This window comes from Anser anser (genome assembly GCF_964211835.1).
Source record: "Anser anser genome assembly, chromosome: 20".
Taxonomy (NCBI): Eukaryota; Metazoa; Chordata; class Aves; order Anseriformes; family Anatidae; genus Anser; species Anser anser.
Window position 1 is genome coordinate 2521409 of NC_139741.1, and position 144179 is coordinate 2665587.

At 40.9% G+C, this 144179-nt stretch overlaps 4 protein-coding genes across 9 annotated transcripts in view; 2 read left to right on the forward strand and 2 right to left on the reverse strand.

Moving 5' to 3' along the window:
- Positions 1–258: 258 nt before the first annotated feature.
- Positions 259–79039, reverse strand: USP32 (ubiquitin specific peptidase 32). 4 transcript variants are annotated; one of them, XM_083806807.1, is made up of 34 exons: positions 78867–79039; positions 57626–57753; positions 51701–51806; positions 51023–51141; positions 47260–47419; positions 37305–37436; positions 35764–35871; positions 34984–35099; positions 34467–34529; positions 32677–32760; positions 30015–30076; positions 29796–29898; positions 27866–27911; positions 26397–26572; positions 25496–25636; positions 21955–22072; positions 19436–19590; positions 18634–18715; positions 17706–17780; positions 16963–17101; positions 16598–16703; positions 15801–15974; positions 15048–15222; positions 13990–14141; positions 13147–13258; positions 12363–12574; positions 10745–10929; positions 9506–9592; positions 8876–8996; positions 7986–8177; positions 7113–7407; positions 6238–6671; positions 5531–5623; positions 259–4993 (listed from the first exon to the last, which is right to left on the reverse strand). In XM_083806807.1, the coding sequence occupies exons 1-34, from the start codon at positions 78922–78924 to the stop codon at positions 4820–4822; spliced, it is 4683 nt and encodes a 1560-aa protein (XP_083662933.1). In that variant the 5' UTR covers positions 78925–79039; the 3' UTR covers positions 259–4819. The 4 variants fall into 4 exon arrangements, with proteins under 4 accessions (XP_083662933.1, XP_083662932.1, XP_083662931.1 ...); XM_083806806.1 differs by having other exon boundaries at positions 21913–22072; XM_083806805.1 differs by having other exon boundaries at positions 27719–27911.
- Positions 79040–89544: 10505 nt separating this feature from the next.
- Positions 89545–101594, forward strand: CHCT1 (CHD1 helical C-terminal domain containing 1). 2 transcript variants are annotated; one of them, XM_083806853.1, is made up of 4 exons: positions 89545–96051; positions 96357–96456; positions 99101–99305; positions 100455–101594. In XM_083806853.1, exons 1-3 carry the CDS (start codon positions 96002–96004, stop codon positions 99302–99304), a joined length of 354 nt encoding a protein of 117 aa, XP_083662979.1. In that variant the 5' UTR covers positions 89545–96001; the 3' UTR covers position 99305; positions 100455–101594. The 2 variants fall into 2 exon arrangements, with proteins under 2 accessions (XP_083662979.1, XP_083662978.1); XM_083806852.1 differs by lacking the exon at positions 100455–101594 and having other exon boundaries at positions 99101–100423.
- A 7437-nt stretch (positions 101595–109031) lies between these two features.
- On the reverse strand, positions 109032–129438 carry APPBP2 (amyloid beta precursor protein binding protein 2). Its single transcript, XM_083806836.1, has 13 exons — positions 129032–129438; positions 119426–119514; positions 118215–118366; positions 117829–117952; positions 114731–114899; positions 113923–114012; positions 113378–113445; positions 113193–113298; positions 112714–112838; positions 112438–112523; positions 111815–112005; positions 111252–111417; positions 109032–110468 (listed from the first exon to the last, which is right to left on the reverse strand). Exons 1-13 carry the CDS (start codon positions 129170–129172, stop codon positions 110215–110217), a joined length of 1761 nt encoding a protein of 586 aa, XP_083662962.1. The 5' UTR covers positions 129173–129438; the 3' UTR covers positions 109032–110214.
- A 7719-nt stretch (positions 129439–137157) lies between these two features.
- The window catches only part of PPM1D (protein phosphatase, Mg2+/Mn2+ dependent 1D), a 25926-nt gene continuing 18904 nt past the window's right edge, over positions 137158–144179 (forward strand). Inside the window, exons 1-3 of one of the 2 annotated variants that reach the window (XM_083806837.1) lie at positions 137195–137554; positions 137660–137724; positions 143885–144113. In XM_083806837.1, coding sequence (XP_083662963.1) covers positions 137343–137554; positions 137660–137724; positions 143885–144113 — 506 coding nt within the window. In that variant the 5' untranslated portion in view covers positions 137195–137342. Of the gene's footprint in view, positions 137725–143884; positions 144114–144179 lie in introns of both variants that reach the window. The other variant, XM_083806838.1, reaches the window with a different exon arrangement.

Consider the following 144179-nt stretch of genomic DNA (forward strand, 5'->3'; position numbering starts at 1 on the left):
TTTTAAATAAGATTAAATGGACTAAATCTAAAAACCAATCAGAATGTTCTCAAAAGGAAAACTAAAAGAAATTAAAATGTAGAACTAACTACAAAGATATTTCAGCTCTGCTGAGAGCAATGCTGGACAAATTGCAAAGACTTGCTGTATGCTTACACATTTCAATCTTTGGGACAGAAAAATACATTTAAGCTTAATGAAAACAGTACAGAAACTTCATAACAAAAAAAAAGATAGTAAAAATTATCTGACAAGAAGTGACACTTTATCTGCATCCACAGTATTTAATTTGTTTGAATAATATAGTTACAGATAAACAGGTTCACTCCATATACAATTACCGATACCTTTTTTAATACAGCTCATATCCCAGTACATCAACACTATTTATTTACAAGGTATTTATGTACATTAACATCTTTCTAAAGTCAGTGCATTGTCAATAAGTTTTATACAATAATTTACAAAGTGAATATAGTTAATAGTTAACTTAATAAATTTACTACTAAATCATGAATTAATTTAATTTAAAAAATTAATTACAACCAATGTAACAAACACAAAAGATCAAAATAACATTAGTAGATTGTGCTACCTGCTTAAATAAAACATTTTAAAGTAAATCAGTTGAAAATCTTTCACTTTTCATGGAGTTTGCGCAGGGAGGAACAGACAAACGGGAACTGAAAAAAAACCTTCTAACCTAGAAACTCACAATTTGCGCCTTTCTTCTGTCTCAGTGTTTAGACCACTTTCAAGATAAAAGAGTGTATGGGTGTCCTGGTTTTGGCTGGGACAGAGGTAATGTTCTTCCTAGTAGCTGGTGCGGTGCTGCGGTTTGGATTTAGGAGGAGAACAACGCTGCTAACCCCCCGATGTTTAGGTGCTGCTGAGCAGCGCTTGCACAGGGCCAAGGACTCAGCTTCATGCTGCCCAGGGGTGCATGAGGAGCGGGGAAGGGAACGCGGCCAGCACAGCTGGCCCAGGCTGGCCACGGGGATATCCCGTACCGGGGGCATCCTGCAAACACAAAACTGGGGGGGCTGGCCGGGGGGGCAGCCACTGCTTGGGGACGGGCTGGGGATCAGTGGGCGGGTGGTGAGCAATCGCATTGTGCATCACTTGTTTTATAGCCTTTTATCACTATTATTACTATTGTTTTCCCTTCCTTTTCTGTCCTATTGAACTGTCTTTATCTCAGCCCATGAGCTTTTACCTTCCTTTTTTCTTTTCCTCAATTCCCACTCCCATCCCACCGTGGGGGGAGCGAGCAAACGGCTGCGTGGTGCTGAGCTGGCAGCCGGGTTAAACCACAGCCGTCCTTTTGGCACCCAACGCGGGGCACGAAGGGTTGAGGTAACGACAGAGCTGAGCAGAGCACGTTAAAACAGAATTGTTATAAGCGTTGTGTTAGTTTAACAGTTGCTGGTCACAATGTTGGAATTTTTGCTCTCGGAGTTGAGCTTGTTCTCAGAACCGTGTTGTGTAACGCCTCGCTTGCTGCCTACGCTCCCTGTCCCTGCTGAACATCTCTGGGGTCTGGTTTAAGGTTCTCACTTTGCTGTACTGTGTAACAGTGGCTTATGATGTGATAAAATTACCGGTTGTGAGATTAATCTGGTGTTTGTACTCTACATTACCATCGTCCTCATACTTCAGGAACCATCTCTTAGCAACTACTAATAATTACATTCTTTACCTTTTTTCCTAGAGAGACTATCTATGGGGGAGACAGGGGGGAGACTTTCCCCACACTTCTTCACCTTCCCTTTCTCCTTCACCTTCCCCTTTTCCTCCAGGCTAGTCACAATATCTCTCGAGAATTTTGAATAACCTTGGGATGTTCAAACCAGCATGTTCCTATTGCTATGTCTCCTGAACGCGTTTCTTGTTTTGTTTAAGGTTAAACAGCTATTTAAGAATGCCACGCAGAGATCTGCCCGGAGGCAGCATAGTTAGGAGTGACCGGGAGCGTGGGAGGGTATGGGCAGGTACGTGGGGCAGCGGGCACCTCCAGTGCTTTGGGACTGTACCCCTGAACAAGTGCAGAACCCTGACAAGCTAGGAAAATATTTGGAAAGAGTATGCTGCCACGCTGGTGATTCCAGAGAGACACAGACTGCTGCCATGTGCTGGGACCTGGCCCTTGCCTACCGAGAGCCCTGTTCAACGCTATTCAGCACCCACAAGGGGAAGGGAAGGTCTCCAGATCTGACAAAAAAACGCCAGGCACTGCAGCTAATCCAACCCTGCAACACGCACTGCAGCTGAACCAGCCCATGCCAGCGTCAGCTGCTCCTATATTCAAGAAGAAGCAATGAACACAGGAGTTAGCTCATTTAGCAAGAGAAGAAACTCCTACTAAGAAGCGAAAGAAGCAGACGAGGCAGGCTGCTCCGAAGCAGGGCTACCACAGGAACAAGAGGAAGAGGCAGATCACATAAACAAGGCAGCAGACATCCAATTCCTACCCCTGAGTCAGCTGCAACCGTCTCCCAAAGGGTTTCAGCCATCATCCAGGCAAGCACATCAACACCTGGCTGCTCTGATGCTGGGATAACGGGACCAGTAGCCTGGAATCAGAGGGCAGGGAAGCCACCCAGCTATTAGGAGTAAGCGTTGCTCTGCTTAAGTGGAGGATATGGGGGGTACACACCGCATGTCCCCCTGGTTTTACCTGCCCAACTACGTAGAGAACATGAGGAATTCGGATGGAAAATCTACCTCGACCCTAGAGGCTTGGGTGTATGACTCACAAAGAAGTGAGTGATGAATACTCTGACCAGGACTAGAGGGGCCCTTGGGGAGAACGGCCCCACCTGGAGCCTCTGGCAGAAAGAGCCCAGGGAGACTCGAGGCCAACCCCTAGGGTTTTGGAGTTGGGGATTCTGAGGCCCACTAAACTGCAGCTGAAAGAGATATTGGCAGTGTATGAAGGGGTTCGAGCTGCTTCTGAAGTGGCTGGTACTGAAACACAGCTCCTGCCCTTCCTTTTCTGTCCTATTAAACTGTCTTTATCTCAGCCCATGAGCTTTTTACTGTTTTTCAGATTCTCTCCCCCATCCCACTGTGGGGGGAGCGAGCAAAAGGCTGCATGGTGCTGAGTTGCCTGCGGGATCAAACCAGAACAACGGGATAGGGAGCAACACCTCACAAGTAAGACGATACTTAAGTGGGATCTCATCTGCTGTCCTGACAGAGGCACAACCTCCAACGAAGACAGGGAAGTTCTTGCCAGAGTACGGACAGCAAGATCAGCTGATACAATTTTTTTAATGGATAAAACCCAGATCCTTCTGGAAATCATACAGTTACTGGTAGGCTTGGCATTCTTGTAAAACACATTAAAAAGAAGCCAAACGTTTATCTCAGAGATCAATGATGTAAGTATCAATTGTTAGTGAAGATACAAAATCTAAATAATTTGGAAGATGACACATGAAATTATTAAGCTTCTTAGACTCAGCTGAAGAACAAAAGGTGAAACGTTTATCTTCATTCATATATGCAAACAATTTAACACTGAAAATGTTCAAAGAAACGCCTACTCAAAAAATAACCATCTCTTTTCCAGTCTCTGCTAAGACTTGCTCAGGCTTTCCTTCATGCAGTAAGCCCACTGACTCCAAAGAGCATCTTGCAAGGGCATGGAAAGCAATTTTGTTTTAATTGCAAGTATAAGCATAACCTGTTACAAGAAAGAAAATTTGAAAGGCAACCAACGTTTGAAAAGAGAAACCCTATTAAATTAAGAAATCAATAAAAAAATAATACAATTCCATGAATGCTACGATAGCTACCTGACAACCACAGCTTCTTATTTGTTTGAAATACACAGTGGATAATTCACAGCCATTCACTCCAGAGCCCTTACAACAACAAAAACAAACTATGTTTTTGAATTTAATTATACGAATTTTTAAAAGTGCAAATTTAAAAGCAACACCAGTTATGAAACATAAGCTCAGGCATCTTTCCTTCCAAAAGCTGGGAACATTTTGTGCAATGTGCACATTTTAAGACACCATGCGTGTAATCACAGCTACTCTCTTCAACCTGAAGTTTCTTAATGAGGCATCTCAAAAGTTTAAGATAGCACACTTCAGGCAGAAAAGCCATTCCTGAAACTTGTTGATCTGCACAGCCAACACGTGGAGAAAACACAGTTATAATAAACCATTCAAGAGTAGAAATTAATCTCACCTCAAATTATAATTTGGTTGTGCTCCCAACATACAGAAAGAAAGCAACTGACACATTAGTGGCGGCAAAACTGGAAACTTTTCCTACTCGTGATGTTCATTCTTTAAATTTGTGCACTTTCCGTTCTCTTACTTTCCCTGTTTTGCCAATAAAATGCAATAAAACTGCAGGAAAAAGGAGGTAGCAATATCATGTTGTCCAAAGACAACACTACATTTTTTTCCCCATTATCTTAAATCTAAAGAGAGCTTTAGGGGGTTGTTAGAATAGTTGGTAAACTCTACACTACTTTGTTTAGCTCTTATTTGGACTATTAAATTTACCTCTTATTTGGTCCTAGTTGGCTTTTCTCAAACCATTTTATTTAAAGGCCAAATGGCAGTCTCAGCCTGATGTCTAACATCAGAAATGTTTAGAGCATGTAGTGAGATAACAGAACAAAACAATACTATCTTTATATTAACTGCTATTTAATTAGGGTTTTCTTTTTGTGCTTTCAGATCACAGGGTACAATAACTACACTTAGCTTATCTGTTTCAACAACATTTTTGCCAAATGTAAGTTTCAGGGTGTTATCCCTCACATTCTCAAAACAGTCCATGGAAGATCATCTGCTTACTGTAAAACACAGTACTTTTTATAGTCTGACTCAAAGTCTTCATCCATGCTGCTTGTGTCTGCCATCTTTTTGCCATCAATCTTTGGCAGAAATTGTGCATAGTCTACCCCCTGCTGCTCATAGAAAAGAATGTAGGCAGAGTCGGTGTCGATTTCATCGGGATGCAATTCCTGAAAAAAAAACAGAAAAACACATTCTGAAATAGGCAATGGTACAATTGTGTTACTGTCACTGAACTTAAAATGTACACAATTGCCCTAGAAACGGTATTTTTAAGTGGCTGTTTACAACAAGAAGGATCATGTTTTCTGTCTTCCTTATTACAGCTATCAGGTTCCATTATTTACTTGAAAAGTATGACATTTTATAGTGTTAAATGCAAATACTTAGAAATATTGGAACTTAATTATTCAGTAATTGAATACAAAACAGCTAGCATCATGAAAAAATATTTTTGGACTTCCATTTTTAGTAACATTTCCATTTTTGTACAAAATAAGCATCTTAACCACGTTACAGCAGCTGATGAACAGATGTTAACTTGAAAAAATCTCATGTATATATACTTTAGATTAAAAATTTAATAATTGTCTGAAATACTTTTGAAATGTTCATGATTTTAAAAGAACGGTTCTCACAAAATATAAGTTTCTTTGCCTCTAGGTACCCAAGGTAGTAATTATTTGATACAAAAACAAACGATTTACCTTACAGCTACTGTCATTGTAGCAGTACCACTTGTTGTTTGGGTTTTTGGCATAAGTGACATAATGACCCCCTCCCATAATTCCTGAATGGCACTGAAGAAAATGAAGAAGAAAATTTTGGATCAAACATCAAAACTGAGAATTCACAGAGCAGTAGAAGAAATTCATGATTTTTAACTGAGTGACAATGGTTTATGACAATCTATACATGCCAAAGATGCTTAAATGTTACATATTCTCTTAAACAAAACCTTTTTCCTCTGAAGTAGCAGCACATTAAATATGCCAAAAACATCTCATGCATGCTGAGCCCAGCAGCTCAACATGCCCGATCCAAACGCAGCCTCCCTTTCACACCTCTTTCTGCCTTTTTCCTTTACCACCAATTTTTACTTCATTGTTTTCTAATCTCAAAAAAGCTAAAAATGTTCACACGACCAATGTTGGTGCTAATTCTGACTGTGCTTCACTTTTTTTCTTTCCTTTTAAAATGCCTGGAGCTTACTAAGCTTACATGCTCAAGAAGAAAAAACACGCAGATACTTTTGAGCTGCGTTCAGTTTTATACTAAATTTACTTTGCTGACAATAGCTCTACTTTGTTCTCTTTTTTGATAAGTCTCTACTTTTGGTAATGTAAACAATAAAAAGATTTAGTCAAATCAATGCCACATAAAGATAGTTTACTCGCATAAAAAGCCAACTTACCGAAATTGCATATAGATTGTAAATAGGGTTAACACAAACGTCTTCTCTTTGGTCATCTGTAATATCATCCTCGCTGTGGTTATCAATTTGACCGTTGATACTGCCATTACTATATGCATTCTGTTCACAAATATATCCGTTGGCTAGAGTCATCTCATTGTCCTGAGCAGTATAGAGTTCACTCTGGCTACCACCCAAAATCTGCCCTCTGGTAAGAGCATCACTTCGATCAGAAGTAAATTTCTGTTCCTGGTCAGTACCGTTCTCTTTACTTGCATCCAAATTTTCTTTGCTACTTGATAGTTTGTTTTTACCCAGTTGTGGTAGCCGCAAACGCCCTTTGCCTCTTCCTAAAGTCCTTGGGCTACTATTTGGGCTACTGTTTTTACTTGAAGGACAGCTGGTTCCACTTTTCCTTCCCAAAGATGGAGATGCTAGAATAGAAAACATGTGGACTATTAAGGTAAGTAAATACATGGTCGAGAATTTTTATTAAAAGTTTTTTGTTTTCAGATAACTAAACACCAAAAACCAGTTTCATTGCAACTTTGAGTACTATATAAGAGTAGAAGTATCTGCGGTCACACACACACTTATAAACCGAAATTTAACTCTTATGCACGAACAAATTCCTCATTCTTAATCCAGACCACTACACTGAAGTAGACAGTGCCAATATTTGTTGTCACTAATTTTTTTATTGTTATTATTTTTTTTAAGTGGTAGAGGTTCACTAAGCTTTCCAGAGCAAACAACAGAAATGATCATTTCAGAATAAGTGCAGAGCTTTGGCAAACAAGCAAACAAAGAAGTCATAAAACTATTTTTTTCCCAAGTATCAGCATGTACTGGAACCTTCCCTAATTATTACCTACCTTTGATATTATTCAAGACATTAGTAGTGTTAAGGGACGATGGACTTCTGTTCAGTGCATCTCCTTCTGCTGTGTAAGTAATCTGCAGATCTATTTTTTTAGACTCCCCTTGGAGAGGGGTCCGTGGTTCAGGAAGGTCATCAACTTGAGGAGTTAACTGCTTTCTTTGAAAATGACTTGGATCCCTTTGTACCAAAAAGGCACTTGGGTCAAAATTTTCTCGGGGAAATTTAACAATTTTCTGAGATTTTATCCAGCGGCCATTTACAAACTGAAACCTTTTCAGGTGAATGATCTAAAGACAAATATGTTAGAGAAAAATAAAGGATTATATCACAGTGAGTAAATATAACTGTTAAGGTATTTTTTTCCTGAAGCATACACATTTTATCACATATTAATAAAAGGATTAACCACATAGTATGTAACAATTTGGATTGTGGGATCAAGCTGGTAAAATACAGAACTAATGTTTCATGGGGAAATGATGGAAAAGTTTGCTTCACTTCAGTGATCCATATTGTGGTGTTCTGAATAACCTACCAAGTTTCAAAACCAATAACAGCAGGTGTTACACAACTAGACAAAAGATCAAGTTGCCAGAAACACTGCCAAAGTGTGACTCTGTCAGAACAGACAAAACCGAACGCAAAATGCCTCTTATGCTGCAATGTTAAAAAGATAAAAAAGGTTTTTTGACGTTTGTTATTTTCCTGCAGTACAGAAATGCATGACGTGAACTAAGTCAACTCCCCTCCTGAGACTGAACAAAAGCAAATCTTATTCAGAACAAGAAGACATAGCTAGCGATTCCAATTTGTAACCAATGCAGCTTGATTCTGTTGCTGTAGAGGAATCAAAACAATATCATACCAAAATAGGAGGAAGCCTCCAAAGATCTAGTTTTTTTGTAGCCAGACAATGGGTCTTGCATTTGGAACAGTAGTACATCTCATCCTCCCCCAGTTCTTCCTCACTGGTGAAGGCTCGAAGACAGCTATCCAGATTGATGGGCTCTGCTTGAGCTCGTCGACTTTGTTCAACACTTTCATGTTCTTCTACAATCTGAAGTGAGATAGAACTGTTTCTGACTTGGAAACATACAAACTGCTCAGAGGAAGACTGTTCACTGTATCGTACAAATAACACCATATAGTTATATTTAGGATTAAAGATGAAAAGTAAATGCACTAAGTTTTAGCAGATTTTTTTTTCAGTTATGAAGAGGCAGACATACAAATAATGCACTCCTTATTCTTGGGTTTTGTTTACAAAATCATCCATGAAGCACAAGGTTATAGGTTCTGCTCATAAATCTGAATAGCTATTCTAGTTTAACTCAGCCATGTATTTACCTTTAGATCTGTTTTGTAGACTCAATGAATCAAATGGATTTACTCATATGGATAACTGTTTATGGTGCTGGCATCCTTAGAAAATCTATCAAATTAACATATTTTGTAAAATATTGTGGCTAGAACAAACACAACTCACAACGGGCAATAAATACACTGCTGTGGCTTTTTAGAAGCTTCCCTTCCACATTATGGTTATGTAAGAGGTGTAACATTAAGAAACTGATTTATTCACAGAATATACTGTTCTGTGATTACTGCCTCTAGTTTAACAGAAAATTGATACAGTAAGAATCAAATGCCTAATGAAAAAAAGAAAAAGGAATGCCTTCCTAATTTAGTCTTGGCGAAATGGGTTGTACTCCAGAACTATTAACAAACAATGAAGGGTTTGCGTTGCAATTTTACCCGTTCCTGTGATGTCTGGTAGCGTAGATGGAGTGCTGTTGGATCCCAGTCTACAGCAATGTAAGCGTTACCAACAGAAGCTCTGTCCTCTGTGCACTCAATTTTACAGCCACGGCAAAATCTAAGACAAAAAGTTAGATGTGGTAATTGAACTGTCCAAACCCTTTTTGGCTTTACCTTACTTCACCCTTTGGAAAAATTCCAAGCACGCTTTCAGGGTCCACTTTAGTTCTTACTCTCCAAATTGCAAAGAAACTAGCAAGGACAGGTGATCTACATCTAAAACTGTTTAGTTTTGCAGAAAATCCCCACAAATCATCCAAATATGTACATGTACGTGCCTGCATATAGGCACATATGCACACAGAAAATTGTAAGGGGTTAAGAGTTTTTTTGATAATCTCCTGTCTATCTCCTAATTTAAGGTTTCTGTCAGCGGGGCTTTCAGCTCTCCAAGTCATAAAAGCTATTCTGCAGTGAAAGTCTGCCATGTGAGGGTTTTGGTTAAATTAGATTCTAGATTCTTATTGATATTACCTCTGAAGTCTGAAACGTATCAAAAACCCATTACCATAAATTACATTTCTGCTGAAGTGATTCCTTTCCTTAAATCTAAAAAGAACAATTTACCTGTACCATGGACACCAAGCACAAGAATTTCCATCCTTCTGAACTACTCTTAGGGTGAACGGATACTGATACCCCATGCTATCATCACTGAAACAGAAGAGAACACGACATGAAACATAGGTATTCATTCAGACTGCCAATTAATTTTGACCTTCCTTCACTCTATTTGCTAAAACACACAAAAAATCCAAACGATAACGAATATTAAGCATAAGATATTGAAATAAGACCTGCCTTTGTGTCACCTAAATTCCAAATACACATATCATAGCATTAGCTTTAAGTCTACTCATCAGGATCACCACTGAGCTATTAAAAAAAAGACATTTAAAGCTTTAGTAGGCATAGTCACACATTTTCATACTACTATCAGTACTACTACATTTTATTAGCACACTAATATAACTGCAGAGGAATAGAAATGGAAATCCATTAAACAACTGCAGTTCTTCCTGCTTTGGAAATGAACTTTTTCATATAATGTTCTGAAAACTAAAATAATGCAAACACGTGTAGTAACTGACCCTTTCCTCATGCCTTCTGAAGGCATTCAAAAAATTCCCACATGTAGTGGCAGTTACAGAAAATGAAGAGTAATGCACTCACTGATTTTGAAAGAAACAGGACAGCATCCTACCCTGTATCTCTTTTCTAACCCAGTTAACTTGGACACAGGCTCACTGGTTTAAATTGACTACATAAAATCAGTTAGTCTAGAGTCTACACAGCTACTAATAACTGCCAAAAGTCGCTGGCATATTGATGAATGAACCATGTAGTAATTCATTGTTAAAATACATGAAATGTTATCATAGGACAGACTGTTCAGTTATTTTTCCATTTGACAGATGTAATGAATTATCAATCAGTGCATGAGAATGAGCCAATTAATTTGGGTAAAACCTACCTTTAAGTGCAACTGGAAGGTATACTACATTTAACTATACTAAAAAGGATTAAAAGGTATTTTTAATTATTGTCATTATAAAATTTTAGGACTCTAAAGTCACTTCTTACAAAACTAACCCACTAGATAGAATCTGCAGACAGAAAGCATTTGAGGTAAAACTGCACAAAATTGTTCCTAAAATTGTTGACATTCAAAAGCGTATCTTCATTCAACAGAGCTATTACGAGAAGTTAAAATCAATGAAGTAATGAGTATTTTTAAAATTCTGTAAACAAGTCTAAGCTACTGTATTATGTAGTTCAAGTCAACGGTTGGCCTGCCGAACTCACCAGTCTTGCGCGTGATTACTAGCTTCCTGAGGTGGGAGAGGGCTAGCCAGCCTGGAAACCTGAATCCATACTGCATCATACAGGTCTTTTTTCCGTGTATGAACTGTACAAGGAACAATTAGTGGCATTCCAAAGAGGCTGGGGCGATTCTTCTGAGATGAAAGAAAATACAGTTCTGTCCGCATCTGCAAATGTGAAATAAAAGAATGACTCAGATATAAGTATGAATTAATTCACATTACCATAATTACTTGGATGCTGACCTTGGTTTATATTCTAGGCTTCAGCAATTAAAACAAAAATTAATTCTATTGAAAGTACTTTATTTCAACATTTTTTTTGATATCAAAAGCAGTAAAGTTTGATAACTGTTTTGAAACTACCTGAAAACTTTCTTTTTGTATTTTATGATATCACAGCAATGTTAATTAAGCACTACACCATATCAGCATAAATCTACTTCAACCATGTTCAATTTTTTATATTTCATATAATGAATATTTCCTACTTTTCCCAACAAATGGTAATGTTGTATTGCAGAAAGGCAACTAATGATGTTACTACCTGTCCCCAAATGACCTCTACACTAGGCAAGTTTACATTCTATCCAGAAAGAAAACCTTTACATTTAAGGAGGCACTGCAGACCTGTACACAACTTACTCCAAGCAGACAAATTGGCCTTGTGCTACATCTCTCATTTATAAGAAAGATTTAACACACTGACTGAATGACACTTAGGCACAGTAAACCACTACTGCCTTGCAAAAATTTATTACAAATGACCCTTTCCATCGATAAGCTTTTTGACAATGACAAGCATGGATTGCTGGAATTCCTTCCGCACAACTCCTACTGCAAGCTGTAGGACTAGCAGACTGTAACAGCCCACAAGCATTGTACCATTCACATACGAAATTCTACCAAACTTGAATCAAGATGGCAGTGATAGAAGTGGCTATTGGCCACCATGAGAGAATAAAGCAAAACAGCCTCATACAAACACCCAGTGAAGGGGCAACTTAAATAGCCTCCCAGCCCACATCCCCTACGTTCTAAATGTCAGCAGACTTTGAAGTCAGGAGACAGTGCACACTGAACACATGGCTATTTGAGGTGTTCAGTCACTCAACTTTGACATTTAGAGTGCAACACAACTACAGATGCTTTTATGAAGAGCAGTTCATGCTAACAGAACGATCCACTAATGTACTATATATCTTCACTCTGGTTCTCTGTAAGAAATAAGGCTGTTCCACATACTGGGGAAGAAACACATTTCAAGTAGTTCCTCTAATTAGATTTTTTTTCTGCTCAAAGAATCCTGGAACATTTAATCAGGGAGTTAGTGAGTGCCCAAGTATGCATCTCAGTGCTAAAGAACTGGGAAGCATGCCAATACTAGGGAAAGAAAAATATACCAACATTAGACACTATAATTTAAATCTACATGAGCTGCATGTCCGTATAACTTGGTGCATACATAATAGTGAAACATATTCATGTTCCCCTCATAAGAAATACAGCTTAATTTATCATATGGACATAAAAAATACCCTCACTGACTTTCTCAAACAGTGTCATGCGAATAATTTATAACAAATGCAAAATCCACTAACCATTTTTCTATGGACCGCAATTATATACCCTGTACATGGACTGTCAGAAATCAAGGGCACGTGACCGTTCAGAGTCCAGTTGGCGAGGTTACGCTCTGTTCCACATGGCACTACAGTATTTGGCATTCCGTTGGGAATCAGGGTTGGTTTGGGAAGGTCCCCATTCATCATTATGTTGGGTGCTCCGTTAGTTGATGATCCAGTCGAGGTATCTGTAGACAGAAAATTACGTTCTCATTTTTATCTACAGCAACTATAACTTAGCACAAGTTCTTTATGCCTTCCATTCTGTTCAGTGCATTTCATGAAATATCTGCTACTCTCCTTCAGACCAATACATAATCTTTTATTTGCTTAAAACTTTGAAAAAATCAGAGTATGCAAGAACAAGGAATAATAAAGGTGTTTACAGTTCATGCATGAAAACAGACAACAAAACAGGAGCCAAAACTGAACACCATACTTCCGATATTTATATATCCCACTTTAGAGCCAATCCACAAGCAAGAAAATATTTTGCATGTGTCTAACTAAAATGAGTATGTATGAATCAGACTACTGCTTCAGACTACTGCTCTGGGCACAACCCTAAAAAGGATCACAGGACATCAGCAGGCACTGAGACTGCTCACAGCTTCTCTGCCCATCACAACTTGGACTTACCTGGCTTTTCTTTATGCCTCACTTTTTCAGTTGTATTAAGTAGTAAGGTTTTTCTCCTGAATTTCTGCAGTACCCAAGCACTGTACGTTTTAAGTGAACAGGAAAATAAGTGTTCTTTTACCTGTCTGCACAGGACTTGATGCTGATGTAGGTGATCCTGGAATGGGTATTTCAAATGCACACAAGAACCCACTCACTGATAACCGGACTTTCTGGTTGTCTTGAGGAAAGTTCTTCATTGCAAACAGGGAAAAAGTTAGTCAGGTATGTATATGCTTCTATCTGCGACTTCTTATATGTTTTGTTCTTTTGAAAGTAAGTACACCTATCGGATCATCTCTCCCCTCCCATCTGCTTTGTCACACCTTTCTAGATAAAGGAGAGCCAACAAGCACAAGACTTTGCAGACCACCGCAGCAAGACCTGAGAGGTATTACTGGTTCTAGACTGTAAGCCCCTAGCTTAAATCCTACTCAATAACAGCAAACAAAAATACAGATGTAAACACATACATAGCCAGTATACAGAACTAAGCCAGGTATCATTTGTCTCCAACCTCTTGACAGCGTTTAAAGCTCATCATAGCACTCTAACTTGAGATTTATTAGCTCAAGATGATTTTATCATGTTTTTGTTAAATATCATTATTAATCAATTCAACTTCTGTGAGCTTCCACATCATTTTTCATTTTATTTACAAGTGATTTATCTTGGCTCAGTTTACTTGGTTTTAAAGCTATTTGAAGAAAGCCAAATTACAGCTTAAAAGTGAAACATGAATGAAATAAAGTTCATATAGAGATAAAACCAAGCTCGCTTTTTTTTTAATCACAATTTCAGTTAAATTACTTCACATTTCTTGTGGGCAAAGCTTAATATCGAAAAGCACGAAGACACTGCCGATGTGTCAAAGAATAATCAGAAATACGAGAAGTATTTTGTAGCATTTTTTTTTTCTTTTTACCTTTACATTGGAGCTATGGACTTCTGCAAGGAGTATCTGTTCTGGTTTCAGCCCACAGAGTTCACTTAACTGTTTTTTCAAACCTGTATACTTTTCATCCATGTTCAATCTCAGGCCATATCGAACAGGCGTAGTACCATCCAATTTGATTACTTTAAAGGGGAAAAAGAAACACATTGGTCAGCAAACCAGGAAAGATTTAATGAGAATAACACATTACACCTACCTACTTATTAGAAAGTATTTTTTCCCACTAAGATCAGTTTTTTATTATTTTTTATTTTATTTTTATTATCGGACAATTTTCAAGATCTGCAGACAAATGTCAGAAAATCCCTTGCTGCACAGGCAGTAGAAAATGGATGCAACTTTTCTTTAGCTTTTTATCATTTTTACTTTTGCCTGTTTTACAACAATATATTGGTTCCTCACAGTGTAGTTCACAAACCATGAAGTATTTTTGTTTGTCCACTAGCCCCAAGCCTCTCTTTTTCACCCTACACAGATTCAGAACAACCTCCACAATACAGATTTTCAGTGAATAGAAGTAAAATTCTAAAAACCTCAGTTTTACATGTTGCTGTTTTAAGTTTTTTTTAGTCAAGATAGGAAATGGACCATGTATGCTCTGTTTTTACAGAATCACAGAATCACAGAATCGTCTAGGTTGGAAGAGACCTCCAAGATCATCTAGTCCAACCTCCATCCCAACACTAACAAGTCCTCCACTAAACCATATCACTAAGGGCTACATCTAAATGTCTTTTAAAGACCTCCAGGGATGGCGACTCAACCACCTCCCTGGGCAGCCCATTCCAATGCCTAACAACCCTTTCAGTAAAGAAGTTCTTCCTAAGAAAGAAAGCTTTTATTTTAGTTTAACTGCATTCCAATGAAAATTCTTGTACTCTATTATATTAAAATAATGCTACTGTTTTAAAAGTACAAATATGGACAAAAATTTGGATGTTTTAGAGCCGTTCCTTGAAAATCTGTTCTACATGCAGTTTTTAATTCCCTATGAACTTGTCTGTGCTACAATAAATACCACCACTCACCTGTAATTTCTAGGTGCATGTAGCTATCCATTGGCAAAGGTAAGGATAAAAAATTGAAAGGGTCAAATCTAACACTTATATGTCCACAAGTTTTACACTTTACTTGTGACTTCAGCTGCCCATGAAATAAATCTACGACAATGGATCTGTTTCTTCTCAGATGGTTTTCCCAGGCCTAAAACAAATTTCAGGAAAACAATACAAAGTTAGAAGCTGGACTACTTGCTTGAACTACAGGAAAGAGGATGTGTTGGAAGACCAGAAAGTTTTGTCAGCCTATGGAACTCAAATACTTTTCCACAGATGTGTCTTACCAATTTATTATAAAGATTAAGTGTTCAGTTTCAACGAGAGTAAAGAAAAGTTATTTCCCTTAACACAATAATCAAGGTACGACATCATTTGAAGTACTTCTGAAAGGATCATCACCTTGAAAATTTTTGATATTCATTACTCTGAATCATTCAAAATGATTGTGAGATTTTATCTTTATACCTTTATCATAATATTTAAAGGAGCTCATTTTCAGATCAATGGTGAAACTGACTCCTTAAATCATAGATCTAACAAGTTTCAAAAGATGGTCCATTCCTGCAAGAGTATTGTCACATACTTGCTCATCAGTAACTTTAGATTTCCTGAGAAACAAAGTAATTTCTAGCAACTTGGTGTTATGAGGGGGAAACATAAACAAACAAACCAAACCAACAAACAAAAAATCAAAATAACAACAACAAAAGCTTTAACCCATACCTCAGCTGCTACTTCCCAGTCTGGTCGACCATCACTATCTTTCAGTTCAACATACGGTTTATCATGAACTCTATTCAAATCCTCATGAAGACCATCCAAAAGAAAAGCTAGAAGCTCCTGTGAGTCTTGCTGTTGAAAGCCATTAAACCTTGGAGCATATTTCGCTATTGTCCACTACAAAAAGGACAGAAAGTTACTTAACATTATGTGACAAAAGCTGTAAAAATAAATCAAAATATTGTAGAGAAGATGCATGCTGTCGACAAGCGGAAATGCAATTGCCAAGAGTTAAAGACAACTCCCTATGCTTTCAGAACAAAAGATCATTTACAGGTAAATCCATTATCTTTTGCTCCTAACAAGGGCTATAAAAATCCACATCTTACACCACAACCGCTGATTCATTATCAGTTAACTCTTTTGAGCTTACAATTGCTGAACCATGACTACATTCAACAGAAAGCTGTTCAAGTCCTGACCACCAGGACACACACACCCTGACCTCCACATGGGCGTTTTGTCCTGACACAGTCCTTTCCCAAAAGATTAAATTCTGTGACCAGTTCGGCGTCATGTACATGATGATGACTGTCTTCCCAGCACATGCTTGCTGGTTTCGCAGCCAACTTCTAACACACAGAATGTGTGTCCACGTTTCCTTCTCCTCCTCTAGGGAGATACCAGTCTGAGTCCCAGAACCAATACAGCTAACATCAGGAAAAAGTGCATTAAAAGGTTTCCACTACTCAAAGAAATTCTTGCTTTCTACCTTCAAATAACACACATCGCAGACTTACCCGCAACTTTAATGGTGCTATATTCTTCTGAGTCCCACTCCACAACTCCTGAACCAAATCCCCATAGCACTTGGCCATGTGTCCTTTCATTCCTATTGGATTTGTCCTAGAATTTAAGAAGTAATTAATACCATAAGCATGAGGTTTAAACAAGGAAGTGCAAAGGCTTCATGCTGAACTGTTTTAGCTCTTCCAGAAACAAAAGAGTTTATAGTTTCATGTACCCAAACTAGTTACCTGTTGTATAGCTGATAGTTGATAATACTAAACTTTAAAGAATTTATTCATATTGTCTACTTCTGAAAGTTGAAACTGATCTTAAATCAGCTATGATATCTAAATGCCAAAGGTCTCAAACAGATTACCTGTTAAGTTCATAAAGATGTCTTCCTGAGATGAAATACCGTGTCAGAGGTTGCGTATTACTGACACACTGGATACTCGAGTTCATGAAACATGTGTTACCCAGATTGCTTAATCCAGTAGCACCCTTTTCAGTAGGAACTGAGAGAAAGGAAACATAATTATGTCACTTCTGCAGATGTGAAAAATTAGTCTGGAATGGTATATCAGTGAAGTTCAGAATGTGACCTTCTCACCGCAACCATAACAATTTAACGTGCTCCCACTTAGGAGACTACAACTAGCAGAGATGCTACAGAGGATCAGCCTGTTCAAAGTATCTGCTCTCTCAACTCTACTTAAGCCAACAGAAATTGAGGTAATTAAGTATTTTGTTGGATTCCATCCACCATGGATATCAGTACAAGCCAGACAAACTACTGTCAGCTAAATAATTATGGTACTGCAACTTCTGGACTCCTTTGTTAAAATCTTAACTATTCCTCACCTTAAAAAAAAAAAAGGCAAGATAATAAACATTAAATCCAGAATTTGCTACTGCTGCATCTGAATATCTGAAAATTCATCTATCTATTCATCCAACCCTCACACTTTTCTAGCAGCTATGTTAATAAAACAGAAAGAATAAGCAAAGCCGCAAAGGCATAAAAGACCTCTTCCAATGTTAACAGCAATTTGATTAAAAAGAGTTTCAACATAATATACCCTCTTGGATTTTTCTTCTCACCATACCTCAAGTACTTACCTTTATGTCTGTCTATTTTACTGCTGTTTGCTATAAAAGACATCTCTTCAGGCCAGCTCATGTCTTTGTTTCGAACTAGAAAGAGACATCGTGTAAGATTTTTGTTTACTACTTATTCCAGAGAGCTTATACAGCTAAAGATTTAAGTAAAATTTGCAAATACTTATTTTAATTTTGATCATAAAATTATTTTCAGTATGCACACTTTTGTTTCTCGAAATAAGAGAGTAAACAAGAAGTCAGGTCAAACTAGTTAAAAAGTCAGCTGATCCATGCACCTCCGGAAAAGGCCTGATTCATTTGTGACTGAAACTACTCTGCCAGGCACAGTACTGCATGGCAGAAGGATGAGATGCAACAGAAATTGAAAAAAGAAAGGTATTGATTGCTTTTAAGGCATTTTCACCACGAGGACAGTCAGTCAAGCAGCCAAGTCCAAACATGTTAGGTTCTTTCCAGATAAGAAAATAAAAGCAGCTTATAATGAAATTCTTAGAAATGAACCTGGTACGGACTGCAACGTGCAGTTTTCTTCATCTTTTGCTTTGTACGAATGCATTCATGCAAATATCATAACTCTTGTAAAATCAGTGGGGAAAAAACACAACAAAAAGCATCAGGTGCTTCACACAGGTTTTGCTTTATCTCTGCTGTTCTAGTTATAACTATAGGCGTAGTAGATTCTTTGAAACTTTGGTGCTTCCTCCTATATTTTTCTCAATGTATAGAGACAGACAGAAATGTACACATACTATTCCATCCCAAAATATTTCCAAAGATTAAATATTTGGGCACTGGGCTAATGTATTTGTATAGTAGTTTGGACAATTTCACAACCATGTACTTACACAGTCTATTAAGAATATATAGACTCATAAAAAAACTGTTTGCTCTTAGTGTGTAAACAACTTTACATGCTCTTTTATACCTTCTATTACTAAATGCTGCTCATCTTGGATTTTAAGGTACTCCAATCTGTGATCTTCATCGTCAAGCAAAGTAAGATAGTTCTGCAGGAGAAAAATACTTCATATAGTTATTACTTCTAGATCAAAAATTCTCTGAGGATGTTTGAATTTCAAAGCAATGAAATTAAAATAGTATTAATATTTTTTTCACATAAATAAGAGTACTAGTTCCCTAATTAATTAAACAAAATTAATTAAATACAGCAGTTCACTAATCTCCACAAGGATTTATTTCAATGCTGTAGTTTTACATGGCATTCCTTTAGCATGAGAGAATTATATACACTTAAGGGTTTGGAGGAATACATTCTGCTTGTTCATTTGATTTCTTCACATACACATGTGAAAGAGAGCCTGGATGGCTGCTGGCTGTGTCAACAGGAGTCTACAGCATCATGCATGCCAATGAAAGCACAGATTTTTACTTCCATCTAAAACAGTTTCTATTAAACTGTATAGCAAGAGTATTATTCAGTAAGCCAATTGCCAATTTTTAAACATATCACAGGATAAATTGATGTTTATCAGGCTAATGACACAAAAACCTAAATTTCACTGCTTGGGGTGCACAAAAATCAAAAAATGGCATGAGTAAAACCTTTGCACGTTTTGGCCCAAGTTTTCCATCCTGGGTGGTTAAATCTTGAAGAGAATTTATGCTCATTTTTTTTTTCTGTGCACGTGTTTAATAGTATCTAGAAAAGAATATGATATACAATATTCAAAAGCTGTTAAAAACAAAAAAAAAAGACTGACATTTACCTCGCTATTGTATAACCAGAGGCGCATATCTTCTTCTTTTATGCGTAGCCTCTGGGAGAGATATTCGTGTATCTCTTTAATCGTTTGCATTCGACTAAAGCAGCCGGTGTAAGCCAACACTCTCTTTAAAGGAGCATTCGGTGAAGGTACATTCCCTGGATTTGCAACCATAAGAAAAGAACAAGAGATAACATATATACCCATATGCAAACTGAAATAAAACCCAGATAAATAACAGCTTACACATTATGCATACTCTAAGTATTATTATTTTTTTTTGGTGAAAAACAAGTACACAGTTCCTCTGCTTTTGTTTATGGATAAAGTAATGAAATGAAAGCTAGCCGTTACCAACACTTGGGGATGTCTCGCATCAACACAGAACAAACTTGCTGTTGCAAAGACAATAAACTCATCTCCTTTATTACCCAAACCTATTAGAAAACCACTCCATTAAGATTCTCATAGGAAATAATTTAAAAGAAATTTTTAAATGACTGGACTACTCTTTTTTTTTTTCCTCTTAAAGACGAAGTATCGAAGACAATAGTAATTTTCAAAATAAAGGGCTTCAAAAACATCACAGATATTTTGAGAGCACACTGTCAGTTAAAAATAAGGTAAAAATAAAATAAAAATCAGGCTGACTACTCTTGGGAGTAGCATGACTTTGCTCCAGCTCTTCTGTGGGATGAACTCTGACCTGCGAAGATGAAATCAGCCTGGCAGTTTGACAATAAAAGTACTCTTTGTAACTAACAGTCTCAACACATGTTCTATGAAGATGCCTATGATTTTCACCAACATTTCTTAACAATCTCATCTTTGGAACACAAATTAATTCCATCAGTCAAGATTGTTGCTGTTTTCTATAAAATGAGCTCACCTTTACGCGAAGCATTTACAAAAGTGCAGTTTGAAATAGATGAGACCAAATTTATGTTTTATTTTCTGAGCTTCTTTAGTTTAACCTAGAGGAGGAGAAGGAAGTTCCCCACTCCTACAAAGACAGGTCCATAGCGTATTAATAAGAAGCTTGTGTTATAGAGCCTGACTGGGCAATTGCTTTACTAAAGTAACTACAAATTTTAATGATGAAAATAGAACAATGTAAAAGAGTAAAATAAAGTAGCACCGTATGAAAAGATGCAGTAATACATGCAATTTGACAAGAGAGTAAAACTATACTGTAATCATAAGTCAGCAAAGCATCAGTTTTGTTTCAGGATACCAAGGCAAAGTACTAATTTATTTATTTTTTAAAGGAACACAAAAAAGCATTTTCTAAGATTAAGGATCAGAGGATTAGTTGTAAGATTACAGCAAGAAAGCACATTTGAAAACTCAAAAAGATTAATAATTGATTGGGCAAATAAATTAGTGAAGAGCGAAATAATTACAAATCAAGATCAAATTTGTCATGTCAGAAAAGTCCCTCTCTTTGACTTTCGGTCTTTTAGGAAGTCCAAACAAAACAGTTTCTATTTTATTAGATCAATACGAAAAATGAATTTGGGTAGCAGGCAGTTTCTGTAGCGGAACTTGATCAAACAGGCAGCCACCATTTACAGGTTAAGTTTGAGATTCTATCAAAGCAGTGAAAAATTGAGCATCTGCATGAGATTTTTAAACATACGCTGAGTAATAAGGCAGAAGAATTTAGTTTTCAGTAGTCAGGTGAGCCCACTTCTGGATATATGTTATTGTGAGTATCCAATTTATTTGTGTGTACTCAAATGCACATAATATGCGGAAATCATGTATTTCTTCAGACCTATTGCATAAACCACATATGCAATTACACACACAAACCAATTACTGAAAATAAATCCCTGTAACACTTGCCCGCAGAAACATGCAAAGCTACAAGATTATTCTTATAGCTTATTACTTGTACAATCTTTTGGTGAGCATTAACACCACAATTATGGTATTTTAGTGGGATGTTTACTTTCTACTGAATGTCTTTCCAAACTGTATCAAGCAATAGTCTTCACATTCCATTAATTAAGCCCCTTTTTAAAGGGTACTAAATAATTTTGGGCATTAAAGACTAGCTGCCCAAGTGACTCAGAACCAGTTGGCTGAATAATGATTTACTTTATTATATCAGCGTACTATCAGAAACACACCCCAATGCACAGGTGCACGTACCCTGGCTACATAATTAACTGCCAGAGGGAATTATCAGATCTTAGCCCTATATTTTATGCAGTGCTCATTTCTCACTTTCAATTCACCGATCTATTTGCAGAAACTACGCAACTTAACTGACTTCACTGAAAACGCTCCCTCAAGCCTCTTCCTTTCAAAAGGAGATAGAAGGAAAGCCTTGAAATTTTTTACCAAACGCTGATTGTGCCTTACAGTTGATTAGCTGGTGTGCAAGCACAGTGGCAGCAAGCTCGCTTCTACAGCTGTGGGTCTCGCTTTCTTAGAAACTGCGCGCTTGTATTCTTGCTGCATTCTTAAGTTACCTCTAGGTAAATGCTGAGGAAACATTCTCAGGCTCATCATACCCATATTCACCCAGATGTTTGACTGCTGTGTTCGAGTGGCAGGCTGCTGTCTCAGAAAGAGCAGATAGCGAGGAAATAACTCTAGTTCAGGCACATTTGTTTTGCTGTTTTTGATCACCTAGTAAAGACATTTAAAACACATTTCAGAGACTCCTGTTCCAAACGTGTAGGAAATCCTATTAGGAACAGGAAGTAATGATTAAAGTGGAGGGATAGAAAATAATTATGTTTTACTAGGAGACAAGAAATCCTCTGAACTTCTTATGGGGTATTAGGCAAACATCCACAGCGATAAAAATTTACTGATTTCTAAGTACTTTTGGAAGCTTATTAGTTTCAGACTACCAAAAGCAAACACCTTATTTAGTGGAAGCATAGTTTCCTGTACAATACTATGGAAAGAACATTCTTATCATTCCTGAAATATACTTGAATTTACAATGAACCTCAGTAATTCTACTCAGTCTATACTTCAACACAGAAGGTTCACAACTGTTAAAAAACAACTAAAAAACACCACTACATTAAGACATTTGTTCTTTTTGAACTATACTACTGAATTCACAACTTCATATTATAGGGATAAATTAAAACTTACTTTGCATTTTGATACACTGACAGAAGTAGCTGAAATTTCCCCAGAACGTGACTTGTGGCTTTCAGTCAACATTCCTACAAAGATTTCGCTATCTGTATCTGCCCGAATACCGATGTACATAAATAGCAGGACGACTATTTTTGTGAAAGTGACAATCAGAAGAAAACACTCAGCTTAAGCTGCGAGAAGCAACATAATGCGCTGAAGTGTCATGGTATTAAACTTCAGCTACAACGAAAACATCTTCTGGAAAGAAGCCACCTGATGGTCCCTGCTGCGGGGCGGGAGCCTGGCACTGTCTGCGCTGCCTGTGTACATGGCAGCACAAAACCCAATTCCCTCCACAAATTCAAGGGTTCAGATAACTGCACCCCAAAAGATTCTTTAATTATGAACTGAAAAGCTAAAGTTTAGACATCCACTATTTATATTTTTACAGACAGGACATCTAAACTCTTTTTTTTTTTTCATTCTGAATAAAGTCTTGTTTCTAATGGCACTATCGTAAAAATCTTAAGCACATTAGTTTGTGCTGTGCATAAAGTGATGTGCCCTTTCTGGATCACGAAAGGTGTTTGTTTCCATGGAGAACGTGTGGGAGGAGGGTAGCAGAAGGCAGTGATTTTTCACTGTAAAATCCATGTCAATACTATGGCTAACAGATCAAATCATCAAAAATCATACAGCAAATTCTCTCCCATTTCTAACACAAAACATAAAACTAATACAAAAAAAAGTCAAGAAAAACGCAACTTAAGATCTGTTTTGAATCAAAACATTTTAAAATGAGGCCTGCCTTATATAAACATTTTCATCTAGCAGGCTCAAAAATGCTTCACACCTTAGTAAGAGTATTTTATATACAGGCAGTCCTGGAATCCTGAGATTTCGGCTGACTACAAGGTGAATTCTATCAAAGAATGGTAAAAGGTGAGTACAGCTTGGCAGTCATACGTGAATTCTTAGTGCCATTATGACCAAATGGTACTGCAAATTGTTGGGGCTACCTAACTGGATGTGAGAGTCTCCAGCCACAACTGCTGGGAGTCAGGGAAGTTTCTGAAGTAACAATCACGCCTGGACATTGTCTGGCGACGTCTCAGAGAAATCCTGGTCAGACAATTCCGCAAAACACCAAGAATCAAGGCAAAAATTCTAGAAGATCTACCCAAGCTATTCTAGAGAAGTTATTTATTGTCTGAGCACTGAGATCCCTCTCAAAATAGAAATTCCTCACATCCTAGATCATTGTATTTCAATTTCAGGGCTTCTAAGCTGCATCCTATTCAGAGGTGCAGGCTGGCTGTTTCCTTCTGGAACCCAGCTCCACACCTCAGGCAAGAGAATTTTTAATACGGTAATAGCCTTCTGCAACCACCTTGGTTTTAGGTGTACTCCCAATGTTAACAATTTAAGGGCTGCAGCGAAAGCAGATCTTTGAAGGCAAAACCAAAGATTGGCCTCTAAAACCCTGCCATCATTCAAGAATAAATGATCGCTTAATCTCTATTGCTACCATCAAAAAAAAATGCTCGCTTCCTTTTTTAAATATTAAGGTGTAGCTCAGGTAAGAGGCTACATGACACAGAAGAAATAAACCACTGTATGGAATACCTTTCTTTTCAACAGAAATTAAAGAAAGTTCCAATGCCTCTACTTACGAGCAAATTACTACAATTTTTCTTAGCTTTAAGATCAGTCTACTTTTTGATACATTGAATATTAATAACTCAAGGCATGCCAGCTTTAGTTCCAAATGATTATGACCGGTTAATCATTTTGCAATAATACATACAAAGAAACAGAGATAGCCCAATAAACTGTGAGCAAATTATATGATTTAACAAAGACTGTTTCTATATAATTACTGCTTCTCTTTCAGGAATATTGTTGCTGTTTTAACTGCAACCAAAAAATATCTCATTGGGATAACGCAGAGTAATTATTAGTCCACTTAGTCAATTCCATTTAATATAAAGCACTTTCACACATTCAAAAATTAAATTCTGCATTGTGCCCCAAATTAATCTTTAATTAAGAATATTACAACCTTAATATAGAAAATACTAGTATTAGTTACAAAAAGTCAATTTCAATTTTTCAAAGGTTTTTAAGAAAACTTTTATACAAACAAGTACAAATATCACCTTAACTTTCATAGGCTTTTGCGAAATAGTCAATTTCATTGTAAGGTTCTAAGTGACTACAGACAATTAAATAATTGTTGATATAAAACCACAACATTACCAATTTGGAAATAGATTTTCTATTACACATGGATATACTTATGTTAATTGTAAATCTGTTTCACAATGTTACTGCAATTCATTGGTTTTTCCGCTTACTGTAAAATACAAGAAACGTACAATTCACTACATATGAATTATTTGCTGGCAAATGAGTAAATGAGTATTCCGTAAGTTTGGAGGAGTGTTACTGAGTTTGTGCTGAAGAAAAAGAATGATCATTGCTTGCCTCAGCAGCAGGATTTTTACTTACTCTTAAAAAAAAAAAAAAAGAGCAATTATCAGAATACTAGAAAAATAATGATAATAAAGAAATACTTATTTTAAATGTATGACCTCAAAATAACAATTGGTAGTGCTCGTAGGCAATCGTTTCAACAAAGGATAGTCCTTGACTGCTTTCTTTACTGTGCTCATGTATTATCATCTATTCTTCTATATCTCCACCAAGTCATGTGCATTGTGTTTTCTATAGTACTGCGACTGAAGGACAGCCTTTGTTACCTTCCCCGCATTTTCATGAAATTGAGATAAGAAATGCCATTTCAAAGCAACAGGTGTCCCAGTTTTAACTTTACCATTGTGGTGTTTGGTTTTTTTTCTATTATTCCTCGCAGAACAGTTGAAAAATTATCTAGAAGGTTAAATGCATTTAAGTGTTTATGGCAAGTAAACAGTACCTATAATCACAACTTACCGGCCTGGGCAAGGACAGATTTGCTCCATACCAATGGTAAAGTGCTCTCCAAACTGGCTCTGGTACCATTATGTAGTCCTTTCCTTCAATCAATTGCGGTGATCGCTTTAATCTTCCACCCTCCATTGTTAATGATGCAGCCTTTCACACAAAAAGGCATTTTGTCAAATCTCAAGTGCAAAAAATAGTATACAGCTACAACAATTCTAGTTCATGAACATAGAACCCTTTTTAATTATTAAAGTACTTTTAAGTTGCAATTAGCAACTGCTTTTCACACCAAAGACAGTTTGTAAATAAAACAAGAACTAATGCTAATGTTTCACTATTTACTATTTCTCTAAAAGACTGTCCATTATAAAAGCCATATTATGTTTCTCTTTTGTGTCACCTACTCCAACAGCTTCAAGTTTGGCATAGGAAAACACAATCTATACTCATAGAGTATAGTGCTGGTCTGTGATTTATGTTTTGCTTCCATGAATACTGGAAAAAAAAATTTTTTTGTTCAATTTAGTTAACTATTTTCTGTTTCCATGCAATAGGAATAAGCTATTATATTTAAGTTGAAAACAATGAAGTTTTAAATTATAAAAACATTTTATAGTTAATGTTTAAAGTTGTATTCATAAAAGCCTTCTTTAATTGCAAGCTTTGTGAAGCTATTTAAGAACATTTTAAATATTTCTCTTCTAACCAAACACTCAATAAGTAGCCTCATAAGAATATCACATTTTTTTCCTCTTAAGAATTAAAAATAAACTTTCTTATACAACAAAGCAGTTTAAATGTTTAAATTTAGAACTAAGCCACTAGCTGAAAAAAGCAACACACAAAAAGCTGTGATAAAACTATGTTAAAACATACTTTTCCTATATTTGCATGAGTCAGGTGCATTTACCTTCACTGGTTCTTGCGTTACAAGGGGTTGGTTATCAATAGCTCCTGGTTTCTGAGGATTAAGTTGTAGCAAAGAATTCCCGTTGGTTCCAAGGAAACACTGGTTATTGTTGTCTGAAGTATTATGCTGCCTAGCGAAACATACATCAGTCCCTGGTGTGCCAGGGTAAAGAGCATCTGTAACAGAATGTGAAAAAAAATCTCCATTTCAGTTAGTGATTCCATCCACAAAACATTAATGGATCAGTTAAACTGTGATATCCTTTTTTAAAGGTCATTGAAGCAGTCTCCTGTCCTTCATACTTCAGTAAAATATGCAACTCTTCCTAACTATGGAGTAACAACTATATTAGTGCTCTCAAAAAGGTGACTAAGTGGCTATATGAATTCTACTTATCAAAGCAGACACTTACATAAATGCTGGTATGTTAACAGCCTGACTAGGTTTGCGTGAGCAAATGTTCTTGGCATTTGCTTGTTTTCTGGATGTTTGAACGTCAAACTTGAAAATCCTATATACAAAATTGAAAATATAAGCAATAATGCTCTATTTTTACTTTTTCTCCTTGAGAAGACTTTTTTTCTTATAGAACATCCTTTAGTTATTCATATGATAAATCTAAACTTCAACTTAAAGAAAAAAAATAAAGAACCTTTAATCTAAAACTTGTTTCCCTTCCTGACTTTTCCCCTATTCTTCACCCTGAAAAGGGTTGTGTTAATTTATTGTTCAAGTTACAATTTTAAAGCACAGATTTGAAAAGACTAGGTGCGATATTCAGCTGTCTTACAAGGAAAAAAAAAAAAAAATTTCAAATTCTCACAAGAACCGATTGAAAACCACCACTAAAATCTCTCTTTCTTTCACAAAGGTGGCTCCTAGAATGTACACAAGCTCACTTAAATGACATGCCCCGTAAAATTAAAGATTGCTTTTCCCTATTTTTTTCTTCTCATCTTCACAGTAAATGAGGCAATCTCATTGCAAGACATACTACAATACCAACTAGAAATAAGCCAGAAATAACTTAATGTGAGTAGGGGAAATATATCACTCAGAAAATAACTTAAATGAAAAAAATACCTTTAAAATAATTCTGGAAACTAATCATAGGACAAAAGATGAATTGTTGTTTAAATGAGACCGCCTATTGTTTCTCTGTGAGAGGCTAAAAGTTCCTAGTAATCCACTGACATCCACATGTAGGACACTTCTGCAACCTAAACTTTGTTATCTTTTTGTCTGGAGGAATCCATGCAGCACGTAGTTTCTCAAAACTTGTTCTACAATAAACCTCCAAGGAAATAAGATGTTATGCTTACTGCTGCTAGTAGTCTCTGAGGCTTCTGATGCAGTAGAAATATTATCTGAAAACTTTTCTTCTGTTGCACTGAAGTAATTAAGACCTCCCATTTTGTCTTCTCCCTGTTCTGAAGTATTGGCTGCAGCAGCTATGAGTGAATTCTTACCTCCACTCAAGACAGATGAAGGCTCTATCACAACAGGGTTTGCATCCTAAAATTGGTAGGCAAGTAAAAAAGTTATTTATAAGCTAGTATCAAACACTTAAAAACAATCAAACCCATCACCAAAATTTGTGTAACCACTTTCACATACCACAATAAACTTCACAGAAAAAACCTTTCTACATCTACAGATGAAAACTCTTCAGAGAAAAAACTGCCCAAATTGTTAAAGCAATGGAATACTCTTCTGCACAACATAAAAATGGTGAAATATCAGAATTACTTTCTCTACCTAGATACATAAAAAGGCAACCATTTTAGACAACTATTATAAGAGACTATAAATATTTGAAGATTGGTCCCTGTTGAATTTTGTATGGTCAAACGAGCAGCACGCAGAAGAGCAAAACGCCTTCTTCTCTCAAACCTGGATCAATTTAGTTTTCCCTAATTTCCTGTTTTGATCAGTCACAGAAACATCTTAGTATCAGAAGAGGATGAGAAATAGAAACTGATGAAACTACAGACCACAATTACCTTGTTATTAACGGATTTATTACTAATTAGGATTACCATGATTAAAGGTTTCCTGTGCTATGCAGGATGTAAAAGAGTTCACATTTTATTCCTTCGTAGAAGCAGCATTGTGAAGGCAATCTGGCTGACACTTTGGCAAAAACAAAGGTGAAGAATGAAATTTGTGTCCCCTATAAGGGCAACTTTGCCCAGTACAGACAAAATGTAAGAAGAATCCTATCCAATTTAGAGCACTCAACAAGAAGCTTCAATAAATGAAAAAAGAAGAAAAAGGGGATTAACTGAGCTTCAGAGGAAAACAAATAACATCCATGCAACGGACACCATTGTAACAACAGTGGAAAAAGGGGTGTTTCCTGTTTTATACTGTCCCCTATTTATCACATCATTAAACATACTATCTTGTCAAATAACAAAACTGTGCAGTAAAGCACAATATAAAAATAAGACTAAAATGTGCATTAGAATAACAGTAATCATTTATATGGTTCCATGGAAATTCCAGTGCTCTCTTTGCTCAAGAGGCAGACAGAGTGACTAATGGCATTTTGCTATTATGCAAAGCAGTAGGTATGAAGTCACATGCACGTCTGAGTACTCCTAGTATAACAAGGATCAGATTGCCTAGTATTTCAGTCATTTAAGCCATCATTTGTCCAACTAATTGTACACAAAGAATGACTGTAATTACGTTATTTAATGCATACATTGCAATTTTCTAAACCTTTTTAGTTATTTGATTTTTTTTTAAATCAAATACTTATGTGACACCTTATAACCATATACAACTCTTCTAAGAAATAGTTTATATTCTGGCATTCTTGGTTGTGTCATCTGCAAGGAGTATTTATCTCCATCTTAAATAAATTTATTAAGCATGCTTTCTTTGGCATGGACATAAAAGTCACATAGAAGCTTTAAATTGAATATTTTAGTTGGAAGGTCTTAAAGAGCACCATGTAACATAAGGTTTTAGCAGGACTCCTTTGATCATTATCAGGTATTGGACTACTTTTCATCATTGCCTGCAAGTCAGATTATATCAATACCCTCCCTTTGCCTGTCCAAAAAAAACAGACAGTATGCATTTGTGGCACAGGAACCATGCCATGGTCCTAAAGTGCAAAGTCAAAACCAAAACAAGTAGTTTTATTATCAAATGGGACAAAAGACTTTAGGGAAGTACTATTGGGAGAGTACATTTTTACTTCAAACATGTTTTGACAATTAGGAATGCTGAAACAAAACAGAAAGGTGACAGTTTAACGAAATTGTAGTGAAAAGTTCACTGTGACACAATGATTCGGCAAAACAATTCTTTTCCACTCTTTTTTCATTAACACATTCATACACACAAAGAAGTCCCTTATTCAGTATACAGTGCTATTATACTTACGTATTTGACATATTCCTTCCACTGGTGCCACCATGGCATTGCAATAAGAAACCAGTTGTGCCCTGGCTGAAGGCCGTATCTGCTTTCCCTTTCTAACCAGCCTCTGCGAACAGTGAACAACGTGAAGTATTAGTTGAAAAAGGGAAGTTAAAATCCTTCTTTTGAAAATATTAAAAGGTGATTCTGAAATCTGTTAAGGATTCAGAGCAAAAAACTCACCTAATAATCTGTCCTTCTTCTTCTGGAGTGGCAGGTCGTAGCCCCAAAACTATATGACACACCTGGAAAAAGAAATGCAATTTTTATTAAGAGTTGCACAACTGTGAAACACGCATTAGGTAAATGATAGAAAAGAATAACTTTAATTGGACTTTTCAGAAAATTCTTTTTTAGCTATGTAGCAAGGTAAGCTATAATCAAACAAATCACTAAACAGAAACATTTGGAGCTTTGAGATTCACAACCCTTTTCCACTGTTAACCAAAGATGCCGAGAATATCAAATGCTCCAAGGCAAATTAAGGTGATTACAAAATGAATTTTCATTACTTTCATGTCTAAGAAAGGCACACAGTATGAGAGATCACAGCAACTGACGAGGACTGGATATACGAAAAGTTAGGACACATTTATGTACTGGGCAGATGAAAGGAAAAATGAAGATAATGCAAGATGGTGGAAAGGGATAAGCTGAAATGGAAAGAAGTGGTTGCAAAAGGGACTGCAAGGAAAACTAGCACACGAAGAGACCAAGGGAGAAGTTTAAAGCAGTCCAACCAACAGGTCACCACGGAAAATTTGGTAAAAGCTGCTCTCTAAAAATCGTTTTCCTTCCTCTTTTCTTTCTTAACGCCAAAAAATACACGAAGAAAAAGGCACCACCCTCTAAGCCAGCTCCCCATTTGGGTGGGCTTTCACTCTGAGTGCAGGACAGCAGTCCCAGACAACGTTTCCCTCCCCTCTTCCTAGCAAAGCTGCCCCTGCCTTGGCTGCAGCCCGGCGTGTGGCTGGTTTCTCCCAGCAGCTCCCAGCCGCGGGGCGTGCAGCAGGGAGCCAGGAGCGCGGGGACGCGGGCTGCAGGGGTCTTTGTTCCCCGTGGCAGGGAGGAGGGTCAGCTGTCTCATCTCCAAGACGTTTGTCAAATTGGTTGCTACTCATAACATGATTTATCGTCTTTCCCTTACATCTCTTTTGAGGCTACCAATTTGCATCTCAGCTGGAGCTTTCTAATGACTGGTGAGATATCTTATTTAAATTTATATTACGGTGTGAGAGACCATTTCTCATTCTGAATAAAACAAAGGCCATTAGTTGCTGGGAAGCAACAGATTTTCCAGCACACACAACACAGCTGGCTCTGATGTTTCCTTTTAAGTCATGTTACACTGGGCTAGTATCAGATTCTTCACATAAACTCCCCCTGCTGCAAACAAACCAATTTGTTGAAAAGCTTTCCAAGGCACTCCCCTCAGACTACTTAGCTTTTCTGTCTGCAGATGAGACACAGAAGCTCATGACAGTTCAAATAAATGCCCAGACAAATCAATGGCAGGCTGTCCTGGGCGAGCACCCTCTTCAGCCTGCAGCATGAGATGAGGGTGCCTTGTGTGATAAAGGTATCAAAGGAAATAACAATAAATGAAACCTACGATGTCTAAAAGGAAAACGTGGCAACTGACAGAAGAAAAAATACTGTAAATGCGACTTGCAACAGGAAATGTGTAACAAAAATTGCAACGAATCATTCAGGTAAATGTATTAAACGTTCACTCATTCTACCCCTGACATCACGTACCTATTTGTCAGTTAACCAACTTTAAGTTGTGGTAAGATAGTTGATTTTAGACATTTCAAAGATAAAGACAGCCATTCTTGAGAAGGTTGCAATGTAAGCAAAAGCTGATGCTATCAGAGAAAAAAAAAAAACTGCAGAACATTCTGATTTTATTCTTTCCAGCTGTGGTATAGCCACAGAATGCTCTCACTCAGCCCAAAGTTCTAAGAAAAGTATAGTTCCAAATATGATTTAAAAAGTAATCTAGGGCTATACACTGGAGAATCAGTAGTATGCTATTCAATATTAACTTAAAAAAAATCACACAGCCTCTTTCTGATGAAACACTTTCCTGGTAAACCTCCTGATAAAAAAGCGGGCTGGAAGTGAATACTAAATTAGGGTAAATCTCAAGGCTCCATTATTATTATTATTTGAATTCAAAGTATCTAGTTCTGTGGAATACAGGTAAGGAACAAACTGCACTGAATGAAAACTCTTAGGGTTTTTTTTTCCTGCACAAAGTGAGCCAGCACTAAAATATGACTATTTTAAGGATTTTAAAAAACCCCATTCAAGCTCAAGTAAAGGCAAATTCAGCGCACAATTAATCCTCAGCTTGTGCAACACAATAGTGATATGATATCACAGCTTTCAAGGACTGCTCCATTAAGAAAGCAATGAAAGGTTCCTTAGACAGCTTTAACAGAAAACGTAAAGGGAAAGTGGTTGTAAAGAGTTAGCAATACCTTTGCTCATTTCCTGTGTCCCTTGGCAAAGATTTGGAAGAACAACCATTTAAAAACACAGCCTTTTTCTAATGGAAAATCTAACTGCTGGTACACTTGAAATTTTTCATTTCATGAACAGTACACTACATTCACTTTAACAAATTATGCTGTAGGCATCTCCATACACTGAAAAGAATAATAATCAAATAGAGAACCATCCCGTCAAGGTCACGTGCACTCGCAGAAACACGAACGTATTGCAATAGACAACACTGCAAGCACGTTGACACGAACGCTGACGCTGCAATTCATGGCCATGCAAAAAGCTGGGAAGTTAATCACCATATTTTTCAAGTTTAAATTTCTTCTAAACATACCTGAAAAAGTAGATTTAAAAATTCATTGGCAAGAGCACTCTTCACACTCCATATCTGGTAGTCCTCCAGAGTGAGGTGTCCAAGCTTAGTTAAAAGGAGTAACAGGAAAGGGGAAGGATAAACCAAACCATTAACCTATTTCTATTAAAATGCTAATTAAATGTGCCACACAAGGCACGGCAAAGATAAGTGTTTTGAGAAAAATTAGCATCTACCACTCTTACAGTAAACCTTGATCAAATAAAAGAAGAAAGATGCAGTTCTCATATAATTTTCAACGCAGCAAACCAGAAAGCCTGGAGATTACACAGGTCAAACTATGCACAGCGTGTAACCTTTGCTCCTGCTCTACATCATTCAGATTGAGTTACTCATGCTCAACTGCAGTCATACTTCCTCAAACCATGAAAGCAGAAGAAGCAGTACATGGCTGGTCAGAAGCACTGTCATCCTCTGAGAATTGGGCAAAACAATTGCAGGTCAAATCCTCATGATCTTAACTTACAACACAAGTCTTATTAACTGGCAATCACCTGTAAAGTTACACTAGCATAACACTGGCCAGTATCTTCAGCAATTACTTTCTGATTTTCCATAACTCAGGGGCAGTAACAATCTGAGTTTTTAGTATAATTCATAGCCATTTTTACAGCACTGCCAGCTAGTCCACCTCTTCTCACACACCATTTCTCCAGAGTTCACAGGTCAAAGCTAACATATGAAGAGAGGTTAAGTAAAGTAATTTATGTAATTACTGCAACATCAGCTCTTTTCAGCACTACATTCATGACGTTCTACGAAAGATATTCCAAAGAGTCTTCTTTTTTAACTCTTTGTGGAGATGAGACTGCTATTATAAACTACCCTTTATTAAAAGGGCAAACAATAAAAACCTCAAAAGACGAAAAGAGCTCATTGAAGCTGTATTTTCTACTGCTTTGGTAATAAAAGAATTCAATAAAATATTTGCCTGCCACTTTGTAGAAGTACAAGCAGGCAAGAGAACTATTGAAGAAGTAACTAAGCATTTCTAGCCATTCTTTATAGCTTTTCTCAAACTATTTACAGTTTTCAGATACTCTTCCTCTAATAATTAGTGAAGCAGAGGATGATATAATGGAAACAACTGTCTCTATATTGTTTGCAGATAATGGTGCCCATCTCAAAAAAACATAATTAAAGATTTACACACAGTGAACTATAAAGCACAGTATAAACTATTAAGATTTGTTGCTCTGTCATGACAGATGCCTCCATAGTTTCACAGATATTTAGCTCTGAAACAATACTGTGAAATATAGTTCATTGATTATATACAATATTATTTACCAAAAACAGTTTAATAATGATAATGCCTAAGTAACCACTGAATTAATGCAGTTGTTCCAGCATAAAAGGATAATGCGTCTTTTCATATAGCATAAAACATGAGATACACTAATGTACTACCCGTTTTTTCATTTTTAACATGAAACAAAAAACATTCTTCAGAAAAAGGCAACCATCAGATTCAAGAGGTATTATGCATCGCAAAGCCTTATAAAAGGTATATGCTTCAAATTAATTTCATTTGGTTTAGTTCTGTATGTAAAAATGGCTTACAAAATTGAACATGTTTTGTAACAATTGTGGAAAATGTTAATGGAAGATGGACATTTCTTGAAAGATTCTTTTATTGACACACCTCTGCTTTAAAGAAAGCAGAAGACTTTATTATTATTATTATTATTATTATTTATAAACTGAAGATACCATGATATAAAAATGATAAGGAAACAGCAAATTCCTACCTTTGTGTTATCATGCATATTCAAAATATCTTCTACAATTTCAGACAGATCCATGTCCAATTCCTTGGCAAACAAAAGGATTAGAAAACAGATTTAAATTCTCAAAGCACTCTCTGGAGCTGTATGTGTTCAGAATAAAAATATAACCATCAGAAATGTTGATGATACCACTATGTAATTCACAATTGAGTGCTTCCAGACAGTTGCACTTTTGTACCTAAGGTTTCTTCATATGAAACAGCATACATTATAGTCAAATAATTCTATTTTGGTTAATGGCAGGGTAAAGTTATGCAAAGTAAGTTACATCCAGTTATCAATACTCCTCAGTTAAGATAGTTTAAGGATGCCTGTATTTCACTGAAACAGCGTTCGAACATCATTCACATCTGAAACATGACATTTATTCCTACTTTTGAAGAATGACTTTAGGAAACAGAAGCAAGCGACTAAGAAAAATATATGTAACTTACATATATTAATTTGTAACTTACATACATTAATAAATGTAACTTACAGGTATTTTATCAGTACGGTTATCCTTCCAGACTTCTAAAAGTGCAACCACCATTTCTTTAAGTTCCGTGCGAGACAGCACACCATCCCGGTCAATGTCAAAAACCTTGAAGCAAACTGAGGGAAAAAAGGAAATTACGTCTGTATGTTAGAACTACTCAACAACTTTTTTTTTCTTACAGAATGTAAGTCTGCAGAGTCACAAGAACATGATTTAGTGCTGACAGTTTTGATGAGGCAGGATGCATGTGTGTTAGCGAGGAAATGGAGCAGCTGTGTTTAATAAACTGAAATCTAGATTCCTGCAATTTTGTGCTGTGTTTTCTGATGTGACTTAGCAGGGAACATATGTGCATACAGAAACTTCCAGTCAATGCCTTTAAGTTCCAGCAATATGGCTTTGGAAAAGTGTGGAATGAAGGTATTTCAAAACTGAAGAACCTTGCAGGGAGACAGCTAAAACTGGACAGTAAACAAAATATACTATTTAACCACAGAACACTGCAAAATAACTTCTGAAGTATGCTTTTTTTCTCCAAACAGGCTTATAATTATATGAAGCCATGGATAAGTTATGAAAATATACAGAATTCAGTTTAATTGTGCTTTATAAAAGGAGGCCTTCATACTTAAACATTTTTTTTAAACTTCTGAAGTCTGTCACCTTTCACAGATGCACACTTATGTGAAAGGAATTTCTAAGAAACTGGAAACAACTGAACTTACTTGTTTAAACTAAAAAAGTTCTCTAAAATTAATAGTTAACATTCTGCATACTTACATTTTTGTCTTTCTGCCAAGGGTCCCCTGCAACATGCTGAGAGCCCACAGGAAATTTCTTTAAAATCTATGTGATTGTCTCGGTTTTCATCAAAGGCATTAAACAAACCTGCAAACCACAGAAGCATCTCCTGTTACAGCATCTGACTGAAACAGTTGACAATAATACTTAGCATTTATGTGAAGTGTTAATGGTTTACATTTGCATGGACAAGTACAAACATTTATGATTGTAACATTCTTAGCAAGTGTAATAAAGATAATGAATCACTACTAAGACCATTGTAAAGATGAATTAGATCACTAGTGTGGCTAGACAAAGGGAAACAGAGTTTAGGAATCCTAAACAGATGCCTTACTCCACACCTTACATGTAATGGCTAATTTATAGAAATGTGCATTTAAACCAGCGTGGTTAGAATAAGCATTTTTCACAAAAGCTAAAGGATCAAAAGAGTAAAGGTACTCAGATGCCAATAATGGCTTTTCCAAAACACAACAAGCTCATTTTGAAAATCACTGAATACCTTTGCAAATTGGGCCCTAAGTGAGTTAGGAGTTTCCATTACACTGGCCTTCAAATGATTTGAGTTTATTCATTCCACACATATAACATTTTTGATCCCATAAAAAGTTAATGACTCATTCAGAAAACATACAGAATGTGCAGAAACGATTCAAGTTTCCTCATAACAGCTGTGTAAATTTGTATTACTTAGCATATAAAACACACTCACTAGCAACAGGATATGGCAATATATCCCTATTGAATTGAACGTAAGTTCTGGTGTTCCAGCAGCTTGTATCTACCAAATGATAATTATCCATTTTCTACTTACTACTGAGACTTGTCAGAAAGGCTGGCCATTTGGTGATAAAAGAAAACACCACTCTAAGACTGGACAAAAATCTAGTATGGAAGTAGAATGTTACTTAATACTCTTATTTTATGCAGTAAATGACAATTAGACAACTATAACCTCCAGTTATTACCAGAGTGGCTTCAACCTGAACGGCCAGCTTGGTTATTAACATGTCAACATCGCAAAATCCAAATCTCCTGACCAGGTTTTCTGAACAAAATCTTCCTGGACGTACACCGTTAGGGAAAACTGTTTCATGAACTGCATGGCACAACGTCTGACTTGCCTGCTGAATTGTTGATTACCAGATGAAATTCATATTTGTTGTGTAAAAATGATTACCTATTTTCTCTCTTTCAGGGACAGCAACATGTTTTGTCACTTCACAAAATCTTAAGGAACCCAATGAAAAATGTTAAGCAACTACAAGAGAAAGTTGTATAGAAGGTCTCCCATGCGTCCTGGCAACTGCTAAGAATGCATGAAGTACCACTACCTTCGTCCTTCCAGATCTCACAACAAATACAGACAGTGAAATGACTCTCTCTAATTCAAGCTTAAAATACATTTAGAAAAACCTACAAATTTTGAAGCCCTAAAACTTGTACGTCAGGAGACAACAGGATAGCAAACACCACAGCAACATCACTTCCTGGCACGTTTCAACAAAGTTGCATACCTTCACTCAGAGATGGATGAATAGGAGGCGAAACCAAGGGGGCAAATGTTTCTAAATCGAAACGTCCAGTTCTTGATTGAGCTTTTAGCAGCCAGTATCGTTTTTCAAGATCAATGATGTCAGATTCTTCCACTGTATAACCAACACAAATAAAAGAAAGTTTTGGTAACATCTGGACTGTGTTAAAATTCGGCACTAAATAAAAAGCCAGCATTATTTTGTCACAAAGAGAATGGTGCTAAATTTTTTATGCTTGATTTCTGTGTTTAAAAAATAAAAAATACAAGCTGTAAAGAAAAGGTTTTATTATTACTTTGCTTACCTAAAGAATCATCTTAACTATTCAATATCTAAGAGCTCGACATCAATAATACATAGAAGTACTTAGAAGTGCAGAAAGGAACTTTGCCTACTCCTAAAGGTTCCAGCGATCTCTTCTTTTTCATATATTTCTTCTTGATGAATTGAACAGGTAGATTATATGTGCAATATCAGTTTGCAAAACTAACCAATATTTAAATTTCTAAAATACATGTAAAATAGCATTCAAAAAATTAGTACTTGGGTTCTCTTGAAAAATTCCCATTTTAAATTTTTATTCTACTTATACAATAGTGTCTAAATGTCACATTTAATTTTAGCTTTATTTCAAAATATATATTTTATTTTACTTTGTTATTTATAGTACAGATGCACCTAGAAACCCAGTCAACCTTGCAGAGTGATTATACAAACCTAGAAGAGACTTTATACTGAGGAATTTATAATCTAATATAAATCGGGGGGGTTAGCAAAACAAGGTGTTAGGCAAAGGTAAATAAGAAGTAGGCAGAGGGAGAAGTGTTTTCTTTCAAAACATACAAAGGCCAATTTTTTTTCCAAGTTTTAGGGGTCTGTCAGCTTTATCTTTGAAATTAAATGTATATAGAAAATATTGAGTTTCTGCTCCAAAATACTTTTAATCTTTTTACATATGCAAGTGTGTCACAATACTGCTTTAGGTCAGTGTAAATTAATTGGTTCTCTAATAGATACGTAATGACAAAGCTGTCTATATTAAGCACCACTACGTGTGATCCCATTCCCAGATGGTTCTGAGCCTTTAAATCCATGCCAGCTTTCTAATAGGTTTAACTTGAGCTATTTGGCCTGGTTTAGTCTACAGAAACAATAATAATCCTGTAAGGCTTAAGAAAAGATAAAACAAGTCACATGTCAAATTAAAATTGTATTGATTTTTTCCTACGTCGGTCATTAAGAATAGTAATTTAATCAGAATAGTAACTTAGGTAACATACAACGAGCATGAACTAGTTGTAACTACCCAACGGGCACGTAATATTATGCCCCACAAGTTTCACAAACTATACAGTGCTGCACCCTCAATCAGCAGAAAGCTTGGAAAATTGTTAACAAAAGTTGAATATCTGAGGTGGAGCTTGAGGAGTGGGAAGGGATTGCATCTTCCTGTAAAGTACTTTTAGACAGCAACTAGCAAAGTAACATCAGCGAAAATATGCCCTCCTTTTGGTCTGTACCTTCAGCACAGGCCCGAGACAGACCTGACGCTAGCGTGCAGAACACCCACGCTACAGCTGCAGTTCAAGGGTCACGTATTTCTAACATAACTCCAGGCTGAACAGAGAAAACTTACCTTCCACTGAACCCCAGGCACATGCTGCAGCACCCTCGCTATTGTGCATTTACATGGTAAGTGAGATAAAGGAACGGATATAGCAGGAAAACTGAACTGATTTCCTTTCTCCTCTCCCTCCTTTCCAGCTGGATCAATTCCCTTATCTGGCTTACCATCTGCTGGCTCTTGGTTGTGTTGTAATACATATGGAAAGAGTAATCTAAACATATACAGGAATCCTACTCAACTACAAATCAAGAAGCAGTAATAGAATAGTTATTTCTTTGAAGGTCAGCATACAGAAATATCATGTGCCCAGATGCAGGCAGTTTTGTGAGCCTGGGCAGCGCACTGAGGTGTGACGGAAGGCACCTGGTACGTTCCAGGAAACGCAAGAGTGCCGTGACAATTTCAGGACACGCCTGTCCCCCAATGGTTCGCGTATCAACAGATGAGAGAAAATCTGCCAGATAAAATACACTTTCCCTCAATCTTGTTGCCTCAGCAGGGCCCAGCATGCTGCCGCACTGCCAAGGCAGAGCCTGCAGGACATCACGCTAGGACTGCAGCACCTGCATTCTGCAGGGGACACAAAAAGAAAAAAAAAGCATATCCATGGAGTTTCAAGGACAGAAATAATCAAAAATAAAACAACAACTGAAAGGTAAAAACTACTTTGTGGCACAGAAGCTTAAGTACATAAAGAGAACTACAGAAGTATTACGCTGCCCAAACGACAGCGTATGAAGGGCAGGTTTGTAGTGTCATTTAGAAGAACTGCACATACGTGTTATCGCTCTCATTAGCGAATACAAAGGCATTATGCTAATGTTCCTGAGGGTGAGCATACAAATCAGTTTGTTTCCTTTTAATCCATCTTTGACTAGCAAGAACAACAGACATGCCAGTTACACTTCATTCCTGAAATGATGCCACACGAAGAATATCCAAAAACCATGAGGAAGCTCACGTTGTCGTTACGGAAGAGTAACCCTGCAGAAACCTGTTTTGCTGGCAGGTGTGACATTTACCTTTAGTAAGTAAGAACTGAAAAAATTAGTTTTCTGACAAGGTAAAATATTCTCAAATGCCTATAGTAGAAGCTACTTGTACTCCACTTACTAAATTTGACAGTTTCTACAGTGCTACCTTTACTGCGTTATCGAGCTAATCTCAGAAAAGAAAGGTTATCCCAGAAAGCATCTTATCTGCGTTTCTGTCAAGGAGCGATTAAAATTATATTATCTTTTAAAAGACAGATTTTCAAATAATCACCTTCAAAATAATAACTGATAAATATTAACATAAGAAGTGCTACGTTGCTATAGCCAAGGTAAATCTAGCGTGTTGATTTTACTTTTCCATGCAAGAGCCAAACATTTTAGAAAGTAAAACTGATGAAGCAGGAAAGAACATTCTTTGCATTGAATAGACTTGCACAATTTAGGCTGAAGAGAAGTAAAAATATAACAAAAGAATATGACTCTTGGTAACAATAAATTGTAGCCTATTGAAATAGTTTCATTTACATAAAAGACAGAAAGATTTACTGGATGCAAATGTTTAAGTCTGGAGTTGCAAAGCCAGCTGTTAGATAATTTGATTTCTCCAGAGTGACTTTTCGCACATAATCTCGTAAATTGATCTCAGAATACGCAGTGCGCCATACGTTTCTCGTTACATCTAAACTGCCAGGAATCTTTTGCCATTTAGGATATATACATACAATCACATTTGTTACTGAAGTTTAAATGAAGCGTGATAAAAGCAGACTGTACTTATCATCCTAATGTGTATGCGCTTACCATACTACTGCATATGAAAAAGTGCCATCTTCCTCTAAAGAGGCTTATATCAAGTATTTTAACTTTTCAGAGTATAAAATTATTTTGCTCCTAATACCTGGTCAAATCACATCAGGTGGTGTGAACTGGGCTTTCATTTAGTGGGTCAAATTTTGAATAACTTAAGAAAAAATTTTAAAAAATCTTATAAATACAACAGATTCCAAAATGTCAGAACAGACTGGTTTTCTAGGCAAGTAATTATTCATTTTTGTCAGTTAAACACGTGATTATTTGAGGTCACACAGACATTATGCACCTATGAAATTTAAGCAGATACTACCCGTTTACTATTCTATGCTATTTTATCTCTCCTGCCATCATTTGTCCATTAAAATTACCAAAAAAAATCAGATCTCTAGAATTAATGATAGTGTTTTATAGTTCAATTCTCTAAGACTAGCAGTTAGACAAGCGCAGTGGGAGGAACGATAACGTCAAGCACGCATCAAACTGGAGTCTTCATATAGTAAAGGAAGAACAGGTAAATAACAGGTTTTCAGCAAAAACTGTAAAAATGAGTTAATTTAAAACCAGCCACTACACTGCGATTGACAAGCTGCAATAACAACAATAAACACTAAAAAAAAGCACCCTTCATTTTAATGCCATTTTCATGAAATATGCTCCCTTCTTAAATGCTACACAGGTAGCAAGCCATGAATATTCTTTCTTAGAAAAAAAGTAAAAACAGGTTTCCATTTCAGGCCTGACGTATTGCAATTCTTTGTAGCACCAGAATTAACCAAAGATTTGAATATATTTTATAAACAACCTAATTTTTACCTACCTAATGGCACAATCCTCTCTGGCTCACAGCAGTAGAAGCATACCATATTCCCAACATTTTAACTGCAACTTGCTTCGTTTTACTCCTCACCATGATACCCTCCAGGCAAAACCCCGTCCCCGGTCACCGCGAGCCCGTCATTGCGAGGGAGCCGACTCAGGACCAGAGGCGGACGGGCTGAACCACAACCAGGGTTTCTGCCTGAACGTGGCCGTGGGGCACTTGCAAATGAACGCATCGAAGGTTCTGGGAGCCGGGCACAGAGCTGCTTTGCAGGACATAAAATAACCTGGGAACTAAGAGGATAACGAAGTGGCAAGATGCAGATTAAGTGACACTGAGGCTTCTTCTTACTGGCCTACTGTGCTGAAATACTTCCATCTTTTTGTTTTCCTTTTCTTTTTTTTTTTTTTTTAAGTTAAAAAGAAAGGAATATGGTAACTTCAACCAAAATATTACATACAGTATGCCAGACAAACGCTAGAGAAACACTGTTCAGCTGAATATAGAATCAGTGCCTTAGGATGTGAACACATTGAAGAGGTCTAAAACACTGCAGTTCTCCTTAAAGCACAAGTGGTCACACATGTGGAAAAAAATAGCAGAGAATGAGATATATTCTTAAAGGCACCTTTAATAAACCCTAAATCTTCTGAACTATTTTCTCATGGCCTTCCTTACATCATCAAGGGATGGTGTTTCAATGTGGGCACCGTGACTGAAGTAGACAAGCTCCAGGACACACATTCACACCCAGACAGCCTTTCAGGATGGGCAAAGTGAAGTGATCGCTTGATTTTGCTTTCCTTTTACAGACTTGATCCTACCATAAAGCTCTACAGGTTTCTAAACCTGTCTGAGAGAAGAGGTTCCTTCCACAGCATTCAGTTTCATCTTCATACTGTTTCAACAACTCACTCCTGCATTTCAACCATGACATCTGGTTATCCAGGGCGTCTCTCATTTATTACGAGAAATTAGCAGTAACTATGTTCTAAAATATAATTATTATACTGATTAAACACTGTCTTACTGAACCTCAGGAAGAGCTATCAGAAAAGCAGGAGGATTTTGACAATTTTTTCCTGACGACAGAAGATAGTCACTTCGAAGGAGAATTAGGATGCTATTTAGTAAGAACTAAGTGACACAAGAACAGGGTAACGGAGAAGCACAAATTACATGGCCTGTCAGTTTGAAACCATCAACCTCTCATAAATGGGAGCATTCCCCCGTGGATAAGGACAGAAAACCCAACAATGTAAGCCCATCAACTGACACTGAGGTACACCAAAAAGTCCCAGCTGTAGAAAAGGCTACCACCACCTGTGTTGCACCTGAAGAATTGTGTCCAGCCAAGCGAAGGAAACCAGCAGGATCTCACCCTTCAGTTTCTCCTCTTCCTCTACATCCATCTGCTAAACCAAGCAGCAGAAAGCTCTGCTTTGCACCAAGCTGGGACTCAGATCCACTCTGATACTTAAAAGAGTGCAAACCTGCAGGGTAGGCACCAAAATGACATCCTCCAGACACCAAGAACTCTTGTATTATTGAATTACTGTGTTTGAACTTGAGGGTACCAGAGGAGATGAGGCGTTTAATTTGTAATTACTAAGGACAAATAATGATTTGCCGGAAATATTCTCCTGCAGAGAAATTCAGTGTTAGTAGTAGTCCTTGACAGGATTATCTCTGACTTACACGTTCCACTACGCTGCTATTCAATATGATGAAAACAAAGGTACCCAATCATACCACAAAACTGAGAAAATCCAGACTAGTGCTAGCGGTCACTGCCTGGTTTATGGAGAGACACCTATCATTTAAACTACTTTTTGGGAACATAGGTCCAAGAGACATTTACGTTATTCTGGTAGTTTTCAGATAAAATGACTCCTATTTATGATTTAAGTGAAATGGAACAAAATTTGATTAAAAGCAGCGAGTACATGCAACTTCCTGTAACTTCAAAGTTTAATTTCTAATTATGTATTGAGAAATAATAATTGAAGTCATCTGCATTCCGAAACAAATGTTATTTACAACTGAAAAATTAGAATTCCTTTGTTTTGCTGATAGCTCGGCTCATTAAACAAACGTAAATGGAGTCACTGGTGCCTTGCAACAGAATGTTCGCTGTCTCTCCTACATCAACGTTAATAACTTTCACTATTTTTATCACCACAATTTTTCACGTCTCTGACATATTATTCAAGATGTTTAATGGAAAGCGCACTGAGAGGAGGTAAGGCTTGAAAAGGGTCTGAAGCTTGAGCAAAGCCCTGCTCCGGGAGAGGGCGTGCTGCAACCCGGCCGCAGTCCGGCAGCCAGGGCATGAATCTGTGCATGCACTGGGAGGGGAGCCTTACTTATTAGTTTTCATTTGACAGTAAAATAAATTCTAAAAACTTTCACTCTTTCACTATATTCTGCTAGCAGCGTTTGCCTGGGTTTACTAAACAATTTCAGTTCCTTTTTCTCCCAAAAGGTAACTATTATCCTAGTTAAACGTACTAAAACCGAGCCTCAGTTTAGAGAGAAGGAGCTGTCATAACAGCTCGTACTGCTTCGTACATCCAGCTACGGTAAGATTACTTTCTTACTCTTTAGATGGACTTGACTAGATGGTAAATATCAGACCTAAAGCAAACCAGCAAGGCCCCAAGCATTCATATTTCACTGCAATTACTTCCAAGTGACCGAGCATTCTGATTTTCCTTACTTTTGCATTTATTGTATAAGATTCCTCTACTGCCTCAAATCACAGGGGAAATCATCAGACACATCATAAAAAGAAGCATTTGTCCAGACGTGGGGGAGGCTGGTTACTTCACCAGTTTGTCTTCTTACTACCTAAAATTGCTGTCGGTTTTCCACATCTGTCCTTTGAAGGGTATCGAGCTGCATACATTCTAACACATTACTAAATACATTGTTGTGTTTTTTTTTCTTTTAACAATATTTAGCTGGAAGATAACAAAAGTACAATACAGTTTAATTTTATCTAGTGGTTCAAACACAGCCCGTAACATAAGCTTTCCAAATGTGGTTCAGCACACCGAACCTGCAGACGCGGTACAGTTTGAAACATTTTACTGATGCAAAGATAAATGTAAGCTACATTAGTTTCCTGCATAAAATGAAAAGCTTTCTGATGTGTACCTGAAGATTCAATAATCACTTCAAACATTCTCAAATATTTAATTTTATTTCAGCTTTTTAATGCCAACAATGGAAAGCTTAAGTTTTCATTTAGTCCCACCTTCTTGACTGCTTATAAAAGTAATCTGCTGGTAAAGAAACATAAACACTACCAGCTGCTAGAATAGACTGAATTTCTCAGTAGTCTGGTACTACAGACTACAGCAACACTTTTTTTTTTTTCCCAGAACACAAGTGTTGTTGTTTTGTTTTTTTTTCCTTTGATGGTGATGTTATCTTTTGGCTGTGTTTTTTCTCCAGAATATATCGTTTGTGTTGAATCACCCAGCAGAGACCCGAAATTCTGCAAACACTTTTCATGAGGCTTTAAAAATCTGCTAACTTCTCCAAGAGAACACGTAGCTACACAAACTAGCACGTGTAGAGGAGCAACCATGCATGCATGCATGCTTCCCAGAAAGGAAAGACTAAACACTTTCTTGTGTAACATGATATACAAAATCAGACGCTGCAATACACAGGAGTGTTATGAAATTATTCTTAACTAACTTGATTAAGAGATTAAAACCAAACATATGAGCATCACTTGAATTTCTAAACCTTAAAATATAAGGCATTACAAAAGTACTCCTTTCAGAGCAGCAGTGAGCTGGTTTCAAGGTTGACATTCTCAGAGATGATGCTGACAGCGTTGAGGTAGGATCGCTGAGTCTACTAAAAAAATTAAACAGAGCAAGCCAGTTCCTTCATGAAGGAGACGATTCATGTAAGAGTAATAATTAAGCAAGATTCGAGGCTGTACAGTTGAAGACATCAAAGAGGTAAGCGGAAGTTAGAGGTGACGAGTCATTACATGGAAAACAGAGACTACTGTTCCTGCCGAAAGCGTGCTCAGACAATGATTAGACGGCTGAAATGCTAACAGAGTCACCGTGATTAGTGGAAGGTCCCTGCAATCACAAAAGCTCAAACGTAAACTGAGGCACTTGAGGCAATTTCATCTGACAGAGACTGACCAAATAACTGGGATTCTGTCAAGCCAAGGGTCGAAAAATTTGCAATAAGAAAATGAAAATACTCTCTATGAAATTAAAGAAAAAATCAAAATTACTACAGCAGAAACAAATGTAACATGAAGCCACCCAAACAACTATTTTCTAAGAATCAGATTTTTTTTTTATTTTTTTATTTTTTACTACAAACCTCAGTTTCAGTATAAATAAACTTTCTGTGAAAAGCTTAGTTAAAATTGTACAGAAAAAGGTTCCATTTCATGTGAAAAAAATCTAAGTAAGCTCCAAGGTAACATCCAGAGGCATGGGGTAAAGCTTTCTTTGAATACCTAGGGTAAGGCAGACTTGACAAGGCTGGAAGTGTGGTGGGTCTCAGTTTGAAATAGATTTTTCCGAGGGCTGAAGTCTGTAGAATTCAAGAATCTGTTGGGTTTTTTTCCTTTTTCTTTTTTCTCATTTTAGCAAACCTTTCTCTAACCTTGTCTATTAGACCTTGAAGTAGTTTTCTGAAACTTCCATGTCTACTGCAATCTCTCCTGTAACTCTAATACATTACTTGCCTATAAACTTCTGATTTAATTATGCATTTTCATTTCAGATGTTCTAAACAGAATTTTAATCCATATTTAAAACCAAAAGAAAAAAAACTATAAAAACTATACATAACTTTAAAGCAATCCGCCTATTGAAGGGAGAAAATGCCATGCTCACATCAACGGAAAAATCTATGAGTGCATAAAGTACAAGCAGCTTGTTCGAATCACTGACATCTCAACAGCAAAGACCCTTCTCCTAAGGGACACCAAGTCCCTCAGATGCTTTCCTGTAATGTATGCTCACATTACACTTGCACATCAAGTATAATTTGTCAGCTCTTTGTTTTTACATTTAATCTAAAAAACAGCTGCTCCTACTTTTGCAATAATATAGACATAAGGAAGCATTTGTTCTTTGGAGATCGTTCCTACATGCAAATCCTGAGGAGGCTTCTCTTTAATTTAGTTCCCTGACTACATCACATGCCAGGAATATTACTTATTTGACTGTAGAAGACAACCTAAGATGTAATACTTTTGCAACAAGCATTGTTACCAAAACAGTCTCAATAGTTTTATGATCCACTATACCAGAAAGAGCAAATACAAAACCTGTATTAACATCAAGTCTCGTTAGATTAACTTATTTGTCAGAGAAGACGTTTTGCTTTTTTTTTATTTTTTAATTTGTCTGGTAGTCAACATCTACTATAAGAAATGCTGTAATCTCAATACTGTTCTCTCAAAATAATGCCCCACTGTGTCCTTGTACATAACAATGTTTTACTTGTCACAGCACAAAAAGCAAAGAACAAATTAGCATGGAGAAGAAATGTATCTCGCTGAACAGAACTGCATGCATCTAATCAGAGCAGGAAGATTTAACGAACAACTGCAGCAAGGCAACAGTTTAAGTTCGTGAACTCTGAAACAGTTTTAAGAAACGCACATAATAAGAAGTATCTTTTACTTACAGTGTGTGACTCCAGCCAGTGTTTGATAGAAGGTAGGAGTATCACTATCATCAGTGAGTGTCACATACACACCTCCAGACAGCAGCCAACGGGAAAATGTGAAAGCATCTTTGTTGTGCAATAGCCAAACCCTGAACTTCTCATAGTTTACCTTTTCACCCTATTAGAAAATAAGAAAACGTGACTGGTTTTCTCTCCTTTCTCAGTATCCATAAACAGGAACCATCTAGCTGCAAGAACAAGAATTAAGACAATCTCCTATAAAAACAAGTACTGAAATAATTTTTTGGAGCCATGCCTGTTTTTCTATTTCATTCTGAAATACAGCACAAGGAGGGAAATTAGACTCCTCAGCTCTCTGCATTTCAACCTCCTACTCAATGTGGCCTTTGGAAAGGCATTTACTCTGAACCTCAGGTTATGGGGATTAGAAGAAAAATGGTTTCTTACAACTCAGAACAACAGGGGTTATTTCTGTGAATTTGAAATTGTTATGACAGATAAAAGCTCTTTCGTGCTGACTAACAGGTGCTATAAAATCATAAGCATTGTGTTATATCTGTGCAAGCACGCAAACACCTAACATAATTAGATTTGTGAATAACTAACAGTATGAAAAAATCACTGCGGTAGCATAAAAAATTATGCTGCTGGTGACCAAAGAACACCTTGCAGCATGTAGGTAAACATGACATTCACAGCATCTCCTAACTCAGGTTTCTCTTGCTGGATGTCTCATGGAACTGCCTCTTCAGGAATATGTGAAAACTATAGATTCACAGGGTTTAACTGCTGAAGAGGCTGTTTAAACCATTTAGTTGAACGGTTTTCAAGCTGTGGCTATGAAACCATAGGGATCAGCAGACTTATTTCTTCACTGCCTAGAAAACTAACTACAATAAAGGCAAACCTATTATCAGTAGACAAACTCATTATATGGAGGCCCTAATCTCCATGGTAAATAAACAGAGGTCTGGAAACTGGAAGAGGTTTCAAGCCATTGACTAGTTAAACTTCCCTAATATCACAGACCATTAAGCTTCACTGAATTACACCTCTACAGCATCCAACAATTTGCACCGGGGCGTGGACTATCCGCAAATGCCAATTGAAGAAAATGGTTAATCACCATTGCTGCTAAATCATTTGCTCCATATTCCAGTTGTAATGGATTATTTCAGATTCCAGATCCTGGCTCTTTTTCCCACATTAGTGTTATATTTTTCTCCTATAAATACATGCAGATATCGTGATCAAATTGCCTTCTGACTCTCCTTTTACTAATAAACAGGGAAAAAATGTGCTTGTTGCTAGCTTTACAGCCCTGCATCACCTTGGGGAATTTTTACCTGCACTTCCTTGTATAACAAATCCTGTACAAAAGCCAACCTAAGCATGCCAGAAATAAATGGAACTATCAGAGAAGACTGAAAAAAATTGTAAGGAGGGAAGACTGGCAATCTTTGTTGGTAATTCATAGAGGAGAAAGATTCTCTAAGCTTAACACAGAAGAAAGGTACAACCTAGGAACATATTTCATTTGCTTCTCTGCTGGAAAACCTGAGCACTGTGCTACTCAACCACCTTTAAATAAACTGATATTGATAGCAGAATAGACAGCAAAATTATCCGCAGGATTTATAGGGGGGGAACAAAGGAATACCCCAACACTTACAGGCACTGTCATAAACTTCCACATGACAATGATTCAGGGAAGTCAGGATGCTACATTGCTATTCCATCATCTGCTTAATCAGTACGTGTCCACACGACTGACCGACAGCAGGAATCCTAACCTTCCTCCTACAGGCACCAACCCTTCTCTTTTGCAACAGCAGTCACAGTAGCTACAGAAAAAGGGGTTACTTCTCAGGCAGATCAGTTTCTCAATCCACTTCATCAAGACATAAAATTACTTGAGCCAGCACAAGGCTAGGGGGATGAACAACTGCCAGGAAAAGGGTAAGTCAACAACTTGGACTTCGCAGGATTTAGCCGATTACAGAACCACTTGATTAAGCAAAAGTAAATTTGCTGTCACACAGAGAAGAAAAACGCAGCCCACAGCATGGTGGGTTTTTGTTTTGTGTTTTAATTTCTTTAGCAGTTTGAATCAGACTCAAGATCATTTTCCTTCTACCTCTTCCACTCTACTTTCCTACTAGTTTTTTTTCCACTGCTTTCTGTAAATGGAGCAAGAGCTGTGCCGTGTTTCACTAAGACTTCTGTGTCCTTCTAGTTGATTAGAACAACAAGGAAGACATGGGACAGGAAAAAGCTTTGGAAAAAGAGCATTTGAGGCATGTAAAGTTTACAGCTGAGCCATGATGGAACTCAACAACTAGAGCAATGCAGATATCACTGAATTTGTTTCTTTTTTTTTCCAAAAGCAAGGATGAGGAAAACATAGATATACTTCAAAGCTCTTATTTTTAGATGAGCATATGCAGTAATTCTGAAGGAAAGAATGAAAGTACCTAAAAACACCATCCTGGAAAGCATAAACTCATCTGCCATACGGCAGGAAGGCAGACCCACAGCAGGAACATTAAACTTTCTCGCTCTTCAGCAATGACCTAGTATGATTAACAGGCCAGTAAATCCTGCTGAGTGGGTTATTACACTATTTTCCTTTTAAAAGAAAATCGATATAGAGCATTTTCTTGAACAGGAAAACGGTATCAAGCCAGATTGATACTTCTTTCCCTGCAAGATCTTCATAAAGTATTTCTAGATTTCTTGGACAGTATGCAATTAAGTTTTAGGGTATAATTCATCACACCATATTGATGGGGAATTATAAGTAGGAAATATCGAAGTGGTCAGCTCCAGAAACTGGACTGCAGTATACATATGATTTATGATCCCAGGCAAGAAGGAAAAATGTAATTGTTGCCCACAAAGCCAACACGACACCACTGCCAGATTAAGCAAGTCTGCCTCAGCCAATGCTGGTAACAAGCATACCAAAGTTATCGCAAATACAGTACAAGAATTTGTAAGGAAATTAAGTAATCTGAAATCCACAAATAAAGCTTCTCCTCAACCAGTTTTTCAGAAGAATGTATAATGACAACTAGATTTTGCTGGTCAATAACTAAAGGAAACAACCAAATCAAGCAAACCTGACAGTTCAGTAGGATGACTAGGGCCAAGGAAGTATCTGTGAATATCTATAGGTAACAACAGCCTGTTTTAGGGGAAGACTTCAACAAGCTTCAAAATTATTACATCTCTCAAACAACCTAATGCATAAATAAATGTTGTAGCTCCTGGCAGGCACAGTGAGACAGCAGTAATATTCTGAAACTATTATTTTAAGCAACCACTGCTGGTAGGCTTTTTTTTTTTTTTTTTTTAAATCCAAGGGGCAGGTTTTCTTTCCTCTCTCAGATCTGTGTTCTAGATTTCTTTCCCAACTGCAATAAAATATCCACACTAATCAATAAAATTCCACTAGCAATATTCATACTTAAATTTAATTGATTACATGACTACCTTTTGGGAATGATATCTGTCAAACTAGCATAGTAAGTAAAGCAGCATGGAGAATGCCTGCATATACCAAATTGCTACTTACATCAATACAAATCACATGTAATATTATAAGATAAAAAAAAAAAACTATGAACCTTTTCTCTCTTTAAGCAAGGTTAATTTATTGCCACACATCCACATGAATTTATACAGCAGAAGAAAAACTGCCTAATGTAATATTCACTTTTTTGTGAATGCAGTAAGATAAAACTTGTACAAAATGTACCTCAGAGAAACATTTCTTGAGAGATTCTGGCACTTTTCCATCAACCACCTGCAGCATCTTCTCCATCTCTTCACGAACAACATAACTCCCAGATTCATTAGAGAAGAGACTGAAAATGTCTGAGGAAGAAGAGAAATATTTAAGCAACTACCACAGTTGTATTTTTCCAAATACTAGGTTTAAAACTGGCTAAGAATGCCAAAAGCAGTGCAATAATTTGATTCAATCACAGTATAGCTCAATAAGGTTTAGATCAGGAAATATTTTCTTTCTTTCACCATTGCCCACTAATCAAAAAAAATAAATACTATCAAGTCAGATTAACAAGGAAGACAAAACAACAGAAGTCAGTAGGCAGATGCTTTAGTTTGTTTTGAAAAATACCAGTGCTGTCCTCCTTTCTCTGCCTACATACAGTACTCAACAGTCTTTCTTTAGGATCCTAACATCCACAATCATGGGAACTTAACGAATACTTCACTTTGTTAGGTACAGAAAACTAAAATACGTTGAATTTCAAAATATGCAGCTAAAAACATGCTATCTTTATTGGCAAACGTACCCGCCAGGGTTACATATGACAACAGTGACTTAATACAGCACGATTTATGGTTCCTTTACAAAAGTGCATTTTACACACACAATACTGTTATTACTTTTTAAAGTTGCATTACTTACATTTTGCTTTCTCCTCCTCTCTACCTCTTGTAAGTAGAACTAATCCAACTATCAAGTTATTGAAGTGCAGCCCTTTGGACATTCCTCCAAACGAACAGTAGATAACCTAAGAGAATAAAACAGAAGTAAGCCAAAACATTAAGAGCAAGAACAGAGACATCACAACTAACAGCAACAAGTTACACCAGGGCTCTAAAAATACTGTGTACATTTTAAATACTATTTTCCTTGCTTGTTACTGAATTGCTTTCTAAATAAACAAGGTTACAAACAAGATGTATACATGTAATTATGTTCTGCTTTTTCATTTTTCTCCAGGAAAGCCTTGAGCGTATTCTTTATACGGCAGCTTAGCCAAAGAGCCCTAGCAGAGTTCAGAGGTCAGTGGGGCTTCCACATTACTGCAGGCAGACTCACTATTTTGTGAATTACCCAACAGAGCAGAGCGAATCATTCGCAAACCACTGGATGAAACCCACAGGTCTTAACTGCTGCTACCCCTGCATCCCTTCCCCTGCCTTTCATTTGTTTTTAAACACACGAACCACAACCAAACAGCTCTAAACAGCAAAAGCAACATTTTTAACTTTTTTTTGACTTCCTAACCTCTATTAAAAAAAAATCTTTGAAAATACAAGAGTTTGCACAATTAATTTTAGCCTTTTTTGCAAGGCTAAGAAAGAGGCCATGACCCTTTGGGACACACAGACCAAAATCCACCAGTCTAAAGAACGAATACACATTTTAGGTTGGTTGGTTTGTTTGTTTTTAAAATCCACCATAACCATCGGGAAATATTTACACCCACAAGTGACAAGAAAACGAAAGTGAGAGATGACGTGTGATTGGAGTGACATTTCTCTTCTAGACTACCAGCAGTTCCGGAAAAAAGGTACACGGCCCTAACAGTCTTAAGTGTGACATCCTGAGAATCTACCCAACAAGTTAAAGTTTTAAACACGTCAAAACAATCTACTTCTAAATCATCATAAAGTAAAATGACCACATGAAAGTATGAATTCTCATATTTACTAGGACTTCATTTTCTAAGTATAAAAGTTGGTAAAGCAGCAAACCTACCTCTGTATTAGGACCTCTCACACACAGCAGAACTGAGATCAGAAAGCTACCGGATGCATCCTCTGAGCACTCGACTATCAACACTAAGTTTATCTTAGGAATAATTCTAAACCAGTTGAAAATAAATTAAAATAAATAAATAAATACATTTAAGCATGATGAGAATTTTGCATGTCTCAAGAAGATTGCAGACGCGCTGCCTGTGATAGCAGGATAAGCATTCATGTAGCAGGACTATGAGTGAAACCAGGGAACCAACCTGGATTTGAAATACCGATTTTTGTTAGCAGGTTTCACTAATCCAGTTCAGTCTAAGTGGGTGACCTCAGGCTGTGAGTAAGTAGCTAGAATGAAGCTACCCACGAAACCGGCACGAAATAAGTACATAAATCACGTTTCAAATATTACAAGAGAACATCTATATACTACCATAACTACGTAGGACATTCAGTGTAATCAAGTGCAATCTATTATCAGTTGTGCCTGCCAAAGGAACCAGACAGCACGTTACAATGAAGAGTATTAAGGAGAAAAATCAATTTTTAACAGACTGAAATCCCTTTGCAGAACATGGGTGCCATGTCTTCCAAAACAAGACCAACAAACATTACCATCTCACTCACACAGGTCTACATGCCACGAAACTGTTTCCCCAAGAGCTGACAAGCATCAGAATGGGTTATGCTAACTGGAAGCCAAAAAATCAGCTAAATACTTCAACAGAACTTGCCCCTTTTAGACCAGGAAAGCAAAATTTAACAAATTTTGTTACCAAGAACTTTGTCTTGAACAACTCAGCACTGGAAAAAGGCTTCCGAGAAAGTAAAATCTTCCTGAATCACTTTAATAGTTTCATATTAAAGTACTTGTAAATCACCACGATGGTAACCTGACGCCTCCCCGAGCCTTCTGAGCAGCAAGTAAACATGCTGACAGCAGCCAGAGGGAACTGCTGAGGGACGTGCAAGAGGACCACAGCGAGGCTTTGAAAATTCCCCAAAATCTAAAGATGTCTGAGGGCAGGTAAATTTAAGTGAACACAGAAGCACAGAAGGATCTCGTCGTATGGAACATTATGTAGAACCTGCCATTTCCTTCTGCTGTAAGACGGCACCACCCACCCACACTAACCTCCCAGAGTACGCTCAGGTCATCTTCTATTGCTGAAGTTTAATCCATTTGCAAATGCTTGAGGAGTTAAAATTATTAAAACTAAATTTGTGCTCTGTTTGGACACAGCGTATGCTTCATGGACTACGTCATGGCAGAGATCTGAATTCCACACTTTCTACTTCTAATCATTCTGATTGCACAAGATGCCTTCAGGGCTACACTGCATATATAAGTGATTTACTTCTATATTACACTGGAGCCATTACTTTTTTTTTTTTTTAATAAGCAGTTAACTCTGCTGAATACTATACTTAAGTCTTAATATAGCTTCTTCAGATTCAGAAGAAAAAAAACAAAAACAAAAAAACAAAAATCCAAGCACACTAAGTATAAAAAGGGAGAGAATTCTCACATTTCAGATTAACGGGACTTTCAAAGACCATGTATATATAAATATGGCCAAATGAAAGAGAAATCACTATTTTTCCTTCACAACTTTGATTAAAAGATTATCTTTTCTTTATTCTTCTCTGTCACTCAAATTTCACCTTTCTGTGCTCTTAGACTTTTAAAGCACACTTATTTCATAAATCACCTTGAATAAAGCTCTCCTCTCTTCATCCATCTGAAAGCATATTTCTAATTCATACCCATCTCTGAACTTTTCACCCACTTTTGTTGAACTCTACACATCTCAGTTTCAGTATCATTTCAATGCCAGATATTCCATTTATATACTATTTTAACACAACATATCGTTCAAGATTTGAAAAAAAGGGAATTCTGTGGATAATGTCCAAGATATTAGTATCTAACACACCTTCGAATTAGAACAATCAGCAGCTGGTATTACCTTTACCTCAGTCACTTAATCATTTTTTGGTGAGAGTTTACAAACATTGAGTAAGTTGCACACAACACACAACCAAGATTAGTTCACGTTTCTAAAGAAGTAGCCCCACGAGTTTTCACATTAATGTTATTTGGAAAGCTTTTTCTAATAAAATGCACTGTAAAAAATGAGAAGCAATTCTGTGTCCCTGTGCCCACAGCCTCTAGTAAACCTGTTGGAAGGGTAGGAGAGGATGTTCAAGGCATTCTTTTGGCTCCTTTCTCTAGTGTATAAAACCTCCTGGATTCTTCCCTGATTCTATTCTTATGACCCGTCTTCTCTTTCAGTCCTTGAGAAGTCTCCATTCTCGTTCTTTTGGCAGCTCCCCCTACATGTCCTTCATGTCTTCGTTAGCATCCCTCTTCTACTTACATTACAGTCACATTTGGAGAAAAACCGGCACAAGTGCTTCTCACAATATAATATACATTGGAAGAAGTGAGCAAGAAAAAGTCACTGCTTACTACTTTTTCAATAAGGTTGATATGCAACTCCCTCTAAATTAAGCTGATAAAGGTATAATCTAATTAGTCTTTGACACGACTGCACAGGACAAAGTTAGGAGGTCCTTCTCAGCATTCTTCCTCTCCTAAGACTAACATACAAAGCTACTGAAAACGCTTTCTTGAGATATTACCATTCTTTCTTTCTACTTCCTCTGAACAATATTTTTTCTGTCAAGGTACCCATAACTGCATATCCTAATTGTCTTATTTCCTTAGATTTAAAAATAATTGCTGTGTTCATGCATCTCAGCCCTTGACCGGCTTTCCTGCAGTTCAAACAATGCAGACACAGCCCATGCTGTTTCATTTTATTAATATTTTCAATTCCATTTTTCTAAGAGATCCTTTCAGAACATAACCACCCGGAACATTTAAGTGTTTCGTGTGCATGACAATCATGTAAATTGATCGAAGTTCCACAGACTTCATTTCCCTCTTTTGCATGCCTGCTCTATCAGTGTTTTTAATTTAATGAATTCCTGAAGGCCTATCACTCCTCAAATACAACGAACCATTACTCAAAACATGCAGAGAAAACGGCCCAGCAACCTCAGGCTCAAAATAATCCATTTTAATGACTGAAAGGCTGAAAACTCAGAACAAGGCTTTAGCTGTCTAATGAGTGTGCCTGCCTTTCCACACTGAATTACAAAGAATCCCATTACAATATGAGCAGAGTCAAGTCCAAGTTTTGTCCGGATTTTCAATATTCAAGCTCAGAGATATGAATATTGCACTGCCTGAATATGAATGCTAGAAGTACACAGTAATTCGGTACACAGTAATTTGTACTGGAATTCTGAGATGCTGATATCCCACTTCTGATGAGATCACGTCAGAAAACAGTCATGATTCTTCCACTAACTTTACTTCACCAAATGGGAACCAAAAACTGCAGCAGAACTGTAATGTTAAGAGACAAAATTATGATAAAAATTGTGTCTTCAAGGTCAGATTAAAAAAAGAAAAGTAGACGGTAACAGAAGACATCTGAAAACCCAAAGTATCTATTTGTGAAAATTTATCTCATCCAAATCAATAATTTAACCATTAATAATGACATAAAAGGGATATGAAAGCACAAATTAATTTACAATGTAAATTTTTTAATATTTCCTATTATTTCAAAAAAATCATGTACAGTATAAGATTATTTTATTATTTTTTAAATCTTACTGTGTACTAACAAAGTATTCAAACAAAATATACCAAAACTAGTACTGAAGACACTTGCCTTGAGCTACGGGAAATCTCATACTTCCATTCAATTTGACAGTGCTAACACACATTACAGTATTTCCTGTTAAGTGCTTGAATACACACATAAAAATAAAACTGCCAAATATATTACAGAAGCAAGTAATATCCTCTTTGTCAATACTTGGGGAAAAGAAAGAAAAAAGAACAGAGAAAACATTAAGCTTAGAAAAAAGAAACCCTCTAATACAGTGTTAAACTTTTGCAACACACACCTGACTATGCACATTATCTAAATAAAACTGGAAGACTTGCATGCTGCCTGTGAGGTCAATAACGCTGAAGATACCAGAAATAGCAGCTGTGATTAGAAATGACATGGAGCAAAATATCATTTGAAAGGTCTGGCTAATCTTATTCTTCCCTGAACAATATTTTAATTTCTCTCTCAAAGTACAGACAACTCTATGAAAGAAATTTTTTTTCAACACACGTGCAGGATGGTATCACTATTTTTATATATATATATATATAAATATATATATATATATAAACATATATATATATATATATAAACATATATATTTATACATCTATATATATATATACACACACATACATGTATTATTTATACCTATGTAGCATATTTTGGTTCTGGCTACTGTCCAGTTCGTTTATATATGTATTTAAAATATACAAAATTATTTCTGAGAGCTTGTAAAGATTCATCTGCACCTTAGAAAACGAAGTAAAAGCCTATGGAATCTCAGAGAAACCAACAGCGTGCTCACCTCCAGAGTAAATAAATTCCTCTACTATAACGGTTTCGTATAGAGAGTTAAAACTTCCCAGGTTTTCACTTCCCCAAATCTACATCTGGATACCTAGATTTACCCTGAAGTCATCTGCCACCTATTAGATGGGTGTCAGGCAATGACTCAGTCAAGCGCACATCAGTGACAGCTCATGATCCAAGTCTGGAACGTTACCTTCAGTTAGAGAACACACACTGTAACACTGTATGAAAAATGGAAAGAAATTAAATTTGCCTGTTTCTGCACAGGCATATTTGTGTGTGCACATCTAAGGTAGACAGTATCAACCATATACATCTCTCCAGAAAAGTTTATAGATTACCTCAGCAACTTTTGGAGGGACTCCATCACCGAGAACTTCCCTGATGAAGCATTGTTGGGTCATATAATACGAGAGTCCACAAGTTCTCTTGAAAGCATCTTTCAGTCGCTTCAGCTCTATGTCTGTAACTATATTGAGTAAGAGGAGAAAAAGATTTGGTCAATAAAGATGTCATAGAAATCTAACACCTTAAGGACTCCCAAGATCCTGTACACGTTATATTTATCATAAAAATAAAAGATCAGAAGAATTAAATGCATGATCTCACCCAGATAGTGGAAAAACTCAACAACTGGAAAATGAGATCTAATAATCTTAATCTTCCCCCCAAAAAAAGAGAATTGGGGTAGAACTAAAGTTAACATCAACTATTGCAACAGTTCACTGCCTGTTTTCTTTGACTACAATAATGTATTATAATTTGTTCTAAATTAAGCACCGTTATTGTCACACAGAAGGAAAATAAGCTAGCTTTACGATCAATTTTATGTTGCATGTAAGCTAGAGAAATGATCTGTAACCAACTGTGGTATTACGAAGAGCAGCTCCAGCAGCATGCTTCAAACAGCCTCATCTAGCAACCAGTCTATTTTTCTATAGAAGAAAATAAGTAATCACCACTTACAGGCTTATGAGATAGTACAGCACAGCAAAGCCTGAATTGAACAGCAGTACTGGTTTGGACTAAAAGTAATTCTCCACCTAAGACTCCCTTGCACAGTCAAAGTCTGATTACCACCTAAAACCTGTTCAAACTTTTTCACAAACCAAAGGTGGAAAGTTTGAAGAGTTGCCCTTTATACTTGCATGAGTGTCCTGAAAAGCAGTCCCTGCCTTCCTACTTTACGAGCACAAAGCGACTTTTTAACAACGTGGTTAAGCAGCTCCGAGGAAGGCAAAGAATTACTCTAGGTCCACAAGCAAAATGCATACTTGAGAGGTATCTCACTGAACAAAACAAGTACTTTGGCAAAATCGGGTTGCAGAGTGTGACACGCCACGGCCTGGATCCCACGTAGGTTCCCACGTACTGCAGAGGAGCGTTCAGCAGCCCGAAGCCAACGCAGAGATGCTGCCCGTGACAGCTATTGCACCGTATTTATAGCAAGGCATTTTCCTTCCCTTGATATAACCAGCCAGACGGGGCAACTCCAACACGGCCAGAAGCTTGTCCAGCTTTTTGCCAGCCAAAACGAAACAGAGCACTTCAGGACTTAACCCAGCATTCCCTTCAAAACGTCCGCATTTCGATTAATTCATTCATCAAAAGGAAAATCGTTCCTTAAGAAGCCAATGATGTTGAAACATTCCTCCTTGATTTTAACCCTCATCGACACTGAAACAGACTGGGGTCTTGACTTTACGACAGCGTGTAAAAACAGAGATTGGGTCATGTTTCTTCTCAAATTTTATTAGGTATTCTGGGTACCTTTTACCAGGAAAAAAACAAACAAGGATCTAAGAAATAAGCCTCAAGCGTGACCCACAGTTACTATTACTAAAAGTTACTATTACATCTTGTTTTAGGAAAATAAACATACTTTAATTATATGGGAAAAGAAGGTTGGTATACTACTGCTACCTGGCACGTATGGTATTTGACTTTCTCTGTTTCACATTAACATGTCCATGGAATCTTTTATTTTCTTTATGTCTCCAAGTGTGATGCTTTAACGAATGCTCAAACACGTTGGTAGGCATGCCAGTTAAAGCCTTCTTCCAGGGCCTTCCCTCCCTAATTAGAAGCAGACTCCCCGATATGCTACTTACAACCTGAAGTGATGCTCTCCAAACCCCCCGGCTCTTCTGCGTTAAGGAAGCGGGCAGCAAAATAAAGATGCTGCAAAGAAACCGACCTCGCAGTGCAGCCCTGTTCCAAACCCGTGCAAGGAATTAGCAGAAGCGCTCCACAGCAGAGGGCAGGATCCTGCGCCCCATCTCCACGCCCTCGCGCACAGCCTCTCGCCGCGTTACCTGTAGGAGTAAAAGCTGCCTTGTTTCTAGGGGGACGAAACGAGAGGGAGAAGCTCCCAGCTTCAGTGCTGCAGCAAGGTAAAGCAAACAAAGGAGCTCCTGGATACAACCTAGCAGCAGCTCCATGAAGGCACACTCACTTAACACAGACAGACTTTGCATTCCCTGGTCTTTCTCCCCCCCCCCCCCCTTTTTTTTTTAGCTTTTTTTTTTTTTTTAATATGGCTTTACAGATATTATAGTGGACTTTCAAGTAACCTAATTATTGCTTACTGCCAAATTAAGTTTGAAACCTACACAACAAACATAGCTACTTAATACAGTATCACGCCATTATCGATGTTCTCATATAATGCAGCTACATAAATTTCAGGTTTACTTTCCTGGCTGCATAGAAAACAATTGTCATAAAAATTACTTGTATTTTATACTGTGTTGGTGCACCTGAATACTAAGGCCTTGGAGTCATTTGTTTGTATAAATAAAATAAGGCTTTCCATACCTCCTGTTACTGGTGAAAGATCAGAATTTCATTAAAATTGGAGTTTTGTAGAAACTTTCTCTGGGACGTCCATCACTGACTTCTCCGTTATCTCAAGAAACACCAAACAGGCCTTTTTGGTAGTGCGGCATCAAGCAGTACGCCAACAGTATACAACTCCAGAGCAATTTTGAATTTTTCATAATATAGCAGGTTGTAGTAAAAAAAAATGGGTTTTAGGTCTGTTTCCACGTGCCCGTGCAGCTGTAGGACTACGCTCTGATTAAAGCCACAGCATTTAGCCTTCTGATTAAGGAAACAGCAAGAATTCCCCCCTCCCTCCCAAAATTTCATTTATTTTTTTTTCATGAACGCAAAAATAAAGTTTTCTCCTCACAATCCTAACACTAGCAAAATCCATTTCGACTTGGAGCTGCAGTTTCCTTCCACCAGCAGTCAAAATCAACTGCAGCATTTGCCCTATTGCATACGTGTTAGGGGAGGAATTTTTTTTTCTTCTTAGTATATGCAATTTTGCATACACTTGTGCACTACTTTTCGGTAGGATTCATTAAAAGAAATACAACAGCCTATAACCAGTTAAAACTTCCAATAACTGTTTTAATGGAAAATTTTATTTATGCAATAAATGTGAACTGCCTATATGTAATGGGCTAGAATATAAAGCAGTTTCAAGCAGTCCTGTACTTTCGTAATCAGACAATTACCGGCCACTCCTTTGTGAGATTTACCTGTATTAACAGAAACCAAAGCGATTTGCACCGGACAGCCCTAAGAGCAGACCACGTAGCGCTCCGGCGAGGTCCTGCGTATCGCCTTAGGGCCCTGAGCACACAAAGGAAGCCACATCTCCTTGGGAATCGCGGCCATGCAAGCACCCCCCTGGTGCAAGCATCACCCCGGGCGGTGCTGGCAGGTTGCAGAATCCGGGCCCTACCTGCCTCAAAAGTTGCACGTGCCTCGAGTCCCGCTGGCGGACGGCTTGGCCAAAGGAAGGCCGGGAAGACGACTTTACCAACGCTACTAGCATCTTCTGCAAGGACTGCCAGCACATCATTTAATAGTACATGCTAAATTGATACTGCTACTCCGTGCTACATTTCAAAAGCAAACTGCTAGCGCTAGAGATCACTTAATATTATTGTTTGCACGCAGAAACTACAAAGCAGGTCATGGAATTACAGAAAAGATAATCATTTCCATTCCCTCCCTGGGACACATTAAAATGATTGATGCAGGCCATCTACAATCATCTGCAAAGCTCTGCAAAAACAAGTTCATTATACATTTAGAGCCAGGCACACGAAAGTACGACTGAAACGAGCTGAGTAGAAAGCAAAGATATTATCAACAGTTACTTTAAGTCTGGAAGACAAATAAAATATATGAATACAGAACTTCCAATTATTTGACACAGAGGTAGAACACGATAGCCTGTAGAGAAGAAATAACAATAGCTCTTAAATTATGAAAGTAAGATTTCCAGAAGCAATACATTTATTACTGTAATAAAAATGAGAATGCTCCTGCCTGCAGGCTCCCTTTTCTCTCTCAGTTGCACAAATCCCGTGCTGAATAGACGGTCCAGCCGAGGTCAGAGGTGTTATGTATGCAAAATGGATATTATTAAGAGGTCAGTGTCAAACACTGCCCTCCGCTTCCAGACAGCAGCCTTTAATAGCACTTCATTGTATTCGCTGGAGACTTTTTTATTTAAGTTTTTGTGGAGGGGGGAAGGGAGAAATAAAAAGAATAAGAAGTGCAAGAACGGGTTTTAAGACTATTTTCTCTTGTCTTTCACAACTCAAGACTGAAGAGGCTTACAGGAAGGCATTCAAACATTTGCTCAAGAACTCTGCCTATGCATTCAGCCATCATCTGTTACAAACAATGCACAACAGATAAAAAGGTGGCTGAGCGGCAGCAAGCATCACAGACCACAGAGATATTTTTATACCAACATTTAGACGTAAACGCAGTTAACAACCTCACTCCATCCACTGACTTCAGGTCGTGCATTGAGCAGACTCACTTTTTCCAAAGGCAGCCTCACCGAGCGCCTCTAGGACAGAGCCGTCCCTACAAACAGACCATTGACCGGCCCTGCTCCCTGCACACGCACAGACACTGCACACGCACAGACACTGCTGCTGCTCTCACAGCCTGACAGGGAAAAACAGAACACGTAAGACTTCCTAAAATAAGTTTATGATAGTCAACACAGCAAAAAAAAACACCTTCTCCTCGCTCCTACCAATAACAGGTGGCTCAACCTCAGTGTTACTGAAGAGGAAGCAAGGCAGCTATTAGTTGGGACCGCACGCCTAGTTCTTCGCTCCTCAAGACTACAGAAGCTAACTTTTTATTCTAAGGTTTGAATTCAAAATAGGAAAAGCAAGTTTCAATAGCTACATATCGCATTCTGGTTCTTAAAATTGTACCTGAGTCAGTCAGCCTGCTTCCAAAGCACCTGGCAGAAGCAAACTGCCTCTTCCACAAAAGGAGAAGGCACAGCCTGTCGTTCCACCCAGGCAATTTTGCAAATACAGACCTCCTTAACGCTACCTTGGCTGGATGCTTTCCAATAATGCCGAAGACAGTTTAACAGAAGATTAGTGCTGCATCCAGCTCTCCAGGGAATACTCGAATACTCGAGCTCCAGTTTGTTTAATAAAGTTTAAATGAAACCATGCAACCTCAGCTAAAAACGCCACTGCAACTTACAGTAATTGTAACAGACCTTCAGCTCACCCAATTGCCGAGGTTATTTTTAGTTTAATGGTGTTAAACTTCATGTCGTTTGTATGGATTTACAATTCTAGTATTTTTTTTTTTAAAACTAACAACTGTCAAGCTAAAAATGTGTATAGCACCTTCCAAAACCAGCTACACAATAAGGCAGTCTCATGTTGGAGCCACCCCTTTCTTTCCAGCTCTTTCACTCTATGTATTTATTACCAAGTCATCCTGGAATTTTCCTTTTAGAATTAAAAAAAAAGCATTGCGAGTACTGCATAGTTCAATATGCAGCACAGTCTCTGTCACTTCTGGACAAAGGTGAGACTGAAAAGGCCTGCTTTATACAACAAACGCCTGCGGAAAACTTAGCAAGCCGGGAAACAAATACCTACCTCAGCAAAATGTGCGCTGCCTTTACAGAGCTACTAGTAAAATATTATTGAGTCATCATAAAAATCTGACTTTTATAACCAAGCGCACCTCATATCGATACTTCTTGCTTGTTCATTGCCTGTCTTGGAAAGAGAGAGAGGAGGAAATGGTTGTATCAACGTCACTTCTCGCTAGTGGAAGCACAAACATCGCAAACGCTGTCGTACGTCCTCAGAGGCTAACGAACCTTCCCTGAAGTTCTTACAGATTACTTCAACAGTATGTTTTATTCGAGTATTGTAGGAAAGTCATTAAAATCTGCCTAAAATCTGACATTTTTAGATAAAAAAGACAACACTAGGAACACTATGGAGGTCACGAACACAAGTGCCGTAGAGCAGCACCTCTGCTTGGCCCCAGTAAGCAACCCGCACCCAACGCGACAACCGCTGGAAGTCACCCGCCTGCCTCTCGGCACATGGCCGCTCTCCACCGCCCTTGCAAAGTTTAAAGATTTACAAAGGCACCGAAGAGACGGGATGCCAAAGTTTAGGAGCAAGCACTGCTGCTTAGGATGCAACAGTTCACACGTGAACTTTAAGCATTATAAGAAACTAATATTAATGTTGAAGGGAGCTTGTCTGAAGGTTAAAAGTAGCAGCTAGTCAAGCTTAATGGTTTTATTACAGCTTATATGAGGTAATTACTATATACCTTGCCTGTGACATGTGACGAGAGTGAGCACAATGCATGGGTTTTAAATTCCTGTTTCACATTTACTGGGAACATCAGGACCAGACAAATATGCTTTCCTTTACAACGCCTCTTCCCCTCATCTTTAAAATCCAAGCAGAATTATATAAAACGCCGTGACACAGAATGAGATATAAAACGCAGCTTTTTAGAGCATAAAAAGTTGGTTGTTGTAGCAGAAGAGGAATAAAAGCATTGCACTGGAGCTCTTTAATGCTGAGGCATTCAGGCAAGAGGCACTTAACCTCTCCGTGCCTTAATTGTCTCAGCGCTAAAATCTCACCATCACAGCACGGCTCGGGCTGGGAGGGACCTTAAAGATCATCTAGTTCCAACAGAACGCACAGAAATGACAAGAGGAATATAAATCCTAGTCTACATCAGACAGTTGCCTTATAAATGATCTCAGATGGTCTGTAAAAGTCCTGCACCAAGGAGCCGCTTCAGTCTGCGAGAAGGACAGGAGCCCAGAAGTTGAACCGAGAGGAGGTGGAGTTAATCTGCCAGGGCTGCTATCAGCCGAGAGCCAATTAGCCTAATCTGTAACGAGCTGGGCACAGAAACAACACGCCGAGCTGTTTTCTTTACTTTCATCTTACAAGAGAAAGCAGTGGCTGCTGGAAACTAGCGGTGAGTTGGTTACCTCTGCCCACACCAACACGGAGAGCGCCACAGGCACCTGCAGAGGTGGCAGCAACAGCACCAAGGAGCTGGCAGGATCTTCAGGTATCCGAAACCAAAGGTATTTCATTTGGCTACATGAAAGGAAATTATACATTCTGGTTTACAGGTGAGCAGGAAAAAAAAGTCGGACAGCAAACCACAAGGTATTGACAGTGCTGGAAATCAAAACAGGAAGCAAGTGACTCCATAATCAGGGGGAAAAAACCACAGAGGATAAAAAGTTCAGGTAAGGGGAAGATAAAGGCACGCTGAGCTCATCTGGCTAAAGCACCTTACAAAGTATCTAGTAGGGATGGCGCTTTTTCCCAGAATGTGAAGCATCAAAATGTCCACGATACACTACGAACAGGAAAAACAAAATCGGAATTCCTACTACTTGCCCAGTCACTACTGGATAAAAGACAGCTCACTACATCAGTGCCTTTATTAAAAAAACAAAAGCCCCAAAGCCCTGCAGATCTCAAGCACACAAGGCAAGTAATGATTTGCAGCCATAGAGCAGCCTAACGCTGCATTTATTCTTTACTAAAAATAACCAAAACTCGGTTAAAAAACCAACAGCAGACAACTCGATCATTCTTCAGAAAGCAAACAAAATTCACCTACCTCAAGCTCTGACTTCCATCTCTGCTTTTAATAATTCTAATATTTTGATTTTTAAGTGACAATTTTACAGGTTCAATATCAAACTCACAGGGCATATAATTCTCTAACCAGACAATTATCTTCCCTGTAATCACTTGCTCAATATTTCCCTCAGGAATCTTCTTCCTAGTTATACATGGAAATTTTATTACTTTTTTCATTAGTCTGTATTGTGACTCAATGGCTGCGGTTATGAAGTTGTCAAGAACCAAAGCAATTACTAAAAAGCTTCAAAGAGGTAAAATGTACAAGCGAACAGAAAACATGTTTGGGAAAAATCCCAAACTGCAAAACACAATTGAAATAAATGAACCCGCCGTGTCGTTAAAAAGACAAACTCCCCACCCACCCATCCCTGCAAAAAAAAGGAGCCCACTTGAGAACATTTGGGGTGGGCAGACACAAAAGGCTGCCCCCAACAAAACCACCGGCCCCCTCGTAAGGAACGGCTCTCAACCAGAACATTAAAAATCGCATTGTTCCTATTACTCAGCGCGTCTCAGCGAAGGTTTGACGCTCTTAACATTTCCCAGTGACAGTACGCAACAGGAATTTAAGGATAACAGCAACACAGTTTGGATATTAAAAAATTCATGTTATTCAATCCATTTTTTCCCCTCGTACCTGTTCTTTGTTTTTTGGTAGTAGCGGCTCATGGTGGGGACAAAGCTTTTCTCGGTGCTATTAGACCTAACCACAACGCATATCAAAGGTTTAACATCTTGCGCGTGGAAGGCAGCAGCAGATTTAGTTATTACAATAGGATTTGCCAATTTTCTGTAACAAGAATACTTAGCATTTATGTGACACTTTTAATCTTCAAAGAGCTTACTTCTCACAGTTACCATCCTCAAAAAGAATGCCATTAAGTATTATTAGCCTGTTTTATCCAGCTGTAAAGTATCTCCACCAGGGCACACACTGTCACATTGCTATTTGGATTATGTTTGCTTCAAGCAAAGCTAATCAGTACAGGTTCTGTGACAACCTTCCCCATCAGACGAGCGTGGATAGGAATTGCTCCGTAATAGCCCCAGCAGTGAAATAATCCTCCCACCATCTGAGCACTTAAATCTTATTGGCTATATTTTATATCCTGAGGAATTAGAGGAGCCTGGTTTTATACGCTCCCCAGCCCAACCCCGTAAGAAAGCTGAAAGAACCTGAAAATTCAGAAACCGCCGCGGATAATAACAACATAATAACATAATAAACAATAACTTTTACCATACGTATCACTACGAATTTAAGCGCAACCGACTGCAGTCTTGGAGACAAAACAATGACTTAGCAATTAAAGAAGTGGCAAACTCCTCCTCAGTGGCAGAACAAAGCCATTTCCAGCCCAGCTTCATCCCGGGATGCCACCCTCCGGCCCGGGCTGCTTCCTGCAAGGTGAGGTGCTGCCACGGCTCCAGGCACCCCGAGGAACGATTGCGGGCCCTACCACGGGCCGAGGGCATTAGGATGGATAGATATTCCCATTCAGATGAGAAACAAACCTGCTTTCTGAGCTGTCCCTTGGCCAGCTTTCCCAGCCATTCACTGACGGCTGGCGTTCCCCTGGGCGAGCAGAGCGGCTTCTGTCACAACTCGGAAAAGCTGCTTCCACTTTATTACCATCATGAAAATCACCTAGATGTTTATGCTTGGTAAGATATACAAAATTACATTACACAGCTCCTTTCCAAGAAATAAACAGCCTATTAAAATCAGAGGCAAAAGCACTCCCGAGGAGAGCTCTGTCGGCTGCAGGTACGGGCCGTCTGGAGGCAGGTTTAGGGCACCGTCCCAAATGCCAACCATGCAAGGGCAAACACCACATAAGAACCCTACTAAAAAATATGCTTTAATATAACATATATTTCATATCCTCTCTTTCAAGAGTGCCAAAAACTCTAAGCACATCTATACTATAAAGTGGCACTTCACTAAAAAAAAAAAAAAAACTAAGCCTGAAAGTTAAACAGAATCTGCAACTCGTGCACGTGAGGGCAGCGTTTCGTTTAGCCTTTAGCAAAGGTTAAAGGCGAGGAGTTACGATTTGCAGTTGCTGGTGTAGTTTCAATAAGGTATTTACCTCACACATTTGGCAGTCAGAAGAGGCGCAACTCCAGTTAAGCGCAGCAGTTAGTGCTACAAGTAACCAATAATAAAAGATTCAGAGACCGTATCCCGCTACATTTCTGTTTCTCAACAATTAGAAGAAAAACACCATTCACCTGGAAGCCACACGTTTCGCCCCGACCACGTCACACATGTACGTACACACTCAGCCGACGGCCAACAGAAGGCTCTGCTTTAATCCTTCCTATCCTCAACTGCTGGGGAAACAACCATGGAAAAAAAAACCTCAGATGCAAACCACGCTGTTTTAGTGTCAGGTCACAAAATTACGCCTTCTGTTACACTGCTATAGATGCGTAACAAGTTCTTTATGCAAATCTGTGAAAGGCTGAAAAATAAAACCCAAATCACAAACAGAGACAGGAGCCAATGCAGTCAAGCAGTAAAACAAAAACAAACACGTGGCCAGTGCTGGGGCCCTGCTACACCTGTAGATGACACCAGGAATCGAATCAGAGGCAGTTTTTAACTGACAGCAGCAAATAATCAGCCTCACTGCTTCCAAACTCCCTCTCCACTGCTGTGTGTCTTGTTCAGAGAATTCTCCACACGCACCTGAGGACTCATTTTGAAGAACTATCCCGAAAGACGCCACACTAGTTTTAAGCAGATTTGGTAACAGAGTGCAGATGTATCTCTAAAAGTATTCATCGTCAGATCTATTCTATTCTTAAGGTCCTACATTCACAAGAATGGAAGAAACAACATATTTAGATACACCAGGTAACAGCTGCATGGGTTTATTTCAGGAACTTTGCAGCCAGTGACCACTTCAGACTGATGTGATAACTCAGGGTCCACCCCACAGCACCCACTATTTCACAAAAGTCCAGAATAATAATAAATAAGTCATTTAATAATAAAATAATAAAATAAGTAAGAGTAACTGAATACAAAATAGCTACAACGCCCTGAATAGCTTCAGCAGTTGGAGACTCTCCCTGAATCTCTGCCGAGACTCTCAAGACATCCCCAAGGACACGGCTGTCTCTGCTCGAAGCATTTACATAATAAACGGCGAACACTTTATATGAAGAGATATTTATCAAATACTTTATAATCTGCCTTTTAAATCTATATTCTTATAATACTCTGTGGTTCCTGCAGGTATTTACCCAGTGTTTTATATTAGAATTAGTGTACATTATGTTTCCTTCCTCCTTTAACCCATCTCCTTCGCAATCTACTCATTACTTAGGGAATTAATTAATTATTAGCACAAGACACTCATACAGCCATTCTTTAAGAAAGGCGCTGAGAAGACAGAGCTGCAGGTAACACGCAAAAAAGGCGGTAAATTAGTCAGTGGCAAAAAGATTGATTATAATTCTTCAGGAAAAGAAAAATCACGTCGTTAGCTGCAAGACTGGCAAATAGAGACCAAAAAGATTTTGCATTCCTTTTCCACTGCTATCACCTTCGTTAACACCCTCACAGAACGGAGAGCAGGCTACGCCGACCACACTCACAGCTGGCAATTACTTTTCTTAAGCAATGCTGCTTCAGCCATAGGAAGTACAATTTCACTTTTCTAATTTCTAAACCAAGCTCCAGTATTTAACCCTATCGCACTTAGATAGAACTTGCTGAAAATGTTCTTCACAAGAGTAGGAAATTTCCAGCACAGAAAGAAATCTTGTTTCTGGACAACACCAAACCACTAGAAATGTGGACTGAAAGGAAGCACTTCTTCACCCAAAATAGATTCGTGTTCGAATTGAATTCAAAATAGAATCCAAGTTCATTTATAGACCGAAACTAAAGCTCTCGTAATTATTATTCCAACACTTCCAGCTCTTTTTATGCATGTACACAGACCATCTAAATGTGGCACTTCCTGCTCTGCTTGGGTTTCTGAGCTTCTTCCAATTTTTGTTTTCTTTCAAGGTTTCAGCTTTTCAAAGTAACAATGTTGAAAACTAAGCAGTAATGCTGACCATTTAAAACGATTGTCAAAAATCCAATTAAACCAGCCTTAGGATCATCGCAGAGTTACACAGTGACAACAGTATACACCTGTTAAAGTGTTTCCATTAATGACCAAAACAGCCTGCTGCAGGACAAAACCTGACCGTTTCCATTACCACTATAAATTAAGATAAGGAATATCAAATCAAAACACAATGGAAATGTAAGCGTATGTTCTGTACTAAATACCTGTATTCTAAGAGGGGATGAAAACTGAAATACCAAGTGAAAAAAAAAAGATCAATGCCACGTGAATAAAAACGCAGTTTGTGTGAGGAAGAATCAAAAGGGGTTGTAATAAGTGTTGTAAGTGTGAGAAAGATATTTTTATGCAGAATGCAATTACCTCCTGCTTTGGCCTGGTGACATTACCTCTCAGAACGACTGGATCCAACTCCGACTAAACAATTGTAACATTATTCTCGAAGCGTCAAGTCTTGCTTTTAAATGATTTCTCTCTAAGACTGCTAAGCACCGAGTTATTTTTTTCTCTTTCTCTACAATCTAAAATCTGACGTTGCATGACCATCGCAGTTATTTACTCAGAATTAGAAAAAGGTTAAAGCTTTACATTAAAATTAACTCAGAGCCAAGTTGCACGTTTCTCTTTACCCTTGCATAGCTCCAAGAAGCCAGCTATTACCTCCAGTACTAAGGGTAACAGCTTCAAAGGTCTTCAACGTAGAAAAATTACCATCAAAATAAATGTTATGTAAGACCCTGGCAAGCACAGCTTCGTTCTCCCTTGGCAGGAGGTAGCAAGGGCCCCGTTACGGCGCTCTGATGACAGGTACAGCCTCACCCCAGAGCATCGCCCGCTGCCCTGCTCGTGACCACAGCTGCTGAGAACCTGAGCAAAGACAAGAAGTCAACCCCCTTTTTAACGCAGGACGTACCACCAACGGGTTAAGACCATCCTTAAAGTCAGAACTGAAGTACGTGGCAAGGTGTAAAACCAGATGATATTTCCACATCCTTCCTCCCCCTTTGTCCCAGCCAGCCAGGGGCGATCCTGCCGGCCCCAGGGCATCCTTCTCCCAGGAGCTCCGATGGTTTGCAGCACCTTCCACCTGAACGTGCAGCTGAAGGCGCTTAGCCTCCGCAGCTTCCCAGCACCGTTCCAGGCAGATACTGCTGTTTTGCCCCAAATTCACCACCTCGCAAGCTCAGCAAGTTGTTAGCCTCATCAGCACGTGGCACCGTGCTCGCGGCAGCTCGCTGTGCGCTCTGCACTTAAGGTCCCTGGAGATCACGGCAGGCACCCAGTACACCCAGCCACCCTGCCTGCTGCCAGCTATCACTTCGGTGGAGGTAATGAACTCAGGGCTTGGCCGTTTTTACATCAAATTACATATATAATGGGGAATGAACCCTGCTCACTGCAGCCCGCCTGGATTATAAATCGCCCAAACCTTTCTCAGGCATCTTCTGTTTTGCCTCAAAAGCAAATAAAGGCCCTTGTTACAGATGTTAGTCTATTTTTTTTTTAAGTATTGTTTTTTTTCAACTACCAGATTATTTAACACACATCGCTATCTCCTAGAGCTCAGCTCCTGTCAGGATTACACTAAAATAGTGAAGGATTTCTGTTTTTATTGCCATTATGATGAGTGACCTGTCTACACAGAAGCACGCTGTGATGGATTACAACTGGCACCAGTTTTTAAATAGATTTCGTTGAAACACTACAAAAATTCTATGCAGACACGTTTCGTTACAAACCAAGATCCAAGCCCATCTTATGCCCATATCAGTTGTAAACATAGGCTAGCAATAAACCCACTCCTCAGAGGTGTTAAGATTCATTACACAAAAAAGAAACGCGAAGTATCATTACACAGCTAAGCTGAAAAGACCAAAGCTGTTCAGGAACAGTCACCGCTAACAAAAGCGAGATGTCCCTTAAGAAAGCACAAAACAGAATGTGCATTAAGATTTTGCCACTCGTTAGGCAAGCAGGGTATTTTTATTCTAGGAAGTGCTAGCAATAATATAGTATTCAAACTTTTGTGAATTAGGCCCTTTCAAACTCTTAGGCAGAATCCACATTAATGGATTTTTCCTTCTACATTCATCTTTGCCCAAAGGCTTCATTGTCTCATTATGTAAATGACCTTTTCATGTGAAAATTAAATGTTAAAGATGCTTTTTGTATTTCTTCAATACTGCAAATATCACACGGATATTCACAGTAATTTAGATTAAGTATAACTTAAACAGAACGCAAGTGCTTCAAGCAATATAATAAATTAAGAAGTAACTTGTTTTAAAAATACTGAAAAATTGAAAGTCTTATTTAGAATTAACCTCCAAAACTTACTTTCCTATATAGGAACCTAAAATGGAAACTGACAGCTTTTATTATGAGGGTTCCTAAAGAATAGATTGTATAATGCAGTTCTGAAAGCACGCGGGCAGAGCTTGAAGACTCGCAGAGCTGCCCCCAGCACACTTCCCATCCCACCCAACGTGCCTCGCTTAGCCCAGCTGTCCTCACTGGAGCTCAGCTCAAGAGAGATGGGGCAGCCCAAATCAAACGCCGTGTGCTGCAAAGTAGTCCCCACTGAGCCCCACGTGTTGGTCACGGTAATGCCATCAGTTACTAGCAGCAGTTGGTGCTGCGATACCTGGGGTGCAGTGAGGAAGAGGATGGCAAACACGTCCCTCGTTGCAAGGGCGAAGAATCACCGGTCAAGGACAGGCAGAACAACTCACACCGCTTCTGCTCATTGCGAACACAACTTCACTTCCATAAGTACCTGCTCTGTAAGGTCCCAAACGCCTCTTGGTGCACTTGGAGCACCGCAGCCCTCGGTCAGCGGCAGTAAGACAGCAGAACAGCTCCCTCGGGAGCTCAGCACCTGCCCAGTCCAGCGAGGCCGGGTGATGCACAGCTCCCCGCCCAGCACATCTTTGGAAACTAGCAGACTATTGCTACATCACCCAGGAGGAAATAAAAAGGAAACACACACCGCCTTCCAGTATTTGGAAACACAACACTTGTTCTACACTTCCTCCACTCCTTTCTGTACGGTCGCTGTATCTGGGATTTCTTCTTGGGCCAAAATCCAAGAAGAAATAAAAGCAGGATTATTTTACAAATAACTGCTATGCCATAAGACCTCTAAGATATAGCACTCATCAGACCTACCTGACACTCGCCATATACCAAATTATTCAGAATGAATTTATGAATTCACAAGCTAGCTAGCAAAATATATATATACACACACTCAATTTTCAGATGTTCTGTCATTTAAAAATGACAGATACTAGTGACATCTGGTTCTTCTTTCAATTACAGAAAAATCAAAATCAGTCCTATCATAAAGCAGCAGCTGTTTAATCTTAATTTATATAATTAAATAGACATATCATGTCTCACCTGATCACAACTTGCTAATGCTGCGTTTTCTTTTACTCTCACAAAGCTTGTCATACCTTCACAGGCCCATTTTTTGAATGTGATTTCATTTTTTTGTGTACTAAAGAACCAAATACCACACTTATTTTATGAAATAAGACAGTAGGCTGGCTTCCTTTTGAGAATAAGAAAGGGAATGCGGGTTGTTTTACTGATTTCTTGCAGAGTGCCAGCAGCCAGGGAGCCTGACACTGGTACAGGTCAAGTACAGCAGGACTCAAGTAGTGTCCCCCCCCACTTTTCTTCTGGTCTTTCACATTTCATTAGAAATGCTTCGTGTCATTTTGAAAAGCTTCTTAGTTTCTATTTTTGTCTTATTTTATCATCTCTCTAGGACACTGTCAGGTAGATTCAGGACCCTGAAGTTATACTGCATGAAAACAAGGCTTTAGAAAGCTCAGAATGAACAGAAATATTTCACTGAATCTACCAGGTTGGGAAGCATCTCGGAAGGTCACCTGGTGCTTAAAGCCAAGCCAACACTCAAAACAGCGCAGGCTGCAGAAGGCTTTGTCCACGCAGGTCTTGAAAACCTGAGAGGATGAAAGTTCAACAGTCTCTCTGGGCTTGCCTTAAAAAAAAAACACAAACCTCTGCTGTTACTCAAGATAGTTACAACTAGAAACTGACAAGGAAGAGCTGACCGTGAATAACCTGATTTCATTGATCAAAATGTAAGACAAAGCAGAACAACCCGGAGCTGTATGAACGATGAGATATAGGCATGTATTCTATAAAACAGAACAAAAATGTTTCCAGCACTCCATTTTAATCGACAATGTCAATGTAAGAAACTACATTATGGGTATAATTTTCTGATAGCAAACTTTTAGCTTGTATCAAGTTGTTCAACACTCAGAACGAGGATTTGTCCAGCTTATCCCTGAGCTCCCAACCACCATGGCTGAAATGATATTGTCTATTTACGTTCATTTGGCAGCCTTCCTGACCGCTTTGATTTGAGTCTCTAGTAACACGCTGACAGGATCTATGCAATGCAGCTGATATTATGAGACTGCTATTATTTAGAGACACATTTCATCCTTTAAAGTGAGAAACTAGAGAACTCCCAACACTTACTGAATCAAAATCAAAGGTTTTGAGGCCTTTTTGCTTTAAAATGTTCAACCATTTCTTCTCTAGGAAATGCCTGCACTCTTAAATCCTATTTTATCAGACTTCATTGCTGCGTGCACGCCCAGCCCCTGAGCGTTTACTCCCCAGGTTACTGCCGCTGTGCTTGGGAACCATCAGAGAATAACTGAAGTCCTACTGAGAAGGTACACACGTCAGCTCCTTCAGGACCACAGCGTTCACTCTAATGAATTAAATTCTGATATCTCATAAATTCTCCTAAAGACCACAAAAGGCATTGCTGTTAGTTGCCTGAAGTTCACTGCACAAACATTCCTCATGTCCCACAGTATGTAACCTGGGCACACGTAAGAGGCTGAAAACCACTCCTGACTTGGAACCTGAAGTAAGGGAGAAAGTAAAGAGGTCACCGCAACTTAGCTGAAGATTTACAGGTAAAAAAACTCACTTCTGGTAACAATTTGTGGAAGTTTAAGTAGAATTCCCCAAGTCACTTCTGCATCGCATTATATGTTCGGCTAAGACTAGTGAGGTACCCTCCCAAAAGAAGCATCAGAGCTGAATGCCAAAGCTGTGAAATAATTACTGCTCTGGGGATGGAGCAGCTCCTTGCAGCTCGCAGATGTATAAACAGGAAGCGTGAAGCTGTGCGTTCATACCTGCCTTAATCACCTGGCAGAGCCCTAAAGCCAGCAGATACCGGCTGACACAACTCGCCCTGAATCTAGGCAGGCTCAATAGTGGATCCTATTAACTCTGATAGCTAAAAGGAGGAAAGAAAGGAAGCTGAAAGGGATCGAGGCATCTTCATCACGAGTACCTGAAAACTCAAAGCTCCTTATACAGAGGGACACAGGTTTATACCCCCCGAACACGGTGTGTCCTGGAAAACAGCAGAATGCCTGCCTACCTGTGCTGCTCAAGCACTATTTTTCAGATATGGGAGAAAAGACGAACAACAACCGTCGTCATGGAATACAAAAAAGAAGAGAATAAACCACAAAAGCAGTTCTCTGTTCATTTTTCCTAAAAATGCATCTGGGATTTAAAAAGATCATTTCAAAGTCAGGAGTAATAAACAAGTCGTCTTCCAGAGGCTCTAGGGCTGAGTCCGTGGACTTTGTCACCAGGGCAAGATCAAGATAACCTCAAATAGACGATCGTACATTCAAGTAAGTTTTCCATCATCCTCTTGTCAGACTTATGACAGCCGTGAGCTCGAGGACATCAATGAGCAGCCACCAGATCACAGAACGGTTTGGGCTGGGAGGGACTTCAAAGCCCAGCCGGTTCCACCCCCTGCCATGGGCCGGGACACCTCCTGTTTCATCGCTTTGAAGGGCTCGCTGCTCTTCTCAAATCGGTGGCATCTTCGAGACGCTGGAGAGAAAACTGTTTCTGAAACCCCTATTTCATGACCAGAGGCAAATCCCGTGAACCTGACACACCTGGCAGTCCTGCCTCAGTCTGAACGAGCATACGAAGTGCACGCACATTTCTGAAATGTGACGCTGATCGTTTTCTTCTTCTCCAGAGATCACAGTGCACAGAACTCCAGGCACAATGGAACAGACCGATCCGCAGCCGTCCGTTTCTCCGAGTGCTACACTCATTGGCCACGCTGCTGTCGTTGCAGTTCCCCCTCCCTCCATCCCAGCACACACACGACAGCAGTTTTACCTTGCTTTGAGCAGCAGGAAAACCCAGCCCTCCTCCCCAGCACAAATCTTACAGATCCATGACTATTCATTGACACTTCTTTTGTTTAAGTGGTTACCTGACTGACTATTTAGCATACGTAAGCTGAAAATAGCCTGAGTTCGCATGACCTGCTTTCTTGAAGCAGCATTCACAGAAACTTTGATTTCTATCATCTCATAATTTTAAAATACCTTTATAAATGTATGGTCCGAGTCTGTGATTATATTTTAAAAGTTACCTAAGCAAGATGCGTTAACAGTCACTGGAGAATGCAGTCCTTAGGGATCCAGCACAAACCGGCCTTCAGTTAGTACCACGTACCCATCTCTTTCCTGAGGAATCCTTATTAAAATATTGTATATACAACATAGCAGACCTGCTGCACTGCAGCTACAGTAATAAAGTTCCTTTATAAAGTCGCATTTCCCAAACACAGCCCTTTAAGGCTGCCAGCAGAACAAGCGGAAGATAAGGCAGGCTTCAGAGAGCTACCTCCTCGGTGTGAGATAAGGCCTCGCGCTGGGCAATCTCGGGAGGAGCGAGCAGCCAGACGGCCTGGTGAACAGAGCGGAGGCAGAAACGAGAGGCATGTGCTGGAGAAGGCACCGAACCAAAAGGGATACTGACCGAGCTGACGTGAGCACTGCCCTAGGAAAAAAAGATGCTCTTGGACCCCGGGCTAAGAAAAAAGCAACAAACCCATGAGCCACGTTGACAGTTTATGCCATTACAAACTTAGTTTGATGAAATAACCGATTACCTTATGCATGACTTGGAACAAAGCACTTACTTCACCTCTAACGACCTGTCCGTGAATTTCATCTCCTTACAAAGAAGTCAACCTCAGCCGGAGGTCTGAGGGCCAGGAAGAGCTCCGCACAGGGATCAGAACAAGCTCAAAACCTCCACCTTTCCCACAACAACAGGCAAAGCTATGCCCCCGGCAACTGTAAATAAGATGACGATAACTCAGCAATATTCGTAACAAGAGATGTCCAAAATAGCAGCCCTTACGTTTCACTCCCAAGCTACACAACCAGACAAAGATTTTACAGGGCAGGAGAGAAAAAGGAGACCAGCAGCGGGAGCTGCCCTGGGGGGACACAAGACAACTTCATCAGGCGCATCCACACGGCCGCATCATGCACACTGCAGTCAGCTGTCTGTGTTGATGAGCAAAAAATAATAATGAAAAAAATCACAGCACTATCTCATGCTCCATGGCCAATAACACCGGGCTGCACTCACGTTTTCATCTCTTTGAACAGAAGTTATATTTTAGCTAGTTATTTATATTGTGAGTGTTTAACCACAAAAACCCTCCTCACCTTCACTCCCTTGGGTTATTCTCAAAATTACAGTAAAATTGCTTCCATTCATAACTTAAAGAGTCAGCCTTAATTCCTGAAGCTTACAGAACCAGCAGCACGCCTTGCATTTTTCCAGATATTCTGAACAACTGAAAGCGTCTCAAAAGAGGACCACAGCATCCTGAACGAACGCTGCTTCTACAAACACAGGTAACCACCACTCATTCCGTAAGGAGAATTTGTTTATCACCTAATAGAAAACTTCTCAGCATTTAATAACCAGGACACAGTGTTAGAAAAGCTCCATCTACCTAATTGGATGTAAATATACAGAGCCTTGCTTTTGTTTTAATAATGTGTATGTTTATCTATTATCATTGTTTGCTGCTTGTGTCCACAGAAATACCACAAGCACCAGCACAGTTCTGTGCGAGCAAGGATGGCCCCAACAAATAACGCTTTGATAACCAGCCTGTTTTATATGTACAACGATTCACTGGTTAAGTAAACAACAGTTATTTAGCAAAACATCAATTTATACCAGGGCCTAAACCAACCTTTCTGCTCTCCTGCAGAAAAACAGTATTAAAAGCTTCGTAGAGATAGAAGAACACTAAAGAGAAATATTACGTTTACTGGGCAAGGAAATTATAAATAACTTCAAAATCAGTCTTAGTTTGATGTCAAGTAAAGTTTTCCCTATGAAAGCTTCTAGATTAACTTCCTAGATTTTGAGGCAGAATACAAGTTTAAATCTAACTTTAAATTCCAGGCATTTAGTTTTTCTTATTTATGAATTTTGGAATATACAACTTGACTGAATGAATGCATTCAATTTCACCTCTCTACCAAACTACGTTTATGACTCCAGCTCCTCTAAAAACACGCACATCTACGTTTTTTAAAACTTCATGTGCTTTCACTAGAAGCGAAATTCTTCGGGGCTGTTATGGCTGAAACCTGTAACGAAAAGGAGTTTGAATCACATTTGTTTCCTCTGCTTGACAGCGTTTAGAACACATTGCTCCATTTCCTACTTGACATGGCATCCCTCAATGGCTCCACCATTTGAAAAAATATCAAAAAAAAACAAACAGATAAACATCCCATGTCACATCACTTTGTTTCTCTTCCAGTTAATGCCGGGTGTTTCCTCCCACCTTTCCCTCAGCAGCCCTCACCCGCTTCTTAGGTGCCTGCAGAACCCCAAAGGGCAGCTCAGGAATTTCACCCCCACCAAACAGGTGAGCTGCCTGAGCGCACCACGGGCCAGCGACGATGAGAAAAAAAAACCCATCCTCCTCGCAAACCCGTGGCCGCGAAGATCCCCGGCCCTCTTTGTCCTTGGGTACCAGCACCGGGCGCAGCTCGCCGCGGGGCTCAGCACCGCGCTTGTTTACGCGCCCCCCCCCCCCCGCCCGGTTCCTCCCGGCGAGCCCCGGGAGGGCTCCGCAAGCGCGGCTCCGGCGGCAGCGCACACGGGAACCGCGGCTCCCTCCCAGCCGGCGGCCGCAGGGGCGCGCTCCCCGCCGCGGCCAAACGCAAGGAGCCGGCCGGGGGGCGGCGGGAGCCCGGTACGGCCCGGCACAGCTCGGTACGGCCCGGTACAGCCCGGCCCCCGGAGCAGCCGGCGGGTGACAGGCGGAGGCGAGGCCGCGGGGCCCGGCCGGTGCCAGCGGAGCCCCCGCCCGGCTGCGGGGGGCCCCGGGGGGGGGGGTCCTCCCGGTGGCGGCTGCTCCGTTACCGGGTGTGTGGGGGGGGTCCCCGGTACATAAATAAAGGGGCGCGGAGGGAGCGCGAGGCGCAGCGCCGGCTCCCGCGGCTCTGTCACGGCGCCGCTGACAGCCCCGGGCCCGGCCCCCACCCCCCCCCCCGGTCCCCTCAGCCGCAGGCCCCGGCCCGCCGCACCCCCCCCCCCACCCCCCTCCGGTTGCCGTCCGCCCTCACCCCTCCGCAAGGCCTCGTCGTAGCTGAGGAAGCCGATGCGGGACTCCTTGGCGCCCATGGTGCCGCTCAGTCCATGGCCCCCCCCCCGCCGGCCGGCTGGGCGCCGCGGAGCCCGGGCTGCGCCGCCGCCGCCTCCGGAGCGCAGGGAGCGGGCGGGGGGGGGCGGGGGCGGGGGCGGGCCCGGGGGGAGGAGGCGGCCTCGCGCCCTCCCCGCCACCGCCTCCATGGCGGGTCACGTGCAGGGGGGCGCCCGGCCCTCCGCCGCGTCACGTGACGGGGGAGGATTGGGGAGGGTACCGGCGCGGCCCTCCCCCTAACGGGCGTCGCGCGCCGGAGCTGGTTGGGGGGGGTCACGTGACGCGGAGCCGCCCGCCAACGGCTGTGGCGCGCGCAGCCCGCCGCTGAGGGGGTGGCGTGGTGGCTGAGGGGCGGCTGTGAGGGAGGCAGCGTGTCGGCACCGGGCGGTGGGGAGCCACCGTCCCCCTGGAAAGGGGCGTTCAGTGTCTAAAACACACACAGAACGAACCGTGAAAGGATCAGAAAGGATCAGAACCCCCCCCCCCCACTTCCCTGCTCTTCAGGGTGTTCGGTTTTAGGATTCAGTCCAACGCTTGCCCAGAATGGGAGGGTTTCCCCCATGGCTGCGTTACAGCATTAAGTGAGGTGGCGTGCCCTGGGTCGCTCTCCAGCAGAAAATAAGGAGAGTGAAAGAAAACATTGATTACTAGGGGCAGTTCGTTCCAAGGATTGTTCCTGTGCGGAAACCAAGCCTGTGAAAACACCAGTTGCAAGTCATTCCTTAACTTACGGTTTCCTTGCTGAATGATCTTACCACATCAGAGCTAACGAAAGGTCAAGCCAAAGTTATTTTCTCGCTGATGTAAGTTCACGCGTAGGTATTTTTATAGCAAACATTCCAAACAAATTTCATATCTGATACGCAAAGCCAGGAATGCAGCTCACAGAGAAGCTAGGTTGAAGGCCAAATCTCTCTCCATGTAACACTACTAAACTGCAGAGTCACTGCAAATGTATTAAACTTTGTAAATCCTCCTTTTCTGCCATCATCGGAATTGTGTAGTATCTTACAGTCATGACCAAGAATATAATTATTACACTCAAGCATAACAACATCTGCCATGATGGACCTTTTGCCTCCCTGGAACATAGAATATGGGGAGAAGGAGGAAGTTTAAGTTTAAAAACACAAGTGAAATTCCTGGGAACATACTTAACACACCAGCCACTTGTTACACACTTATCTTTTAAGCCTGAGTCTTCAGTGCCCTCATATATTCTTATTCTACCCTTACATCTCTCTTCTCAGTGCACCTTGTAGTCCCTCACTCGAGCAGGCTTCTAGTTAGATACAATATAAACTCTAAAATATTTTGCAGAATGAATACAACAAACATGGCAACATGTCAATCAAAAGCAAAGTTGGCAATGCTCAAAACAGCTGGAGAAGTATTTGCTTTATCTTGTGATTAAATAAACCATTCCGGCCTCTAACAATGACATTCATTCTGCCATGCTCCATTTGTGACAGATCACTTTTTAAACTCACAGCTGAGGAGACATAGTTTAATTCCTAATTTCGCTATACTATTCCTGTGTGATCTTATGCCTAGTAATAATCTTTTTATGTTTTGGTTGCTCCTCTGAGTTACAGAGATAATGATACATTGAGAGTCCCTGTTTTGCTTGGAGCAAAAAGCTGCACTGGGATACAGCCAGACCCAAACTGGCAGAGCAGCTACCGAAAGCAATTAGAGCAGGAAGCCACTACAATGGTGTCGTAAGGCAGCTGTCTGGTTTTCACACCAAATTCTTCTTGTCTTCACACCGATTTTTCCATGACTATTAACCTCCCGTAAGTCTCTTACTTTCAGTGAGTTTGTTATTAAACAGCAACAACAAAAGTAGCCAGGCACACGGCAGAACTGACATAACACTCAGGCCCGTTTCATCCAGGCACGTAGGAGCGAAGGGACCCACCAGGGCAACGATCTCCCTCTGATGCTAGTGCAACCCCCACTGTTGATAAACACATTCCTGCACTTACCAAATTCCATGTTGGGACCTGGATGAATTACCACCAGCCCTTTCTGTATATTTACAGACACCAGTCTGTCTCTTTTCAGCTTTCGTTTTCAAAAACTAGCCAAGGTTAAGCTCTACTAGTTGCCTCTCTAATAAAGTTCCACCGCATCTTAGCAGACTGGCTCTGTGCCAGTTTCAGCTCACGTTTACAAGTATGGATGACCAGAACTTTATTCAATTTTCAGCGGAGGCCTAACCAGTACTTTACAAAATTATTCAGCTTTTATCTATGTCTTGACAAAACCTCTAATTGTAGCATACACAAACCCTGTTCTCAGGCAGCAGAGATTATTAGGCAGTTGCAGGGCTTTTAATGACAATTAGTTCGCTTGCTATATCATGAAAAGATGAACGTCTGAAATGATAATTGCAAATCAGACCCTGCCACCATCCCAGCTTAAGGTATAGTCACAAACAGCTGACTTAGTATTTGATGCAAATGAGGAAGCAGAAACATGCAGTGAGATGGTCCTTCCTCTAGAGGAATGAAAAAGGATTGAAAAAACAGTTAATGATGATGGTTAATACATTTAAAAACAACGTTCTTTCTCAAATGGTTAAAAAATATACATTACATTAAAACTTGCCACTTCTAAGCGGTAGTTAAGTTGTTAAGACTCATACTGCATTTTTGTATGACACGAAAAAAAAGTGACATCTCTTAGGTCCCACAGATATAAAAGATGTCTAACAAGCAGTAGAATTTTCCTTGAAGAGTGCTTTAAAATAATTTGCTGTATCCGTTGTATGCACCATGGCTTGCACCAAATTTAATAACAAAGATATTCTAGATTGGAAAATCAGACTGGAAGCTTATGATGGCAGTGTCTTTGTTCAGATTAAATTAAGCATGTTCTCAAAGGCATTGAAGCAGGAACCTAGAGATAAGACTTTGTATGCTAACCGTGGATTAGATCTGGCAGTGAGTTTTTAATGAAGCCTTATTGAGGAGCACAAGATTATAGATGTTGCTACTATTTAAATGTTATGTCAAAGGTAAATCAAATTAAGATACAGTGAATTTAGACTTCTATTAGATGAATTGAGCTCCTCTGCTCTGTTTGAAAAGTGCTATATATGCAAATCTAACTAACTGGCCATGTGTCTTTATGATTGCTGTGATTTATTTAATTATTCGCTAATCACAAATAGATTCATAAGTGTTTAGCAAATATCTTTAAGTGTCTTTGCATCATCATCAAGTATCTGTGGAAAAACAGACATTTGCTGCTGCGCAGAGGCTGCAGGAGGTGCACAGCATCACTGCCTTCCTGGCAGAGCAGCTGGCAGTCCCCGGGAGGGTGGCTGGCAGTCCCCGAGGCTACCAGGAAGGGAAAAGCAGTCACGGACTTGAGCTGCACGCTAAGGCTGAAGCGGGCATCTGCTGAAGAGGTGTTTCGAGTTGCATTCATAAGACCTGAACTCAAAAGACACGAGCCAAGTAATTGTGGAACTGCTGCGGTGAATCAAAAACAATTCTGAGAAGAGTGGTGTAGTCCCTAGGATTTCCGGATTTAAAGTTCACTGAAAAAAAAAAAAAAAAAAAAGGAACCAAAAATGCAGCTTCTGGGCCCTGCTGTATTACTCGCCTCCAAATCTCTGCCTCTTTCCCCAGCATCTCTCTCTCTCCAGGGATATCATATATGTTTTGATCTTTGTAAACTACCTCAAAATAGGTATCATCCTCTTCTATGGAAATCCTGCACTCTCCAGGATAATTGCAATCTTTATGTTGAAGATGCTCTTAAAAATAAAAATAATATTTAAAAAAATTACACTATTCTTCAGTATTTGTACTTAATACCAGATAGAAGGAAGCAGGAATTTTCAGCACAGAAATGGGAAAAAAAAAAAGGCAGAGCTAAAATTAAAGCTAAAACTGCCAGAAATGTTGTATAGAAACTGATGGCCCAGCAGACAAAAAGTACTAAATAGCATGAGGGGATGAGGAATTGACGGAATGAGAGGAAAACTCATGTCAAAGGTCTAGATCAAACAGCTTTATTCTTTCCAGACATTTATGTGCTTTTGAAACGGAGATCCCAGATCTCCAACACAGACACAGCTAGCAACTATCTTCACCCCTCAGTCAGAAGGCAACTTGGTAAAGAACTGCTCGGCCAGATTTTCATCTGTAATTTGCATTTATTGCCACGAGTGAAGGTTTGAGACACTGTACTAGGCACTGTACAAACATGAGACAGCTTCTGCCCCTTGTGCTTCACAGACAGCCAGAACGCAGTGCAGCAGAGCACATCTCAAATATTTGGAAAGAGCAGAAGGTGGGAGAGATATCAAGGTGCAACGAGAGTATTCATTTACCATAGGCCTGCGGTGTTGATAGCTGAACAGTTTCGTATCTTTTTAATTATAATTTACTGATGAGTGACAGAAATACCTCAAATCATCTCTGCCAATCTAATTCTGATGTCATCAGGGGGAGAGGGGAAAAGACAAGAGGCTTCCTCAAAGAAGAGCAGAACTCTACATGCAAACTACTACTTTTGTCACATCCCACATTTTTCTGGAAGTGGTTTTGAATAGTAGTCAGAGGGTGACATTCACTACAGATTCGTATGAACTAGAAACAGAAATAAAAAGGAACAGATTCCTACCAGGGCCCTCCTATGTCACACTTACCATACAAGGCAGCACACCAGCACCACAGCCAGCATGAATTTTGTAGCAGAACAGTGCCATGGCTTTTATGGCCAAAGCTGAATAAAACAAAAAGCACACACACACAGAAAATAGATTTAATACCTATAGAATTCAGTTTTAATAACATCACTGTAACTAGCAGCAACAGATAGGAAAATGAGGTCTTAACATTATCTTCTTTCTCAGGAAGCCCCACCATGTTTTTAATAAATTTTGCATTTATATTTTAACCGCAAATTCTCAAATGGGATTTCTGCAAACCCAGTAATCCCCCCCCTTCCTGACGGGACCTGCTAATGAATGCAGCTCACTGGGCTCGCAGTGTGGCATTGCCTGGGGACTCTCAGAGTGAGATGATTTGGATTTTTCCCCTTTATTTTCGGTACGCGGGCCCTTCCCTTTTCACTCCTGCCCTATAGCTCCCCACTCCCCAGTGCCCTCGCAGCTTGGCTGAGGCTCACCCTGACACCCAGTACCTTCTTTCTGGCTGAGTCAGTACCACATAAACCATATAGATTACCATATAAACACGGTGGGGAGGCAGGAGATAGCAGTGTGGGCAGCAGTTCCCCATCCTCACCAGGCAAAGACAAGTGAGGCAGGAGCCTTATCTGGGCTGTGGACTGCCTCTGCTTAATTTTGCCACCTCTTAAGAGGAGGATTAGTTAATATTTTTGCTCAGCCACTTCCCCCCGGCTGCTTTTGTTTAGGGAGCTCAGAACAGGCTTAAAGCCACTTGAAATTGCTGCTCGTATTCCTATTGATATATATTTTTGACTCGTGCTATTAACAGCGCTATCTACATAGCCAAAGAAATGAAGCACCTGACCTGCACTCTTTACTATTTTAAGATTTGTGGGTGAGAGATCCCCCCCCCCTTTTTTTTTTTTACTGAAGCTGCCCTTGAGACACAGAAGAAAACATAAGGCACCCTCCACTCAAAGCTCTCGTAAGCAAACTTCCCCGTGTGTGGCAGGGTGACACCATCACACTTGAGGCCCACAAACAGGGGGAAAAAAATTCTTTTTCCTGTCAGACTCTGCTGACATCCCTCCAACCCAGAGGAAACAAGGTGCCGCAGCTAACAAAAGTCGAAGATAAGCATGATGCATTAGGAAATTTTGTAAATATCACATCCTTCCTGATTTTCCATCAACCTGTTTGATTATGCTGTGTATGGGGAGACGTGTGGTAGAATTAATCAGCCTGCTGGAGTGAATGCTAAAGGAACAGATGAGCTTTGGCAAGGCTGTTGCTGGCATTGAAAAAGAAAAACTGTGACAAAGAAAAAAAAAATGCAGACCTAAATCCAGAAGCATGTCATTCAGAAAGTGAGATATGCTGTGATTTATCACCGTAACAAAAATGGATGGCAACACAGATCTCCCATCTCAAAGTGTTGTCGCTGTGTAGATTAAGAGTAGTATCTGTCATCAAGAAACAATGGGAAAAGAAATATGTTTGATAAAAGCAATTCTGTACTCTCTTGTAGACAGATAACCCGTCTGCCATTGAACTGGAGGTAACGGATTTCTCTACAGCCCCATCTTCAGCAGCAAAGAAAAAAAAGTGGTGTGACAAAAGGAAGCACACGTAATTAATAACAGAAGAGCAAATCAGAGGAGTGGCTTTGCAAGGAGTGAGGAATGTTTACCCCATTTCAGAAAAGTCCAAGGAGCATTATAGGAAGAGGATGCTTGCTTTGCCCCCAGAGAGTGACAGCACCGGCGGAGCGCAGCGGGCGGTGGCTTACCACTGCGGCCCACCAGGGCAGCTTTCCTTTTCAAAGAGCGAGCTTCTTTCTTCTCAGCTCAACAGCTGCTGCACACGGGGTCTCCAACATCATCTTAGCAGCTTGACTGTTGCATACAGAAAAAGCAATACCAAAACATAAAACGTGTAACAACTTTAGGAACATTTTGCCAGAAGCTGACACAATGGAAAGCGCATCTCAAAACAGCAGGACAGCAGAGCAGAACAAAAACCACGGAGCCGGGACTGCCATGTCATCTGGCACCTCCTTGCACCTCCTTGCACCTCCTTGCACCTCCCTTAATGCCATTTCAGGTGTCGGCAGAGAAGGCCAAAGCATCTTATTTGCTAATTAAGGTTTCACATAATTCAAGCACTGAACAGGCAAAGGAGATCCCCACGCAGAGAAACCTGTCAGCCTTCCCCGCCGCGCCAGCAGACTGGTGTCTCAGTTCAGCGCTTTCACAACACAGACAGCAGAATAACTCTGGACATCTGCATACAAAAATCCGTACGCGCACACGTCCTGCTGGCGTACACGCTGCCACGGATGGCGATCCAAAAGTGACACCTCCCCGCCTGAGCTAAGGACGCTGCAGACAGAGATAAGAAAGACATTAAAATAACAGACCTCTATTTTGTGGTGTCAAATGGCTAATGATAGTGATTAAGGCTTTTACATTTCTTTACAAAGTGGCATTATCCAAGCTAGTGTCATCCGCCCAGAGTCAACAACGAGCTCCTGATCGAGCCAACAGCACAACAAGAAAAGGTCCCAGGGCTTGCCATCTGCTCAAACCACTACATCACACCTCTTTCTCCTCGATGCAGCAGTAACCCACAACAGGATGCAGATGACCAGATTGTTTAGCTGCCATTTCAGCCGAGCACCCGGCGGCTGTTGACGTGCTAAGAGTGGACTCTCAAAAACAAGGCACGGCACAGGGCCGCTGGACAAGCAGCTCCCGCGGCGTTACGCTTCGCCGCTTTTGGGGGCTGGTTGCACCCACGAGGCAAGGTAAAGCACTAGGGATTAATCAAATGTTTTGCCTGCTATGTTAAGCATTTATACGTGGTTTTATTATATAAAACATATTGTTTAATGATCCGTAAAAGCCTTTGGCACTCGCTCTCCCTTTGGTTAGAAGCCCAGCTACTCGCATAAGCGCATTTGGCCTAGCAGCTCCTTTCAACTACCAGAGCAAACATTAGGCCAGGACCATGGAGCAGATTCTTGAGCAGCTCTCAGCAATGCACGACCAGCTCAGAGGAGCTGGAGGTTGCCAAATTGTTTCAGCTTGAAAAAGAAAATTGATGCATTCAAGGAAGGGAGCAATTTGAAGTTGTTACAGAGCGCTTGGACACCACCGATGGGCAAGAGTTTTACCTCTCGTTTCTCTTATCACTTCCCAGCTGTTTCTTCCACTTTTAGGTAGTTTCAGCGTATCCTTCCATTTTTACCCGCATAGCTCACTAACAGCTTTCTAGTTGATTCTGCTGTTTTTAGTGCCGAGGTACCAGCTGTGCAACCCTGCAAGCTGGCGCATATATGACCTTGAATTTTTCCATGTAGCCAATCAGAAACTGCCTTTGCACAGTGTTTCCTATCTCCCAGAGAGCATCTCTCAATTTTTAGCATTAGACATATATCACTTTATAGCATCCAAAGCGTTGTGCGAACACGAGCCTGCTAGCACCAACAAAAATCACTCCTCAGCCAGCCCGTACCCTGTTATTGTCTATCAGCTCCTCCATTTCTCTGAAGCCAGCCTGGGGAGTTCTTTTTCTTGCTCCTCTGCAGGAATATTAAAACAGAATCAGAATGAAGGTAGCTGTAAATTTTATGTCACAGCTGGGAAACTGAAGGTCTTCAGATCACACTTTCTCCCCAGCCTTTTAATTGCAAAATTATTCTTGAAGATTTGACACAAGTCTTTCACCTCCCTATTTTCAGGCTATTAGCAAGAAAAACCAGACACACACAAAAAAAAAGTAATTTTCATTAATCTGCAGAGCATGCACAATGCTTAATTTCAAATGGATAAAATACTGCTAATTACTAGCACATTCTAACAGTCCTGTGATTTTACAGGGAGCTACTCAAACTAAACCAAATTATGGGTCAGAACGTGCAAGTCTTTTTATCATTATCACTAATTCCCTTCGTGGTTTATAACATCCTGAAGTGTCAGTCGTTGCTTATCCCCTCACCCTCCACCCCACCGCAAAATAAAATAAAAATGAACCACGTGTCTTACCAGACTCTTTGAGCCTCTGGCTAGCACTGCTCAGCTGCTCCATAATTATTCATCACACTAGGTCCAGCAACAAGACGTTCACAGCATGCTCTTCTCACATTTTGTTTAAGCACTAGATAAAATAGCAGATAGAGAAAAAAAACAGATTTTGAAGCAGGAGACACTGGAATTTGGGTGGAATCAGTTGACTAAGAATTACTGTTCCCCTCACCACCACCCAAAAAAAAAAAGTGTGTGTGTGTGAAAAAAGGATTCTTGAGCAGGCTGTGATGTCTGCCTTCTTTTTCTGGATAAGCATTTCTAGATCCTGAAGTGCTCCTGTTTCTAAATATAATGCTTAGCAACGTGTTCCTAATTTTATATTAAATTGTAATTAAAATAATAGGAATGCTCCCTAAATAAGTTAGATCACAACTTCCCGTGATGCTCTTCCAGATCCCAGGCTTTTTGCCCTTGCCATCAGATCTCCCAAAACCCCACAGCATTTCCACCAGCCACGTCCCCAGGTCCTCGCCTGGCCTCCCCAGCGGTCTGGCCCCACCGTTCCTGCAGCGCTCCGTTGCCTCTTTCCCTGCAGGCAGACTCGGGCCCCCAAAGACAGAGATGCTCGGCCCGTATCTGCACAGCACCTGGCACAACAGGCTCTGATCGACTGCAGCCCTGGCTGTCAGTGATACAAGCAATAAGTCATCAAACCCAAGTTTCTCTGCAGATCAGTGTTATATCTCATGCCTGCCATAAACGGCATAAAATGCACCTCTTTGCATTCCAGCACGTTGTGGAAGAACATAAAAGCACTTAATATATTATTTAAGCCAGTTAAGCTAGATAGCACAACTGCAGTAATTAGCAACCATTCTCCAAATCCCCATATGCCAGACAAAGGATCGTGTTTAGTATTTTCAGGCTGGTAGGAGGGAATCAGAACATTGCAGAAATTAAATGGCACACACTGCTTTTTTCCCTCTGCCTATCTCAGCAGAGCCTACATTTCACTACAGCTACCCCACTGCAGCATCAATACAAGAGACTGAAACCCATCACACAACAGGGCTGGCCTTTATTTCTCTATTGTTTTAAGCATAACAGGGTGCTCAATGTTTTAAGAAAAAAACAAGCCACTTCTTTTGAAAGCTACATTCTGTAGGCTGGAGGGGAATTTCCTTTCTTTTCTTTTCAAAATAAAACCAAAAATAATTTTAAAAAAACCACCCTTAAACCCAAACCTGACTTCCTCTGGAAAATCCATGAGCTGAGGTAAGTGCTGAGTGGAATTGTAAAAATCCCCCAAGCAGCAGCCGCCCACCTTGCACCCGGGGTCGGGACGGGGCAGCGAGGTGCGGGTATGGGGCCAGGAGAGGAGGCGCCAGGCGGGACGAGCGAGGAAAGGGCATCGGTCGGGTTGGAGCAGAGGGATGGGACATGGGTGCTGCCAGCAGACTGAACCCCGCTACCCCGGCTCACGTTGCATGCCCAGGAGCCCCGTGACACCGCATGCCAGCAGGCAGCCAGCCCGGTGGCACGGGTTGCGCCGGAAATGTGCCCAGTGCAGTGCTCCTGTGCAAACAGCGAGATCGCAAGAGCCAGGTACCAACATCTTCTAAAGGAGCGAGGAGGAGGTGGAAAGAAAATGCAGATTTGGGATCCTCCGCCATAATTAGAGGCATTGAAACAGAAGGTGCCACGGCTCGGAGAGGGGACAGACCTGATGCAGGATCCTGGCTCCAAGCCCCAGTTGCTCCGACCAGTTGTTGTTTTCCATCCTCTTTGTATGGGCAGATACAACACGGCAATTTTTTTTTCCCCGCTGGGTCGTTCAGAGAAAAGCCTCAAGACTGAAAACAGGAGAGAAGAACCCCTTCTGGTGGTCAGCCATTTATTTCTCTATTGCAGAGAGAGGAAAATCCCTTTTTATTGTTCTGTGTCTTGTATTATTTTTACTTCATGAGTTTTTTATTCCTCAGCATTGCAAAGAGGCCAATCTGGCAGGGGACCAGCGCCGTGCCAAGGAGGGCTGGCAGCACCAGGGCACTCCGTGGAGACATGCTGCTCCTCGCCCAGCTCGGGGCTGTGAGCTCTGAACCCACGGGGTTTTTCCCAGAAGATTATTTTCATTATAACAGACTGAAAAAAAAATCATCGCCAACCCAAAGACAACCTTGCTTGGATGGGCATTTCCATACCAGGCTGTTTGTCTCTGCTTCAAGCTTTTTTTCCTCTCATATCAAACTGGAGAGCTCCTGGGTTTCCCACCCAGCTGTGCCTGCCTTTCGCCTCTCAACCCTCTCCTTCCCCATGCAACGCTTACATCTCCCACCTCTCCCTCAGTCCTTTTTGCACCCTGCCTCTACGCTGTGAGCACCTTTAAGGCTCGTATTTTCAATGCCTCTCTGCACATCTTGCTAATCTCGTGCCACATTCCTGGGCAGAGCTGACCTTTGGGCACAGCCGTGCCCGCCTCATCATTTTCCAGCTCCTCTGTTGCTAAGAGAGTGGGCAAAGTTCTTAAGGAGGGGAAAGTGGGCAAGGAGCTAGCAGCTAGGACAAGCCGCACTGCATCAGCCAACAGATTAACAGAGGAAGTTAGATGAGTTTCGGTATAAAGCCACCCACCTTGGTCCAGATTTGATTTTAGAAGCAGCGGCAAAGGGAAAGGTTTATTAACGTGCCATTAGCTATGCATACTTCAATTTGCATAAACAAAACAAACACTTCTGAAGCGCAGTAAGAAGGAAGGCCTGCAACTGTCCCGTTTGTCAGTGTGAAGGAAGCTGATAATGCTCTTTCAGTTCCTGAGGACTTCAAGCAGCTTAAAAGAAGAGTTATATGACATCAGCAAACACCAATAAGTGTCCTAACATCGGACTGGAAACCTGAAGCCAGAAACTGAGCCAGAAACTGAGCCAGAAACCTGCTGAAGCATAAAATAAGGTAGGAACACACAAAGACGCGTCTACTGACAGCGAAGAACCCAGCACACGAGGTTGGTCACCAGTAGCTTCGGGCGCTGAGGAAGGTTCAGCTGTGCCTTCCAGAATGCAAATACTTTGAACGCATCTGGTCAGATTTTGCAAGAAGAGACAGAAGGCGAAAGGGATGCAGACGTGGTTGTGGCTTCGTGTTCAGCAACCACAGCTTCATGTTCAGCATGCCACTGGTCACAAATAGCACTTGGGGTCTTTAACACATTTACTCAGACAAGTGATTAAACTAACAACTCCCACCCCTTAACAAAAAGGGACTCCTATGGCATATTACGATGCCTCTAATAATGCCACACACGAACAATAACGAGGCCCAGATTCTCTTTTGGATCTCTTCCCCTGACACAAGGGTTATTAACTTGAGCTGTGTTTATTGGCATCCAGCTGCAGGGAGGACAGGTCTCCAGTTGGCTGTGAAAGTTTGCATCATCCTTAAGCATGAGGAAAGGAATTTCCAGATCCAATTAGCAAAGCCTCCGCCCCTGCCGGCTGAGCAGTCGCGCTGAGTATCATTAATCACTCTATCAAACGAGGCGTTCACCATCCACTTGGTAGAAACAGGTTACTGAAAGCAGTCCTCATTACAACTTCTTTTTAGTATCACATTGCAATAGGTCCGGCAATGCTGCTTGGGTTTTATATTAAATTAAACCACGCAGTTTGTCTAAGCATAATGTAAAGTCCCTGTATATTATCTGCAGTTATCAACTCTCCTTCCCTGTGACCTACCACTAAATAAATATTGCATCAGATACCTGCATATATTGTATGCAACCTGACTCATCAAATCACATGTTGTTTTCATGCCAAATCTGCATAAAACAGCAAATAGCAGCATGAGCAGGGTATCTTCACAAATGTTTCCTTTTTGGCTCCGTGCCCGATCTTGCACTGGAAGAGCTGCTTCGCAAGAAAGGTTGCTTACTGTTTGCGCTCGCACAGCTCCTGGAAGACCCAGGCACTCAATAAATTGCAGAAATTGCTCTTCACAGAAGAGCTGTCAGGGGAAGAGGAGCAGTTTTCCCCGAGGTGTACTGTTGCAGTAGCGTGTTTGACTGGCACTTGGGCTCCCTTCCCTTCACTAGAGGGAACATGAGATGCATAATCTATTTGTACTCCTGACTTTTACCCATCCAACTGGAACATTGTTTCAGAGGATTCCTGACCTCAAGCAGGCAATATAATCCGGTAGATTTACATAGATGTGGTCTGGGTTATGCTATCTTCAGCACGATAGGCCTCAAAGTAGAAATTAATGTTGTCTTGCAATGTGGCAGGGGAAAGGAGACAACCACAGACTGGTGAAGGCTCAGAGGCATCCCTCGTGCCTGACCTCGCTGGAGCGGACTCATCCACCAGGCCTTACACGATGGACAAAATGAACTGAAGGCTGACTCGGTGCTACCAAAGAAATTCAAGAGGCAGGGAAGGTTTATAGGTTCAGAGGTTAGAGTACAGTTTGAGCGTTATTATACAGTTCAACAGTGGAAAGGGGCATTTTGCAGACTCAGCTTTTTAGTTCCTTGCTCTGCTACTGTACCAAGTAATGCTGGAGAAGGCTGCTAAGATCACTGCTCTGCTGCGAGCCTGGTTAATGGACAACACCTAAATACAGCGAGATCCTCAGATGAAGGCTTTCCAGGGAAGTCCACCTGAACCTCCTGTTGGTGGATTTATGGCTTTGGCTACGCTCCGAGTGTGGTACATGCCGAAAGGTGGAACAAAGACTGGGATTTACAGGGGGAACCGAAGGCCTTCTCCGTCCTCTGAAACGTGAAGTGTTCTCATGATAAATCAGGAGAGCCTCTCCTGTCACATGCCTGTGGAGGCTGTAATCTCCCAAGTACACAGATACGGGCACGCAAATATGGGTTATGCCTATGCTAACAACCGGTGTATGTCCCTGGGGCTCCTGAATGGCCTTTAATCTAGCTGCTATCACGTGTTAAAGCCTGCGCTGATGCAGCTTTACTGCTCTTGGTGCTCCTGTTTGCTGTGACCACGCTGCCCTTCAGCACCCTGACTTGAGAGCTGAGGACATAGGCTGTCAGCTTCCTGGTGTAAACCTCTGGAGGTGAAAAGGAGAGGAGCTGCCTGCCACACCGGGGACTGGTGTCGTGATTGCAGGCAAACGAGAAGCACTGGCAACAGGCGTTGAGAAGACAAGTGCACTTTCAACACCCCCTCCGACAAAACCACCTCCAATGCAGTCCTTGCAAAACCCTGAAGCTCACATAGGTAACACTTATCCACGCTATCGTGACTCCTCCGCTCTGCTATGCAGTGACCTTGCCTCGTGTTAAGTAACACACAACATACCTTAAAATCTTAGTATAGATTAAACAAGTCATAACATACCTCAGAGGGTCAAAGCAAACCTAGCTGCAGAGCGCTAGGAGGTGATTGTCCTTGGCCTGCTCGGCACCAGCCCGTGCGAGGCTCCCACGTCAGCGAGCTGACAGCGAAACTTCAGACGTGGGGGTGGTGGAAAGCAAACGGAGGGAGAAACTCCACCAACATCTTACGGGGCTTGTCTTAGTGGATTTTTGTCATTACTGAATTCAGTCACAGGTAAAGGACTGAAAATAAGGACCCATGCCCTCTCCAAGACCCCTCAGTCGGTGCCGTCATGCAGCGGGACGCGGTGGGTGCTCCCCCAGAAGCGCCAATCCTGCTGCCCCGAGCAGAGCCCGGGCCTCTGCACGCCGTGCCCAGGGGGCCTCAGGGAGAGGGACCCTTGTACGGCCCTCGGGATGGCTCCCGGTGCCAGAAGCAACCTGGCACAGGAGCCCAGCTGAATCACAGCTGCAGCAATTACACTAATTGTCCAAGGGACAAAACAATTGCACTTGTCCGACTGGTCAGGGCATGACGGCAGCCTGACACATTCTTATTTGTGAAAGCATTTTGCCTTGAAGTAAGTTTCCAAAACAAATTCCCCTCAACTCCAAGCCTTTCCAGTCTTCTTCCTGGCAAGAGCAATTTGTTCTTGTTTTAAAACAGAGAGCTTTAAGAGCTGCTACCCGGGAGAGCTGCATCTCGCTGTGGGTGGCTTCCACCACCACCTGTGAAGGAGATGCCCCCAGATTTCCATTACACTGCAGTGGGAGTTGTGGTCTCTGCTCTAAGAAGCTCCATGCACAGCACCTGGGGGAAAACCCAGGGGTTTCAGCCCATTTTCTTAAAACCACAATTCAATGGCAAAGCTGATCAGGAGAGCTGACTGTGCCCTGCAGGACTGTCCCGTTGTGACAGCGCCATCCCGGGCAGCGCCCCAGCTGTTCCGATGGCTGGTGGAACTTGGAACCGGTATCCAGGCCCCCGGTTACCCCAGCGCACTTTGGTTCAAACACGGCTCCGTGGCAACTTCCCCTTCCCACCTGGCACGAGCAGGAGGCGAGGGGGCTGTGTCCCATGGCGGAGACGGGCAGCGGAGCGGGGGCGGCCGGGGACAACCCAGCTGGGCAGGCCAAGGTGAGCAGGGGCAGGGGCACAGTGAGAGCAGAGCCCGGCCTCAGCATCACCTCCAAAACCTCTTCGTAAATCCAATCCTAAACCAGAAGGAACCTTCCCAGGGAGCAGAGTGTGCCCGAGACGGAAGGACTGCTCTCCCTACATGCTTTAAGAGGCACCATAAGCTTGTGTTTAAATCGGTCGTATAATCATTGCTTTCCAAAAAAACAAGTGGAGGAGTTAGCTACACAAACATTGATGCAGGGAAAACCTGTGCCCTATGCGAGAGATAATTCCCCCTGGATCAGGGACATGCAAGCCCAGTGGCTGAGGATTTTGCTTTGCTTTCCAGGCACCTGTGCAGCAGCCACCCAGGTGCCTTTGCTATCCATAAAAGCTGTGCGTGGAGCAGCTCCGCGTTACACTGAGCCCATTGTAGCTGTGATTTCCACTTAACAAGCGGGTGCCAGCCCTTGTTTGACAGATGCTATTAGGAACGAGTGACCATTGTTTACCTTGTAATTTATTAGAGGTAGGGTTTCCAAAAGGGACTTAGAGTAGGTGGCCAATTCTTATGGACTGCTAATTATAATTGAGTACCTAGCTTCATTAAGCACCTCTGAAAACTCAATCTGAAATGGTTTTGTCAGGAAGAGAAATGCTTCTGAGCCTTAGGATAGGGTTTGCCCTCAGCAATGTTTTTAGGAGAGGATGCAGGATTGGCACCAACGGGCGACTAACCTGCAGCTTTGGCAATTCACAGACCGCCGAGGGAGATGCGGCTGGCACCAGGGGCGAGGCAGCCCCCGGGACGGGCAGCTCGCACACTGCGCAATGCAGGACCCCGCTCGTCAGCTACGTGGCCGGCCTCGATCAGGACACCTTCAAAATTGTGAGATGCTAAATAGACTTTAGTGGTAGAGAAAAAAAAAACAGTGGTAACTCAGGTTGCTGAGAGAGAGCAAAAAGCAGGATAAATCATCTCATTGCAGCTTTCCTCCATGCCTGCATGTTAACCTCATCGTTGTTTTCCAGTCAGCTGGACATCACACTGAGTTAAACAGCCGCCCCCACCAAAAATCACACTTCACATACACCACTCAGGTTTTGGAAGCACGTACTGCTGCTTTATCATTTCACATGACGCTTCGGTGGCGTGGCTCAGCCATATTACTGGCAGCACGGCCCCAAAGCTCTGTCTCACACCTCTGCCCTGCACGGGGACGCATCCTGCCCACCCGCTCCCACATCCTGCATTCCCGGTGCACAGAGGCATACCCACACACGGCCTGGTCACAGCTCAGAAGTGTCAAAAAAAAAAAAAGACAAAAAACTATGAGGATGGGCAAAAGGGAGGGCGTGCAGACGCAGCATCGGTTCTTGCATCGCGAGCTGATGTTTGCACCATCCCAGGCACGGCCACAGGAAGCAGCAGCATGTGAGCAGCAGTTCCCTTTCCCCTCCCTGCAGAACAGTTGTTTTGTAGCCTGAAGTTAATGTTTCACCCTGTGATGTCAGAAGGGAATTCCCAGAGGTGGAAATCCCTCAATTCCCTTCCGCAGGCTGTGCCCAGGGCGTGGTGAACCTGGCGAGGTGCAGGACGGGCTCCTGCGGGGCGATGGGAACCTCTGGCAAGGGACCTGCTGGGGTGCACCCCATCTCCCCCATCCCCACACAATGCGCTCAGACAACGCTCCCCTGATGATCCCAGCCAGCTATTTAATCAGCTCATTAACAAAAAGCAGTGCCCGAGCCCCCAATTGAGTGCTAAGTGCCTATTCCAACACTTCCCTTACAGTGCAAGGAGTTCCTGAGACCCTTTAAGAAGTCTCTCAGGAAGCTGCATTTGCCCCAGCACCTCCCCAAGAAGAAAAAAGTGAAGTACACGAAGGAAAGCCTGACCATAATCGGGGACCGCATCAACATGTTTCTTCAGCAGCACTGCAAAGCTTCGGAGGTCAAGCACTGGAAGACGTAAGATTTTGTCCTCTTACTGGCCTGGTGGTCCCGCACCGGCGATGCTCCTGGCTAGATGGGCTCCCATGGGGAATTCAGATGCAATTTGGCCCTGCAGTTCCAGGTACCGGGCAGGTTGGGTGTCTGCTGGAGACTGGTGCTTCCCATGCTTAGGGAAGGGCTGTTCTTCAGGAGCTTATAAGCCTCAGAAAAAAAAATGTCATGCGAAGGTACAGCAGTGGTCCCCCTCCACAAGACAGAACTAGCACTAGGAAGGGCTGAAGTCCATGCTCGTGTGCACCATCCATGTGTCTTTTCCCCAGGGTGATGTGGAGGTTTGTCTCCCTCTTCTCAGAGAAGGACGAAAGGCAGCTGCAGAAGCTGTATAAGTACATCAAGAGCAACAGAATGGACAAGTTTAAGGTAAGCCAGCAGGATAGGCAACGCCTCGCAAGGTGTCCCCGCTGCACTCACTTGAAGGGATGACCGCAGCATGCAAGAGCTTGATCCATGCCAGAGGGGAAACCTGCACTATGCAAGTAGTTGCTTGCCAGAAGGGCACAAATCCTGCGGGCATTGCCAGTTCCCCCCACGAAGTGGGCACTGAGCCGTCGCAGTGGCCAGTGCCAGCAACGAGAAGCTGAGCTCATGGCCCCAGCACCACAGCTTATGATTTTGGGGGCTGTTCACTGATCCCATGTTTCCAGCCACGTTTACAGACCAAGTCTGATCCCTAGTTTTATCTGGTGACACAGGAGTTAAACTTTGAAACAAGCAACTCATTCAGGTGAAGCCGGTGTTTGCTAAGGCTTATTCCTGTGCCTGAGCATCAGCTCCTTGCCCAAGGAAGCTGCAACCAAGGGTTTCCAGAGAACCCCAGCCCTGAGGGGTTAAGCCACATAAGCACACTCACAGCCACCCATAAACATCTCCTGAGCAAAGGCTGAGCGCACCAGGAAGTTCAAAGGTCCAGAAGAAACACTTAAAGAAGTTTATTTAAAAAAAAATAATAAAAACAGACTCACAGTTTAAAACAAGAGTTAACTGGGAGAATGTTTTGAGTAAGTTCAAAAAGGCACAATCCTGTGTAGGTATCAGGCACTGCTCCATGTCAAGAAGTGCTGCAGTCACCTGGCCGCTGGCAGTGTCACAGCTGTAAATAAGCGGCGGCTGCAGGTGAGCAGCTGCCTCCTTTCCCTTCGCAAAGGGGCAACCAGCTGTGCAGCTTTTTCTTTTAGTTTATGGCAAAATAAAACCATCTTCTTGTTTTTAGGGCTCCAAAAAGGCACTCCAACAATGAGGAAATTAATGTAAAGGAAAAAGAAAACATCACATTGCTAGTGGGAGACACCCAAGATTAACTGGGATATGAAAAAAGCGAGTGCAAATGAGGGCAGGCGGGTGGCGATGGGTGTTGGTGCTGCCTTCAGCTCAGCACAGCCTCGGAGAACAACCCGAGCCCGGCTCCCAGCCCCTCGGAGGCTCGGCCGGGCCCGGGACACGGCCTCTGCTCAGCAGCAGCCGTGCTGCCGAAAGGGCCTGGCCTCGGCCTACGCAGCCGCCCCGAGCAGGAGGCAGCAAACAGCAAGCACCCCAAAAACCAACCAACCGAAACCCCTTCCCATCCCATTGCTTTGTTAAAAAAAAAATTAAAAACGGACACCAGCATCTCCTTGGAGAGGAGAAAATCAAGTGGCGGTGCCAAGCGTTAGCTGCCCAGGAGCAGGGCGCGAGCACCCCAGGCCCTGACGCGGCTGCTCCGGATGAGGCCTCCTCCAAAAAGCAGCAACAGACCCGGCCGTTATGTAACGGCTGACAAACGCCTTTTGTTGTGCAAGACGAGTGGGAGAAAAGCAACATCTCTGCCCTTCATGGGGAGGGAACAGCAGCGGCTCCCTGCTCCAGCACAAACAGCAGGCTGTGGGTCCGGGGGGGGACAGAAATAGACCGTTTGGAAACGCCTCGTTGTTTAGATGAGTGGGCATAAAAATACAGAATCAATATGCAATTAGTAAGTGATTGAGGTTGGCAGTGTGGTAATTTGATAATTTTGAGAGTTTTATTAGAGAGAGGCTGGCAGAGCAGCCATCCATTAGCCTTACTCACCAGTATTCTTAAAGGTGGAGATCTATATCCCCTTTCCTCACGAGAGCTTTTAGGCCTTTTTTTTTAAAAAAAAAAACAAACAAAAAAAAATTAAGAGCCACGACATTTGAATTTGAACACCGGTCCCAACTCAGTTTATAGACTTACTGAAAGCATCAGACCAGTCCCACTTCTTGGCACAGAGCAGAACAGAGCCACGCGTCCCTGAGTGATCCACTGGCTCCCGTACGCTGCCAAAAGCTCTTTCACTGTAGGAATTAGCCCCATGCCTCAGTCCAACTTATTTCTTCACTCCCACAGACTATCTGAAGCCCTAGAAGACCAGGAAAAAAAAAAAAAAAAAAAAGGTGATCAGCATGACCCTAGCAACACAAACCCAACCTTTTTCCCCTGGCATCTCCCCCCTAGGAGGATGGAGATGCTGTCACTCTCCCACCGCAGTGCCATGCTGTTGCAGGGACCGCTGCCCCCAGACATCCCAGTGCTCCAAGCACCACAAGGCGACAGTGACATCCAGTGGCAGCGCACACCCATCCCCACACAGGCACCTCCCGCAGCACCAGGGCTCAGCACCCACATCCCACCACACACCTGGGCCTTGATCCGAAACGCGGCCACCAAACGGCACCGCCAGCCGCCCACCGCCTCCCAAAGGGCCTGGGAAAAGCCGGTCCTCTGGACAGCATGCCAAGAGGGATTCTTGCTTTAAAACACAGGGCTTGGGTGCCCAGATGCTGAGGTTCCCAGCCCACGTGGCTCTGTGGAGGTCAGCGGGGATCCCCCGTCCAGCAGAGCTCATGGCGCAACCACGGGGCGATGGTTTGTGGGGCGGCACGGGCATTTCTCACCCACTGCCGCCCCACAGGGCCGCGGTGAAGCAAGAGCTGTTGCCCAAGCATGAGTCAGTGTGCGGTGTCTGGTCATGTAAATATCCTTAAAAGCGTTTTTTGTTCTTTTTAAGCTGTTATGCTGTAATTCAGAAAGCACAGATTCAGTTCCAGGAAGAAACTCGAGGGAAACAAGCAGGAGCGGCCCTACAACAGCTGGGACCTTGGCGGAGGTACCAGAGGCGTCCAGGAACAACCAGGGAGCAAACCAGGGCGCAGAGGCCGTCACCACGAACGCACCCACCGGGGCACAGCCCAGCGGCGAGAACGACGGCTGAGGTATTGCTGCTGGGAGCTCAGGGCCCACGGGCACGGCCAGGGACAGCATCGCCCTGTTCAGGCAGAGCCACCCACACCTGGCGTTTTCACAAAAACAATCAGCAGGTGAAGATGCAAGCAGCGGTGGGGCCGGAGAAGTCGGGCAGGTTGAACTGCTGTCTCAGAAGAGACATGCAAATAGGAAAAACAGCAGCAGGAGAAGCTGCTCCAGCATAAGGCAGGGAGGCAGCAGAAGACATCCCTTTGGTGGCCCACACCAGCAGAGGTTCATTAGCATGTTTTTGCATAGCAGTCGGGATGCTCAGAGCATGCTTTTGGTTTGCCTTTGGGCCCATCCCCACAAAGCCACGCGCGCTCGCCGCGTGGAGCAGAAACGCCGACCAACCTGTCACAGGTGCGCTTGCTAACCAGAGCTCCTGGCAGCCTGGTTGCTGCAGCCCAGACCCTGGCACACGCAAACCTTGGAGAAGGAAGGAAAAAGGGACGTTGGCGCAATTGTTGGTGAGATTGGCTCTGCCACAGGCAGGTGCTACAGTCTGCCTGCAGAAGGATTTGTCCCACACACGCCAGTTTTCAAGCTGCTAAAATGCAGCCACGTGTCCCATGGGAGTGCTCCTGCTCACAAACCATCTTGCTTTTCACTTCCTTTCTCCCAAGACTCTCTATTTACCTCTAAAAGAGTCCAACTTGCTATCAGATTGTTACATATCATAGCTGGTACATATGTAACAGCTAAATTTTACCAAGTAAAAATCCAAACTGGTAAAATTGAAAGTCAAAAGCCAAGAACTAGCTAGACAGCACAGTCTGGGAGGCGAGCAGGAGTCCCACGCTAACCCACGGCACCACAGCTCCAGGCAATCCTCCTCCCCCTGTCTGCGCCACTGCAGAAACGGAGCAAACAGCTCCTGCCCAGTTCCTACAGCGAGGAACACACCGGAATCACAAAGCATGTGCAACACTGGGAGTTACTGCAACTGAAATGTTAGGAAGGTGTCAAGATTTTGGGGTTGCTGGTTGAGAGAGAGCCTGGGTGAGGATCTGTCCGGAGCAGCCCGGTGCTCCCATCTGCCTGGCGGGGATGCAGAGGGGCAGCGGCTCCTCAGGGGACTCAGCCCTCCCACTCACTTCGTGTTCTTTGCTTTTAAGGTTCTCGCGGACAGCTCAGAGACCAACAGAAAGGAATTAATCCGGGATCATCACCCAGCACCCTGGGTAGAGAGTATGCAATAAAAAGTTCTCATGGTTTCCTGAAACTGGACAATGCTGTATTACTTGCAGCGTCATAGCAACAAGCTTCAACCCAAGCAAAATGAAAATGATGCTATTTAAAAATCATGTGATCTTATTCATGCTTATGCTGGAGTTTCCTAGCAGCTGTGCAGCAGCATTAGGGCTCCATTAGGGATGTGTAAGTAACAGACCTGCCTTTAATACATCTTTTCTTTCGTACAAAACCTAAGAATGGAAGAGCAGCTTGTGTGAAGAGGCAGAGAGCTCCACCTTTCCTTGCTATGGAAGAAAACCTCATCTGACAAAGGCAGAATCTGTTCCCCGTTAGTTCCCATGCAAACACACACACAAACCCTCCACGTGGCCAGCAGCCACACTGACCTGGGAGGAGAGACCGAAAGAGGAAGAGAAGAGTCTGGTGTATGGAACATACTCTGGTACAAAAAAAAAAAAAAAAAGAAGTTTCCTAACTTCCACACACACACACGTGCTATTTCAAACTACCCCAGGCACATAAAGGCCAGGAGCCAGCACGAACATCGGCGGGCCTGGCAGACACTGCAGCAGCTATCCACTGATCCAGCCCGAGGTGGCTGTGGCCCTGTTGGACTGCTGCTGCAGGAAGAGACTCATTAGGGAGCTAACACTTCAGGACAGGAATAACTAGAAGAGAAAACAGTAACAAACCTGGCTGGCTTGCATCTTAGGATTCACTAGGCTTGATTTTCAATATTTCTTTCAGCTAAAGGTTATAAGCTTCCCCCCTAGCACACACTGCATAAGCCAATAACACATGTGGCTGCATCAGAAAAACGCTGTATGCCCTCAAAATGTCACCCTTGCTTAAGACAAAGCTGAGCAAGATTAAAGCCTGCTCAAGTCTGGATTATTCCACAATTTTTCCAGTAGGACTTGAGGGAACCTAGAAGTGACAGGAGAGCTCTCAAGGAAAACTGAGCTGTGCCAGCAATCACCCCACTGAGTCCCCTGCTAGATGACATGGGCAAAGGAAGGCAAGAAGCAGCATTCCTGCACTGAATGTATTACGTGAAAACCTTTGGCACAAACTACAGAACACATCAGTGCCTCTATTACAGTGTCACTGGGATTGCTTTCTCCAGCTGTGCAATGCTGAAGGCTGGCAGGCAGCAGTGCTACCAAAGCCATCTTGCACAACTGCAAGACTCGCAGCGCTCCACGCGCCCGTCCTAACTCGGGCCGGTTGCTCTTTTCCGTTTAAATGCAGCATCCGGGAATTCATGGAAGTCTTGCACAACCTTGGGTTTGGCTCTTAAGAAAAGCAAGATTTTCATGCATTTTGTGAAGTGTCAATGTGTGACACAGAACCAGCAAAGAAAATAACAAGACAAAAAAAATCCCCCCCACTAAAACCATAAACCTGAAGAGATGCAGAGGCCTCACGTTGAGAGCTAAGCTCAGGGCAGTAAAGCTCATACTTTGTGCCACAGAAAGCAGCAACCAATTTAAAAATTTAGCTTTTGTAAGGAATAAGCAGAACTGGTGCTGCCGCAGCAGGTGACATCCCCGACCCCGATGCTCCAGACCTGCAGCCAGCCAGGAAGAACACCCAGCACCTCAAACAGCCCAAGGCAACGTTTCTTTTAATACTTAAAAGAACAACAACAACAACCCACCACCACCACAACAAAACACCACCACCTCCCCCCCAGCAGCTCACCTCAAGCCATGTTTAGGGGAACTGTGGTTAAATTTCATCAGCCTGAGAAGCTGCGCTCTACTCGCTGTCACAGCACTAACTTGCTGATGTCAGTTGTCGGGGCTTTGCTCAGACTAACCAGGGAAGAAAGTCATCACTGGACAGCAGCTTTTGTCCAGTTTGACTCATTAGCTCCCCAAAAATCAGCAGGATGGCCTCACGCATCAGCTTCCAACAGCACCGTACCCTTACCTTGCTAGGAACAGTTTTATTTTGCAGGTGGTGGTCCTTCCTTCACACCACCTTGAGCTTTTAGACTTTTTACCAACCCTCCAGTTGTTGGTTTGTGCTTGGTAGCTTGGCTTCGACACCCCCAAAATATCAACGTTTCCCTGAGGAAAAGGGAAAGAATTGAGGAAGTTGTGTGGGTGCCCGGTGGCTTGCATCTTTCACCCATTTAATTGGCACAAATAGCACATACCGGGCTGTACAACCACAAAGGGCAGGGCCACAGCCCTGACTTCAGCCTCAGCCTCAGGAGTCATCCTCATTTAGGATGAGGTGAGCCTTAAGGGGGGAAGAAACCAGCCGGCAGGCCCCATTCCCGACAGCTGCCGGGGGCTCCTGCTTCAGAGGTGCCCCATGGGCACAGCCACCGCCACAGCTCACGGTGACACCCGCGGCACCACCCTCCCCACCCACAAATCCTTCATACCTGTGCCAAGGTCTGAGTGTTACGGGCGAGTGGCCGAATGAACACAAAGCGGCTGGCACACGTAGCAAATCCAGGGTAAAAACTTCCAGAAGCACGAACAAGGACCAGAAACAGCTCCGTAGTGCCACTTGCCGTCCCTTGGAAAAGGCTCCCAGAGGGCCTCATTCCAGCACAACAGGGACACAGACACCCCTGTGAGGAGCAGGAACAAGGCCCCCGCCTGAATGCTCGTCACGGACGTGCTGCACAGGCCCTCAGAGCATGAGGGATGAGGCCGGGCCTGCAGGGTACTCCCAAGCACCAGAGACATGGGCACAGAGCAGGGCCATGGGCCTGCGCCTCCTCAGGAGGCCTCGCCAGGCCACAGCCACTGTCCGGGAGCCTTTATGTAGCCAGAGAGCACAAGGAGTTGCACAGCTGTTCATCAGCAACAAGCTTTTAGGGGATTTTGCAGGTAAGTCTGCATAAATGGTCAACTGAGTCATCAACGAGACAAGGCGAGAGGGGAAAAAACCAAACCAGAATGAACAGCAGCACCTCCCCATGTGCAAACACTCTTGTTTGTGAGCACAGGCCTGGAAGCAGCCCAGGGAAGCAGCCAGGGCTGCCTTTTCCCTGTGTCTGAAGACATTTCAGATTAAAGCTGGTGGCAGGCTCACAACACAGCTGAGCACGACCTCCCCTCTGATGGAAAGGGGAGACCTTTCTCCCTCTTGTTTCTACCAAGAGCTGAAGGTGCTGTCACACACCACTATTACCATGCTGACACAGCGTGAATTACTCAACTATAAATGCAGCTTTTTAATCTATTTGGGGAGTGTACTGTCTGAAGATTTCCGTTAAAAAACAATAGAAAAGCTAAAGCTACCAAAACTTACAGCCCATATAAATAGTTTCATTCAGTGCTTCTCTTTTGTAATAGAACTGCTACGGTATTTGAAGATCCAGGGTGCAAAGGCAACCACGCTTACAACTGAATATGCAGTAAAGAATATCAAAACACAAAGTCAAATGGGCCAGCTATGATGAAAGCACCCCAAGTTAAATTTTCCATAAAATACCAATTATCTATCATCTTGCTCCAGGCAAATTAAATCAACCTTCTACGGCACCTTCTAGTAATAAAGGCAGTGATGGCATCAGAAGTTATCCAAGCAATGGTTAGACTGTTTTTCTAACAGAGTAGAACAGAATTGCCCAGTCAGTGACCTGCTCTCCCTGCCGTTACTGGACTGCAACCAACTCGCATCCCACACACAACAGGGAGAGGAGAAGTGCAAGGTGACAGCGAGAGGACCTGACCCCAGCAAGGTCCGTGGTTTCCTCCTATCCCAAAGCAGCTGGCTCAGCTGCACGCTGGGGCTGAAGCACCAGAATAAGAGTGCCAGCGGCAAAACAGCTCAAAGGAAACAGAAAGCTCAGACCCGCTGCTGGCTGAGCCCTCTGCAAGCCAGCCACAGCATCCCCAAAAAGCTGCACTCAGACCAAGTCACCTCCTAACCCTGTGCTCCCTTGTTCAAAGACACGTACAGCAATAGCTCGATACCCACTTTTACACGGGTTGTGATAAAGAAAAGGGCAGGTATTTATCAAAAGCAAAGTCTGAACCAAATTCAATTCAGATACTTCAAAATGCAGGAACACTATATTTATTGGGTCAATATTTCATTTCAGCAATACAATTACAGAATATCACAATGCTGGTTACAAACATACTATGGTTTGATGGTTACAAATAATGTCGGGCACTGCAGTCTGTGAGAATTAGGATACGAAACGTTAGTCTTGACACAAGTAGGGTGGTCTTCCAAATCTAGTAATGATCAAAGTATTTTCATATAAACAACTGTGGCACTACAGGTAAAGATTCTGGTTTAGAGGTGTTTTTGTATAAGTAGTTCGATTTATACAGTTATACAGTTCAAGCAACATCTTTTTTAGAATGCTATTAAATTAAAATCCCCTGTAGTTCAATAAAGTATAAAAATAGTACTGAACCTGGTAATATTCGATAAAATGTAGAGTTCATTCACATCATTAAGTAGTAAAGAAATTGTAAAGTTCTAGTTACCATGGCAACATTGCTTCCCATAAAGGAATATACATAAAAGAAAAAAGTTACACATATGGTACCTGCGACAATTATTTAGTGATCCAACACTGAACTTGTGCACCACAAACCAAGTTTCTAAATATCTCTATATATTTATATAGTATATATCTTTTTCATCTTAAAATTTACTTTTGAAAAAAAAATGTGCACTTCAACAAACTCACTAAGGCCACTCATGCTATAGATACCTAGGATTGCAATGAAATATTGTTAAACAAGACCCTAGAGCACGCACCTTTATATCACCAAAGGGAAACCTGTTTCACTGCCTAAAACATTCCTGAGATTTAGGGACAAAAGCATTACCAGTGCTGTCAATTTTCTGTACGCAGTTTAGTTTATCTCTAGGTAAAGGAAATTTCTTCCCTGCTTCTCACAGAAATCCTCAAAAGGCCAAGAAACGAAACGTGCAACAGGCCGTACGTGTCAAACATGAAAACACCCACAACAGTCAGATTTGCAATTAACATTCGGCCAGTAATCTTCTTATTATAGAAACCATAAGGAAAAAAGGGAATACAATGAGCTTCAGATAAAATAAAGTCTCAGCACAGGCAGCAGAGGGAAGGAGTTTTGTTTAGAGACTGCCAACAGCAACGCCTCTCCCACACTACTTGCTGCTAGCCTACGAAGTTGCATCTGATCCATGTAAATTAAGTAAAGTTTTTGTCAATAGCTTCAATCATGTTTTAGGCACGATGCATTTTCCTTCTTGTACTCTACCAATACATCCGACTCTAAAAAGGAAATCGAGTTAAATGTGCATTTTCTGTACCATGAGAAGCAGCGCAACGGCACCTTTAGCAAGTTTCAGACTGCAGCACATTTAGAGAAAAACTTCATTTTTAAAGGTAAAAAAAGAAAAGAACACTGTTGTCCTAATAAGTTAGATTTCAACAACAAAAAGACCTTCAAAATTCTTTAACAAAAACCCTGTGTGAAAAAAAAAAATTAAACAACAGGTACACAAGTAAAGTGTGCACATGAAGACTAGGATGCAGAGGCAGACACTGGCTGGTCAGAGTTAATCCCGTGCTACAGAAGTGACCAAACAACCGTTTGGGGCCAAATAGTTGCTAGGTGTTGTACTTCAAGTAACTGAGGGATATGCTTATTTTCAAACATCTTTCTGCAAATTTCCCCTTCCCCTTTTGTCAGTTCTTTAAGTCTTTGCACGCTTTTCCCTTTCCACAGAGAAGTCACCCAGAATAGCCCAAGTCCCAGCGCGGGAATCCTAACATCTCATTCTTCCCTCTACAAATTGCAGTGTTTGGTTCAAACAAGACATACAAATAACTGATTCAAAAGCTTTATACTGAAAATAAATGAAGGACTTAAACAATAGTTAATTTTCCATAAGGTGACACCTGTCCTCACCACTTGTTTCCAGTTACTCAAGTGATTCAATTACTTACCATCAAGACAATTCTGAAGATGCAGTTCATTGGAGGTGCAAGACCTGCTTCTCCCCCTTAGCACCAGCACCAAATAGCGCACTCTCAGCTAGGGGTACGTGCATTGTACACATATAAAATGCCAATGATTAATCAACCATCTATTGTTTCATGGCTGGCTAACTGAACCTCAGCAGGCACAAGATCTCCCACCATGCAAGGCTAACCACGTAGCCCCCTTCTCCAATACTTACAATCAGATGTGTATTGAAAACTTGTGTTAGGGCTAAACATAGGACAGGAATTCCTTATTTCTACCTCTAATGGGAGGGAGGTGCAGGGTCTGTGTTGGCAAGTTCTGTACTAACAAGCCGCACGGTACGGAGAACGCAGTGGATAATGCTCTGCTCCTTTAGCTCTACCTAGCACAGAAGAAGTCATGACATAATGGTGAAGCAATACCAAGAAACCCACTCCAATCACACCGGAGCTGCCCTCGCCCTGATGGAAGGATGTCATTTACCTTCCTCTGAAGTCACCCAATTTACTCCTATTTTCTCAGGGATATCAAACAGCAAGCTGTAACAGCAGAGACAGTGACAGAGTGACAACGAACAGCACGTTTTAAATATCGTCTCCACATGCCAGTACAGACAGCTAAGTTCTTCTGAGAACAACACCAGAGTTACAGAACCCAAAACTAGAAAGGTCAGTTTGGTTATTGCATGGAGAGTGCATCTGCAGCAAGGACAGCATTAGGTGAAGGCTCCAAGCTATGGCATGCAGAGCAGGCGACAAAGCGTTTTGTAGGCAGCTGCAAAGTTGTTGTGCAAAGCTCCAGCGCTTTGACAACTTCAGTAATCAGCCCCAGCTACCTTTCTCCAAAATGTACGTGCCTTGGCACAACTGGAGTTGCTGAAGTGCTACCATGAGAAGTTCAACCCAACAGTCAAGTCAGGATTTAATTTAATCACATGAAAAGCACGCTAGTAGTCCTACAAGGATCACTGCAAGTGCTCTTCTCCAAGTCATGTTTCTTGGCCAAAGTCCACCATCAAAGAGAACCCTGGGTGATTTATAGGACATCAATTCCTTCCAGACAAGCCAATGCACCGAGGTATACAGCATGCTGGTGAAGTAGCTTGAGGAAAGAGAAACGTACATCCACTCAGAAGATCTGAGAAAACAGAATAAAGCTACTCACTGAAGGAATTGAACAAACACATTTGGTTCTCAGACAGCAGCGTAACGCCTCCCTAACCTGTCCCATGCCGGGAGCCCTCCTGTTTGCCACAACTTGAAGGCAACCCACGAAACTAACACACAAATCCGAGAGCTGAAATAACAGCAATGGTTCACGGAGACTACTTGCACTGGGATCAGTCAAACAATACCCCCCACCCCAAACACAAAACCTTGAGACCTTTGAGTTTTGCCAGTCAAAAGCTGAAAGCGGAGACCTGACTGGGAACCCCAGGCAAGGGGCTCCGGGCGCTGTAAATGTAAATCCACGTACCTGGTTTGAGGCCGTTAAACCTTTCTGCTGTACAGAAGCTACACAGCTTGTTTAGGACAATTTTAAGCACGCCTCCCCTGCCCGAGTTCTGATACTAGTATTACAAGTTTCATTTAAGTAGTTTTAACAGGATTAAGGAAAAGAATTCATAACAACTAATTCACCAGTGCCCTAACGTATGAACATTCGGGGATGAAAATATTTTGCCTGGTAGACAGCCAAATTTGCTTGTAGTACCTAAAGCACTCGTAAACAAGAAAAATTACTATGAAGAAATTAGATTTAAAATCCATGCATAATTTTAAGTTGGCTTTTCATTGAACAGCCTTTGAGGATACACTGCAATGTAAGTCTTAATACCAGCTTTTTTTTAAAAATGCAAATACTACTTGTTACGTCAGTAAAAGTATTCCAAGTGTGCAATCATTAAAGCTGCACTAATTATATAACTGCATTTTCAAGTTGGTGTTATTCAGCCTTTCCCCCAAAATTATACTCGAAGGCACCAGTATATGAACTATTGGCCTGTACAATTTCAGTTCTTAGAAGAGCCGTTGAGCTCAAAGTAGTGTCTGACATTTGTTTCTCCTCTGCACTCTTTTTTTGAAGACCATCAAGCAGCTTTCCCTGTCCCAAGCTTTATAAACAAATTAAAAAACAAACCCCAAACAAAACATCCAGTCCAAGTCCTGTAGGAACGTTGCTTGCAGAGCCTCAGCTTGGACTGAACTTTCATGGCCAAGTTACAAACCCCTGAAAATAGGGGGGGAAGGGAACCCAAACTGACAGAATCCTAACTATAGGAGCACTGTTTGTGCCACTATAATAAGAACTGAGGTAACAGCAGTGAGTTGTTTCTAGTTTGCTATGTTACACAGACTTTCAAATGAGTATTACCTCAACAATTAAAAAAACCAAAACAAAACAAAACCCACACACTCAAAGAAAAACAAAAAACACAGCAAAGCAGCCCCCCTGCCCCAACAGAAGAAAAATTAAGACAGGCTAGTGAGATAGGCATTATTAAAGGATCTTTACAGCTGACTTCTGCTTTTTAAATTAACGTAAAGGAATCAGTTTCTGGTTGTACTATCATTTAATGTAGAAATGAAGCATCACAAAAAAGACCTGTTGTGCTTTTTGGCATTTTCCACTGACCCCTGCAAACTGTACAATAAGCTGTGTTCTCCAGAAACATAAAATTGAACTGGATTGTAATACAAAACTATTAACTGGTATAAACAAGTTACTGCCTCAATTATTAGAGTAAGCCCATTCAAAAATAAAAATAAAAAATGGCTGCAGCAAATAGTTAAGCATTTCTAGTTTTTGTGTGTGGCATTGACATTAATATCTGTATACGCTTACTAAGTAAAGACATGCCATCGCAACTGCTAAAGAACGTTCACTTCCTAGTTTTGTATCTATTACATGAATATAATTTTGCACTGATCATACATCTAAATGAAATAATTCTACTGTAAAAGTGAATGCAGGGGCAGAAATATTAAATTAAAGCCACTGGTCCAAAAACTGTTTCTAGCAGGCTGGTCCACTTTTGATTTTCCTGGTCCTGTTATGAAAGTTAGCACTCTTGGTTGGTACCAAAGAAAACTAAGATTGCTGGTCTACTGGATCTTCTATCGCTTACAGATGAACACTGGTCCAGTTCAGGATATTAAAAACAACATACGGCGGTTATTTGCTCATCAACTTATCGTGGTTCACAAAGAGTACGTTGCTCTCTCCCAAGTGGTTCTTTGCCACTTCTCTTCATAAGGTGGCAGCCAAGGCATTCTCCCTTTTCTTAACGTTTGCGATTAACTTTGCTACAATGCATACAGTAGAAAGACCTCTCTTGTATAATTTCTTATAGCATAGCATTTATTCTTTCTGTATATCAGAAGAAAGCTCTTGATGAAACCTTCCATTCATAACAAGAATGCAACTCTTTTGAACTCAAACAGTTTTATTTAATGTTCTCTTGCAGACTTTCTGTAAAGTAGGTTCTTTCGAAAGAAGAGAGAAAGTAGGGGTTTTCTGGAATACCCAGTTAAAAATGTGAGCCGAACTAAACATGCCATACACATGCTGATAAGAATTTAACACACATTCATCCGTATGGGCACTCTTCAGTAGACTGGACCAGTGTTTCAATGCAAATTCCAGCCCCCAGAGAACTACATGGTTTAGATTTCACAGTATGACTTTTCCCCTGTAATCTGGGGAAAAAACCTTAACTGGTTAATTGACCAAGTTCTTAGCTACTCTGTCCATCAATGTTCTGAGACATCAGAAAAGACTGGACCACTTCTTCAGTGGATTGAGGGCTGGTGCTTACGTCCTCCAGAGCATCTGTAACAGAGAACTGCCGATCTCGCAACCGGTTCCAATTGGCCAAAATATTGTGGTACTCGAAAACTTTCTCATAATTGCCAATGGAATTGTACAGTTTAATGAGACCTCTGTAATCGTATTCAAGTCCACTGTATCCTTCACCAAAAAGCTTCTTTCCTGAAGAAACCCAGAAGATAACAAAATTAAAAGGTAATCCACCCATACATTGCACCTTACTTCTCATGTCATTTTTACCAGCAACATGAACCTTTTTGTTACAACATGCAAGCTTCCTGGATAATGCTTGACACTGACATCAAACTTTTCCTTTAAACAGAACTGTAACTTGTCCTCAAGGACTCTACCACCACATCGTTAATGAAGTCATAGCTTTACATGCATAGAATCCAGCAGCCTCATACAGAAGGCAATCATGTTGTGTCACAATTTCAGTCCAAATTCAATTTAAAAAAATGTTTTTCAGTCTTTTACCTTAAAATCTTTTTTTTTTTTTTTTTGGTAACCTACTCTACATGTTAACAACATGAAATAAGATTGCCTTTTTCAAAATTGAGCTAGAGCAAGGCCCAAAGATACACTTATTTGTAAGTTCATAGCAAGTGATAACGGGGAAAAAAATTAATGAATATACAAGGAAGGCTGACAGGCACAACAGCTTTCCATTTCTTCCAGAATTTAACCACATTCTACATTTAAGTTGTAGCTACAACTCCAAAATGTAGTCTGAAGACTGACACCAAAGCTTGTAATTAGTCATGTTTCTAGATGTTTTCAAGAGTGAGTTCTGATGCAAACCTGGGAGTGATAAAATTCTGGAATTCAGTCCCCAGCAGAACATTTAAGAAGAAGTACTAGACTTTGTGTTTTAAAGGTTTTAGTAATAAGCTTTTCTGTGGTATTAAAAGTGCTATGTAGACAAACATTGTAAGAATCACCTACCAATTGCTATGGATCTCAAATAAAGCTTTTCAGCATTTTCATATTGATTCATATCATAGTTATAGAGAGAAGCTAGATGTCCTACTGACAGGGCAACTTCATAATCTTCTTGACCCAGAAGTTGCTCCTTAATCTGAATTGCCTTGATGTGCATTTCCTCTGCTTCCTGTGAGGAACAAATTCATATAGGTCAGACTACTCACCATACTGTAATAAATAAATAAATAAATAAAAATAAAAAGGGGAGACAAAGAAACATAACTATTTAGTGGCTAAATAGACGGCACTATTTCATAAAAGGCATAAAAGAACTAGGTAAACCAAAATACTGTTTTAGATGATCGAATAGTATCACTTCTGTCTTCAAAATTGACATCACGCTGTCTCTGAAGACATCTTAATTATTGTTGCACAAAACAAAGTGAGATATTAAAGTGCAAGTTCTCCAGCCATAAAAATATCAACTGAGGTTATGAATTATGGATATAGAATAAAATTATTTACAGTGACAGAGTTATAGGGGTCTTGTAGATCTTAAGACATTTACATTAGTATAATCTTACCTTAAACTTTCTCATGGACTGATACAGTCTTCCAAGGTTGCCATAGTGTTTTGCTGTCTGTACATTAAACTCCCCAAAAGCTTTTTTAGCTAACTGAAGCGAGGACAGATGTAAGTCATGAGCTTCTTGAAGTAACCTCTGCTCAGTTTCCTTGTTATGACAGTCTATTGCAATCTCCTCCAGGATAAGTGCTGAGTATAGCAGGGGGAAAAAGAAAACAAGCAAAGTTACTGTGTTCTGAACACATATATGCTAACTGTAGGTAACAGAAATTCATCTACCCAAGAGACCTCGGGAGACATCTAAATCAGGCTTTTAAGAAGTTTACAAACTTCTTTCAAATGGTATGACCAGAGTTACCAACCTGTTTTTTTAAATAATCTATACTTTTACTATTTTTATTCAATGAGTCTTCCACTAAGTTTTAAAGAAGTTATTTGTATTTTACAAGCATGTTGACAAAGAGCACCGAGGACTGCTGAGAGTCTTCTAGAGTGACCTCCATTTGGGAAAAAGCTCAAGTTACAATGCCTCTGTTGGGGAACAGGATAAACATATCTGAATGACTGATCTCCACTGACATAGTATTAAACTGTTCCAAGTAACGCAATTAAGTGTGCTACCTTTAACTCTCTTTGAAGATGCCAAGAGAAGATGGTCTTCTGGGAGAATGTGAGTTATAATGCCAATAGCACGTTCAGCATGGAATCTGAAAAAGTTTAAATAGAGGCAGCCAGATTTTTATTTAAATTAGCAGCTAACTGGTAAAGTATCAGAAACATTAATAAAATGAACAGATACATTTAAGTTCTGATCAGAAAATCCATATCATTTAAAAACATTTTTCCCCCACTTACAGTGCTAGATTTACTGCCATTACCTCAAATCTATGTACTCACAGTGCATTGTCAAATTTTCCAGAGCTGTACTGGTGAACATAAGAAGAGTAAGCCAAGTCTTCATGAGCTGTAGCTACATGTATGTTTTTACCTCCAAATACTGACTGCCGAATATCAAGAGCTGTCTGAAAGAGTTAGAACACCACCATTTCATCAGTCAATACAGGAGAGGAAAAAAAAAACACAAAAGAACAACTACTTCAACTACTTATGAATTTATGTCACTGTAAAAAAAGGAAAAAAATGTTGGATGGTTCTGAAATTCTATAGGCCTATACGTACACACTTGATGCAGTAAATATATAAAATCCATTCAGGATTCAGGGCAAAACAAAAGCAAAAACTGATGGTTGTTTTCACTGTTTTTTGAAAAAGTTTGCCAGTAATTAAATCAACTTTTGTCTCTTTCCCTGAATTAATTGCACATGAGTTTCAGTAAAAAAACTTTGAGAGCTTTTCACTAATACTTTGCTGCATACCTGATAGATCGCAACAGATTGGCATATATTATCTACGTTGAGCAAATAAAATCCATAGTCTAGTAGCGTATCAGAATATTTGGGGTGCTTGGCTCCAAAATGCTCCCTGTAGAAACACACTTATTTTACAAACTGAGGCAAGTTAAGCATCAATTTTAAAAAGTATTTTTCCAAATGCTACTCACCGAGCAAGGTATACTGCATGTTTTATCAGCTGTTCAGCCTTCTTAAATTCACGTTTTACAACACAAGCCTAAACACACAGAAATGAAGCACATGAAGAGGTGTACCCTCAGAATCCATCTCCTCCAGATATTGGCCTAATCGCTCACTATTACTTCTAATTTCAAAAGATTGTCATTGTTACTAAAGTAACTTTCAACTTATTTAAGAAAAATTTACAGATAACATTAATAAACATTTTATTCTGGCATAAATGACTAAATAGAGTGCTAGTACTGCACCTAGTCTACTAAGATGGAAACAGACCACCTTTGCACGGAATGCTCTCAGGTTAACTCATGAGGTTCCTTTGAACAGCTGTAAGTCAGTTTCAGGGAGAAGGAAAAAAAATCCACAGGGCTGAGACTGAGATAGACCAATTAGACAAATAACAAACCATAATGCTCACAATACAGACCAGGTTACCTGAGTATTCTGGAGGTACTACCCATCCTCACCCATTCTCGGTAGTAACTCACAAAAGGAATGTAGAAGATTTTGAATTCACCTTTGAAGCTTGTCGCAAAACATCCACTACTACTTTTACAGGCAGGCCAACTGTGATCTCCTTCATAGCTTCTATACACCATTTATAAGCCTGTTGAACAAAGTTACCAACATATTTAATCTGGAATTTCATTACTTGGCTCTAAAAAAATACATTGATCATTTACATTACAAAATTTAAAAAATGCTGTTTAGTTGCTTATGTTTGATAAAGCTTTTTCAGCTAAATCTGAGAAGGCCTACTTAAAGATTCCTCTTAAGCTTAGTAATTGAACTTGTAAGTATTTTACACTAGTCTAAGTTCTGTATAATTACAATGAATGCAATGTATTCTAGAGAGAAAAAAGTATTCAATAGCCTTTAAGTAATCCTTACAATTCCTATTGTAAACAACAGCTTCCTAGTCAGTGTATTTAGAAGCTAAAAGAAAATTGCAGTTTATGCAGCAGTTACACTGAAGTTGCAGTTTTTCTAAACTAGCTGCAAAGAAGTGCTACCTGTGCCTTCCGATTCATTTTTACCTATTAAAATAAGCTTTTTGTAATGTCATTTCCTGGTAACCAAAATATACTCAGAAATTACATGTGATAGATTATTAACGTTGGTTAAAGTACAATGAAGAGCTTGTAGACTAAATAAGAACACACAGAAATCAGCTGGTAAATGAAGTATTCCTCTGGCACTGCCACACAAGAACCAAAAACGATCAGGAGAAATACAATAGGAATAGCGAGCCAGTCATGGGAAGTCCTAGCAGATTTCATAATCAGTTTCCTGAAGTAAAACAAAAACAAACTAATCCCACTCACCTCATCATAGTGGCTCTTGGCAAAAAGCAGTGCACACAGCTCCCCATAGAGTGCTGCTTTGTTTGCTTGCTGACCGTGTTTTGCAAGCTTGTCCATGTAAGACTGAGCTAGTTTGAACGTTTCTTCTCCCAAGTGATATTTACAGTTACCATTTCGAACATGCAGCAACCTTAGGAAGATGTAGAGAGATCATCTAAACACTGTCTGAATAAACCATTTCATTATACAGCAGTATCACTGATCTATAATTTGGCATTATACTTACAATACAACTGGGCTATCACTGTTTGAATTCAGTAATACAAAAGAACTGTTTACAGAATATTGCTTCAGTACTCCATGCTTTGCATCTTGCACAGCAAGAATTTTTACCGTTGGAAACGTCAAATGATTTTTTCCACGTTGATGAATCATCGTATATCCAGTGCTCAAACCACTTTGGTTGTGGCTTTATATTTTATTTTTTGTAAAATTCATTCTGTACTGCAAAGAGGGGCTAAATTCAGGAAACACGAGCTAATGCATTGTGCAATATTTTATACCTTTTATGATACATTAAGCTAGATCTTCCAATAAACTGTTACAGAGGAAGGCAAGATCAATTATGTTTTAGACCAAATGTTTCTCTTCTTTAAACTTGTTTCCTGTAAGCGTTTACTCTAAGTAGAAATTTCTAAGTTACTGTAGCTATGCCTCCTGCAACAGCAAGGTAATACATTTAAATTTGCCCTATAAATTCAGCCTACCCATAATACTTTCTGATTGAAATGTATCATGCAATCAAACATCAACAAGAAAGGAAATAAAGCTGACATTTTCACAAGCAGGGACTGGCAGACAAGCACAGAGCAGATGTATATTAGCCATGCAGAGAGATGATCAAAGGAAAAGACCTTCAGAAACCCCCTGAAACATGCTAAGTAAACAAACATCAGCTTTCCAAGGAGAAACACTGTGACAAAAACCCAGAGAAAAAAAAAAGACAATTATTTTTCCTTAAATAAGTTCTAAGAGCTAAACATGACGCAGAAATGCATTGTGTTCTTGGTCACAGGCAGCAGAAAACTATCTAGACGCAATAAAGGCAGGAATTTTAAATAAACTGGAGAGAAAAACCAAAGCAATTGTAGTTTTCAGAAAGAGAGGAAACTATGCCAACTACTGAGCTGCTCAGGAGCTGCCATCTAACATCAAAAACACGAAGCCCACATCTCATGTAATGACGTATGTGAGTGGCGATAGTACTGCAGTTTACATATGCACATGGGAAAGACAATATCCAGTACCTTGGTGCTTCAGCGGCAGCGTCTAAAAACAACCAACCAGAAACCAAGCTAATCCTAACCCAATCCCTCAGATAAACTGAAAGGGTTGTGGGGGTTTTTGCTTTTCTGTTTTTTTAAATATGATCTAGTTTTGAGTAACAAAAATTCCATTATTAATCCAAAGGAATTTTAGAAGATAAAGACAAGACATAAACGCTTTATAACCTTTAAGCTAAAAATTTCAAATCTTCTTTAATGTCTGCAATGCTGGCCTTTAGAGTAAAATCATTCTCTAATAGCATAATAAACAGCAACCACAGGGTTACACAACATGTTGGTAAGGCTAAAAACACCAAAAAAGAATTAGCAAAATGTGAAACAATGATGTGGGAGAACCACGTATTTGTATTACATATTTGTGCCTTATTATGATAAAAAAATGAAAGAAATCAAGCCAATAGGAGCACTACACCTGCAAGGAAGTAGTATAAAAGTTTGTATAAGAGATCCCAAATCACATTCTTGAGTTTTCTCATATAATTTACTAGTGCTAGTACAGCAAAGAAACACCAAATCATGTCTAGATAACAAAGGCTTACATTTTTAAATTGCATTCTATTAATAATACAGTGCATTAATTAAACCCCTGGAGACTGGACTTCTTAGGTTCCAGAATAAAAAAAGCCACTTCTTAGAGCATTGTATTTTCAAGTGCTGGACTTAAACAAGTTATTCAAGTGGTTCAAACAAGTTATTCTACATTGGGGATTAGATGGTAACAACAAAAAGTTTATCTTACTACCTCGTGACTTTGAAGCTGAGTACAATTACTGGTCTCTCCCACAAAAGGGTTTTTAGCATTTATGTACTTAGCACTTCTGAAATTGTTTCAAATTCTTTTTATTTGATACATTTCCAACTTAACTGTGCTGTCATCTAATTCTTCGGGAGATGCCAGCACATACAGCAGTATCTCTCCATTCACACTGTTGCCCAGAGTGACTTAATGTTACATGCAGGCCATCAGCTTCCATTACAAGAACAATGGCTGTCTCTGCCCAAACAGAATTAACAGCTCCAGTTCAGAAGAAATCGTTCTAATGATGGATGTTTTTTCTAGCACAAAATGAAAATATTTTATCCACAACTGTGTGGGCTGTATATCGTTCTCCAACACTGAAAAAAAAATACATAAAATAAGCAGCTACTGGCAAACCTATTTACTTCTCATTTACCCAACTACAAACGAGGTGCGGTTTTGTGTTGGAGCAGTTTTCCAAAATGATATTTTTGTCTATATTCAGATAAACAGGATACCTTGTTGTTCATTACAGCAGCTAAAAAAAATATAAATCTCAAATTTAACTATGCTTACTAGCACATCGGTATTCAAGCCCATAGCTGTAACACACAGAAGAGGTCAGTCACAGCATCACCAGTGAAAACAACCTGGCTACTTGCTGCAGATTGTATCAGCATCACACATCTAGGTACGTGAATGTAAGAGCAGGGGATCTTAACTGAACAGACCCCACTACAGGTCTTGTGAAACCAGCCAGGTGCAAAAACTAAATGCCTCCTAAAAACAAATTATTTTCCAAATGCTTAAGTTGTGGCTGAAGGCATCTACACGAACTAGACACCTGAAACCTAACTACATAATTAAATAGCTCACGAACACACTGAATCTATTATCAGGAAAGGTATGTTTTCTTTTTATTTCTGCTCAACTGTATTTTTATCATTCATATTTGGTGAATTATTCTTGTACTAAATGTAATTTCAGCAAACACCAATGCAAAACTCCTTCTCATGCAAAAAAGGTGAGCTCACCTTACACAGCATTCTACTGCACGAAACCAATGAAGTATTTCATCATGAAGGGTGCACAGCTGAAGGCAGGAAAGAAATACCTTCTCAGCATCACTATACCAGCCTGCATCTGATAGGAATCCCCCTGGAGAAAAAAAAATCTTAGTATTAAGCATCATGCCTGCAAATTTTAAATCTCAAACATTCAAAAAGCAGAGAGCAGCCTGAAATTCTCAGACATTTAAATCCAATATATTTAAGACACCAAGTAGCTTTCTAAAACTTATATTCCAAACATACACACATTATTTTAAAAAGTTACAGATACTAAAAAGAAAAAAATAGCATTAGCTTAACTGAAGCTTGAATGAAAAGAGTATCATACTTAACAGCCTATCATCAGTTACCTAAAACAAAACCAATCTGGATTGCTTTTTCTTTTACAGCAGAATCCGATTCTGCTATGTAGGAGCACCGTCTACTGAAAGAATAGGCCAGTACAGAAGCAACTTTTACTCCGTGGTCCATCAAAGCCTGAAAACAGTGATGAAGCAGATGTCTGAAACAAAAGAAAACATAATTTAGTTATACATAAAGTTTTTAAAACACTGCAGTCAGTTGTCTCTTGAGTGCCATGAATTCAAATGAGTAGTGATTCAAAGAAATAACTCCGATCTTCTCTCAAACCAAAACCAGATGAATACAGAATAATTGTCAATCTCAAGGCTAATGGGTTACAGTTGTTGGATTAGCCAACAAATAGAACGAGTGTACACAAAGTTCTTTACAAGGACACCCTCCAGTGTAAGCGATATACAGACTATCCACACATTGTTAGAACTGGAAAACATTTTCAGCTAAATCTCAGAGGGGGGGAAGCCTCAAAGTCCGCCCTTGCCCCACATCTCCCACAGAAATTGCAGATAAATGAGCAGTGACGAACCCATTAACATCACACACGCAACAAGGCAAGGGAGATATGTCTGAAGACACAAAGCTTATTTTGGTTACAAATAATTTGATCTAAAAAAGTCAAGTTCTGATCGTAATAATACAGAGTGGTAATATTTAAAGACAGGAAAACTCTGTAAACTGGGGCGATCCTATCAGTTTGATAGCCCTTCCCCTAGGATTAACTGCAACCTAAAGAAACAGATATTTTGACTGGCCTGTATGTCTCGCTCATCTGATTAAGAACAGTCACAACAACGGAGATAACACACGTATAATTTACACACACAGCACACACTGCATGTGGTAATAGAAGTGAACACCCGCAGGTCTAAAAACTTTTAGGGCATGGTATTGGTGAGTAGTGAAACCAATCACAAGACTTACGGCTAGCACAAACTGCACAGTAGAAAAAGAAAGCAATCTGAGTACCAAGCACCACAGACGACTCGGTGTATTTGCATGGAAGTTACAACTGTTTTATTTATTTTATGACAGAGAAAGAGACACTGTACCTTAGAAGCCCTTCTGCAAATCTGAAGGGGTATTCCTATGGTTATCACATGGGCTATTAAACCCAAGAAAATTAGAGACCTTTTCCAGATTTAAAACCCAGATCAAAGGCTAAGAGCTGAAATGAGAACTAACAAAATATTAAGATACTTACCTTTTATCTAAAGCTCGTAGCACCTTCGCAAAAACTTCTAGTTCACAAAATTCACTACCCAGCTGGCATAATCGGCCCTGTTGGTAAAGCTGAAAGAAAGACACAAATATATTTAAAAATTTAAGACCGTGCACTCTCCTGGGAAATTTAACACAAGGATGACTTATGATGAAACCTAGACTTCAAAGTATTGAAACAGAGCAGAGTAAATATTAAAAAGTAACAGTTCCACGATCTCCACACAGGAGCACAACTTTAGCGTTAAAAGCTGAGCAAACACAAGCTATGAGAGCTCCGTATGTGGTTTCAAGTTGGTTTTGTCCACTTTTTTCTTCCTTTCTCCAAACGTCCACTATATTCACTTGCATCATCAAAACACCGCAACACCTCAGCTGGAAAACAAAGCCAAAAAACTCCCCACGTTATCAAGAATTACAACGAATAGCTTCTTTGATACCAGATGCTTTGAAAACATTTTAAAAATTACACAGAATCTAGCAACCAGCATTATTTTAGAATATTTGTAAGTGGAAATCCAAAGCCAAAGCATAAAGCATATATTCAAATAATCTATTGTGATCCTAGAAAACTTGAGCAGGCCCCTAGAACAGAGGATACAGAAATAAAATTATATATAGAAACAATAACAACAACAACAAAAACACAAGTTCTGCAACGGATGACTCACCAATACCCAGAGCAAAACACAGGCATGAGCCCTGACCCCATTAATACCTGAGCTTACACGAGTAATTCATCTTTGAGTAAATGGGAATATTCATGCGAATCTGTTTGTGAATTTATTAAAAGCAACAGCTAATTTTATTTACAGACTGATTTTCACCTGCAGATAAGCAAATATATCAGTTGGCTTGCTCACAAAAAAACAAGCCATGGAGACAGTTCTTTATGCAACGCATAGTTAAGCTGCAGAACTTTCTGCCACATTATGCTGTAAATACTAAGAATTTACGTAGGTATGAAAGTGTCTGTACAAATATACAGCAGAAAAATCCATCGCAGGCTATTAAATCCTGATATCAAAGACCCTGAACCACAAATAACTGAAAGCTGGGTACATAATCAAAGAAAGCACTACTATAGACTTGCCATACTCATATACCCATCCCCTGCTCCTGTCAGAAGCACAGCACCGGATTACACAGGACTGCTCCAGTACAACCATTTGTTATTTGTTTTAGGTGTTCTAGGACATGCCCCAGTCCTTAATATTAATTATTTTTTTTGCAAGGCAGTAGCTCCATGGGGAAAAGGAGAAACCAGCATCTCATGCCTCACAAGTACTCCTCTCTAGATGCTGCATCTTTCAACAGAGGCCATTTGAGGTCCATTTCTGTCCTGTTCCGTGTGTGCACTACGGGAGGCAGGCCCAGGACACTACAGTTTACGATCTGACACCAAACAGATTATACAGTAACGTTTCACGCCATCAGGAGCATGCAGGTAAAGCACTGCTACGTTGCACTCTTAACAGTTACTCAGCAAACCCCACTTTTCAATCTACACACGAAGGCATTCGAACACACACTGCCCAAGGCTGAGACACGCGTGTCGGCAGCAAGACTCCGTGTGCCGTGTGAGTGAGCAGCACCCTCACTCTGTACGCAAAAGCTGAGGGAACATGCTAGAGATGTTCAAGTACAAGCACAAATTTAATGAAAACTTTAACATTCCCCTTTGAGTTTTAATAATTTCTTAAAAAACCTTTATAAGCGTCTTATATCTGCTTGCCTTTTTAACCACAAAGACAGGAAGCAGATGAATTCGTGTTCAAACAAAGCATGCGAGAACATCTCCCCCAGCCAGAAACTTAGTTTTAGTTAACTGTCCTTATAAAAGCACATGACATTGATTTTACAGCACAGTAAGTTTGTTATTTTACCAACAGAACCTACAAAAAAACCTTCAAAAATACTTTGACCTAATAATGTCAATTGCCAGAAATGAATGTTTTCCTTTTAGTCATCCATTTCACTGGAAAAAAAGGAAGTCCTTTAAAAAACAGAACAAGTCTGCGTGCAAAGCTACTCCTCAGATAAAACAGTGCCATGTCCCTGTACTTCAAACAAATCAGTTTCTTCTGAAGCTATATTCTCTCTGGTAGCAAAAGACCATCCAGACCTGTGTATTAGAAAACTACTGTTATGGTAAGCAGTCTCATTTTCTCCACACAACCCTCTAAAGGTAACTATTATACATAATACCTAAAACATTTTTCACTATCAAAACAGATTGTATCTTGTCTAGTATTCCAGTACTGAAGGTAGACATCTTATCAACAATTAATGAGATCATTTGTAGAAGAAACTAAGACTTAACACCAAGTTATTTTACCAAGACTCGGTCAGAAGGACTAGCGTATGTTCAATATTTAGGTTTTCAACCAAGTACATCGTCATTTCCCCTTATCACTTTGCAGTGCTAACTAAAAATCCCAGTGATTACTCTGACACTGCTTTACCAAATGTTAACTCCAATATGACCTTTTAAAATTAATATATTTATGAAGTTCTATAAACATTTGTCGTAATGTGCCCACTGTTACATGGGATTCTTAAATTCCCAAAGAAAAAAGGCCCTGGTTGTGGGGGGAGCCCCGAACCACATCCTCATTTTTGATACATCTATTATTTCAGGCCCAAAGGTCCAAGCCTGTGATCTGCACGTTGCTATTCCCAACTCTGAGATGAGCACTGAGTGCTCAAGGCACCATTCTAGGATCTGAAAAACAACCAACATTTTTTCCTGGTATAACCAGAATTACAGTATCCTTGGAATATTTACCACACTATTCACCCCTTGCCTCAACACGTTGGCAAGCATTTGAGGAACCAACTCAGCTTGAAGTCTCTTTAAACTGTTATAGCTGTTAAAGCAATATTTTCAAACAAAATTTGACATGGAAATAGTGAGTATACAGCAAACTGTGAAGCAATTCCAGTAGATTCAGTAACACTCGTTTGCTCATTGAGAAGCAGTTGCAAGTACTAAAGAAATGATTCTCTTGTTAAAGCTCCAGAGAGACAGAATTCCTGACCACAAGCCTTGCTACATAACATGAAAAAACAAAACAAAATAGTGATTCAAGAAAAACATGCCCTGACAAGAACGGCAGAGGTTTGGACTTCTGAAAAACTATTCATTTCTTAAGAAGGAAGACATTTTTTTTAGACACAAACTTAACCTATTTGGAGCTTAACAGAGATTTCTTTTTTTTTTTAAACCTACAGAAAATTGAGTAAGAGCCTACAGTATGACTTCCAACTTGAACAGCTCAAAGTGACACGTCAATTCTGGCACTGAAGACATGAACCGAAGTTTAAGTTTAATGTGTTGCCTTGTTATTACAGATGTGCAGAGTCAAACTCTTCTGCACAGCTATGAGAAAACCACCATGATCTTCCTTCAGGAGCTAAGTCTTACATTTAACCCATAGCACATTCTCCAAAGCATTCAAAAGCTACATACAGCAGCGTCCCCAACTAAACATATTGGTAACATTAACTTGTAACTTATCTGTTATCACACCATCGTGCCCATATAATTCTGTTAAAGTTCTTGTCAGAGTGCTCTCTCAATAGATTAAGCTGAGCTCTAACTGCTTCCTAGCAAACCCCTAAAAATAAAGACAAAGATGTTAAACTACCGGTAAAAGCAAAGCCATAACATAACAGAGAAAGTGATACAATATTAGTATCACCAGCATTCTTGGCTGTTTCACGGGGTACAAGAGAAAACAATTGATCTAAAACTAAAAATACAATTAACTTTTTAAAATTAACCACATTTTAATAGCAGATGTAGATTAATTCTAACCAGTTGTAAAAGGACCCTCCAGAAGAACTGTAGTGCATGCAATTTGAAAAATATGCTCCTATTGCTCCAGTTTGGAAGAGGTCTGAAAAATAAATACGGACATTTTGGTAAGAATTAAAGATGCAAAGAATTGCAAGGAGCTCCCCAGCAAGTTTAGCAATGTTCAATAACGTACTGTAGAATACCATGCTAAATGTAGGAAGGATTGCATACCTAAACAACAAGATCAGTATTTAGGAAACAAGTTTGGCTGTAATCCCCCTCTCTCTCTTTCTCCCCTACTTAACACTGAAGGAAGAAAGATTTTTAGGAATCATTAGTGCACTGAATCAATCTGTTGACAAATGACTCAAAGGCCAAGGGGACAGGTGGCAGACAGGCTTAGAAAATAATCAGTTAGAAATGTAGGTACATGGACTCTTAAATCATTTTCAAAACCTTCTTCAAAGCATCTGGACAAGTCTAGTTCAATGTGATATTGTTCAGGGCATAAAAAGGCAAACTTCATGTATTTGAAAACATATTTCTAATTAGAATCTGATCTTTATGAACCTCAAGCAAAATAAACAACTAACAAAAGACCATTACTGAATAAGCCTAAATTAACAGATAATTTTTGAGCTTATAGCCTTACACACAGAGCGCACTTCACTTCTTCCAACTCGCTCTTCTTCCTGTATCACATCAGCAATTTTTTTTTATTTCACATCTACACAGAACTCATACACTTTGTGTAAAGTACAAACCTTAGAGTCACACATTCATGTGACTCTCCTCCACAGCAGGGAAACCCTATTTTTTCTATCCAGTTTGCTTTGATTTAAAGTTAAATCAGTACGAATGAAACGAAGTAGAAACAGCAATTATTGCTTCAGCAGCAGCTGAACACCTTTGTTCATGTGACCTCATTACCAGAATTATGCTGAGTTCTAGTGTACAAGATTTAACAAGGATACTGAAAAAAAACACGGAAGCCAGAATCCACATTAGGATCAGAAAACATGCCACACGGAGGTTCAAAAAGAAAAAAAATAAAGAGCAAACTAAATAATAAGAATTAGAAAAAGGGTAAGCAAAGGCACGGAGTTTCAAACCAACAACGACGTAAGGTAGGATGGTTCAGTTCAAGTCAAATTTAGACTACAGACAAGGGACATATTAAATAAAAGAGCAATAATCATTGGAAAAAAAGCTCATGACATGGTGCTTCTCCTTCAGTGGGAGGTCTTAATTTAAAGAAAGGGTGATAGACATGATTTAATCCAAACAGTATTCAGGGAAGTCCTATTGCATGCACCAGCCTGGAAGTCTAAGCAGGTGATCAGAACGCCTGTATGCATGCACACATATGGAAACCACGTTTGGTTCCCACATACATATTTATTTCTGACCCCTAGAAGCACAGCAGCATTAATTTAATTAAGCCTGGTGAAGTCACACTGGTCAGTCACAGCCAGGAGCCCTACAAAATATGACCCACTTGCTCTGGATTTCTGGCCTGCCTCGTAAGATACATTGCTTGCTTATGACCTTGTTTGTACTCCTCTGGTCACAAAGATGTTCAAACTAAAGAAGTACAGCTACACTTCATTTCATTGGTAGCTTGTCCTTTCCTCCCTCATCACATACCCAGGAATATGAGGGACAAACCAGATTTACTCTGACCTTATGGAAAAGATGCTTATAATCACTCTTCATCAGTAAAAGCAGTCTCTACTGCAATGCAGAGAACGGACGCTCTATTGTGTGTTGCAAAGTGTCAGCAAATTCCTGTTTATTCATTTTGTTTCATTCAAAGAATAACTAGATGCGATGCAAGAGCTTTTATTAGCCGTACTTGCTCTTGTTCGGATTACCGGAATACATGGAAGAGACAATGCTCTGGCTACACATTATCCAGAAGTTGGAGCTATCGGGATGTAAATTCAAAATCGGTATTTTGACCCACATCAAGGTGGGAGCACTCCGGAAGTTTTATTGACCACTGAAAATACACAAAAAGCATGATTATAGCCTTCTGGATTTTGCCTAAAAATTTTAATACAAAACAAGTTAGCACAGTGCAATTTCTAAAGGTTACGGGTCCACACTGACTGAGACAATTTGTCATCTCCAATTGTTCCTGTGGTTAATGATATCATCAGAAAACAACCAAAGAACATTGGACCCAAATGATTTTCAAGAAAAATCAATGTGGAAAAAAAAATAACAGCACAATCCGGAACAGACATTTCAAAAGGAAATTAGACGCTGGATGAAACTCCTGTTATCCTGTGTAAATCCAAGATTAGCTTGCTAGCATGTAACTGCAACAAGTACCTACGAAAGAGAACGCTAAGACTAGTGAGGCAGTATGCCTTCAAATATACCAGGAGAATCAACAAAAAAAAAGATAATTACACGTAACAGAATATAAAGCTGAGGCATGGCGGAAAAAAACTAACTTCTGCATACGACAGTAAGTGAACAGTCTTTGGACTACATAGTTCAATGTCTTATTTCTGTCAAAAACTCGGTTATTTGGAAGAACTCGCTCCCTCAAAAGACCATCCTTTCCCTGACAAGCCACAAAAGAAAATCTTTTTTTTTTTTGAGGACTTTCTGTTTATTCCAGTTGTCACTTTTTATTAAAAAGTTTGACATTTACAAATGCTGCCCAGCTGCCAGGCATGATTCTCACATTTTAACTAAGATTCAGCATATTTCTTCCTTTGGTTTCTGAAAGTTGGACCTCACCTCCAGTTTAAAAAAAAAAAACGAACGGACTACTTTTACTAGGAAACAACACAACCAGGATATACATAAGCCTGGCAAAGATCCTAAGGAAACAAAATACTCTATGTTTGCACATTTTTTTCCAGATGCAGGTGTTACTTGTGACAATACTGGTTATTAAACTCTTCAAAATACAGATGTGATAAGACATTTATATTTTTCTTAGCACAAACGCAGACTTGAAAATTTCCAGGATATCCTGTAACCAATGTAAGCAAGCTAGCAAACTGTGCAATCAAGACTGGCAAATGCTAATTTCAAGTGTCCATACTGATGAACATGTTAAAAATAGTTCTATATGGCCACAGCCAATTAACATCTACAGTGCGTATCAAAATAAAGTCTGACTGGTGCTGCTACCTTTTCGCTTTACAAAGCGGGTGGCAGTTTCTCCGATATCACAAGTTGCAAATAACACCTAGATAACAAAGCATTTTTTGCAAGTTAGATGTGAGACTGAAAAAAACTTCCTATCAATAATCACAGAAAAATTCTCCATCTTTTTCACGGTCTGAATGCAGCTATTTTCACAAGTTCTACATTACCCACCAATTTTCCTCAGCTGTATTTAAAAAAAATACAATTCTGTACTATACTAACAACAAATTGACGCCCTTTCAACAGGGCAGCCACCAACACGTAGTCAGAACAAAGACTGAGAAGGCTTCTAGTTTGTCTTCTTTTAAAGACTACTGGTGATTTTGGAAATTCTGCTTTAAAGAACTCATTGTCAGGATGCACTGAGCATACCTCCCCCACCTATAATGGTGTTTAATATCGATATCAACTTGGAAAGCCTGGTAATGATGCTCTGAAACAAAAAAGCAAAACAAGCACCATTCGAAACAGGGAAGGGGATTGTTCAAAGGTGGGATGGGAGTGCTCATTCCAACCTGGTTCACTGATGTCCTTTGTATTGCTGCAGCCATCAAGAACCAGTACTCAGTGTTGCATAGGTGCATAGAAAAATGCAAGCACTGTTCCAAAAGATTTATCTGGGCTGTGCTTTGAGATGCTCACTGAAGGCAGACATCTCTGCACATGGAGCACCATTTAGTCAGGGCTGCAGACTTGCTTTCAGCATCCCAGCCAAGATTTAGTCACATTTATGCATAAGCTAATTTAAATGCGACTATTAAAGAGGATAGATTATCCAACATAGAAAAGGTACAAAATACAAGAAGTGAAGACATGGAAGACCACCTTGCCATTGGCAGCACTGGCAAGATACTCGCTACACTGTGTAACCTGCTTTCAGTTATTCTGTATTTGGACATCTCATAGATACATACTTTTATGAGAAATAGAGGTGCACCTTATACAATTCAGATCAAACTGTTGTAAAACTCATAAATAAAAGGAAAAAAAGAAAAGCAAATTACCGCCAAAGTCATATGAATGTGTGGTTAGTACAACAGAACCAGTATTTTTGAGGACAGGTACTTAGCATGTTTGTTACCATCTCCTGAGCAAGATGATGTACCACTGGTATATGATCAGAACAGATTAAAGTCTCTTTAGAAGTCAAATGTAGTGCTGGTTTATTTTTCATTATGAAATAACTTCAAATGAATATGAACTGATGCAACCACTGAAGAGTGCTAATAAAAGTACAGGAAGTCGCTGATCTATTTAGCTCACCTGTGAATGAGTTTTTAAACAATCTGGGAATAACATATACTTAGATATTTCCATCATTTGAAGGAGTTCTTTTTCTGTGCTTTTAAAGCCCTAGAGAACCATCCCTTTTTCTGTATGAATGTCAAGACAGTGTCAAGGAAGCTCACTTGTCAATGGCCATACCTATGAACAGCTAAAAATAAACCTCAAAATGTTTTTCCACATTATTAGTTCCGTACTTTTAGTGTTTATCTAATACTTGGTGTACCTCAACCCCATCATCATCTTCTGTGAGCATGTTCATATGAAGATTTCCCATGCTTCTCAACACCTACAGAAGGCAAGTAATGCCTAATATACAGAAAACGTGTATTTCAACTCCATAGAAACAGTTTCTCTGTCTAGTGAAGTTTAGACATCTTTCTAAATACCGTTACTCCATACGTATGGGATGGGCCACTACTCCTGGTTCATAAGGACTCATCTGAAAAACTACTTCATTTAGCACATCCTAGGTTTTTAGAAATTTACTGGCAGAGGAAAGAAAGGTTATCCGCCTCCATAGCTCTTACACACTGTTTCTCTCCTGACAAATGCTCTTTTCCAGCAGCTCCTGTAGATGGATGAAGCACCTATTTAGTGGACAATAGAAATTAATGGACCATCTTAGCACACCTTTTCCTCTAACTCTGGATATTTTAGAGGAGGCAACTGAATGAGAAATAGCCACCGCGTGAAAGAAAGGTTTAAAGCTAACAAGCTCTACCATTTAAAGAGTCTCAGTTCTGGTTCCCACCAGATCATTAAAGGTACGAGAGCATGGCAAACTCAGCGCCTTCTACCAGATATCACCTTCTCCAAGAGAGGAAAAATAAAGGGAGAGGGGGGGCGAAAGTGGACCGAAAACACCCCCCAACCCAAACCGCTCGGTCCCAACCTGCCCCTACCCCTTCTCCACGTCCCCCACCCCGGGGGCCTCACCCCGCAGCCCCCCAGGGCAGGGCCGGGCCGGGCCCTTCCCGAGCCCTCCACAGGAGCCCCCGCGACCTCCACAGGCCCGGCCCTGCCCGAGCCTCCCCCGGAGCCTCCCCCCGGAGCCTCCCCCCTCACAGGCCCTCAACTCCGTCCCCCCCCCCCCCACGTCCTTCGGGCCCTGCCCGGCGGCCGAGCAGCACCGCGGGGGCGAGGCCCCGCGCCCCTTCCCCTCAGAGCCGCCCTGCGTGGGGCAGGCCGGCTGCGGCTCCCCCGTCCCCTTCCTCCTCCCCCCGGCCCCCCACCCCTGAGGCCGCTTCTCCTTCCACCTCCTTCATCTCCCCCCAGGCCCAGCCGGGCCCAGACCTCTCCCGGCGCTCCCCCCCCCCCCCCCCCCCGCACCTTGTAGTACACGTCGAACTGGATGTTCTCGGGCAGCGAGCGGATGTCCCGGCGCCGGGCCCGCCCGTAGCTGTCCACCACGGCCGAGATGGCCGTGTTGTACAGCGTCTCGGGCACCCACTCCAGCTCCACCGCCGCCATCTTGCGTGTGCGGAGCCGCCTTCCCCCCAGCCCAGCCCGGCCCCGCTCCGCCTCACGCCCCGCCGCTCCCGCAGCCCTGCGCGGCCGCCCGGCCCCGGGAGGGAGGGAAAGGAGGAAGGAAGGAGGGAAAGAGGGAGGGAAGGGGAGGACGGAGGCTGCTGGGGTGCGCAGGGCGAAAAGGATGGCGGAGGGGGGAGAGGGAAGGGTGGGGGGGGGGGGGGGGGGGGGGTTGAGGAGAGAGGGGTTGATCCGCCTGCGCTGGGGAGGCGCGAGGGAACGAATGTGGGGCGGAGAGTGGAGGAGGATTGGAAAAAAAAAAGAAGAAGAAGAAGAAAAAGCCCAGGGGAAGTTAAGGGCTGAAGGGTTACGGGGTTTATGGCGGGGGTGAGGGGAAACGCGGGGGTGAGGCGCTGGGGGGAGCGTGAGGTGAGGGGGCAGCGCCATGACCCGCGGCCCGGCTGCCGGGGAATGCTCGGGGTCCCTGGCCTCGGGGTCTGGGAGCGTTATTGGTACAGGGGCGTTATTTGTGAGGGAGGGTTATTTATGTGAGGAAGTTATTCGTGAGGGAGAGTTACTCGTGAGGGGGCAGCGGGCCCGGCACCCCCCGTACCTGGCCTCAGGGGAGGCCCCGGGCGCCCCCCTCACGCTCCGAGCTCCGCGGCCTGCCCTCCCGTGAGCGGAGGTATTTCATGGAATCACAGATTATTCCGAGTTGGAAGGGACCCGTATTTGTATTTACAGCTTAACCCGCGGTGATGTGCTGCTGGTGCTGGGCCTTCTGGGGCTTTCAGGTGTGTGGGCAGCTCAAGGTGAGCATTATTTGGAAGCCATGGGTTTTTTAATATACCCCAAGTGCACCTGCTTGCCCGGTGTTCCTTGTGGGCTACCATGTGGTAAAAACACCCTTTTCCCTGTTTAAATGAACCCCATGGCCCCACTATAGTTTGTCAATATCTCCTTATCTTTATCATGCTGTTTGAAGCATATTTTTCTTCTTAATTTGCTTTCCATGTGGGGCTTGCACACGCCACTAGGAACATATTGGATAGTTCTTGGCCACAGATGCTCTATTTTCAGGACAGGCAATTTAGATTACTGGGTCTAAAACAGCCTTGCACTGTGTGTAGCCAGTGATGTAGCCACCGCTGTGAAATACAGGCAAGACCTAAGAGATTACTACTTGGTGTAGATTTTGATATCACTCTTAAGTTAATGCTCAGATTTGACTGCTGTAATGTGGTCCTGAACCACAGTGGTCCCATCTACTCACAGTTAATATTCTGCAGTTTTAAAACTTTTAAAATTAATCACAACCATGGTCAGAAAATTCCCAAATCCCAGACACACTAACTAGACTGGGAAATGTTTCTCTTCCTATGAACTTTTATTTTGGTTTGCCTAGCTAACATAGGGTGGCTACTGTGACTTACTGCTTATTCTTTTTTTATTTTAAAAGTTATTGGTTGTGGAGCATCTACCACTTCACTTTGGGGACTGTTTCTAATAATCCTAGAGGTGTTGCTAGTGCTGCCCTCTCTCTCACCTCCCAGTTTTATGAGAGCATTATTCTTCGTCACTTACTTACAGAAAGAAGTGGTATGAGGTAAAAAGAGCATGGTACGAGCAGACCACAGAAGATTGCTTTATCCTCCTTTGCCTGTTGGTGTTTTCAGGTGTTTTTTAATTATTTTCTGAGATCATGTGGGTTTTTATTTCAATTGAAGAAAGACAGATGGTTTCTATTGGCAATTAGTCCCCCAAGAGGCAGAGGCTATTTACCTCAGTTACTTTCTAGAGAGCTAGTTCAGAGAAGGTGGAGCTGGAGGCATATTGGGAGGGTGTAGATAAGGCAGCTTTCTGAAAGAAAAGTATTGATTGTGCTTAGAAAATGGTAATTTTTGAAGTTATAATGCTCTTTATTGTGCTTTAAAATAGAGTAAAAAAAATCTGATAATAAGTAACATCTGTATTTAAAGTAAATATAATTTCCAAGAGAGCATTGTAGCAACAGGCTTTATCTTTTTAAGTAACTATGCCTTAAAAAATAACTAGCCAGGATACACCTGTTATTGTGTAATTTTATGTAGGTAGGTGTATTACGTGCTATTCAAGGGGAAGAAGTAAACATCTTTGTGAAAAGATGTGGTAGAGACTTTCTCTGGAGTGTATTGTTATATATTTGGTCTGTAATTAACTTTGATAGAGGCTGAGGATTAATCTTTATGGCTGAAGTATTTTAATCTTTAGGTAGGAATACAACTTGGATGTGGTAGCTCTTGTGATTTATTAGTACTGTCTGTTTTAGTATATTTATCTAGTGAGCAACTTGGTAATCTTCTATTGTAGATACATATTTGAGTCTTAAAAGCATGGATAGAGCATTGGTGGAGCTGTCAATTCAGTGCGTGTTTAATGTTGAGATAGCAGATAACCATTCTGAGTAACATACAGTAGCATGCTACTTAAAAAAATCTGTTTTCTTAAATCATTATTTAGTTCTCCAGACACCTTTAAACTTATGAGGTATCTTGTTCATTGTATGGATTTATTTGCTTAAACTGTACTGTGAGCCTATTAGCAAACTGGCTTCATTCAGTGATGTGCTCTTCACATATGTAAATTATTTTAAAGTGATTGCTTATTAGTAGTTGCAGATGTTAGAAAATCTTTCTGACTTCAGTACTTGCTGGCAAAGGTTCTGATGGATATTCTTATCTTTGTTGGTATCTTTCTCTATTCTTCTGTCTTTTTTATGTAGGGAAACATTTAAAGGACGCTTACAAATGCTGTCTGTGTCTGAAAGCAAAATGGTAATGTATGTTGCTTAGGCAAAAGCATTCAGTCAGTCTGTCTTCTGTAATCTCAGCTTTTGAAGATGCATCTGGGTATCTGAACAACTCACATGTAACGCGTATGGAGAGCAATGGCTCTGTACATCTGTGTATCATTGCAGTGAATAGGGGTACAGACGAGCCTATGTAATGGGTAAACGTATAAAGAAAATCTAATCATAGTCTGCTATTATAAAAGCTGTCCCTGGAGATCAAACAACCCCTTGGTTATCAAAATTCTGTCTGTAGAAGTTCATGCAAAAGAGATTTTACATCTGCAGAGAAAGATGGTTGTATAATTTTGATAGATTGTGGTTGGAGCTTGGTGTTGTGCTATGCCATGTTACAAAAACAGTCCTCAGAACCTTAAAAAAAAAAAATCCTAACAAGTTATAGGTACAGAGCTACCAGAGTTACCATCTCGGTACAATGGTGAATTGCTGAAGTTTGCCTTGCCAGAGGTGGTTGTTCACGTGAACATTTCCAAATTGGTGTCTGAAACCATGCTTTCATGACTAACAAGTCATTCAGTCTGCAAACCACTACAAGAAGTAGAAGTATTCTTTCTCTCTCTGACTCTGTGGCTGAGTTGGAAATTGGAAAGTGGTGGTATATTTTACTTCAGTTGTGTATGCAGATTTTTATTTCAGCCAAAGTAGGACCTTTATGTTTGTTAGAGCTTAGGTGAGAAGCAGCAGGATTGCTTCTTTTGCTACTGCTTTTTTCACAAGTGTTCTGAAGTCAGATTAAGTCAACTGTAGGTTCACCTGACTTGCTTTGATCTGAAATTAGTTAGAAAGCATTCATATAACAAGTGTTTTTGCTGGTTAGGTATAGATGCTGATTTTTGTTGGAAAGGTGGTGATTAGAGTTTGAGAGTCCTTTCATCAACCCAGTGAGGAACTGAGGTGGGATGTCTGCCTGCAGATGCTCAAATGGTTTTGTGAGTGGGGTGTAATAGTAATTGCAGTAGTTATACTATATCATTTCAGAGTCAAAAGAATAAACGGTGATGTATGGTTTGTGATCTATAGGTGAGAAGTACTAAATAAATACCATGTCTGTTTTGCAGGAATATATTTCTAGAAAGCATGGATGAAAAAGATCCAATCTGTTTCACGTGCTGCCACTGCAAGAGCGTTTGCATGTTTTCATTAAAGGTAAGGTACTTGTCAAAGCGCAAAAATCAGTTTGTGAAATTGCCGTGTTCACATAGATGAAGTTCAGTATGGGTGTAGCTGAAGATTGAAGCCAGCTCATTGATGGAGAACTTAGATTCTTACAAGGCTTAAGCAATCACCTATCACAGACTAGGATTTTCAGAATTGGTTGGTGGTCCTCATTTTGTCTCAGTTTAAATGCGAGGTTGTGTAAATGAACAGCCTTTATTTTTTTTAATTACTATGGCTGGACTTATTAGGGGAAAAAGTTCTAGGAAAACAATACAAAAACCTGCTGGATTTTCTTGCAATGTGCTTATTTTGAAGTGGGAAGGAAGTGAGCTGACATGGATAACATATGAACCTTCTATATCTCCTTGATGTGGATATTAAAGGAACCTTGAAAATAGTTTATGGGGAAGTTGTTGGAGGCTTCTAATTTTAAATTCCTAACAGGAAATCATTAAACTGTAGAGGAGCCAGCATAACAGACTGTTGCTCTAAAACAAGAGCTAAATGCAGAGCATGCACGTGAACTTGTCAGATCTTTTTTAATGCTGGCATTTTTTTTGCTTTCATGTTTACTGCAACCCAGATAAATACTTTTTTGTTTTTGCATTCTTTATCTATAATCAGTTCAGTAGTCACATTTCAGAAGAAATGTTAAAGCAATGCCATTATGGCATAGTGAATGTGAAGAAACTGAGATTGTGCTCCATCAGCTTCAGAGGTTAACTCCTTGCATGGTCAGGTCCCGCACTCATTCATTGGCTAGGGAAAAGCTTTAAGAATGTGGATACTGTTTGGTTTGATCTTTTTCTTTTGCTTTTCTGGTCAAACACATTCCGTATAGACTATGGAAGAGCTGCAAGAGAAGAGAAACCAAGCTGATAGCAACCAAAGGTTGTCAAAGTTTGCTTAGGAGCAGGAGGAAGGAGAGGTTATTGTGTGTCTATGAGCACAAAGACTTGAAGGTTAGTCACCAAAGTTAACTGAGGTGCTTTACAAATTAAGAGACTTCAAGAACTTGCGTTTGCTGAAGTCAGATGGGCAGTGCTGATTTCTGGTGTCTTGTGATTATTAAGCTTGTGCTCCGGTTCTGAGTTTTTAAGCATCTGATCTATTATACTTCTGTATTTTTCACGTCAGACAAAATTAGTCATGGCTTTTACAAAGTACGTTATGCAACTCTAAAGCATGCTACTAGAAGAAAAGGCAGGATGCTGGCCACCCAGCGCTGTCTTGTTATGTGTAGTTACGATGAATTTAAACGTAGCTTTGTGAATTCTTTTTATTGTCTGATTCAGCTGAGGGAAAGGCATACTGCTGTGAAAAATGTTAGTACCTGTGTGAACTTTCTTCCCTGCTCCTCCTACAGAGAAGGTAAACTCATTTATTCACTTGGTTGAGTGTAGAACTATAAAACGTTTAATTGCACGGGAAGTGTCATGTGAGGAGTAATACAGTGTTTTGGCGCACAGTTCTCTCTCTAGGATTTTCTGTCTCAGCGTGCCTCTCTTTTCTCTGGTATTTGAACTCCAGGCACATGAGCTCGTGCGTCTTTTTTCTCCTTTGCGTCTTTATTTCCTTTTTGTTTTTGCAGGCTTTGAGCCTGTTAATAGGTAATCCTCAATGGATACCCTAGTGAGATCAGTGATGTTTTGTCTAGAGAACTACACAATGCATTAGTGAACATCAGAAAGTAATTAATGGAAGTTATGACCCTCTTCTTCTGATGTCAGCTAACCTGACAGACTTGTTGGGTTAAAACTACAGGTGCTTATCTGTTTTACTATTTTAACAGCTTTTGGCTAAAGATGGTGTCATTCTTTTTTCAGAATGCAACTAATTTAATTGAAGCCTGTCTGAGATTTTCTTTTAAACTACAGTTTTTTATAAAAGAAAAATAAGCTAACAACTTTGGATCCACAAAAGAAATTGTGACTGTTTGATTTTGAGAAGTGACTTAAATTAGTTGGGCCAGACCAAGCAATAATAATTGCTTGTACAGCCACTCTGAAATAAATTTATTTCATTTTTTGTTAGCCAAAATGAGAATAAGCCATTGTCAAGGTCAAGTATCTGATTTTAGAACCATTTTCCGTTAAACAATTGCAATTCTTTATGTATGAGTTTTTATTATTGACAAGCCACTTAACCTCACTTTAGAATATTCTGTGTTTGAAATAGCTCTCGGACTGGGGTGATTTCTGCTTAGCATTTGGTTCCTTTAAGTATTAAAGTAATAACCATAAAAAAGCATTCCCAATATTTGCGTCTGAGCGAGATATGCATGAAAAAATTTTGCCCTTCAATTATTTCTTGTTACTTGGGTTTTGGAGTAGGGAAACTGCAGCGGTACGTGTCATCAAACTTTGTGTTTATTAAATGTTTTTCTCCCTGAAACTTCAACTTTTGTATGCATGTTCCTATTTCTACCCATATCTGGTTTAGTTGTATCCTTCTTGTGAGCTAAAGAACTTCAAGAGGAAATAAGGGAGAAAAAAAGGTTTTTGTGGCTAGAGAATCAGCTGGTTGTGTGCCCTGTAAATGGTGGTTCTGTTGTTTTCCAATGGCAGCCTTGGGAATGTAGTTGTTACACGCAAAAAAAAAAATCGTATTGTAATTTGATTAAAATCTATGAAGGTAGGTATTATTTATGTGGTGTTAATTGTCTTGATTGTAAAAGTTAGTATCAACAGAAATTAGGTGTTTTAGTCCACCTGAAAATGCAAACCCATCACGGGACATAGGAGAGAGAAATACCTGGGAGTTTGAATAGGAGAGTCCTCTGTCAGAACTACTTTTTTTCCCTTAACTTCACAAATATCAGACTATCTAGGATATATATACATATATCCACATAGGGCATGGGGTAGGAGTCAGTCTGTTTGGTTCTGCTGTCGGAGTAGCCTATGATTTTCCTCTCTAAATTGGGTAGGAAATTATTTCCTATGTTACATTGTAATCCTTAGAGTGGCTACATTTATTCAATTATGAAATAGAAATATTGTATTTTTTCAGGAGCAATGGTGAGACTCTAGTTGTCCCTGTGATGAAATAGATCGGACGATGTTATTCTGTTAGTTTCTTGTCAATAGTTTCGAGTCAGTTTCCTCGTTCCCTGTCTGTTTCAGAGTAGGAAAAAAAAATCTATTCACCCCTGTATGTGTGCTGTGCTGTGGGTGGCAGAGGATCTGCTTCAGGCCTGGCAATCAATGTACCATGCTTTGTCTGTTAATTAGAAAGGAAATAAGGCTATGTTGCAGTGCTTTGGATTGCTTCAAGCTCAAATTAGTCTTTAACTACTTTACTCATCTTTAACATAGATTTCATCACAAGCGTGCCTCTATAAAATACTATGTTCTGAAACGTAATGGGCAGACTTTTTTTAAAGCAGGATTTCTCGGTTCTATATTTGGCTGTTGATCTGACGATTGATCTGATGGCATAAAGACCTGTAAAATAGGGGAGGGATAGTTATCTCCCTGGATTAGCACGGATTAATTCATTAATGTTTGTAACAGGTTTTCAAATCCCTAGGTGCTCTAGAAATGCAAAGCTTTGCCGACACGTCTCCTATTTTTAAATCCTCTTGACTCCGATGTGGTTAATGGAAGGAGATCCAAAGTGCTTGGGCCAAAAAAGTACTTGCAGCGCTTGAGCCGAGCAGTCGTCTCCGTTTTAGTGACCGCAGAGGTTCTTGCGAGGCCCAGCGTTGCGTTCAGCCGCCTTAGAAGCGTCTCCAGGAGCTGAAGGCGGCCTTGACAACGGCGTTGGGAACGCCGCTGGAAGCGCGCAGGGCTGCGGGCGCCCTGCTTCGAGTTGCACGGCCCCGAGCTGAAGGCGCCCCCCGAGCACCTTGGGGGGGTCCGGGCTCCCCGGCGGGCAGCAGGGGGCGCGGTGCGGGCGGCTCCGCTCCCGGCCGCCCCTTCCGCCGCGGCGGGGCCGGGCCAGGCGGGGGCGCTGCGGCGGGCTCCGGGCGAGCGCGGGGCGGAGCGGGGCGCGCCCGCGGCCCCGCCGGGGATCGGGGAGCGGCGGAGGCGCGGAGCGGGGCCGCGGCCATGGCCGAGCAGCGGCGCCGCCGCCCCCAGCAGTAGCGCGGAGGGCAGCGGGCTGCGGGCGGGCGGCGCCGGGCCGAGCCTTCCTTCCCCCCCCTTCCCCGCACCTCTCCGCCCCATGGAGGGGCCGTACTCGCTGGGGGTGAGCGTGTTCTCCGACCAGGGCGGCAGGAAATACATGGAGGACGTGACCCAGATCGTGGTGGAGCCCGAGCCGCCGGCCGGGGGCCCCCCCGGCGAGAGCGGGCGGCGGAGCGGGGCCGGCCCGCGGGCGACCGAGGAGGGGACGCTGCCCCCCGGCCGGCCCCCGAGCCGCTCCGTGGCCTTCTTCGCCGTGTGCGACGGGCACGGCGGCCGGGAGGCGGCCCAGTTCGCCTGGGAGAACCTCTGGGGCTTCATCAAGAAGCAGAAGGGCTTCGGCTCCGCCGAGCCGGCCGCCGTGTGCGCCGCCCTGCGCAAGGGTTTCATCGCCTGCCACCGGGCCATGTGGAAAAAGCTGCGTAAGTTCCAGGCGCCCTCCAGCCGCCGCCGTGCCCCGTCCCCTCCCGCAGGCGGCGGTCCCGGCCCGCCGCCCCCCCCCCCCCGCAGCCCCTCCGCGGGGCCCAGCGGCTAGAGCGGAGGGGCCGGGGACCCCCCTCCCTCCGTCCCCTTCCCTTCCAGCAGGCGCCGCCGCTGCCTTTCCCCGGGTTCTTTCTTCTCCCGGGCGTGGGACGGCCTGCCCCGAGCCCCCTCCAGCCCCGCGGGGCGCTGGGCACCAAGCGGGCTGGGACCCGCGGCGGTGAAGCGAGCGGTTTGGAAAACCGAGGGAAACTGGAGAGCAGAGGGAGAGGAAGAGAGAGAATCGGGGGCTGAGGATAAACTGCAGGGCAATTGTGCCGTGTAGCTAAAGATTGTAGAGCTGTAGTTTGTTCTGAAGGTATTGCAAGTTGGATGTCCCTGGTACCTTTATCGGAGGAGGTTCTGTATCGTTGTCTTGGGGAATTGTTAGGGAAACCCCCCCCTTAAGTTTCCCTCGACCAGAGTATCATGAGAAGTTACTTTAGTAGCCAAAAATGTTTGATTCCCTCTCTCTTGATCCCAACTGTTTCTGTTGAGTTCTGATGGAACGATGAGAAATGTGGCTGGTTCATACAGGGCTATAGTTTGCTCGCTTTACTGTTTGAGCATCAGGGAATATGCAGGGTACCTGCCAAAACAGAAAACACACTCAGTATCCCGAAGGTTATACGTAGTTTCAGTTACTTAAGTGCAGCACGACAATTGGGGTCCTAAACAGGTAAGGCGAAGGAGAGAGCCAAGACGGGTGTCAGTAATCATTCTTGTCCTCTTCCTTCTCCCTGAGATCTGGTGATACTGCAGAATCGAGTTTCCTGAAAGGGTAAAGGTTATGGTTTAGGGTCTGGTCGTTTTTATGTGTGTGTTAATGTACAACGTAAGTAGATATATGTGTGTGTGATGTAATATGTATTCTTTCAAGCATGTGAAAGCACTAGAAAGAGAAAATATATAAATAGCAAGCATATAAAAACAGGCAGGCAGGAGGGGAGTGCAGTAAAATCGGATCAAAAACGTAGACAAAGAATACTGACAGTTGGGCCTGGGAGGCAAACATAAAAAGCAAGAATTGCATTTACAGCACAGCGGGGTTTCGGTGGAGTGGTTTGGGGCTGGGGAGGAGGGAGGTGCGAGAGTATTATATTGTCAAAACGGTTTCGTTTTTTTTTCCTTGAATATCGAAATAGAGAAGTTGCGCAAGTGTCAGATGCTTGACAAGATGTGAGAGGAGGAATGGCAAGGTCAGGGCACGCTGATATTGGGCAGAAAGGAAAGGGTGTGAATTTTAGAAGCGCCAGAACTTGACCATAACCTTGATGCTGAGGAACGAGTGGTGAATGGGCACACGGCCTCCTGGGCTGCAGACTTGCACGATAAGGAGAAGGATGTGTGAACACAGGGAGAGGTGGTGTGGGGAGAAAGATAAGGAAGGAGTTCAGTTGTCTGGTTGTAGTATCCTTCATCTGTTCTTTGTCACTGTAACTATGTGCAGCTACAAAATGGAGAGAGGTGAAGTGACAGAATGCAGGAAATACTACTTTAATACAATGTGTTTAGTAAGTAATACTTTGGTTGTGGAACTAATTTAAGCTGTTGTTAAAACCGGCGTAGCTCTGGCTGTATTTAGTGGCAGTTCTAGGTAGGGTATATGGGAAACTTTTCTTCTGTGTAACATGTTTGGTCTTGCTGATTTCTTCTGTGTGTGTCTAATAGCTAGAGTGTAATGGGATAAAACAATTACTAATCTGGTTTATAACTTCTCATGCTGTGTTACGAAATCCCAGTGCAAATTTTGCTTGTAATAATTTTTCCACATCACCTTATGCAGACTGGATCTTTAACTCTGTATTGGCGAGACTGGGTATTTTAGCATCGTGAAATGGGAGCAGGAGGCTGGTTTGGATTTTTGGTGTGAAACATGGGGAGTCTTCATTGCTCTCAGTTGGTGGCATTGGAAGGGAAGCTTGTACTCAGCTGCTCTTGGAAGCAGTGGGTCACCCCAGCAGCCATCTCCTGTGATTAACATGAAATGTATTGGTGATGAGTACAGCAGAAAAAATGAAACAGAAAAACACCCTTTTGTCATTGCTGGTGATTTGTGAGGTTAATTATGTTAATAAAATTCACAATTCTCTGTGTGTTAGAACTCCCAAAGTAAAAATTGTATTTGAAGCCTGTATCTACAACTGGCAGTGGTGGGAAAGGTTTCTGCAAGAAGCAGGCTCTGCAGGTCCTAGATTTTGATAGGACTTTGTTGGGGATTGCATTGTGTTGTTCCTTTTGTAACTCATCATTTGCCTAGTCAAAAGCTTGTTTGTAAGTGTTAAATTTATCTTGATACTATTTAAGCAATTTTTTAGTTAAAAAAAATACAAGTTACTAGTACTACTAGTTAAAACTTAGGAAGTTATATGCTCCTGCATTGCTTATAATTCTTCCATTAAATTTAATTTGAAGAATATTTTCATTTCTTCTGTAACGAATAGAATTTTTGTAATTTTCCATATGAAGTCATAATGTCAGTGTTATTCTTAGCAATGTTTGAGTTTATGGATGTGTCCTTATCTGAAAAGGAGCTAGACTACTTGAGGCAATGCAGATTTTCAGGATAATGTACATTTTTTTTAGTCTACAGCTGCATTAAAAGTTCATATAGCATTTACTTTTTGAAAGTTATCAAGATTTTTAGAATCAAACCAAATTGAAATGAGGTATTGTGGTTTGAAGTGTTTTAAAACGCTGCATGGATTTGTCTCTTGAAACCATCTAATGTTGTAAGGAACAAACTAGACTATAAATTTGATAGCTTCATATAGCTTAAGCACTTAACATGCATTCTTTTCTTTTTTTTCTATTTTTTCTTGGAAGAGTGGGAGGTGCATCTGTTAAACTGGAATATGTGATATTTTGTGGGCATGTATTGTGAGTCTGTAACAGTCGGGCGATGTTGTTAGTGCCCTGCTAGACGCAGATGTGGGTTTACCTCCTACTTGCCATTAGCATCAGCTGGTTCGCTTTGTGCACTGCACTGTTTCATAAGCAAAGTGTTTTTCAGTTCTAAACCCCCCTGGCTGTAGAGGAGTTGTGTCCATTCTGGGATGCAGTCATGTTTCTAGTATGTAGGTTAATAATTACATGACATTAAATACAGAACTGGGGATGTGGGCCCCACAAAGAAACTTTTCCTAACTTAGAAATCCCAGCATGCTAGCTAGATACATTTGTCCCTTCCTAAAGGTGTGGAAGTGGTATGAAATTCATGGACATTTCAGGTATAATATTGAAGTGTGAATTTTGTTTTGAGAGCTTTGTAGTGTCAGGATTTCTTTTAATTTGTTAACTTGGTGTGGCATTAAAAGTTGGTAACAGTCTGCTCTGAACTTACCAAAGTAAAGTTCTAAACTCGAAAGTGGATGGCTTTTCATCTGGTTGCTTTGAAGGGGTGTGTGCTAAGAAAATCTGTGTTTTTGTTAGGGCTGGTGTGGCCAGGTAGGGAAAAATAAGTGGTGTGTGTATATTTGAATAAAAAGGCAACTGAAGCTGAAGTTTCTACCACTGGAGGAGTTTAATGCTCATAACAGTGCATTACTGTATATTCTGTTAATTATTTAGAGGAGAAGATGCCTTTTGATCGTAAGTGGATCACTTGGACTACTGGGGTATCTCACAAAAGAAATGTAGGGCTTTCTGTTTGCTTGTTTAAGTTAAAACTATTTTGTCTTGCATCTAAATACTAGAAAAAAAGAACAAAGTAACAAGAATAGGCATTGAAAATAGCATTTGAATTTTGCTGGGTCGTGGTAGTAGGCAGGAAAAATTTAGCAAGGAAGAAACTTTCTTGATAGCAACCTGCTTTTTTTTTAAGGGCTTTTATATAGTTTGCACTAAAGTTTTTTTTGACAAATTATTAAATTGAAGGAAAAGATGTAACCTAGTCAAATTTCCTAAGGCAAAACGATTTATACTTACTGCCCTAGGTAGCAGGTGACGATTTCAATTCGCTGGCTGACGTGCCAGCTATAACACCAGTTGGAATTAACTGGGTGAAGGGTGGTGTTTTTCAAGTAGAGGGAAAATTGTTGCAGAAAGATGTCCTATTGCTTAATTTATAAGATCGATTAAAAACGTAGTCCTGATGTGTGGAGGAGTTGAGTAAGTGACTTTGATTGTAGTACTTGAGCTCGGAAAAGAACTCAGGAGTTTTGACGCTTCTGTTCATTTATGATGAGACAATCTCTAAAGAAAGAAGTGTGCTGTGCTATGTGTAATACTCATTTCTAACCAAGAGCAAGACATAAACTGTGAACTGCCTTGATGATGGGCAGATGTAATTTCTAGTTCTATCGGAGCCTAAAAACTGAAGCTGCTCTACCATTCTTTTTCTCATAAGTGGGCGATTTCACTTTGTGCTCTTCATTTCCCATAAAGACTGATTTGACTCTCTAATATATTTTATTGCTATTGAGGGGTTGTTACACTGACAGAAACTCATTAGTTGCAGCTTGTTTTCTGTTAAGTGCATGGTTGAAGTCGTCATTACCACTTGGCTTCCTCCCTTGTTTGCTTTCCATTTGGAATGTGTTAAATTTAATATCCACAGTTAAAATTGCCAGACAAAGTACTTCCAATAAGCTGATTGAATGTTTGTGCTCTTGAAATAATGCTACTCTTAGGGAGAAAGTGTATTTTAGTATTTAGAACACATAGCTAGAAGCTTCTGTCAGGACTTAAATGTTTAAATGATGCTGGATATCTTGGTAGCTAACAATGAGGAAAGGCAGCTTTTATCAGCAGGCCGTCTATATTATACACGTCCGTCCCCTTCAGCACATCATCCCTGTTTTCTCTTTCTTGCCCTGGGCATCTGAACATTGTTCAGTGGCACTGGAATGTAATAAGTTTCTAATCTTTTGCTTCTGTTTTACATGTCTGCAGCTTAAAATATTTTCACAGGGAGGAAGGCCTAATTGATTTTCTTTTTTTGTGTGTTGTTATGCTGTAGGGAAAAAACCAAAACAGTGCTTTGGCTATCTGGCCTGAGTATTTCCTGCAAACAGAATGCATCACAGTGGAATTCTTGTATTGTACTGTGTAAGCACGGATTGCAAAGCACAGAAGATAAAATGTGACAAGGAGAAGAGTTCCCCTTCTTAGTTTGTCTGAAGACATGAGTGGGTGCAGTGAAGAAGAAACATGAGGTTGCTGTTGACAGTTGAAGTCAACTGATAACTGAGAACTTGAAGTCTGCTATCTGAGGGTACTGAAGTAGGGAGGAGGACTGGTATGCCTAATCTCTCTTAATTAGGATGTTGTCCCAGTCATTTAGTGGCGTTTTGGAAGAACAACTGGTGCATGTAGACACGGAAATAGACAAGAAAAGGCATGAAAGAGAAATTTTGATTGTAGGTAAATTGTGAAAGTAGTGTAATAAGAAATTAGTTTTAAGGGCAAACGATTTGAGAAAGGAGGAGTTTAACCTAACCATACACAGCTCATACTAATAAAGGTATTTTATTGTTCTGAATTCAAGGAGTATCTTCTCTGTGAAAGCTTTGATGTTGGATAGCATACTGAAGTAATCTTCATTATTCAGTCTTTTAAAAGGAAACACGAATAAAACAGTTGAGGTTCAACTTAAAATATAAAATAACATTTTTCTTTCCTTTTGAGAGAATCAGGAGTGTCCAGACAACTTGATGTCCAGGCAAAATGACCTGATTTATGTCCCTACCTCTTCAGGCAGGGAAATGAACAGTAGATCCTAACAAAAAGCTCAATTGATCTGGTCAGCACTCAAGTAACACTTCCCACATACTCTTATTCTTATAGCAATGCTTGGAAAAATTAAACCTGAGGAGACAGTTTTTGGAATCCGATCTCTGTGCTTTCATATTGGCTTTGTTTCAATTTAAGCTGTAGCTGGGGGAGTGATGTTGTGAAAGTAGGGGGGGACCTCTGGGCACCGGTTTGCCTGGCCGTGCCGTAGTTGTGTGCACACCCTGTTGTAACATTATGCAAACCTCTGTGACGCAGCCTTGATCTTCAAAATGTTACTGGTTCTGCAGAATTGAAAACAAAGGTATTTTTTTTTTTTTCTCACTGCAGCAGAGTGGCCGAAGACCATGACAGGTCTCCCAAGCACATCAGGAACTACTGCCAGCGTGGTAATTATCCGTGGGTCGAAGATGTACGTTGCGCATGTTGGTGATTCAGGAGTGGTGCTGGGAGTCCAGGATGACCCCAAAGATGACTTTGTGAGAGCTGTGGAGGTGACACAGGACCACAAGCCTGAACTTCCCAAAGAAAGGGAGAGAATTGAAGGCCTTGGGGGCAGGTAACTGTCTGTGCTTTTCACTTCAGGTTTGATCTGAGCGCTATCCACGTCTTTCTCTCTCAACTG

Excerpts from the sequence above, each read along its gene's own strand:
- USP32 (XM_083806804.1), bottom strand. The coding sequence starts at position 78,924 with ATGGGCGCCAAGGAGTCCCGCATCGGCTTCCTCAGCTACGACGAGGCC. Across the intron at positions 51,142-51,700 it reads AGAGGAGGAGAAAGCAAAAT|ACATTTTCAGTCTCTTCTCT; the intron begins GTAAGTAATGCA and ends CTTCTTCCTCAG. Across the intron at positions 35,872-37,304 it reads TCATCCATCTCTGAGTGAAG|GTTTGTTTAATGCCTTTGAT; the intron begins GTATGCAACTTT and ends TGTGGTTTGCAG.
- CHCT1 (XM_083806853.1), top strand. The coding sequence starts at position 96,002 with ATGTTTCTTCAGCAGCACTGCAAAGCTTCGGAGGTCAAGCACTGGAAG. Across the intron at positions 96,052-96,356 it reads GAGGTCAAGCACTGGAAGAC|GGTGATGTGGAGGTTTGTCT; the intron begins GTAAGATTTTGT and ends TCTTTTCCCCAG. Across the intron at positions 96,457-99,100 it reads ACAGAATGGACAAGTTTAAG|CTGTTATGCTGTAATTCAGA; the intron begins GTAAGCCAGCAG and ends GTTCTTTTTAAG.
- APPBP2 (XM_083806836.1), bottom strand. The coding sequence starts at position 129,172 with ATGGCGGCGGTGGAGCTGGAGTGGGTGCCCGAGACGCTGTACAACACG. Across the intron at positions 113,446-113,922 it reads TTTTGCGACAAGCTTCAAAG|GCTTGTGTTGTAAAACGTGA; the intron begins GTGAATTCAAAA and ends CTGTGTGTTTAG. Across the intron at positions 112,839-113,192 it reads AATCTGTTGCGATCTATCAG|ACAGCTCTTGATATTCGGCA; the intron begins GTATGCAGCAAA and ends TAACTCTTTCAG.